Genomic DNA, 139,483 nt, shown 5'->3' with positions numbered 1-139,483 from the left:
ACACATTGAAACAACGGTAATTTTGGGTTATATCTAAAATTAGATTCACATACAGTCAGTTGCTGATTTGGTGTCTTTAGACCAACTCCACAAAACATTACTTGAAAACAATATGAGTTCAATGTTCTCATTTCCAGCTTAGGGAGCTGTATTGATATCACTAAATTGACTTGTAAATGAAGACATGAGTTTTGAGATGCTTATTGTTTCCAATCAACACAACTTGATATATCAAAGTGAATTGAATCATAATGGACTGCTAGTAGAAATCAAAAAACTCTATTTAACACAATATTTATATATAAATATAATATTCAGGCATAGACAAATCGTTCATCACTTTCTGAGAAGTGTTTATGGCACAAGTGTGAAACCCAGTGGACACATGGGGGATTGCAAGAGGACAGGTTGTCTTTTAAAAATTAAGCACATATACATTTAGTACACTGCTGCTATTTCTTCTTTCCCATTAAAAGTAAACAAGTCAACATACTAATAGGCTTACTACTAATAATTAGTATAATCAGTATACATTTTATTTAGTATGAAGGGTTTTTGTATGTTTCTGACAAAAAGAAGTTATACAACCAAAGTTACAGTTTGTAGAGTAAATCTGTGGAACCCATATATTAAAAGAAATAAAGAAAAATAAAGTCTGCAGATAAGATGAATGCATTAGATTTCTCTCTCTTCAACATCCAGTCCTCCACCGGCAACAAGTTCCTCTACCAAAAGGAGACAGCTGCACTTGGATGTAGTTGATGTCCAAAGTAGGCAATCCTACTGACACCAGCAATTTGCCTGGCTATCATTTTCCATTGTTGCTCATTGTTCATGGTTGTTTTCAGAAGTCTTAATGAACATGAAGGTGTTCTATTGTAATTGTCCCTTTACTCCACAGCTTGTTGTTGTCTGCAGTCCTTTACTCTTTTTTTCCCAGCTCTCCTACTATAACCTTTCCTTGCATCTCTGTCCTCAGGTCTGCAATTTCTTTTGCACTAGAGAGAATGGACATAATGCATATAGGGACATTTATTTATTCACACTTGATCAGAAGGATCACCAGTTGAGATGAACGCCACATTAGCAGTTTTTTGTGATTCCATAACTGGGACTGCAAACAGTATTTACCTCAGGGGAATGAGAATGATTCCACATGTCAGGTTGAGCTGCTGAAGGATTGTGGGAAGGCTTGGTGTGGAAAACTGTAGATAAAAACACATGTGAGATAAAGTTTCACACAACATGAAAGGCTTGCATGCATGTGTTCATGTACTCACAACACTGTGCAAACCTTTGGAGGATGTATACGGGCACTAGGTGTGTTACTGTAGATATGGTTGATGGCTTTCTGAAGGATCACAGCCTGCTGAGTGAGACTCTTCAGGTACTCTGAGCTTTCCTTCGTACTGTCATGGTCCTCACCAACCTTAACGGGTACAACAAAGAAGTCTTTCAGAGTATGTAGCATAAACATAACAGCAGAATAAAACAGGGTATTTCTGCATGTTAAAGCACACCTGGCTGTTATATATTGAATATGCCTCTCTCTCGTGTTGCAGAGCCAAACGAAACTCCCCTTTACTCTCGTACACAGCGGCGAGCAGATGATGACTGCGTGGAAGATAGGCATGGAGAGGAAGAAAGGTGATGAAAACTCGATGAAAAAGGCAATGTCGGGGGCGCCCTTAGCTCAGTTGGTAGGGCGTCCCCCCATGGGCCTCGGCCAGCAGGGGACCCGGGTTCGATTCCAGCCCGCGGTCGTTCTCTGCATGTCACTCCCCTCTCTGCCCCATTTCAACTCTGTCTCTACACTATCAATGAAGCATAACAATGCCCAAAACATATATATATATAAAAAAGGCAATGTCTGCTTCTAAATAAAAGAATGTAAGATAACGGAAGAACGAGACGATAAATCGTCTTACCTGAGTGCATGCTTCAGGGACGTGGCACTGTGGTATTTTGAGGTTAAAATCAAGGCATTCTGGAGGAACTTCAGGGAGAGCTCATACTCCATCAGTGCATAAAGCACTAGACCCAGCATACTCTGACATAGTGGAGAAAATGAGGGATGTCAAGATATGATTTCCAAGACGTCATTATGACCTTGGGCACAAATAAAAACGACTATGTGCAGAAAACCTTGTCTGAATGTTCACAAGCTGAAAGTCACTTTCTCAGGGCTGAATTAAGTGTTTTTCTTATTATTGACCTACCAGTAGACCTAATCTAATCTTAACTTCCTTCCTTGTTGTCTTTTTACTGTAGGGATTTGAATATCACTTTAATAATTCTGAATATTAAATCAGCAAATCTTCAAATTACCATAAAGCACCACCACAATAATGTGTATGAACTACCTCTGATGTTTTAAATAGATACCATCTAAATAGATGTCTGTTTACAGAGACATAAAGGTTTGCAGGGTGAGGTCTCCCTTACATCCAGCAGTGCGACCTGTGGATGGTCTTCTCCGATCACAAGAAGGGCGAGGTACCGAGCGCGATACAGCAGCTGCAGGGAGATCGAAAGCTGACCTCCAGCAAAGCAGTACAGGGCCAGCTGAGTCTGAATCACAGACACAAGTGAAGTATTACATTAAAGTAACTCATAAGCTGTTTGTTAAATAAAAGCTTTAAAAAAACAACATGGTCAAGGCGTTGCGGTGCAGCAACATGTGGATTGATAACAAGGTAAAGGGACTCACATAGTCTTGAATGGTCTCAGGATGGTCAATACCTTGAACTCTCTCACTAGTCATAACAACCTTCTCCTGGTGACTGAGGGCCTGCGACACATTGAGGAAAGAGGGAAGCATTTGTATCATAATTAAAGTCAAATGCATTTTTGATATCCCTTTACAAAGACTTGAGGTGTAGGTCATGTTAGGAATTAATCGTAATGCATATTTACATCTGCATATTCCCCAAGGATGTAGCTGAGCCGTCCCAGGAGACGCAGGCACATGCACACGTCCTCATGCAGGATACCGCATACGCTGCCAAACAGAGTCAGGGCCTGGCTGATCAACTCATAGCCATCTTTGAGAAGCCCTGAAAGCAAACACAAAGACACTGAATTCAGGTACTCACTAAATTATTTTAACCTATCGTTTCAAATCAGTGGCTGGATATAATCGTATGGTTCCTCATGGGTATTTACAACCTAATTTGTTAAGTGATGAGTTCACATTTTTAAGTCTATCTTAGTTAAATACTCACACGTTGCTATTGTGACAGCTCCTGGCACCTCCTGTTCTATTTCATCCTTACTGACCGCCAGAGGCGGTGCATTAAGCACTGGATTTATCCGTCTCGCGCATGCGCAGTTCGAGTACCAATATCAACAAAGTCACCTGTGACCCTCGTGACACCGGAAGGGCTATATAGCCCGGTGTCTACAGAGGATCTGTTCCTTTTTCTTCTCGCAGGAAGACGCAGACGTACCGCGTGCGATAAGTTTTCGCATTTGGAAAAGGATAAGCAACGGTGTGCAGCCTTGCGACTAAGGTCAGAGCAACGGGTAAGGAACCCGTCCTCTAGGGGCTGTTTTAGCCATGCAGCACTAAGGGCTTTTGCCCCACTATTGTGGCGCTAATTGATACCTTCCCTCATTGAATTTCATTTGATAGAGACAGCTCGGCTGTTCTAGATTGCCATTTTTTGTTTTTGTTAAACTTTTTTGAAAAAAAAAAAAAAAAAAAAAAAGGGAAAAGGGTCTTTTTTGTTCATTGAATTCTTGTCAGTCGCTTCCCAGTGAAGGCGGCGCTCTCGCGTCCTCTCCTGGGAACACTGCGGTGTATCTCTGTTCGGTCACTTACCGGTGAAGGCAGCGCTCTCGTGTCCGCTCCCGGTAACACTGCTGTACAATTCTTTTTGGTCACTTACTGGTGAAGACTGCGCTTTCTCATCCTCTCCCGGTAACACTGTTTTGTGTTTTTTGGGTAAGTAGTTTACTGGTGAAGGCAGTGTTTTCGCTCTCTCTCCCAGTGTTCTACTGATGGCTCATGTGTGTGGTGCCTGTGTGGCCCTTCTTGAGCCTGACGATGGCCATGATCGCTGCCCCTCGTGTCTCGGCTTCGAGCATTTGCGGGAGGGCCTTACTGAGAGGGCCTGCATGAACTGCGGCTCCATGCCCTTGGCGCTCAGGGTGGCTAGACTTGCAGCGGTGGAGCGTCCGACGGCCGTCAACCTTCCCTCAATTGCACCACTTCCTTCGGCTCAGCCCAGCCGTTCTTGGCGTCGGGGTAGGACGGTGCCCCCCCCCCCCCAAGAAAAGGGCTAAGGACGAATTAGCATCCAAGGTGGATCGCTTGTCATCCGACATGGAAAGAATACAGGAGCTCCTTCTGACCCTGCAACCGGGGGCGGGTGGGGCAGTGGCTGATGACCAGCCTGTCCCTTCCGTGGGGGACGTGCCTGGTAGGGATGATGTCCTGTCGCTGGCGGCTTCGGCAAACTTTTTTAGTGAGGAGGGAGCCTCAAACACTCTTGGGGAGGCCTCCTGCTCCTCTGCTCAGAGCTCCGAGCACAGTGCAGAGGGTAACCCTATGGGGGCTGTCATCCGTGCGGCCCTGGCTCGCCTGGGGCTCGATGCTCCTCAGGCGGACGTGGCTCAGCCTAGCGCCTTTTTCAGGGGCAGCCCTGTCACAGCCTCTTTCTCTGTCCCGCCTTTGGAGGAGTACTTAAAGGAGCTACACGCTTGCTGGAAGAATGACAAGGCTTTCTCCCGTCCTACTTCCAGTGCTCGCGCCATGTTGGCGCTCTGCAGGCGCAGGGGTGCGAGGTTTTTGGGGTGGCCGGTTAGTCTTTGTTAAATCAGTTAATTTGTGCACTAGTTAGTATATTTTGGAAGCTCTTTTGTGGTTTAGTATTGTAAAGCAGGAGTGCATGGTTGGGGATTGAGCTTTGTGTCTGGAGTGGGTAATTGGCTGAGGCTAGGCTAACATAGTTGATTGTCTGATGAGCACATGTCTGAATTTGAACTTTCCCTGTTAGGCTTCAGTTGCGTTTCCCCTTTGGGTTGCCTGAATTTTTTTTCTTTTGTTGTTTTTCCCTTTTGGTAGTGCTGTGGGGCGTGGTTAGTGTCAATTGTTCAATGTCAATTGTCTCGGGAACACATCCGAAAGATCTTGTGGGTTGTCTGCTTGCAGGTCGCCTTTCAAACCAGCTGGTTTGCAGTGCATAAATACCCACCGCAAGCTGCATGAACACTAGGGTCAAGATTATTCAGGTTTGGATAGGCAGTTAGTGGGGAAGTTCTAATTCTATTTGCATCCCAGTGATCAAAGCTGTTTTGTCATGGCTTCTGTCGGTAGTTTTGTTCAATCTCCCTCTGAGGCAATGTTGAATGGTTGCACAAAAGAACAACTTTTCAAACTTGTGGCTGCTTTAATTGAAAGTGGTGTTTTGCCAGTCACAGTGCAAAGTAATGCTGTGGTTTCTCCTACTGTAGGTCTCACCTTTGATCAACAAAAATAACTGATGTTAATACAGATGGAACATGAAAAGGCTCTTGAACGTACAAAAATGGATAAGGAGTTAGCGCTTGAAGCAATGAAACAAAGAACAGAGCAGGCAAAACTGGACATTGAACAATGTAAACTGGATCTAGTTAGAGAAGGTAAAATGGCAGGAACTGATATAACTAGGCCTGCTGATGAGGAGGTGGGTCCCTCATGGGAGAAATTTGACTGGGGGATCAGTGGGGAAGATTGTGCTTCCTGTGAGATATAGACAGCCGGTGATCGAAAGGTAGCTGGTCAAGGGGGAGTGAGGAGTACATATGGGCGGGTCCTTCAGCACTTTTTCTGGCCTTGTATGAAACGGGATATATCCACTTGTATAAAGACCTGGTAGCATTCATTCCTGTGGTGTGTTCCCGTTCTGTAGGGTCTTAGTTGCTTCTCGGGGATGCCGGTAAACAAAATGTTAGGACAAAGAGAGATATTTGTTCAACGGATCAGTGGTCAGGCCTGAGCATAAATTGTCTTAGGCTTGTTTTGTTTGTTTGGTAATATAACTGTTGCCCGTATATAACTGTTGTTGTTTTGCAGGTTACGTGTTGAACCTCGTTTCTATGGAGGGGGGTGTGACAGCTCCTGGCACCTCCTGATTGGCAGGCTTCCAGGAGATGATCGCTAATTACAAACACCCATGCTGGCTGATCTCCTCAGCTATATAAGCTGCAGGAATCAGCCACTTGGGTCCCCCTTCCTTGATGTATGGTTTGCTTTGCTTTGGCTTAGTTAGTTAGTTTTGCTTTGCACATACATTACACTCTTCACTCACACAGACACAGCACCCATTACTGATTACTGCCATTCACGCACCACTTAGTAACTTACGTTAAACTTTGTTTAGATAAATTATTATTTGGTTAAACTTAATCTCTTGTGTGGTTTCCTCATTGTCATTCCCTTGAGCCGGGCTGTGACACTATGAACACATCAAAGTGTTATTGATTGATGTTATTGCTCCCCACTGTTTATACGAGCCACTAAGTGATTTATTCGTAAAGTGTTTTGTAACCATGATAGGAAGTGAATGAGCTTTTGTGAACAGCATTAACTAACATAAATAAATGTGTGAAAAAAGTTGCCGAATAGGGTTCTAACTGCCTTTGCAAAAGAGAGACTGCGCTCTGTGGACGTGATTGACAAATGATCACAGAAAAGCAGGTGATTGGTGAATTTGGAGGCGGGCTGTTGCCGTGCCTACCCAATCAAAAGCTAGGAATGGTCCTGGCATAGTAAATACACATATTTTAATTGGCTGAAAAAATTAAAAATACATTTTCTTCACTTTTGATTGGGTAGGCAGTGCGCACATTTGGGTGGGCAGAGCTTATAATTAGTCTCTCTCACCCTGCTGCACTGCCACCTGTGCACCTTGAACAAGCCTCGTGGCATCTGTTGCTGTAGGTTTGAGATGTTTGACCACAGGAAACATGTTGATGACATCTTCCTCACCGAACACTGGTCCGTGTCGAGGCTGAAACACATACTCCCTGAGCTGCACCTAAATACAGAGCAAAAAGGTAGTTTGGGGGAAGAGGCTGCATTTTAAAGCTGCACTATGACTTTGCACTTATGAGCCTTTTGTACTTCAGTAAAGGTCCTCAGTCTTGTTTCATATTGTAAGCCCAGACCTCTGCCTTAGCCTTAACTATAACCTATTTGGTGTGTTTTCTTTTTACAGTGGGCTTGACAAGAAAAAGGTGTGGCCAAAAAAGATTACCTCATACCTAAAACTCATCTTGGCCTCTAGTAAGGGTGAGAATTGCGGGGGTAAAAACTGATTTGGCAGCAGGTTCAACCATTACCACCCTTGTGGTGAGCCCGGTTTTCCATCAAATATCTTGTCGTCTGGAAGAACATGTGTTTGATCCAAGAAAACTTACTGTCTGACAACCTGGTCAAATAAGCAGTATCTGAGCAATAGATATGTTTATCGCAGCTCCAAATACGTTTTTTTTAATGATACAAAATTTGTGGTTTAGGCTACTATTCTTGCCTAATGCAAATTTTAATAAGATGGACAGAATTTATTGCATTTCGTATAGGCACATGTATTATGAATAGAAGCTTGGTAGATTTCTGACCTGGATGCCCATCTTGATGGCGATCTCTCTCAGTAGTGAGACCCTCTGAAGACCGTGCTTTTCTATTACTTCATCTATACTTTCACTGAACACAGAGAAGACGACAGTTTAAAATCATGTTGCGCATATGAAACCACACACACACACACACACACACACACACACACACACACACACACACACACACACACACACACACACACACACACACACACACACCTGTCTATTGTGTAGTGGTAATAATCTGCAGCCTCCCTCCTGATCCTGCCCCACAGCTCACTGGGGGTCAGTCTAGCCCACACACTGTCCATCAACATGGCAACTCGACTCCCGTGGCTCCGTCGACGGCGACTCCTGCGACGAGAGAGGAGCTTATCTGAGCTACAGTCAGGGAAACAGGAAGAGGAGGAACTCAGGAGGCAGTTAAGGAAGTGACTGACGGCGGCGGAGAAAGCTGCAGGTTCCACATCCTGGAAGAAAATACAATGTATGCGGGTATTAGAAATTGGTGCTATAGATTGTAAAGTGTTCTATTAATATTTCACTAATCATCCTTATTTGAGCACATCACCTGCAGATAGGTCCTGAAGATGTGTTTTGCACTTCTGATGATGACTTCACTGATAGAAATTCTCTGTGAAGGGAACGTTTGATCAGAAAGACTTTGTTTGAAAAAACTGAGCCACAAATCTTGCTCCTCAGAGTTCATTTAAATCTTTTTGTGTTTGACACTTTACTTTTTAGAGGAACCAATAATCAAACTGTTAACAGTTTGATTATTGCATTTTCTAAAGAATACAGCATTTGATATTTTGCCGACCGAGTCCGACCACAGCAAAAGTTTAATTTACCAGTTAACCCTTCTGTTCGCTAAACGAACAGGGCTAAATACGTCACCTTGTTCATTGCTCTGATTGGTTGTAGTGCTATCCAATTGCGTGCAGTGGTATTTGAAATGCATGCGTAGGTGCCGCCCCTTGAGTTGGGAAGGTCCCTATATCGTTCTAGATGTGGGTCTGGATTTCTAGGCTAGAGATTAGCGATAACTTAAAAAATACATTTGAATTAATCAGAAGATTAAGGTTAACTAGCGGTCTGCATTTCCTGTTCTTGTTATTTTTTATTTAGTTTACTGAAGAAAATATAATTTATTACGTTTTTCCTTGAGTGGTTCAAGTTGGTTGAACTAGGTACATTAGCTCCATTTTCTCTTCTCCCAGACCTTTTAGCAGTGTTCCTCTGGGGTATAGGAAATGTGGTTTTTATCCTGATCTTCTATCTGGAACTGCCACTCATGTCATGCCACATTTATTAATATCTTACTCAATCCTTAACCAGAAAAAGATGCAGCTATGATGATGTTACATACATGTGGTACGGTATAGTTAATAAGAACTGCAGTGACTACTACCTGTATGTGGCTGAGTCTCACTCTCTCCTCCTCCATCCTCTCCAGCTCCCTGAGTAGGGTGCCCAAGTATCGTATGTTCACGCCCCGCTGGTGCAGTGCTGAGGTCAGGGTTGCTCCATCCATCGGCACGGCTGTGTGGTCCAGAAAGTCCCTCAGCTACCACACACACACACACACACACACACACACACACACACACACACACACACACACACACACACACACACACACACACACATACAAAGCTGCAGCATTAGGATTACAGATATAATCCTAAATTTCACACAAATGAGGTTTAACACTTGAACAATGAACATTATTGTTCCACACACAACAACTCACCACTGCTGGAATCTGAGCAGAAAGTAGGAAAGCAGCCGCATCCCATAACAACTGTCTCTGCTTCTGAACCTCCTTGATACACTCAGAGGAGAAACGAACACCTGTAACAAAGCGAACCATTTAATCTCAATCTGATTCTTCTGATAAACGTGTGTGTGTGTGTGTGCACTACCTGGAGAGCAAACATCAGGATTGAAGCGGATGTCAAAGCAAGAGTCACTCACTGATCCAGCAGCTTTACAAGCTTTCATTATCACATCTCTTCTCCGGCACTCTAGACAAGTAAAATACGAATGCATTATCAATTGAAATTTAAAAAGATCTATTGATTATATCTATTTATCAAGAGATTTAAATCATTTAATTGACTTTTCAAATTATTTTACTCACCCATTTCAACACCGGCTGTGTCTTTGTCATCTGCTTCCAGTTGGTTGAGCCCTTGGGACACCGTTTTCAAGTAAAGTTCATATCTGCCACAGTAAACGCAAGATTAGAAGAAGAACACACTTAATTTCCACTAGCTCAGTTCATCCTGCTGATTAAATGGTTAAAGGGCGGCTGCATTTCGTGTACATCTCCTATTTCTCACCTGTGCTGGACGAATGCCTCTAGCAGCTCCAGTCTCAGGCTGGCTAGGCCGTGCTGATGTCGCCGTGGGTAACCGAAGCTCTGACACTCCTTGGGCACCTCCCTCCTCTCCTCCATCTCTGAGAACTGGAAGTTAAGGTCGGCAGGGAAAGTACGTAGAAGGTCCAAGATGTAGGCTCTTCCATCATTACCCAGGATGCCTTTGGTCTCGATGCCAGAGCAAAGCTCCACTGGGCTGTTGCTGTGGTCGAGCACATGGTGACGCTGGATTCTCAGAGGCTTACTAGTTTTATCCAGAAGCTCCAGAAACCTGAAATAATGTTGAGACAATCAAAATCTAAATACCTACAAGATAATACCCTGATGGTTTTTGTGAGTGTGTGTGTGTTACCTGGGGTGTGTAAAAACTGTTTCTCCATAGTCATTGGAGCCATAGATGACACTCTGTTCCTGATTCTTCTCTAGTATCCCAGGAACGATCGTCTGAGCGATAACACGGATGCCACGATAATCCACCACAGCTGTCCCAATTGTGTGAAGCCCCTCTACGTCCACGGATGCGTATGCCTGGAGCAGAGGAACGTATGATTTTTTGTTTTGATGAGAACAGATTCCATGCAACTGCAGGGAAGATTATTTTCTTGGTTTAATAACTGCTGCAGGGATCTCTACCTGTGCTCCCCTTAGGTCACAAATGGCAGCAGTGTGAGCAGCAGTGTTGCCCCCTACTGGGCGGTAGTGATCAGAGATGTCAAATGCCAGACTGAAGAAGAGGTTGTTCCAGATGAACATCTGCATATGAGGCGCCTCCCCGGGGTTTAACGGCATGATGTTACCGTCGATCACAGCTACAGCACCAAGTGTTGCAGCGGTAACAAAGTCACTGTTGGTCTGGATGTAGGGATTAAGAGGAAGGAATCATTTAACAGTGATTTCATTAAATAGCTGATAACAGTAGGCTGCAGAGGAAACATAAGAGGACAAGGGAAGTTTTATACATCTAAGTTGTGTACTTTTTTAAACTAATGATCTCAGTAACAAGTCTGCTTCAGTAACTATTAATCGTAGAGAGAACTGAAAAAAGGGAATTTCCAGGTCTCACTTTGAATATGCTCCTCTCTCTGTGCAGACGCTCCTGAAGGGAGTTCCTCTTGAGTTCCCTGCATCCCTGCAGCTCCTCATTCCAGTCTCGACTCTGTGATCATAACACACAACCCGATATCAGCATCCCCTTCACAATGACTTTGCCTCAGATGCTCTATGAAATCGTTGTTTTTCTGTTTAATGCATGTGTCATCGGTTCTGTTCTGACAGCAATGTTATATTTCTCTACATTTCCAGATTTAGCCTGTTTTCTTATATTTCACGTCTGCAACCTGCCCAGCGGTGTGCTCGTCCTGGCCCATGCGGCTGGTGTGAGTCTCCTCCGCTCTGACACAGTCGAGGGTGTGGTCTCCATGGCGGGCGATCCAGGTGAACACCTGAAAAGGTGCTGCGATCCGTTCATAAGGGTGTTGCTGGACTCTGGTTCAAAGCAGAAAACATTGTCCTATTGGTAAGGTTAGCAGAGGTGTGAGGATTTCTGTTTAATCAGGATGAATTTATTTCATGTTAATGTCTAGTGTTACCAAGCCCCATGCACATTCCAGACGTAAAGGCATTCCTATGTACATATTGGAATGATATAAGGAGTATTATGTAACTTGTCATCATGCCGTAGCATGGAGTGCCCAACTTTGGTCTGCTCACCTCTTCTTCTGCAGAACACTGAAGTTTTTCCTGAATGCAGGGCTGACTTGACTCAACAGCTCGACTAATGAGTGGCAAAGGATTTTGGGAACGGCCGGCTTAGGGTTGAAGATGAAGGCAGTTGACCTGGAGCAGTCAGAGAATAGTACAGGTTGATTCAAATTACTGTCCGCATGGTCCTTATCATACAGTATGTAGTTGTTGTTGTTTTACTGCTCTCTCGCGTTATTGATGGTTTAATAAATACTTGCTTCGTTATGGAACTTTGAGAAGAAAAATAACAATAAATAGAGGCAATGTTTAATCAGCAAACAAGACTGTTAGCGGTTCTATGAGACTTTAATTGGGCCAGCAGTGCCTTAAGCTAAATGCAAAGACTAGCATGCTAACATGCTGCATTTAAACCAAAAGTACAGCTGAGGCAAATTTGATTGTGAATAATTGTGCAGTTATTTGGTCATAAACCAAAATATATGACACATTGCATCTTTGATTTTATGATGGCGCTGAATAAAAAGTAAAGGAATCACCAGAGTTCTTACAATTCATCTTGTGGCATAGATGAATCCATGGAACAAATGACATGGCTATTTATGCAGTAGTTGTCAATATAAAATATATATATACTGTACAAAATGTTGTATTAGATATTAGATATTTAATGGGAAATCTTTGACCTGCTGGTGGTGCTAGAGGAAAAGGTCAAGTGATCCTTAAAGTTAATGGGATTCATCTTCTGGGCACCATGAACGGCTATGGCAATTCACCCAAATGTTGATATGTCAGTCAAGTGGAGGACCACTTGACTGACATCATCCTCCCTATACCTTAACTTTCATGGCAAACAGAACAGTTGGATGGTTAAACAATTCAACACTCACTGGTTGAGGAAGAATCCGCGTGTGGAGGATGTTATGTTGAGTTCTTTGTCTTCCATAGTTAGGACATTGAGGTACATCAAGTCCCCATGCATCTTCCTGTTTCCTGGAGGGGGGTTCCAGCTGCTCACGGTCAGAACCCGAAGGCACTGTATAGGCTGTAATAGTGCTTTCATAAAATCCCACCGTTGCTTTTCTATAACGCTCATTGAGTATTCTATATCTAACCAGTCATGCGTTCATGTTCAAAGCCAATCCCTCACCTTCCATTCATCTCTGAGCGGCTGCAGTGGAGTAAGCGGTCGGTCTTTAGATCCAGGGAGGATGTATTCGGGAGGCCTGCAGTCAACAGGTTCTTTTTCAGTAGCTCGCCTGTTCCCTACACTTTCACTTTCTGAAGGGGTACAAATGGAGTGGAAAGGGGTTGAAGGATAATACAGACAAGCGTTCAGACAAAACCTGAAGTGATGATATGAGAAATAATAAAATTACCCTTGTCTCTGATGTAAAAGGAGAGGTAAGATAGTGAGCTGCAGTTCACTCCATTGTATGCATCTGCAGGGTCGAGGCTCATCAAAAGATCGCGGACATGTCTGAGATGAAGACGGGCATCTCGCACTGAGTAAGAGTCTGCAACGAGATCAGAAAAGAGGCTTATAAAGTGCTTGAAGAATAAAAAGCAGCAGATAGAAATAATAATTAGAAATAATTTGTAGTTGCTGGTGGTGTTAAATAAAACAAAATTAAACTTTAGTTAGGCGGTGTGGAGTCAAAAATGTCAGACCATTTTACGGTCAATGTGAAGGTCCAGATTGTGAGGCCTAAGGAAACTGGACTGAAGTCAGATGCTGTACAATGTTTCACTGTGCAGTAAACTAACTATCCTAGAAAAAGACAAATTGTAAGTAAGGAAGAAAAGGACGAAGCAGTTACCCTCCACCACCTTGATCAGCGCTCCATCCTGGAAGCCCTGGATGGAGCATAGCTCTGTGAGGCTGTCGAGTGCAGTGTCTCCCAGCTGGATGGAGAAGCATGTGCGGTGGCAGGTGATCTCGTGCTCCATCAGTACCTGGTGCAGCTCCACTCCCAACATCTGACCTGAAACCTGAGAGTGGCCAGGGAGAGACAGGGAGAGGTAACATGAACCTGAACATACTGTCAAGTATCTGACAGAAAATGATGACAGTAAATTATGCAGCCAAACCTGAAGCTCAAAACTTTCTGATCCAGGAGCTTGAATACTGATGGTGAAGCCCGACTCTTGAAGATCAACAATGTCACGGATGCTAAGTTGTTGGCTTTTGTCAACCTCAGACTGCTCTGAGCAATCCTCTTCAGGGGTTTCTTCAGCCTGAATTGGAGGAGCTGTTCACAACAGAAGGGACAAAATTTAATTTTCCTTTATTTATTCTCGAAAGATCAATTGAGGGTTACCCTCTTTTACAATGACGTCGAGAATTACAGATACACAATATACAATGAGAATACACAACAAGCTTACAAAGAGACAACAACAATTAAAACATTCAGATCAATTGAATAAAACAGAACAATAGCCTAATTAAAACAGTTACAATTGGAGTGGGGCTGATTCAAAATAATAACTTTAAATTGGTTAACAGTTATGAGTGTATTTATTTTAATTTGATGTTGTAGGCTGTTCCAGGAGTCAGGGGCACTGTGGCTAAAAGCAGTTTTACCAAGGTCAGACCGGGCGTATGGAACATATAACATGAGCATTTCAGTTGAGCGGGTATGATAAAGCCCATCTGAAATATGCAGCATTGTTGTCAAATAGAGTGGTAGCTTTCCGGTCAGGGCTTAATATATAAAAATATGCCAATGTGCATCACGTCTCTCTTTAAGAGAAGACCACCCAACCTTTTCATATAAAAGACAATGGTGAGTGTCATAAGCATCTCCTGTAATGAACCTTAAGGCAGAGTGAAAAACGGAGTCTAGGAGTTTAAAAAATAAACTAAGGGCGTGAGGATGAAAACTAACTGCATGAGGATAATTTGTTTGTTTGAAAGAGAAGTGGAAAAAAAATCGAACTGAGACAGCCATATCTAAATTACAATTCTAAAAAGTGAACAAAATGTGAAATGTGCAATCATGAAATGGCAAAAAGCTTAGATGTAAAAGCTCAATTTTGAAATAAAATTATTTAAGAGGAAGTTAAACATGAACACATGATAAAAAGTTACCTTGTATTTTTATCATTTTCAACCCCTCCTTTTTCCTTTTGCCATTTTTTGTATTTGGAATTAAACATTCTAAATTTGTTTTTTCAGTTTTCAATATCACAATGCTATTTCATAATATATCAATAATATACATTTTATTTCAATATCGACATTCCTTTTTATTTCCCACTTTTATTGTGGCCTGATTACCATGCATACTAAAATATAATACAAGTTTTATATAAGATATAAGACATTTTCTCAATTAATTTTCCATTTCCACTTTTAATTTTAATTAAAAGTAAAATGTTCCTCCATAAAGCGACGATCCACTGTGCACGCTGCAAGTGGAAGCCTTTTAAAACATATTTAAATACCTCTGAGCAATAAACAAACAAAAAACAAGCAAGATGACACTTGAAAAATCTCACACCTTTGACATGTTGTGCTGCAGGAAACAGCGGGTCAACCAAGTTTGTTTGTATTATCTCATCCCCTTCCTGCTCCCCCACCTGTGGAAGCTCCACATCATTCTGAGCAGCAGTTTTGTTATCATCCTCCTGCCTCTTTGGCAGGTGCAAGTTGCACTGAATATGATCCTTGTGATCCTCAGGCGGATTTATGTTTGTTTGTCTGTGGATAACGTCATTGTCATTTTCTTTTTCACTCTCATTTGAAACTTCAGACGCCTGTCCAGTCTGTTCATTAACCTGTTTACATTGTTCTGTCTGGTCCACAGAACACTCAACTTGTTTTGTGTTTTGTTCTTTGACATCAACACTCTCCTGTGTCTGCAGAGTGTGATGCTCATCTTCTGTTGTCTGTTGCGACTTAAAGACATTCTCCCCATCAGTGTTTACATCCTCTATTAGCTCTGTACTTTGCTCTGTTTGAAAGATGTGCTTTGTTAAAGTGGCAGTCAGTTCCTCGTGGATGGGTTTCCCTTCCAGCTCTTCCTGTTCAGCATCCTTGTCTACATCTCTGAAGGCCTCTTTGTTTTCCTCTCTCTGTCTATCCCCCCTCCCTGGCAGCTCTGACTCAACAGAAGCTTCTGTGTCGGACCAGGGCCCCTCTGAGTCCATCCTTTTCTTTTGTTTCTCTGGCAGCATGTGATAGACCATTTCTGAGGGGCCCTCTGGTGATGTTTGTGCTTCCAAGAGATCATCCACCTTTTTCAGCATTCCATGTTCTTTCCAGACATCTGCAGCCGTCACTTTTCCGGCGCTAGTAGTTGTTAGTGTATTTACCTCCCTTGCAACAGTCTCATCATTGCACTCAATTAAATCTGTTTGTGCCTGAATTTCTTCCTGTGACTCCGTCTGGGTTTGTACCCCCATACCGATCTGCGTATCCTCTTCGGTCTGTGTCTCAACCTCTGAGTATCTGCACTCTCTCCACCTGTTGCTCCTCTCATGTCCTTGGTGTCCCGTCTCGTCCACCCTCACTCCCTCCTCCTCCTCTTCAGACACTAGCAGACATACCATGGGCTCCACCACAGTGACGTCCCCTCCCAGGTTGCTGCTTAGGATGATGTCAGGGAACAGGAAGTGCTCTGGTTCCAGGGTCGGGTTGATCACACCAGTGGAGACAGTTAACAGGTTGTCCTCCGAGTCGTCCGGCAGGCTCGGCGAGTCACATTCACTCTCTTCGCTGGACAGAAGAGGGGATCTTTCTGCCTCATTCTGAGCCGTTGCATCCTCCTGACACTTGAAGTAGTTTGAAAGGGATTGACAGCAGTGGACTATGTTTCCCATGGTGCCCAAAACAGCAACACAACTGTGGCGATCACCTTAAGGAGGAAAGAGCACAGTGGTGGTTATACATTTTCAATTTGTTTAAGAGACACTATGGAACTTTCAGATATTCCGACCAAAGCGGTGATACAAACAAGAGACGGAGTGATTGACCGGTTGTAATGATGTATGAGGAAAGTTTCGTTGCACAGTTTTGTTTTTAAGTTACATTGCTACCCATTCACTCATATGCAATAAATACTGTACATTGTTTCATAAATGTTACACAGTGGACCTTTAAGCAAAACTTAAAGCTAAACTATGGTTGATTACAAATGGGTTTTATGTTTTAGCTTCTGACAGCGGTTCTGGTTATAACAACATTGCACATCAAAGTGAAGAGAAATTTGAAAAATTAGCAACTGCTTCATAAACTAAATAACTTCATATCCTTTAACCAATTTAAACAAACTATCTTAAATCTGCCAAACTGGCAGATTTAAGATAGTTTGTTACTACCTGTAACTGTTTTAATTAGGCTATATTGTACTTTCACCCATTTCATTTTAATTGCTGCCACTCTTCACCACTGTGTAAATGTTTCAATTGTTTTTCTCTTCACCTGTTGTTGTGTATTTGATGTATTTGCATTGAATATTGTTTATGTATTGTTGTTTTTCCTTTGAATTTGTTTGATCTCGACGTCATTGTAAATGAGGGTCACCCCTCAATTGGTCTCTCGAGGATAAATAAAAGTTAAATGAAATGAAATAAAATTTAAGGTGAGTGAGAGCAAATCATCCCTGTTAGATGTAATCCGTGGTAAATCTGACTCATATATCCATAGAGGGCATTGCAACTCAACCTTTAAGTGGTCTGTTTGTGTGTGTCGTGTGTGAATGCAAGCAGCTCAGAGCCTTAGACAACAGCTGAGGATGATTGTGAAGCATATCTGTTGTGGAGTCACCTTACAGCGTAAAAGGACCGGAAAACCTCGGAGATTAAATCTTGTCAGATCAACTCAGATGAATGATGTTGGATCCATGGGAATCCTGTAACAGTAACACAAATGAATGTGATCATTGTGGACATTTTTTTTTGTCATAAATGCCTCTAAAATTAAAACTGTTTGGTTGCCTTAAATGTGTAAAACAAAACGAAAAACATAATATTAAACATTTCCAATTACTAGTTTGCATGACAGTAACACCTAATTCAAACTCATTAGAATACAAAAGTGCCGCAAAAAAACATGATCATACATCTCAAACACGAGAAGAATAACACCATCAATGTCCCTTTAGTGTAATCAGTTCATTTGCCCTACCAGCCGATGTGGAGAAAGGGAGACTGCCAGTCTGTGTCATCTTTTCCAGTCTCCTCTGTTGTGCATCTTGCTGAAATCAGAGAGCTGAGTTTTCCCAGGCTTCCCTGTAGAGCTGGAGGCTCCTCTGTCTTCCTGCTAAACCACGTTACACCAATTGTGTGTCAGTGCATGTGTGTGGGTGAGTAAGTGTGTGTGCCCTTGATGTGTGGAAAGAGGGGCTGTGCCTGTGTAGGCCCTCTTAGCACAAACATGAAGCACCTTCACAGATTTTAGTACCCATCCAAGTCCAGAAGAGGGCAACCTCTCTGCCGTACACCACGTCACTTCCTGAATCATTCACACCGGTCCACGCGCTCTCTATCAACCTTGAATGTGAGCACATGCAGAAGGTGTATATTTAGTAGCAGCAGGAGGTCTGGCAACCCCCCCCCCCCCTCCCCCTCCCTCCCCACCACACACACACACAAACCAACAACATGACACAGCACACCCTTCCCCAAACAGAAAGTCGTGGAAACAATTTTCTTCCCACCCTGTGGAGAGAGCTGGGCTGGCTAGAAACACAGCCCCCCTCGTTGCCATGGCAGCGCTGCAGGGAGACATTAACATTCTAAGCATGGTCTCAAAGACAACTGTGGGAACATTCTAGAATGGGACGTTTGCTGGGAGACAAGTTGGTCTAATACAAGTCAGAAATGTAATACTTTGCTGTGGTAGTTTTGTGTTAGGCCTACTAAATGTCTCCCTGTGATTGTAAATAAGTGAATCACTGAGTCCGTACATTTTAACTTAACCCCAACTCTTGGCACCGCAGTGAAAGATTAATTTAGTTTTATTTGATTTAGTGTTTCACTTCATCATTTAATTTTAGAGCTTATAGGCCGTCACGTGATCAGTCGAAATGAGTGACCTGACAAAATAAAACTAATTATAGCTCTCCTTGGCTTTGCACCCATCTCTTTGCACCAATGTCTTCAGGCTTTTATGGCATGCTGCAAATCAATCTGAATACTAGAAAATATGTGGATTACATTTCAGACATTGGGACTGTGAGTCTTCACAATCTCCCTGCATAGCTCCGACAGTGCTCTGATTCTGAACCCCCCTCTCTCTAAATATTTAATTCGGACAACTAAAGCCTAGAATGCCTTGATGCTTGTATTATTCTACAGCTAACCAAAGTGAACAACATGTGATGTTAATTTTCCTTATTTGACTTCTTTGGCACCTTCAGCAATGCAGTCAGATCTGAGTCTGACCATATCTTAATGCTTTAAGGTTTGGTTGTACTGCCACCCAGAGTAGGACTTGAAATAAATGCTTATGTGCAGCTCAGACAGTTTTGCACAAGTCTTACATATTACTGAATGTTTCATATTATGTAAGATTTTGGACGGATCATTCTCTTGATTAATTAAACACTTTTTGGAGCGGTCAACGAAAAAAAAATTCTTTACTCAAGAGCAATGTTTCAATTGTTATGTAAATAAGAAGCCTTATTTTGGATAAGCTGGAACTAGAAAATGTCAAAGTGTTTTTCTGTTTAAATAATGACTAAAACAATGAATTTATTGATATTTTTCTGTCGATTGATTGCTGTTCCTACTTACAATTAGTTCTACAACTTACAATGATACAATAGAGCAACAAGTCATAAAATCTTTGTAATAGCTACTCACGAATAGCAATAGGCCGTTATCACAACCGATATTTAAAGTGTCTCACTATCGTACCGTCATGGCTCAGAAGAGCACCTAACAGAGCCAACGTGTTATTTGTGCTTTGACTAGAACAAATGAAACACTGAAAAACAGACAATGCCACACCAGAATACATTTCTCTGCCATTACTAGGCACATTGCATGAATTTAATAAAGTGCAAATCATACAAAATGTCACTAAGCCTTGTAGAGTGATGTTCCGAAACCTGGAATGCGGCTAGTGCAGTGAAAAAGCAGGTAGCCACTTTGAACGGTACGGCGGAATTGTTCATAGACCCAGAGACAGGGCTACTAATTACAGACAGAAGCCGTGATTAACGGTGTTAGAGATAAAAAGGCATCCATTTGAAACAGTACCACTATTCAGTCTTTTCTGACCCACTCCATTCATTACATTTCCAAAGTACATGTTGTACCATCAATGTTAAAACTTCCTATAATATGTCCATGTGTAGGTTTGCTCACACACTCCAGTGTAACTAACTCTAAATATGTAACTCCCTTCCTGAAATCTACAGACAGTCACAAATTTACATCTCTCTCTTCTTAAGCTTTTTTTAGGATAGCGGTGTCAGAAGCTGGAACACAACTCTGTCCTTTTCATTTTTTTCAATCACAGAGCAGTCTCTCCCTCTCCTGCTCCCATGTCCACCCTCCTGTGCACCCTGCTGTCCTCTATATCCTCCCACTCGTCTTCCAGCCCGTCTCTGTCCTGTGTTCTGATTGGTTGGTTCAAGCGAAGGAGGCGGTACCTAAGCGGGACCAGGAAGAGAGCGGGGTCGGGCATGGGGTGTGGCCTCTGCGGCGACGTCACTCTCTCCTGTGGCACGCAAGCTCTGACCCTCTCCTCCCTCAGGGTGACACGCCTTGTGTGTCTCTCTTCTGATTGGTTGAGAGCGGCTGGAGGAGGAGGCGGCGGAGACAGGAGCCAGTCCGAGTCCTCCCCTTCGTCATCTTCGTCTTCCTCTGTCTCTGTCTCTTCTTCCTCCTCCACCTCCACCTGCTTTCCTCTGGGTTCCTCTTCCTCTCCCTTGGCAGCAGCGGACTCTGTGCTGTGCCGATGTTGGAAGAGTTTTAAGCGTGCGTTGTGGAGCTCGTGGCAGAGGCTGGTGGTGATGAGGTTTTGGCGATGCAGCTCACGACTCAGCATGGTGATCTTGTGGCTGCGGCGTTTCAGTTCCTCCAGGAAGCCTCGCTCCTCGTCCCTGAGGCTCTTCCTGAGCGTGGAGGCGCATGCCCGGCCGACCTGCAGCTCCCCACGCACCACAACCATCATGCACTGCTGGTCCTCCAGCAGGCGCTGGGCAGCCTCACACCGTGCGGACAACTCTGCTTCCTCCTCTGCAAAAAAAACAAACATTAACACACACACAGAATATGAGCTCATTAACATATGAACACATTACACACATACAGGAAAACAGTGTAGAGGCTAGCACGATTCCCTGGCTCGTTAAAAACATAATACACACTGTACACATTTAAATTTTGCATTTATGTTTGCAGTTCAGAATGTTCAGGGGGGAGAATGCATAACCGTATAAAAGTATACGAATATAGTAGGAAGAAACATTAATTTGTATTTGCAACAAAATGTTACATCTTCTAACTTATATGTATATCATTACATTTTGCACACACAACAATGTAAACATAATCAATATCAGTCAATCATCCAATTGAATAACCTATCCATCTATCTATCTATCCTCAACGGCAAGGAGACGACGGTCATGCTTTACCTTCTGTGTTTCTGTCAGGAAACCTGTAGTCCAGCTCAACGCTTAGCACTGAAGACGCACAGCAGGCAGAGAGACAGAAGAACATATGACAGGGTGACAGACAGACAAGTAAGTTGAGGGTCAAGTGAATAAGAGACACACATAAAAAAATAAAATAAAAAAAATACGGGAGACTGACCGTGACAGCGCCTCTTTAGGTGTGTGATCTCCAGCTGCAGACCGGTCAGCATGGCCAGGTGCTCCTGCTTCAGGAAGGTGATGCCTCTCTCCACACTGGCCACCTGCTGCTCCAGACTCCCAGCATCCATGGCTGAACACCCCCAACACAACCTGCACACAGTCACAGATGCTGGTAGCTGGATGACTTAGGATAAGAGATGTCCTAGTTCAGCTGTTTAACTATAAGTGTCTTAATTGTATCTCACCAGAACTTTGCTTGGATATAAAGTGTCAACTACACAGCAAATAAGATATATTACTATGGCTACATTATGACGAGATATATTACACCACTCATAGCCTACTATATAGGCTAACAACCTATGCTATAAACAGGTATTTTTCTGCTAAATTTAAAAGATGCACCAAGTCATTCTCTCTAAATTTACTCTCTCATCTAACCTTTTTCAGGTGAAATTATCGCCCATTAACGCTCTCCCATTTCTGCACTGCCAGTGCGCATCTTCTACCTGTAACTGTACACTCGCCTCTCTGGCCCGTGGCCTACCCAATACACATAGATAGTATATATAAAGCCTACCGTGATTCTGACGCGGTATCCTGTTCATATGATCATGGACCTCATGGATGCCCGTATCGTTCTGGTATCTCCGTCTTCGATGCAGCAGAATAGATGGAGAAAACAAAAGAGCTGTGCAGCAAAATGTCCAGTGTGCAAAAACCTACCAAAAAAAGCAAAGGCACTATCCGTGTTCGCTTTTTCTGCTCTCAGGTGAGCCGTTTCACTGTAGCATCTGGCCAACGTGTGTGAACGGATCCTACTGCTGCCAAGGGTCGAAATAACCTCCTCTTAACCTTCTGGTTGTAGGCGCAGTACGGCGCCGCTGCTGGGCTCACAACAAAGCGGCCTCGTATGAGGTGTGATTAGTGCCACGATGCAGAGAGAGGAGGAGGAGCAGGAGCAGGAGCTCAGTCAATGCTCACAGCAGCTGGTGCCATTTCTCTCTCTCTCTCTCTCTCTCTCTCTCTCTCTCTCTCTCTCTCTCTCTCTCTCTCTCTCAGAGATGGGTGCAAGCTAGTTTCAACCTGGGTCAAAATGTTTAAGTTTAAAAAAATAAAATAATCAATCTTTATGAAAAGCTTATGCAGCATATGAAGCTGTGTTAATGTATTAATTTACTATAGCAGCATTGGTGCTGGTCGATGTGGCACCACTTTTAACAACATTATTAATATTATACTGTTTGGGAGTTTATTCAGTAACAATGCACTCTATTTTATAAAGTAATTATTATTTTTATGTTAAACCCTATATGTAACTTCAAATACATGTAGTTGAAAGGCTGAAAAGTGCAATATTTCCTCTGAAATGTAGTCGAGTATGAGTATAAAGTTGTAGAAAATGGAAATAGTCAAGTAAAGTACAAGTGCATGCATTTGAAAGGAAATCAACATTTCTGACAATCTCCCAAACCATGGTGAAGGTGTTAATATTTTGTTTAGGAGTGAAACAAATTATTTTCATTGCAGATTAAAATACCAATAATTCTCACAATTCATCATTTTGACTATAAAAAGACCTAAATTAGGTCCTGAAGAAGAAAAAACATGGCACATGTTCAGCTTGATTTTATTTGTTCTGTGGGGTGTCATACTTGTCATAACACACAATACCTATAGTTTTTCAGTGTCATCTGGCTGTCAGTGTGACTAATTCACAAATTAATATTTTCAAAGAAGAAACAGCTGTTCGAATTAAATGGGGTTTTCATTGTTGACATCAGTTTCCTGTGAATTGCTGGACGAGGCTAAGCCTCTCCTGGCTTTCTCCCTTCTTTTCAGTCATGCTGGGGAGGGGAACAGGCTGGGAGTGTGGAGCGGTCTCATAATATTGACAGACTTTTAGATGAGCAGATATTGAAGGGTCATCTGCCATGTGCCACGAATCCACTGAGGAGAATAGGGGACTGAACTGCCATACCTGGAGAGAGACGGTAGGAAAGTCAGGATGAGACAAAAGGAAAATAAGGATCACAGAATTATATTTTTATTATATACGACTACAATGATGGATGGATTGGATGATGTTGCATGCATCTCTCACAGGTTTGGCCTTCCACTTGGCTCCTCCGTGTGAGTAGGTCTTCTTCTCCCAGTGGAGGGTGACCATCCCTCTCTCCTGCAGCAGAGAGGAGCACACCTGCCTCATGAGCTGGGACACCAGAGCCAGCTGGGACAGGGCCAGGCTGTCCAGGAATGTGGCCATGTGGCAGAGCACCTCATAGGGCAGCGAGCACAGGGAGTATTCCCCTCCTCCGGTCCGACCTGCTCTCTTTCTCTGAGCACTGGAGGAGTCCACGTCGCTCCTGAATGGCTGGAAGTCGCCACCTACTGAGGATACAAGTGTCGGACGCAAGGTGAAAGTCCTCAGCTGCTGACTGTAGGTAAGAAGAACACTGGTGAGGATTGAACTCACTAAAATAAATAGTATATAAGCCCAAGGGGGGCAGCATGAGTCTAGTAACTCAACGATTGAATTTGTGGTCAGGAATTTAAAGTTTGGCCTCATTTTCCGTACTCACCATACAGTGTCTGAATGTTAGTTATATAATCACTCAATTGTAGCTCTGTTTTTGGTTTTGACCACCTGAGGGAAATAGCTGGCTCAGTCGTTCAACAACTAGTCGCTTACTATGCATGTTGTTTTGTGCTGAGCAGGTATTGTAGCTAATCTATGAGCTGAAACTCCTTTCACATTATTGTAAAAATAAAGATTATAGCCCGTTCAAAATTCAAAGTCTTAAAAATATTAAAAGCATATGGTGGATACTGGCCGTATATACAGGTGATACTCATATTATTAGAATATCATGGAAAATGAATTGGAATTGAGGCAAGAATTCATGCAAAAGGGGCCCAAACCAAGTACTGAGTACATATCGATGATTATACTTTATATAGGGCCGACATTTCTGTATTTAAAATCCATTTTTTATTGATTTTTATGTAATATTAAAATTTTCAGAGATTTTGAATGTGGGGTTTTCATAAGCTGTAAGCCATAATAAATACAATTATAACAAATGAAGACTTGAAATATCTCGCTTTGCATGTAATGAGTCTATATAATATTTTAGTTTCACCTTTTAAGATGAATTACTGAAATAAATGAACTTTTGCACGATATTCTAATTTTTCGAGTTTCACCTGTATAATCTAGACCTGTGCTCACCTGTAGGACACGGTGGCATTATGCGTGGAGGGCTGAAACCTCCGGTGCCTGTAGGTGCAGCCCAGATAAGCTAGGGGGCATCTCTGCTCGAACCATCCATTCAGAGACATCTGAATGTCACTGTGGACATTTCTGCAAATGAGATAACCATTAATACATAACGCTTAGGAAAAAGGCACTCAAATCCAAGCTTGTTGCAGGTGGTAAATTAATGAAAGACTTATTAAAAATAAAAATAAAACTCTTATTAACAGCCTTTATCATACCAGTTGATATTATCAATTTGTCACATTCCTTCCTTTTGGTAATCCACAACTGTTGCATTTTCAGTGAGAACATTAATAACTTCAATGTTGATCAGCTGAGATTAAAGACAAACAGCTGAAAATGACACACGTTTAGGGAGGTCAGCAAGGGGTCCCATTCGAACTACAAACTCGGTAAAAAAGCAAAAACCACATCAACTGTATTTACAGATACCTGAAATGTGTGGCGAACTCTCTGCGGTGGAAGGTGTGACCACAGAGGAAGGTGAAAGCACAGCTGGCTCTGTGGTTTCTGCTGTCCACAGTATCTGCCAGCAGCTGTAGATGGAGCTTTATCGGTCTGTCCGCCATCACCTCCGCCAAGGTTGTCTTCCCTTTGAACGGAGCCGAGCGGAACAAGTGTGTCTGCGTTCCCTCATCCACATAGAGCCCATCATATGACCTGAACTGGCTGATCTGCACAGAGACAAGTCAATACCCTCATTTTTATACTGTTTTTGATTTTCTTTGCTTTTTTTTCTTATTTTTTTAAACATTGATTTCAAGAAAGTAATTATTTCCCACCTATTTCCATTGTGCCACATAATGCTTTGTTATACCATATAATCAAATAAAAAGTGTGCTTTTTGAAAATGATGAATCATTTTAAATTGGTGGATTTAAGTTTAACAGAAAACATATATATATATCCAGCCATATCAACTGTCCTATTTATTATAAACCATAGAGTCCTAGAGATTCAAATGTATTCATGATTATAGGCGATATGTTTCAGGAAACTACAATTCATTTTAAAAGACAGTCAATTCTGAAAGTATCATGTAACTGAATTTCCAGTCATGTGTGCAGTTTATATATACAGCTCTGGAAAAATTTAAGAGACCACTCCAAATGTTCAGTGTCTCTCATTTTACTATTTATAGGCATATGTTTGAGTGGAATGAACATTTTGGTTTTATTCTATAAACTACTGACAACATTTCTACCAAATTCACAATGAGAATATTGTCATTAAGAGCATTTCCATTAAGTTATGTAGAGATGAAGATTTAAGAAAAATCCAGACTGGTCTCTTGATTTTTTACGGGGCTGTATTTACTTATGTTATAAAAATGGGATTTACCTTGTGACCCCTGGCCGCCTCCTCAGTGTAGCCCAGCAGGGTGGATGCTGCTTCATCACTGAACCAGTTGTCTTCGCTGCCTCCGAGGTCTGACGTGTCCACACTGCGTTCCTCGCTTTGTGTGTTTAGTACCACTGTCTCGTGCATATGAACCCGCTCCCTGTAGTGATAGCTGTCAGGGATCTTTCAGGGAGAATTAATCCAAACACAGGGGCTCAGTTGGAAACATGTGATGATAAAAACGTTATTTTTTGCACCAATCAGACATTAGCAATATATTTATCAAAGTCTGATGAAAGTTTTAGGTCCGTTTCTTCATGTTGCCAGGCCACTTCAATCACATCTGATCAATCCACAGACTTTATATAGTTAGTTGGCATTTGAGCTGGTTTAAAGCCCCGAATTGCAGATACTGTCTTCCCTATCCTTCTCTAACTTACAAATAGCTACTTAAATTGCTTACTGAAAACGGCACTCAACTTCAGATTGAAGGTAATCATTTATTTTGGACTGCTGTAACACCACTGAATAAACATAAACTCTTGTAACAACACTACACTTTTAAACCACACAAAACACTACTTATCAGTAAATTTGTACTTCCCTTAATCCTTAAAGTGAATTAATTTATAGTGTCTTCTATTAATAATATTGGTACTGTATGGACCAATACAACAATTTTTCTCCTACAATACTTTTTTTAAAAACACCAAACCTTGGTGAAGCAAATTAGTAAAGGTTTTCCTTTGGTTTTAAGTGGTTTTCAAGTTGTTGAGTGTTGTTTTATTTGGACAGAGCCCTATACCTAGCTGCTCCTAGTCTGCATCAAAAATAAATTGACATGACTGATGCCAATTTCACAGTAAATAAATGCCACTTGAAGTCACCTTAAAGGAGCGGAGGGACTGGACAGGGATAGGCTCCAGGCTGCCGTAGACAAAATCCTTCTCCCTCGGTGTACAGGCTGGGATTTGTCCGAAGGAGACCAGCATTCGCCCATTGTGCACCATGTACATGCTGAACTCCTGTGGGGTGAGGTCCTTCCCCAGTCGCTCCATCACGCCCTCCTGCCACGGGGCATGCCCTCCTTTACTTGTGTCTGGTGCGTCTGTAGCTGCACCATTTTCCAACATGTCTTGCTGCCTCTTTGTATTCGCCTTCTCACCAGGTTTTGTGTTTTGCTTGGGATTGTCTAAGTTTGCCTGAGCGACTGCACAGCCACCTCTCTCCATGCCGAACATCATGTCAGACATTCTATTGTATTTCTCTTTGCTGACGCCTAAGTTTTGCGTCGGTTCTTCAACAACATTATTCTCACACGAGCTGCTATCTGCAGTAACGGATCAGGGAAGAAAAGAACATAAATGTAATGATTTTGTATGTTGGAAACATAGATGTACTTTTGAGGGATTGGTCAATAAATACAGGCTGTAACACATATGTTTCAAGAATCTTTCCTCATCAAAATGTACTGTATGTGTTTCAAACTGAGACAATTTAAGCATTCAAAGCAGCACTATTATTTACCTTCATTGGTATCTTTGTCGGGAAAACCTTTGACCAGCCCTCCCACTGCCGTTTCTTCTTTCTTCTCATCCTTTATTTCCTCCTCTTCTTCCTCTACCAGCTGTGGATAGATGGGCTTCATTTTCAGGCGTCCATAAAGGTCTGACTGATCCACCAGGGCCATGGCAAGATCCAGATCCTCCTTGTTTTCCTTCACGACGTTCTCCTGCAGGGTGATGGTGTTGTGTGGATTTGTGTCATCAGTTGGCCATCGGAGCCACTCCATGGAGCAACACACCACGCTGGCTGGACAGACCTGAAGGTGGGCCGCCTGCGAGGAGCGGGGCAGGTGGAGCGGGCAGCCGTACCCAGTGTTGAGGCAGGGCACCCTCACGTTAGGGCAGAGCAGCAGGTGATCCTCCTCTTTGCACAGGTGGAAGAGAGCTCCACAGTGCAGAGGGCAGGGGATGATAGCGCAGCACACAGAGACCTCCACCCGAGCCCTGCAGCGCCGGCTGTAGCAGGAGTCACAGTGGACATGCTGTCGCACCCTGGGGGCTCGAGACCGATGATTCTGATTGGATGAAAAAGAAAAAGAGATATGGATAAAGCATATTAAGTGTGTCACATCAAGGATAATGCTAAATATTTGATTCAACACCAGCAACTGCATCTGACTCTCCATATCTGTTGGACTTTGAATGAGGCATTTTTATGACATCTTGTTTCAAGTTGTCCGTCCGGGCCCACTATTAAATGAACGCTTTTAGGGATTCTATTCAAACTGATTGGATTTTGGGGGTTAAAGGTCAAGGTCGATGTGAACACATGCCTCATGAATGCAATATCGCCGATATTGCCTACCACCACTGTATCACCGCATATATTTGCAGGTGGTAGTTCTATATAAAACCTATAAGAAAAAAAAAATGTAATCTGTAACATCAACCCTTTGTAGAAAATCACCTATGCCAGTGGTAGCCATCTATTTTTGACCTGTGACCCCTGACAACATAAGCACAAGAATTTTGGATCGCATGATTGTTTCCTAACCTCCAATTTACAGTGCACCTCTTCAGGCATCTCTGTCTCTGACCCCCTGTTTGAGAAACAAAGAACACTTACAATAATGCCTTTAAATACACTCACTATGTGTTCTTGCTGTGAAATGAAGCTGTTATTCAAAGTAGATTGATAAACTATGGTGTCTATCTAGTAGCATTATTTAAATCTGACAGCTGAAATATTTCACTTCCACGGTTGAATTTTTTTTGTTCAAATAGTTTCACTGTTCCGCTTGTAATTTAAATTGAAACATAGTCATGATCAAAGTATTTCAACACATTAACTAAAAGATCACCTCTGAAATATACAAAGGTCTTACCATTTGCCACCGCTGACGTGTTGCTTTTCTTTGGTTTGATAACGTTGCTTTCTGTCCCTTTGCTTTCTGAACTGGCAGGTTAAAATTAGCCAAGCAGGTTTAGCAGAGGAAATAACTCCCCTCCACCCTCTCAGTTTCTTGCTATGGTGCACGTGATCCAAGCCACAGTCACCAGACTATAGTAAAAACTTGCTATGTCTTCCTACTTGGGTGGGATTGAAAGTGTCTGAGCACCTGTTTCCAGGACAGAATGAATAGTTGATCTCGGTTGGGATAGACTGCAATAAAATATGTTCTGACAAGGCTTCGGTTAAATCTCCACTAGAGGACACTGTTTCGATGTTGAATAAAGGCTCATTTGGCTCATCCCTGCAGGTGAAAATCAATTGCACGCAGCAGCACCACGACATGAGTCAGAGGGAAGGAGGTGAGAGAGATTTCCTGAAGTAAGTATCTGGGGAGGCTGGTAACCCAAACCATGTTTCTGACCACCTGTGTGACATTTCTCAGTCAGTGCTCTGCTCTATTTATAACACACACACACACACACACACAAACACTCACTCACACACACACACACACACACACACACACACACACACACACACACACACACACACACACACACACACACACACACACACACACACACACACATAGCACAGACACACACAGACACTTGGTCTTTCAAACGCAAGACAGAGGGCAAAGAGTATAGTTCCTCTCCTTTCGACTCTTACTGTACAGCGGTAGGCTAAAATCTCACGATGTGTGTTTATATGCATCTTTTTCAAATCAGGTTCTTTGACACATTGAGATTCACGAGATTCCTTTTTGTTTCCAGGAAAGACTGAATGCTTCACATTAAGAAAAACTGGTGCCACAGGATCTGAAGCATGGTATGATTTTATTCTGTAATTTTAAGATCGGTGGTTAGGATTTAGGGTGGGTAAAATCATATTATCATATTATAACATACTGCCTTTATCCCCTGTTTTGGCTCTTCCTTGAAGCCATATGATGTAATATTCAAACCCATGGGCGAACCATTCCAACATATTCAACTATTGTATTCTTTTGCATAATTTTATATTGATATTACCCAAATTCAGCCAGACATAGTTGGTATTTTAAGACATTCTAGGATCTCCTCCAGAATTGAAAATTAAGGTATATTGCTTTGAACAATAAGTTGGTTGTAAGTGACCCACCTGTGGGTCAGTGGGGTAAATAGAGCACAAAGCCTAATGATGCACCATATCTGCCTAGAAATATTTAAATGAATTAGAATGCAAAAGTAATATGGACAATTGTAATGTTATTTTTCCTACGATTTGGATACATCTGCAGTGTAAAATCCCCCCAAATGTTTTCTCAGAGGCTTGTTTCACAGTTTTAAAATCAATCTATTCCTTAATTTTCCTTCTTTTCTTCCCAATCTTAATCAGAGTCATTGAGCCCCTAGGGTGCGACAGCATATATTGCAATATTAGCAAAAAATATAGCAATATTGGCAATATTGCGTTCATGAGGCATGTGTCCACATCGACCTTGACCTTTAACCCCCAAAATCCAATCAGTTTGAATAAAATCCCTAAAAGCGTTCATTTAATAGTGGGCCCGGATGGACAACCTGAAACAAAATGTCATATAAAATGCCTCATTTAAAGTCCAACAGATATGGAGAGTCAGATGCAGTTGCTGGTGTTGAATCAAATATTTAGCATTATCCTTGATGTGACACACTTAATATGCTTTATCCATATCTCTTTTTCTTTTTCATCCAATCAGAATCATCGGTCTCGAGCCCCCAGGGTGCGACAGCATGGCCATTGTGACTCCTGCTACAGCCGGCGCTGCAGGGCTCGGGTGGAGGTCTCTGTGTGCTGCGCTATCATCCCCTGCCCTCTGCACTGTGGAGCTCTCTTCCACCTGTGCAAAGAGGAGGATCACCTGCTGCTCTGCCCTAACGTGAGGGTGCCCTGCCTCAACACTGGGTACGGCTGCCCGCTCCACCTGCCCCGCTCCTCGCAGGCGGCCCACCTTCAGGTCTGTCCAGCCAGCGTGGTGTGTTGCTCCGTGGAGTGGAACCGCTGGCCGACCAACGACGCCCATTCCTATCCCAACACTGAGCTGCATGAAAACCTGCTCAGGGAGAGGGAGCAGGGAGGCTGTCTGGACCTGGCCCTAGCCCTCAGAGACCAGGACCGCCTGTTTCACTCCATGATGATGAAGAAACTATTCCCTGAGCTGACTGAGAGTGTGGAGGAGGATGAGAAAGAGGAAGAGAGGAGGGACGAGGAGAGACAGAAGCAGAAAAAGACGCTGGCAGCAGAAAAGGCAGCTGCAAAGGAAACCACTTGTCACACCTGGGAGTCCTTCAACACGTTGGACATCCACGGCCCTGACGTAAACAAAGATGTAGATGTTGGGGAAGATGAGCCGGAGCTAACCCAGGAGGAGAGAGAAGCTATTGCCAGGGGCTCGGTAGTGGATCCTGAAGTGTTAGAAAACTACAAGGCATGGGAGAGAATGTTCAATACGGCGATAGGTGGCTGCAGGGAGGCTGAAGCGGCAGCAATGATAGGCAGTGGCCAGGGACTGGCTAAAGGGACAGGAGCAAGCCTGTGCACTCTGGCAGAGCAAGATAAAGCAGATACCGTTATGGGCGCCACAGCGTCAAACACCTGCAATCAGGTGAGCGTTGCTTCCTCTGCATCCTCCTCCTCCGGTCTGAAGAACATGAAGAAGGAGAAATTTGTGTATGGCCGCTTGGAGCCGATGAAGATTGTCACTGTGCGCACCTTTAAAATCCCAACCAGCTTCTCTGCTAGACAGAACCGCATCCGCAACCCCAGTTACTTCAACAAGAGGGTGAAAAAAGCTGTGGATACCAGCGACCTGGGTGTGGCACTAGAGGACATGCCAGTATGGGAGGAAGTTCAGGTGAGAGAGAGAAAGAAATGTATCCATGGTAATAAGGTCCCTCCACGCCAGTGATAGCCAAAGTCTTGAGGCATCATGTTTTTGAGTTGTCTGTCCATCAGGGCCGTTCTTGTGAAGGCAATATCTTGTTAAAAAGCTTTGAGAGATTGCACAATTGTTCACTCTAATTCAAGGAAGAACTGATTAGGTATTGGAGGTCAAGGTCACAGTTTGAGGGATGGTTGTCAAATTTGGCACAAACACTTGATAAGAGGATAAACTGATTACATTTTGGAGGTCAAAGATCAAGGTCATTGTGCCCTTGCGTATTGTGAACTTTGACGACTCTGACTCAAAGTTGAACTAATAAGATTTTTTAGGTCAAAGGCCAAACCGTATATTGTGAGGTCCCAGTGACCTTGTACCATATTGTACCATCTTATGAGCCTTACCTTCTTTGAAGCATTGCCTACCACCAGGGCTGCCTTTACCTGCCACTTAGCCTTGGGGCTGAGAGGTTTCGTAGGCCCCCCCGGGCGGCGGTCTTACATGCGTTAAAGCCATGTTTGTCTACACCACAATATCTCTATTGATGAAATACAAAATCACTTAAGGTAACATGTACTTAAACCCCTTCCTGGTCTAATGACTTTTGATAACCAAACACACATGGTTGGTTACAGTGTTTTTCCAAGTAATGGAGGAGACAGTGGTGGGGTCCCAGGACCTTTTAGGGGTGTCCGGGGGCATGCCCCCCCGGAAGAAAAATTTTAATCTTTGAAAGTAAAATGCATCAATCTGGTGCACTTTGAGAAGAAAACTAAGGTGTCCTATGTGAGCTATTTTCTGGAATAATTTGGAGACACAGAAATACCAAAAAGTAGAAACAAAAATATACAGGTTTAAAAAATCCGTCAGTCAGCAATCAATTTTTTTTTAAATAATCCCTTATCCCAAAGCTACTTCTCTCTTTGAACTCTTAGTTTTGTTTTTAATGGCTCAACTCAATATAGGCCCTTGATCTGCGTTGCCCCGAACAATGTTATTTAAAGAAAAATAACAAAAATGTAGGCCCCTGATCTCCGGACGCCCCCCCACCCCCCTACGAAGATTAGGGGCCTATCATGAGCCAGTCAATAATTTATTGTTTTAAATGACAATGTTCGGGGCCTTCTTAGATCAGGGGCCTATATTGAGACAGTAAAAAAAAAAAAAAAAAAAGATTTTTATTTTTTAATTTTTTTGAGAGGCCCCTGATCTTCGTAGGCCCTGGGGCTTCAGCCCAGGTAAGCCCGTGCACAAAGGCAGCCCTGCCTACCACCACTGTACTTTAACTGTTCAGCAATTGTATATCTCACTGAGGCATATAACCTCCAGGCAGTAGTTCTATTTTTTTTGTACAATGTGTTTGGATTGCTCCTCAGGCCTCTCTGCTATGCTCCCTGGAGAAGGAGCAAAGGGGCCACCTCATTGCAGAGAGTGTGAGCAGCGACAGTCTGTTGCAGGACGAGGGCACACAGACCTACAACTTCTTGTCTGCTCCTTTCCGGAGAAACACGTCTCTGGCTGACCTGACCGTTGGGAGGCCTCTGGAGCTGCACCTTCAGCTGCAGGTGGAGAGCGTCACCAGCCGTCACCACAAGGCCAGCTCCGCCTTCACTTTCCTCTGTGGTCACACCTTCCAGCGCAGAGAATATGGCAAACATTATAAGTGGGGTTTCTTTTTGTTTTAAGATTCCAGTAACCTACTGAGTGAACTCATAATAGAAGGTGTCTTGGTCAAATTAAAACTGTCAAATGTCAAATGATTGTATTGGGCCAAAATATTTGTATTTAACAAGTTTTGTCACGTAATAATCTAATAATCAACATGCTCTGAATGCAGAAACATCCACAGTGACATCCAGATGGGCGTGAACGGATGGTTCGAGCAGAGATGCCCACTGGCGTATCTGGGCTGCACCTACAGCCAGAAGAGGCTGCAGCCCTCCTCGCATGAAGCCACCGTCTCTTACAAGTGAGATAAAACTAGCCTTAAGGCCAGGACACACCAGTCCGACTACCCGAAAATGTAGACTGCCGATTCAGGGAGCTCCAGTATTCCCGTCGCGGCCGAAAAAGTGCAAAGAACACACCAAACCGACTGCTGACTTTCCGTACGCTCTGCGCTTGCGCGGGACGTAATGTCTCCATAACAGCAGGCGGCGCTAATCTGTATTGTGGCCCGAAAAAATACGGAAGCCGGAAATGATGGGACGGCTCTCTAGACCATAAACATAGATATAAATACGTATTTATATTTATGGACCATAAAGAGCACCATTTTTAGCAGAGAGTGTCGAGCATGGTGTCGAGCAGTCAACAAGGGTTGATGCATGTGAGTACTCGCTGAACGAAACAAACACATTAAAACGATGGCTAACTGTTTGTGCTACCCGCCTCACTTCCGGGCTTCACTGATTCGCTAGCCCTCCACAAATCAAATTGCTCCAACTGAAAGACTGCCCGCCACCCATGTTCAATCGGCTCAAAAGAAGCCCGACGACATCTACGACGACCGATTTCACGGCACACACCAAACAGATTCGTGTCCCCGCCCCCTCCCGACTCTACGACGGCGATTATCGGGCCGGTGTGTCCTGGCCTTTACACACAGCCAGATCTCTGACCAGAGTGTCGGCAGTCCAGTTGCATTGTGGATTATGTAGAGACAGTAACACTCAGTGTGTTTACATGCAGACTCATAATCGGGTAACTAAACGAATAAGACTTCAACAGGACTTTTAAACTGCATGTAAACACCTTTATCCGATCTACTTCGCACACAAAATCGGCACAATAACGGACAAGAGAGGTCGGATAAGAACACCTAGATAACTTGTTAATTGTCGGCATTCTCTCTGCATGTATACAGGGATCGGATATCGCATATCGGACTTCTCGTCTGTGCTTGTGTGCCTGCATGTTATAGGCTGTATCTCGATTCAGGGGTTGCGGTCTACGAAGGCTGCATTTGAAGACCGATTGCGTCATAGCGGCGCGCAAAGGTTGTTCCATTTGCAAGGCTCCTTGCAAGGCTCCTCATATGCGGCCGAGAAATGCGGCCTTCATTTCACGGTTTTGAAGGCTGCATCAGATGTATCCTTCGCAGCCCAACATATCCCATGATTCATTGCGTTTTTTTCAGAGATGGCATACAATAAAATAAAAAATAACAAAACAGCAACGTATTGCTCCATCTTCTTAACTTTTATCTTCCTTTCTTTTTTTCTTGTACTTTTTTTTCTTTTCGTCTGGTAGGCAACTTCTTTTTCTTTTTTCCTCTGTTGACAAGGCTGTCTCCGTTGGCAGCTATCAGGGTTGCTAGGCAGCACAGGAGCGGTGAGTCGTCACGCAAGGTAACGGCTTGTTACGCAAACCGGAAATGCTCGTAAACAGAGACCTGCGGAGACCGTCCCGTTTAACAACGCTCGTTTGGCCCTGGTTCGGCCTTCGAATCGGCCTTCATAGGCTATAGCCTTCATAGACCGCGAGACCGCGTCCTACCAAGGAGGCGGTCTCTGTAATGGGATACAGCCATAGGCTACACCATGGGTTATTCCCGGAAGGGAACCGGACATGGCTCTATAACCACTTGTTAAAAGCATGGTTGAAAGGGCTACAGCGCCACCTAGCATAGTGGAGACAGCCATGCATCGGACATTTATCCGATTCCTGAAAGGCCATGTATACTCAGACAAGTGACACGGTCCGTTCGAGTGTCTAGTTCGATATATGTCATCCAATCTAGTTGTGCCATGGAAACGCACTGACTGATAAGTTAGAGCATTCAATAAGAGATGTTGAACATTTTTAGTCCTTTAGCTGTATCCTGTCATCCTTAGAACTGTCCTGCATTACAGAGCTCTTGGAAGTGAGAGTAGATGAGAGCGGATTCAGATTGAGAAGGATAGCATCATCACTGACTGCACTCACATACTAGCCCCAGTTGCCTATTACCGCTCGCCCTAACCCTAACCCTGTATAAAGAGCTTGTTAAATAATGAATGCATTAATGCATGGCAGTACAATTCTAATGCACGTGTAAAGACAACCAACATTCTCAACTCTGCTTTCAGCGACCATCTGGGCTGCTTTAGCCTGCATCCCACAGGCAAAGTATCTGTCGGCGATGTTTCCCAGCAGTCCAGAAGCACTGTGGACTCCCTGTGCTCGCTGCCCTATGAGGTGCTCTGCCACATGGCCACATTCCTGGACAGCCTGGCCCTGTCCCAGCTGGCTCTGGTGTCCCAGCTCATGAGGCAGGTGTGCTCCTCTCTGCTGCAGGAGAGAGGGATGGTCACCCTCCACTGGGAGAAGAAGACCTACTCACACGGAGGAGCCAAGTGGAGGGTGAAGCACAGGGTAAGAGCCAGTGTGTCTTTACTGCCTTATCTCATATTTCGTCATTAAAATCAAATCAAAATAAATAATACACTTTTTTAACTTGAAGTTAAGTATGTCAGGTCAAAGACAAAGTGATTATTGAGGATCCAGCATGAGGCTAGACGGATACAGATGAGGGTGTACAGGTGAACCTTGAAAAATTTGAATATCGTGCAAAAGTTCATTTATTTCAGTAATTCAACTTAAAAGGTTAAACTAAAATATTATATAGACTCATTACATGCAAAGTGAGATATTTTAAGCCTTCATTTGTAATAATTGTATTTATTATGGCTGACAGCTTATGCAAACCCCACATTCAAAATCTCTGAAAATTTTAATATCACATAAAAATCAATAAAAAAGGGATTTATATAGGGCTGACAGAAATGTCAGCCCTATATAAAGTATAATCATCGATATGTTCTCAGTACTTGGTTTGGGCCCCTTTTGCATGAATTCTTGCCTCAATTCCAATTCATTTTCCATGATATTCCAATGATATGAGTATCACCTGTATGTTGAGTTTCAGCAACAGTTAAACGCTGCTTTTGCAATGACCCGTCTACTAAAAATCTTATGTCACATATTACACATTAGATCACCCACAGGGTATATTTTATTGCAAAATGAGTATGTTCAGCTGATAATACGTTTACATAAGTAATGTTACCTCCTACCTCCGCAGAGACCTCATGCTTTATGACAAACAAAGAAACACCTATTTTGTGTACTGCCTTATCTCATATTTCGATTTAAGTTTCAGCCATCAAAATCAAATAAATAATGCACTTTTTTTGCATGAAAAACATGCAGAGAGCTGAAACTATTAAACTGAATATTTCAATTATTTCTGTTACTTGAGGTATGGCAATTCAGCACCTTGTTCTCTCCTGTGGACATTTGGTGCTTCCGAGACGTGCCGTCCATGTCTGAGCACCTTAAGGTGTGTCCCCACTACGAGAGAGAGACCAGGACCGACAGGATTCTTCTGCCGCGCATCAGAGAGAAAGTCCAAACTGACAGAAGCTGCAAAGGTCCCACTCTGGTCACATTGTTCCCTCAGAAGAGGATTATGATGTAGTTTAAAGCACTTTACTCTACTCTAACGTGTTATTATAAAACAGCTAGTTTGTTGCATGTTTTCACCTCTGTACCCTGTCATTGCTGTCCACTGTCTTTTAAAAATAAATACGAGAAAACTGGGCTTGAATGGCTTTGAAAACACATGCCTAAATCTGATTTAGCAAAAAATATGTTGATACTAAATGAAATACAGGGAATCAGGAAGCCAAAGCTTTCTGATGTTTTGAATAAGATGTTTTATTTCAATGACAAATGTATGTCTGTAGAATGAAAACTTTAGATTTTTGTTGACTTTATAGACTTTATCGAGCCGTCTTGCTTCACAGACAACTCTTCTATAGTAACTCATACATTTAAAATGCAGTTACTGACTTTTACTATGGCTGTCTTGGAATGACAATACATGTATACAAACTTGACCGGTTGTTTACAGTATAATAGCATAATGTCCCTTTGACAAATAGCTATAATTTCATTTAACTGTAAATATATGCAACTGCCTTCAAAATATATATGCTAACCTTTGCTCAACTCTTTCATTATGACAAGCAAAGTTGTGGGCAGGCACTGTAAACTCTGAGAGGCCCCTTGATCATGAGGTAGAAAACTGGATGAATGGAGTCATCGTGGACCAGGAAAACCATAGCGCTGGCTCCCTCTAGTGGCTCTTGCTGGTGCTGTGTGCATTGGTGAGGACGTCTGCTTTGAGCAGTCTGTAAAACAGCCCTATGTTCATGGTGGAGATGAGACTTGTGCCTGTGATTCCCATCATCAGGGCGTAGCGAGGCATGCGGTCACTGTGAGCCGCCAGCCAGCGGGTTATCCAACCCATCGTACAGACACGAAACACCAATAACCTGCAGGCAAGACAGGACACATCAGTGTGAAAGGACAGTCTGCAGATATGAAAGGTCACCATTGAAGAAATGTCTTCCTCAAAAGCAGAACCTTTGAATACCCTATACCTCAATGAAATAAGTCATGTTTTTTCTAGAATAATATAGGGATAATTCTATTAAAATCCCCAATGAATAACATTATAACAATAATAGCTGGCAGCTTATTAAAGGCAGTTTGTCATGTAGCCATGTACTCTTAACAGTGCATCATCTAAGGAAAGTTCACATTGTGTTAGACACCTACGTTCCCAGGTTGAGCCAGCTGGCCAGCCTGTAGGTCACAGAGGGACGGGGTGATGTGGTTTCAGCCCCCGGCCTGTTCCTCCGCCCCGACAGGAGGAGCAGCTGTCTGATGTGAAGGAAAACAGAGTTGATCTCAAGCAGCAAAGACACCACAGCCAAGCCCAGATAGAGATGGGACGTAAGAGCCAAGCTGAAGCAAGAGACAACCTGAGAAAAGAGGGATTCCAGGTTAACACCAACGATGGAGAGAAATTAAGAGAATTTACACAAGTGCTGTACATTTTAGGTACTTGGGTATTTTAACTTTCTACTACTTAAATACTACTCCATTACATTTAAAAAAACTAATCCCTGAGCTACTTTAATAAAATAAAGGTACATTTTAGTTTCCCCTAGTTCTGCAAAGGATCAATATTTATTTAATAACTAATAAATGAAGGAACCTTCACACCAAGTGGTGCTTTTCCAGAAGGTAAGTAGTAAAAGGCTTCATTTGATGTGATGTGAATTCAAGTTTAACTTAGAGAAACAAGTGTTGGAGGAGGATATACTGTTGGGTGTTTTTATAACTTGGCAACCATATGTCATTTCTGAAAGTTGAAACTCACAAACTATAAGGACTTGTACCAAGCAGACCTCGAGCTACGACTAAACAGGAGTGTGTCCTCCATGTAAAGATAATGGTTTTACCACCTCTCCTGGTACAAATTGGCAACTTCAAAGAGCTGCACATAGACTGGTCTGCTCAGCTATAAGCAAACAAACACAAATGCGCACGCACGCGCACACACACACACACACACACACACACACACACACACACACACACACACACACACACACACACACACACACACACACACACACACACACACACACACACACACACACACACACACACACACACACACACACACACACACACACACACACACACACACACACACACACACACACGCACACACGCACGCACGCAGAGTGCTGCCTCAAATTGTGTCTTCTGTTTAACAGCTTCATGACACTGAAATCACACACATTGCTGCCCTGCTGGAGGTGAATCAGGTCACGACCTTTAAGTGTCACGCAGATCAAGGCCGAACTCCATCGAAGCCGCACTGAAGGATCACTTTGCATTTTCATTCACAGGCCTCCTCATTATCACATCACACACAGGTGTAAGGGGTGGAAAAATTAAGAAGAGCACATAACAGTGTTGACAGACTGTAAATGTTACAGTAATAGCCTCTTGCTGACTGCCTCAGATCGGTGTCAAAGTATTGTAGAGGGGCTATGAATCATGATTCAAAATCTAGTTTTAAGACTTTATTTTTGTTTCTACTCTCACATCATGGGCAACATAAAACAATGTTTACTGTTGTTTAAGCACTTGAGCGGCTTAACGTCCTCTATCACTCGGCCATTCGTTTTGCAACTAACGCCCCGTACAGGACCCATCACTGTGACCTCTACACCTTGGTAAAATGGCCACCCCTGGACATCAGGCGCAACATCCACTGGCTGATGCTGTTTTTTAAAACTCTTCTAGGTCTCACTCCTCCCTATCTAACTCAGCTTCTTCACCTGCGCCCCCACCCTACACACAACACCCGTTCTGCCCCCCTCATTCTGTTAAATGCTCCTAGGGCATACTCCTCCCTGGGCCGTTCCTCCTTCCAGTTTGCGGCCGCTGACAGCTGGAACCAACTTCAAAAATCCCTAAAGTTACAATCCTTTACCTCTGTTAGACTCTTCAAACAGGCCCTAACAAAATGTATAAAGCACACCTGTAGCTGCTTCAGTCTAAGCTCACCGTGATCTAGTACATTTATCTATTGCTATGCTGTATGTTACTGCTGTTTGTCTAACTTCTGTTGCTATGTTGAATATGTTATTGTTGTCTATGTGTGATTTTACTGGCTATAGTACAGTGTTGTCTTGTTCTCTCCCTCTCCCCTTTCCCCTTTCCCCCCAGGAGGTCATTCACCTCCTACCAGGCCATTGCTTAAATAAGACATTGTTTCTTAGCAATTTTTGCCTGTTTAAATAAAGGTTGATGATGATGTTGGAAGGAGAAAATCTATTCACTGTTGCAGTAGTTTATTAATGCTCTTCTCGTGTTTGACTGTCAGAGCTGGCCCGAGGCATAGGCGAACTAAGCGGTCGCTTAGGGCCTCCTCCACTTTTGTGTGTTTGATATTAACATCATATTATGCAAATGTAAGTTATCATACAAAAAAGGAATAACATGTTTTGGTCTAGATAATTAATAGCCTAAAAATGTAATCAGTTCATCTGGGAGGTAATCCGAAATGATCTGATCATGTCACGTTCACATCCATGCACAGTGTGTATTGAGTATATTTAAAAAACATTTGGAAATGGGGCTGCCCTCAGTTGCCCATGCACTGTGTATAGTCTATAGCATATTTCAGCCTCGTCTGTGGAAAAAAAGATACAGTAGCTGGACAACAGAGTTCTTCTGCTTCGTTCCTCTCACTGCATTTAAGTGCATTCACTATATTACAGAGAAATATGTCCCGTAAAAGAAAAAGAGCTCCAAGCCCAACCCAGAGGACCCTCCATAATATTATTTTATATTAATATTTTTATGGAAAATCCATGTGTCCTTCTTCAATAGCTTCTAATTCATCAGACCCAGTGTCTCCAAATTATTTGTTCACACAACATTTCTCAGATTTAGCCTCTTAATTTTCCTCTCAAAGTGCACCAGATTCATGCATTTCACTTTAAAAAGGTTAAAAAAAATCTCCCGGGGGGGCATACCCCCGGACCCCCTTAGGAGGGTCTGAATCTCGGCTGTCTAAGATTTTCACACAGCTGCACAGTGGAGGCACTAGCGGAAAACACTGGGTGTGTGAATGATATTTAACAAAGATCTATAGTTTCAGCAGCGCTGACGAGAGGGGCCCCCTAATCATATTTCGCTTAGGGCCCCATGAAGGCTTGGGCCGGCTCTGTTGACTGTTTAAGATAATTATTCCCTGAGGATCTAGTTTTTTTCACACACAAGCATTTACATTTGTGGTGGCCCCTCGGAGCTGCACATGTCATCCTATGAAAATGTGGAAAAATTCAAAGCAAATAAAGAAAATAACAAGCATCACGTCTTAAAAAAACACACACAATTTAACAGCACATACAATAAGAATTGAACTTTGAACAAGAACACACACACACACACACACACACACACACACACACACACACACACACACACACACACACACACACACACACACACACACACACACACACACACACACACACACACACACACACACACACACACACACACACACACACACACACACACACACACACACACACACACACACACACACACACACACACACACACACACACACACACACAGGTGTAAAGTTTATTACCACAGAGTGATGGATTAGCAGCTCCCAGGACTTTTTGAATGACTGGTTCAAGACATTGTCCAAAAAGTCATAGATAAAATATCCTGGTGAAGAAAGTACATGAGTTGTGATGAAGCATGCAACATACACATTCAGAAACAAAACAACATGAAATGCTGTATATTAACATACCAAAAATCGTTATTTCAGCCCTTAAAGCTGGGGTATATGATTTCTGATTGGTCAAAGTTAACATGAGCAGTACACTTTGACCAATCAGAGCGAGGCTCCGAGTCTCTGTTCTTATTGGCTGTTGGGACTGTCCATTTAGTTTGGCATGACATTGTTGATGTGTGTGTCAGGGAGGGACCATAGGGGAGGGACCAAAGAGAACAAGTGGAGTTTGAGGTATTTGGATTCCAATCTCTATCTCAACTGCCATTTTCTCCCCAAATCATATACCCCAGCTTTAAGTGGAAGAGGCACCCAGAAGGAAAAATCTTAATTTTTATGGTTTAAGCTTGTTCAAACACTTAATTGTTTATTGCAGAGAGGGAATTGTTGGTGGGTTTCCACGTGTTACATCATGTATTCATGTCCACATTGCATTTGCAAATGTGGTAAATAAACTTGTTCTGACTGTACAGACATTATCCAGGGTTAGCTAAGCATAAAGGCCTGGATAAAGTGATCTAATGTAAGAATGTAAAAGTGCGGATTCCTGTGTGGAAGTGCGAGCGAGTCACCTGTGGACACTGCTACAAGGCTGTGGTAGGTCAAAGAGTAAGAGGAGATCAGGTCCTTCACCAAATGAGGATGACGCTGCAAACTGCATCGCGAGAGAGAGAAAGAAACAATGTAAATAGATTACAAAACCAACCCTGATGACCGTGTCTTAACAATGGACCTATAAAGAGAGGTCTAAACATACCATAAAAAAGCCAATGATCCCGTCAGCGAGCTGTGAGCTAAAGACGTGTTGATGTTCCTCCACCTCCAAGCTTTCTTTCGTTCCAGCTCCGGTTTGGGCAGAAACCTGACAATCGTGTTCAGCAGTTTGAAAGAGCACACAGATCCCCCAACAACCAGAAGTGTTGACCTTAATTCCATAGCTTGATTTTTACGAGCGAGTATGGCGCACTGAGTTCACTTCACGTCCCTCCCATGTGCTCCTTTTGTTCCGGGCACATTTAAGCTGAAACACACACTGAGGAAAGAGATAATCAAGTCTCCTCCACGTACAACCCCTGCCCCTTGACACACATTTCTCGGTACACATGAAGTGATCAACTGATCATTGATAAGAGGTTCAAATGGTTCACGGTCACTTCTAACTTATAACACAGCACAATGCACTTTATGAATCCCATTAACATAATGATGATGACATTATCTTTACATAACACCATAAAACCTGTTGCAAGGAAACCACTTGTGTCTACCGATGCTTGAGAGAGATTCATAGTGAAAACTCGTTGGCTGCATGCTATTAAAAGGGACTTGAACCTTAATTCTTCTCCTTATCAATGCGCACATTACAGTCGTGTTCGCCTCCTCTCATGCCGCATAGGCTTATCTTAACTGTCAAAGAAGTCTTATTTTCTCGCGCAAGAGCACAATCCGGCTTCCGTATGTGACATCTTTTCATTCACTTTTTAAATAAAGTTTCAACCTTAAATAACAGATTAAAATGTTAATACAAACTAAATGAATTCCCTTCATGCTTGTCTTATAGGAAAATACAAATAAAATTACAGCATATTTTTAATGATAACAGTTACATTATTTGTAGTAAGAAAAAGAGAAGGAAATTAGATATACAAACTCAAAATAATAAACCGTCTCCAATGGTAAAAAGGCCTTTACAATCCAAGACAACTATGTGTTGATATTCAGGTGACAATGGAGTGACATGTAAACATCAGCAACAAGCAGCGGCAAGTGAAGTAACAGTTTGACAGAACCCACAAATGAATGTGAAAAATAAAAACAAATACTATTTTCAGGTAGCCTACAAATGTGTAATTTGCGTGGGATCTGACATATCAGATGCTTTCCAGAAAATGAAAGTATATTATGGGACTGAAATAAAGCGTTATCTGAATGAATGACAGTACAATTGTGAAGGAAATTCTTATTATAATCATGCGTTTTTCTAGTACGATCATAGGTGTAATACAATGTTGTTGGAACAACAATTTCCAACAGTTGTTGGAAAACTTAATACTAATTGAAAAAGAGTTTAGCCTCATGGAGTGAGGTTGAAACCTCTTTCTGTGTATGTGTTCAGAGAGAAGAAAGACAATTTTTTGCATAGTGTGTATGAAGGAACTGCAGTAGGTGCTTGGTGGCTGAGGTATTATGGATTAGAGAAGGTCATAGAGTCGTTGACTGTGTGAAACAAGGTCAAATAATAACGCTCTGAGTGAAAACATGTGTACCCTGTTGTTGTCTACATAACAGTCAATGTGTGCTATATCTCCAATTCGCTGGGGAGAGACAGCCTCTCCTTTTTCATATCTGATTATGGCACCAACAAAGATCTGCTAAAAATATGAATATTGTGTCATCTGGTACTATGTTACAGTCTCCCCTGCTTTATCAATCACAACGACACAAGTTACTTTGCAGATTCAGATATAAAATATAATCAACTCATAATTTATGATGTAATTCTTTTTTTATTTGTCTATTTATATTTGTATTTTATTTTGTTTTACTTCTTGCTTGATCCATTAATTTTCATTTATTATTTTCATTTATTATTATTATTATTATTATTATTATTATTATTATTATTATTATTATTATTATTATTATTATTATTATTATTATTATTATTATGGGGTAGGTTGTTAATAGACCTATACACCAGGGGGCCAAATTCCCAATCTACCCAACATTAGGCCAATAGGGGAGAGTGGCCTAAGTTGTGCCGGTGGGGAAGTTGTGCCACCCCTTGTTTCTAGAAAACCGTGGAAGAAATTGGAAATGTGACCACATATTTAAGAAGAGCCATCCATTTGACTCATCCTGTAAAGAATGGAGACACAAGGAATAAGATAAGCACATTTAAGCTCAAAAAACTGTGTTTTGCCTTTCAAAGTAAAATTTCCATGATCAAGGTTTTTTGACTATTGTGTTTGAACAATTATAGACACGTTTGAAAACATTTGCCACATGTTTTAGTGCTTTAGTATGCTACACTTTGAGTCTATACAATTAGCACGATATCAGCCCTAAACTACTGCATCTTGCTTATTCTCCAAATTTCTGGGGTTGGGGTGATTTGTGCCAAAGGGCCTAGGTAAATAAGTATAAGTAAATAAATAAGTAAAATGTACTTATAAAAGCACATTTATGACAGTTTGCACTGTCCAAAGTGCTGTACATAGTGCATTCAGTAGGTAAACAATGAAGGTAAAATAACAATAACCAAAATAAAAGACATAACGCCCATACATCCACATATAAACAAAGATAGTAGTGCAGAGGTAAGATAGTTAATGGGGAGGAAAAGCCAGGATGTAAATATTGGTTTTGAGCCTTGATGTAAAGGCAGAAATGGAGAGGGAATCGCATTTGACAGGTGGCAGTTGGTTCCACAGTCAATCACGGAGCAACTAGTGCAAAGTACATTTCTAAAAGTGGTGCCAATGGCATGGCTGTATACACTGGTCACCAAAAAGAAAGTGATCGTCTACAGTAGCTCAGAAGAGACTGACATCTCCATTCCACTTAACGACACCACTGATGAGAGTTCAGATGGCCAGAAAGATGATGATGGTGACTGTCATTGTGAGCTTTGCAGGCAAAACCACCTAAATCTGCTAGGCCTTGTTTAAGAAAATTGACCTTCAATCTTTGTAAAATATTTACTTTAAATAAACCTTAAATAAGTAATTGTCTTATGGATTTGTCTTGCATTACAGTTTATGAGATATATATATATATCAATGGCACAATTTACCCCATGGTATTCTCTCTTGTGGCACAACTTACACCACACCAGGGGCAAGTTGTGCCACAAGACAACTTTTTTTCCGAAAGCTATATTTCTTAAACAGTTTATTCCAGATCCAAAGTTTGTATTGCCAGGGATGCACGACATCCTGAAATATATGTAGCCTACATATTTGAGTTGGAGACTTTACTGCCAAGGCCACACTTTAAAATCACTTTGAGTAAAAAGTGGCACAACTTAGGCCACTCTCCCCTATAAAGTTGGCTACTTAAAATGATCTCCAGCTGCAACAGTAAAGTGATGTTTATAAATAAATCATGCATCAATAATAATAATCCAATAATAGGCTAAAATAATTCTGATTTGCTTTATGTTGGCACTTTTAGGCTACTTATGAAGCATAACTTTTTTTTTAATGCATTGACTTTAAGTGTTTATAGGCTACACTGTGGTCTGTAGGCCTAGTAGGCTATTTCTACTTGTAGAGTAGCCTAGCCTACTCTCAGGTTGTTATCCTTTAATAAGTGTTTGGTTTTCAATGTCCTCGAGCTTTGATGTTATGAGTCTTGAAACATGACACGTGGGTTAAATTATAGTAGGTAGGCTACCTCCGGATTTGTTTGTAAGTGGTCCTTTTTTTGTGGCTGGTCCATTCATGCAGTGCGGCTGCTGCCTCGTCAGCTTTTTCTCTATGCCGTGAAGCACAAAAGACTGTGATGGGCTTTTCTCTGTCAACAATACCGGGGCTGAACGCGACCTGTGACGTCACCAAAACAGTTCATTCACCGCAGACCAAAAAGTAACATTTTGGGTAGATTTTTTTTGTTAGTTTTTTGTCGTTGCTTGTCTTATCAAACACTTTTTCAGTCTCCCGGCCGGGCTCGTGGGATGAGGGTAGCGGTTGCTGTGGAAACGGACTAACTCGTCATCGAGCTGATGAGCAGAAAACAAAGCTGTGCGGGAGGGAACTATAGAGGAGGGAACACGTCGTAGCCTACAGCGGAGCATCTGAGCACCTGAGCACCTTTAATGTTTCTCGACGGGTTTTGTGTTTCTGGGTGGTGATACAACTGAATCAAAGACATGTCCGGGACCAAACCACGTGAGTAACCTGTTGTATTGTGTGAATAGGTCTAATGATGGAGCAGTTAGATATGTTATCGATCTGATAGGCTACTAAACTCAACAGCTTAAAAAAAAGTCACAGTGGAGTCAATGGGTGCCTGGAAGGAAATAATTTAGGCATATATTTTTTTATACCACATCTCTAGCCTACCAAGTGATGTTCAACTTTTAATTTCTTGTGCAATGTGCGTGCATGCTTGTGTCCAGCCCGTCGCGAGCCTCCCGACTCAGATTCAGAGGACACATCAGAGGAAGTGACCGAGATGGTGTGTCTGGAGTCAGACCTGCAGGATGGACAGTAAGGAGGGGGAGAGAGCGACATGTTTACAATCTGGCAACCCCAACACTCCGTTTTTATATAGGCTACATCATGACTTTTATAGGCTTATGCACATCAGGACTTACTGAATGACCGATTATAGAAAGATAACATGATTATGAGTGATATAGGGTAGCCTATGCCACACAGATGTGGAATCAAACAATTTTTCTCTGACAAAAACTTAAGCTAACACCTCATGACTTGCGACTGACTTTTAAAACGGTTAGCCTACACTCACCGGCCACTTTATTAGGTACAGCGGATAATTTTCTTGTTAACACATATAACTGATCGGCCAATCACATGTCAGCAACTCAATGCATTTGGGCATGTATACCTGGACGGGACAACTTATTGAGGTTGAAACCGAGCAACAGAATGGGGAAGAAAGGGTTGAAAAGTGACTTTGAACATGGTAATGTTGATGGTGCCAGGAGGGCTGGTATGAGTATTTCAGAAACCGCTGATCTACAGGGATTTTCACTCCAAACCATCTCTAGGGTTTACAGAGAATGGTCCGAAAATGAAAAAATATCCAGTGTGCGGCATTTGTGTGGACGTAAAATGCCTTGTTGAAGTCAGAGGTCAGTGGAGGATGGGCATACTGGTTTGAGATGATAGAAAGGCAACAGTAACTCAAATAACCACTCGTTACAACCAGGGTATGCAGAATACCATCTCTGAACGCAAAACACGACCAACCTTGAAGAAGATGGGCTACAGCAACAGAAGACCCCACTGGGTGCCACTCCTGTCAGCTAAAAACAGGAAAATGAGGCTACAATTCTCACAGGATCACCAATATTGGACAAAAGAATGTTGAAAAATCATGCCTGGTCTCTATTTCAGTTGCGACATTCAGATGGCAGGTTCAGAATCCGGCATAAACAACATGAAAGTATGGATCCACCCTGCCGTGCACCATCAACCGTGCACCGTTCAAAGTCACCTAAACCCCCTTTCTTCCCCATTCTGATGCTCGGTTTGACTCCTAAATGCATTACATTGCTGCCATTTGATTGGCTAATTAGCTTTTTGTTTTTATAAGCCACTGAACAGGTGTAGCCTACCTAGTAAAGTGGCCGGTGAGTGTATATTGTTCACACAAACCAAACATCAAGACTGTAAGAGTCTAAACAGCCATGATAACAATTGATCACGTGTTCTAAGTGACTAAAGTCAATGTTTGTCATGTTTACCGACTTACTTTGGCCTGTTCGCATGGTAACAGTGGCTCCTTATACTAAACACAAAGTAAATCCAGGGATGTTAATTCTTTACTTTTGGTCATTTATGCAATTAATGGAATCAGACTTTAATCACAGGCCTAAATATACAAACTTCCAACACAAAGTTTATAGATACAAACCTAAAGATTTCAGAGTTTATAAGACAGAATCACAGGTACAAAATCTCCTTCCACTGCTGTATATCTCGTGTTTTTGCCCATTTGCCACAATAATATAATAAAGAACTACTGTACATAGAAAAAAAAAAAAAAAAAATCTAATTTGGGTGTAAAGCTTACTGCAGGGTCTGTGTGTGTGTGTGTGTGTGTGTTACCTCAGGATGATGGAGGTTGAAGTGGGACGTCACAGCGTGCTGTTGACACACAGCGAGGGCAAATACAGTGCCATCGGTAACCAGTGTACACATTACGGCGCTCCGCTCAGCAAAGGTAAAGATTCCGGGGGTCATGGACTCGCCTTCATCCCATTCAATCAAAATTAATCTGTTACATACATTTTGATGTTTTATCCATATAGTACAGTATTTTGCCAATCAAACAGCTATATACAGCCATATAAGCCGCAGTACATCACACATTATACAAAGAAATATAAGGAAATACATGATTTTCACCATTTGTTCACCAGATTAAATTACAGTTAGCCTTCCTTTGTGAATGTATGTGTGTGTGTGTGCGTGTGTGTGTGTGTGTGTGTGTGTGTGTGTGTGTGTGTGTGTGTGTGTGTGTGTGTGTGTGTGTGTGTGTGTGTGTGTGTGTGTGTGTGTGTGTGTGTTCAGGGGTTATTTCAGGCAACACAGTGCGCTGCCCGTGGCATGGCGCTTGTTTCAACGTCCATACAGGAGATCTGGAGGAGTACCCTGGCATCGACTGTTTACCCTGCCACAAGGTAAAAAAGCAGACAGACAGACATTAAGCTTGTGCGGATATTTGCTGTAATTTTATTATTATTGTTTATTTTTTAAAGGTCAAAATTCAGAACAGCAAAGTCTATGTGACTGTAAACAAAAAGGTAAGTAGGTCAGCTTCCTGTCTTATCACATCTGTAAATGTACTAAATACTATGTGGCTTTGTGAGGGCTGCTGTTTTTATATTGTCGTGAACTATTTTGTTTTTATGTTAAATGTTTATGAAAGTAACTGTGTAATCCATACGAAAGAAATTCAAATTGCCGGTTTGACGAAAATAAATAATAATAAACAATTGTTTAATTAACATCAAACTGCAATGTTAGTAAATTGAATTTCCTCTTTATTACGTTAATCTGTATTTGGGATTTATTATAGACAACTAGCAACATATCCTTTACACTTTCCTAAACCTTTTTTATTATTGCTCATTCTTCTTATATCATATGATGTTTCCAATGTGACTCAGAGTCTAAGGCTGGGAAAAAGAATAAAGGGAATGGGAACCGCAGTATCAGGAGTAACTCACACTGTTCTGCTGCTGGGAGGAGGTGAGTGTGCACAACTGTGTGTGTGTGTGTGTGTGTGTGTGTGTGTGTGTGTGTGTGTGTGTGTGTGTGTGTGTGTGTGTGTGTGGGTGGGTGGGTGGGTGGGTGGGTGTGTGTGTGTGTGTGTGTGTGTGTGTGTGTGTGTGTGTGTGTTGCTGTCTTTTAAAAATTGGAATATGTAGTATTTCCTGACATTTTATAAAGTAATTAATTAATCAGTTAAGTGTATATAGGTTTTGGTTAGTCTGGTCCTACCATACCATCGTACTTCATTGACAAACGTTAACTCACTTGAAGGCGGGTGTCTGTTGAAGTTTAAAACTATTGGATCTGCCTAGTGCCACTCAAGATCTGCCAAACAATTGCATAACGTTTGGTCGTGACGTATGTCATGCAGTCGTCGCGGGTTCAAATCCGACCCGTGGACCTTTACTGCAGGTCATCCCCCCTCTGTCTTCCCATTTCAACTCTGTACTATCTAATAAAGCTGGAAAATTCCAAAAAATAATCTTTAAAAAAGAAATCTGGCTGGAGAAAACCCACTAATATACAGCAGACCCAGACTCTAAATCAAATGTTCATTTCAATAAGAAAGGAGTTGTGTATTCTCAGTGCATGTGATGGTGTGCAAACTATCTGTAAGCGCAGGGGCTGTGTCGCTGATCTGCGCTGAGATTCTACGGCAGGAAAGGTTTGGCGGCAGGATCATCATGGCTACCAGAGACCACCTCCTACCTTACGACAAAACCCGCCTCAGCAAGGTACTGCTCATTGAATGACTTTACCATACACTCACTTTTGAATGTGTCCACTTACGTCACGTAAACATACACATCCTTCATACAGGTAATGAACGTGGAGAGTGAAACTATTCTTCTGAGGAGGATGGAGTTTTTCCACCAGTACGACATTGAGGTGTGGCTCAGGAAAGAAGTGAGTTGATTTTCATCTTCAAATCTACTTGCAATTCTTTAGTGTCATTGTACAATTCCGAAACATACTCTGTGCTCTGCACTGGCTTTGCAAAGTCCAACAAGGAATGAATGGTTTTCTGTTCCTGGGATTCACCTACTGACCAGGATGGATTCTCAATGATTTGGGGTTGTGTTTACAGGCTCTGTCAGTGGACACAGAGAGGAAGACAGTCACTTTCAATGATGGTTCAGTCCAGAGCTACGACCACCTCCTCATCTCAACAGGCTGCAGGTACAGTCAAATACACATCAATAATTAACTAGAATTTTTAATCCCAATTAAAATCGTTATATTGAACTAACAATAATGAATAAAACTTTGTTTGTTTCATAATTCTTATGGAAAGTGTCCTTTGAACACGGTTAATAGCATTTTAAGAAGAAAACAAAACTTTTTATTTTTTCATTTTTAAAGCTGAATGTCTTGGGGTGCTTGAAGTAAAGTAGGTGATAATGTTTAAATATTTCTGCCAGTATCTGTCATTTATATGTGGAATTACTTTTCTGGTAAATCTTTATTCAAGATTTGATGCGAGATTAAGAGAAACGTCAGCTTCAAACGGCAGAAAAATCAATCAAAATGTACACCTTCCAGCTGACCTCCACCCTGTAACATGACAAACTGAAAGTTGCCTACCGGTTCCTTCACATACAACGTTATTTTCTTACTGAACCTCAAAGTCACTCCAATTATAAAACATATATTTGTGTCCTTTACAAAACTTATGCTTTATATTTTGAACATATAGCACAGCTTATAGACACAAACACACGCACACACAGTTTAATAAGCAAAGTTACTGTGTATTCAGCATCATCTTCAACCCCCGGACAGCTGATGTTCATGTTGTTGGATTGATAGTTATCGGAAAAAACTGGAGCATTTTTCTTAAAATTATTCAGTCAGCTATAACAGCAGATTTGATAACTGTATCTAATCCTCCCACGAGGAAAGTGTTCATTGTTGCAGCACCCCTGCACCACACTGCCCTGCTTATAAACAGTCATGGCCTGTATGTTTAGAGCTAAGGCTCTGGACTTGCCTGGTATGAAGTTGGACAACGTCAAGATGTTGGAGACACCAGAGGACGCCCGGAAAATCCACGCAGCGTGCCTGGGCTGCAATGTCGTCCTCGTGGGAACCTCTTTTGTTGGTAATGTGTTTTAACAGTATATTTTATACTGAAATTTGTCTGCACTGGCGAGTGGATGGAAAACCATCACAGGTGTCAAGGGTATATGGTGGCCCAAAACTGACAAAAGGAAACAAAAATGTGAAAAAATAATTGACGACCTCAATAAATGATATTTATTAAGTATATTTTTTTCCTTTAACACTAATCAGTTGATAAAAATATTATAAACTTAATTTGTTTATTTACTCCTTTACCTATCTGTTAATAGCTAATTTTATTTTTTCAAGTCCTAAATAGTTTTTTCAAATACATTTTTTTTCCTACACTTTCCTTGTACTTACATATTACATGTATGTTTAGGGCAATTTCAGGCAATTCAATTTTAATGATCTTTATAACAAACTTTTACTTGATAACAATTTACTTTATATAAGTGTTGGGGCTCCATACTCCATGATAATTTCACCATTAAATTATCATTTTTGTATTCAGGTATGGAAATCGCATCTTATTTGATAGACAAAGCCTCGAGTATCACAGTGATTGGCAGCAGTGAGCTTCCATACCAGAACACACTAGGTCGTGAAATTGGCAAAGTCACCATGATGGTAAGAAAGAGAGAGAAAGGGATAGTGGGCATTGTATCCTCACGTTACTTCTCATTTCAGTTCAGTAATTTGTAGTTTAAACTCCTTGTTCCTGCAGATGCTTGCAGAGAAAAATGTGAAATTCTACATGAATAATAGCGTGACGGAGATCAAAGGCGTGGATGGCAAGGTAAAGAAGGAAGATAAATACATCATTCACACCAAATCCGAGACACAAACTTTTGCTTTGGAAAAATAAAAACACTCAGATATCTCTGTCTCTTTCTTCCTCAAGGTGAAGGAGGTAGTACTTAAAAGTGGAAAAGTTATCCCAGCAGATGTTTTGATTGTTGGTATTGGTAAGTAAAATCCAGATGTTTTTGTGGTTTCACAGATTTACACATTTCCATATAGTATTGTTTTTCTTCAAGTTAAGATAACATTTTATCGTTTTCACTATCAGACAGGAGAATTTTCCCGAAAGCAACATTATAACCGATGTACAATCAGACCGACAAATAAAGTTGGGATTGTCATGAGGATTTTTGATTCTTATCAGCGATGTATATCAGTGTGCATGTTAAAGGAAGAGTTGGACATTTTTGGAATACGCTTATTCACTTACTGGCAGATACTTAAGCTTTATCACATGATCGATATCACATGTCATATTTCTGTAGCTAGTGGCCATTTAGCTTAGCACAAATACTGGAAACAAGGGGAACCATCTAGCATGGCTGTCTAATGGAAAGCTAAGCTAACCTACCTCTGGCTTTAGCTTCATATTACACTTACACCAGCAGTGTTTCTGCAAAACATGCTCTGCCACATTCATCCTCTTTCTTTCTTCCAACAGGAATCAAACCCAACTCAGAGTTTCTGCGTGGCAGTAACATAGAGATGGACTCAAAAAACTTTGTAATAGTTGACAAGGTCAGCTAAAAGCCTGTTGTTTAGCTGATTATGTACAGTACAATCTCATCAGTTCAAAACCCTGATTAAAAGCAATTATTAATGTAACATTTCAAGCAGTTTAATAAGTTTCCAGAAGCCCAGACAAAAAATGACACAAAAATCGTATCTTTCTGTATCTCCCTCCTGCAGTTCATGCGCACCAATGCCCCCAATGTTTTCGGTGGAGGCGACGTGTCCACCTTCCCCCTGAGTATGGCCAAAAACCGGCTGGTGACCATTGGACACTGGCAGATGGCACAATCACATGGTGACAAAGTAACAATGTAGATGTAGTCACACGGTCCCAAGGCCGTGTTTCATAAAGAAAGACTGTGACTGTGGTCGGGATCAAACTAATAGTAAAAGCTCAGACAAAGGTGTAAAGTCTTGGTATAGTCTTGGAATCAAATGCAATATTACCCAGTATCAGACAAAACTGGCTTGGATTTTGTTTGAAGCGCGTTCAAGACCACAACTACTGGTCTGGTCCAGGTCTTGTTTCGGTCTCGCCCTGCCTTGGTCTTGGTCATGACTTGTTTTTGACCACAACACTACTTCTTATTACTTGCTCCTCAACATACTTAGCAAAATACCCAAATTATCAGCTTTTGCTTGTTTTTGTCACTTAGCCAGCAGGTGTCATTGATTATTGCACAGAAACATGGCTCTCAGTTCTGAGTAAGTCCGGGGGTTGGATGAAAGACTTGCAGTAAACTAAGACTGTCCCTATGGAGCAGTCTTAACAATATATTTGTGAAACTGGGCCCCGAACTCACTCTGATAAAATAAGAATACAAAATAATTCAGCTTTTTTATGATATTCGATAAAATAATTCTGCATACATTTCAGGACAAATCAAAATAATTTTTATTTGTATAGCCCAATATCACAAATAGACATTTGCGTCAGTGGGCTTTACATTCCATAACATATGACACCCTGCCCTTACACCCTTAGCTTGGCTGAGAAAAAACTCCCAGTAAAAAACCTTTACCGGGATAAAAAAAAAAGAGAGAAATCTCAGGGAGAGTCGACAGAGTAAGGGATCCCTCTCCCAGGACGGATATACTGCAATAGATGTCATAAGTAGAGAAAATTCACGAAGGAGTTTGATCGTTGACCAGATGTTTACATGGTAACAGTTGATTGGAATTGAAAAGTAAATGAAATGTTGGGAAGAATAATCCTTTCCAATGGGATTCTCTCTAATAAAACAACAGAGAAAACACAGACATGTAGCAGAAGGAAAGTTACATCATATTTTAATGTATGTGCTGTTTTTTAAAATAGATATTAAGAGATACAGGCTGGTAGTTATTACTACTCTCGACCCCCATTATCTTGTTCTTTTTAATATTTGTGTCTATGTCTGGTTTTATTTCCATTTAAATGTAATTGTTTTTTATTGTTATTCAGGGAGGATAGCAGCCCTGAACATGCTGAATAGACCGACTGAACTCAGCTCAGTTCCTTTCTACTGGACCGTCCTACTGGGTACAACCATCCGATATGCAGGTTGGCACACACACACACACAAACACACACAAACACACACACACACACACACACACACACACACACACACACACACACACACACACATTTGTATCGTTTTGATCTGACATTCAACGCCATAATGTCCACTCCGTTGCTTGTACATTTGAAGGAAGAAGATAGTAAGATACTAAAATAAATATAATATTGTGTGAATTGGTTGGTTTTCAATGGTGTGTAACCTTATTTTCTATGTTTGTATTTTAATGTCATTAACTAATTCACTAACTTGAACTTTTAATCAAAGTCACTTTGGATAAACTGTTTATCCTGCTGTGCAGTTACTCCCTGTATACACTAACTACTTCCCACCATGATAGATTTTCTAATTTCCCGACACCATTTTTAAATGTAACTGAAGTTTTTCTTGTTGTTCTGTGTAGGCTACGGGGAGGGATACACTGACATTGTATTAAAAGGAAAGTTTGAAGACAGGAAGTTCCTGGCATTGTACATCAAGTAAGTTTAAGAAAAGCAGCTGGTGTTGTGGTAAGCAAAAAACAGCCGTTTATCAAAAAAACATTCTTGAATAACCACTGTATGTTTAAATATGTATACTTTGATTTGTTTTGTTTATCTATAAGGGATGATGAGGTCATAGCAGCAGCAAGCCTCAACTACGACCCAGCGGTGTCTGCGGTCGCTGACAGGCTCGCATCAGGAAAGGTCATCACGAGGAAAGAGGCAGAGTATGTCAAATCTTTCTTTTATTATGCTTTTATTTGGGAAAATGTTACCTCCGTTAGATAGGTTTAAATGACCGTATGATTCAACCTAATTGGGCCAACCAGGTGTATCAATAAAATCCAGAGCACGTCCTCTCTTTTTCCTCGTCACCACAGATCAGATGACCTGAGCTGGATGCAGTTGTCCTGATCTACAAACTCTTTTGCTCCTTCACTCAACACCTGCACAATGTCAACCTGCAGCCAGATTGTCATTCATCTGTCTCTTCGTCAACAATACTCACACCAAGGAAAAAGACTCTGAAGTCTTGTTTTTTTTTTATTTTGATTCAGCAGAAGCAAACTTCGCTGATGGCTCACTGTAAAGAAAAAAAAATTCCAATTCACAGTGAAGTTTGTATTTGCAGCGCTAAAGTATTGTATTTAAACTGTGCGTTGTGCAGTCAAGTGTTAACGTGAGGGGGACTCCACCATGCAAACAACAGATACCTCAGATGGGAACTTCTTTTGTATTTTATTATTTTTTAATTTTATGGATTTACGTCTCCAGGGTTATTTCAGTAACAGTCCAGAGACATCACATTCAAGATGCCTCAGTATGTTCTCTGCCTTTCATATTTTTACTTGGATGGGGCTGCTGGAAAAACACAAGTGACCTCAATGCCCACCGCCGCCGTGTATGTTGTCCGGTCAGTGAGTCGGAGGGGGGATTAGGGGAACAGAGGGCGAGCATTCAGCTCTTTGAAGCAGAGATGCTGAAATAGGCAAAGGTAACAAAACACCAACAGGGAACAATAGGCCATGAACAAACGGCACACAAAGGCAGAGACAAAACCCTAAAAAAAATAAAAATAAAAGTTTTTTATCGCTCTCTTTACTTCACACCTCCCTCTCCATCTCTACATTTACTCTTGGCTTCAGCGCCCCATCCTGTCGACAGAATGCCTCACTTCACTGTATACAGCTTTCGGCTCTTGTGTGCTTTATGAGGCCAGTGTCGGTAGTGACATTTTTTAGGATTGCAGATGCCAGTGGTTTATATTTTGTATGTAAAAAGATTTGAAACTTTTTTTTCTTAGCACAGGGAAAGTTTAACAGTATTAAGATCATAATCAACATCAATACTCAAGATGCTGAAATAGATCAAATCTATTACGGTATACTGTTTATCATTTTATATGACTATCATATCAATGCATATGGTGATCTAAATTTTCTGGATAATCAATTCAGAAATCAGTTATTGGATAAATAAGATGAGTTTTTTTCTCCAATTTTTTTTCACAATCAAGGTTCTTCAGAACATTTATGCAAATAATTATATTAGATCATATTATGCAACACAGTATTTATATCAGATAACAACAATTTAAGGTTTGACAAGACGCATTTCATTCCGCATCTTGCCCTCCACTCTTGAAGCATAATTTTAAATAATTCCCGTCTTCCTGCTCATCATACGAACACTAGGCGACACAGCTTCCCTTTTATCCATGAAACCTCACATCTACCCGAGAAATGCATTTACAGTGTCACACTAATAAGCAACATCAAATGTAAATGCATATACCTTTTTACAGGAGGAAATTGAGCATAATATGAATGATTGAGTTAAGAAAAGTATCAGTTTTGTTCTCCTGAGGATTTCAAGTGAAAGATGTTCTTCATAAGGGTGAGAAGGACATCTACAATGCTGCATATCTCTCCTCTTGTAAGTGACAGCTTTGTTATCAATGCAAAGTGAACCCTGATACCCGGGGACAACTCACAGAAATGTACTTGTCATTTAAAGTGTTAAGTCTTGTGTTTCACTTTGTTCAAACACAAAATAAATCTCAGGCACAACAGCATCTTCTGTTTTGGAATCTGATCATTGGCTCATCAGTGTTCAATAGAGGACCTTATTCACTCAGCTAACATGTGGCCTTTCCCACCATCTGTTGTCCAGCAGGGGAACTGTTGCACATACTGTGTTTTCTCTATAACTTGTATTGGAATCAGAAGTCTCAGAGAAAGATGCACCAACAATCAAACGTTATACTAAAAATATAATGAACGCATGCACCGCTGCTACCTGCCATTCAGTAAGGAATTCAGACTGATCCAGGACTGGAGTATTGTTGAATATTTACTTTTAATTTGTGGGCAGTAATAAACCAGTAGAAATAAAGAGTGGTCTATACACATTAGAAAAGCCTATATGCTTCACAGTTGAGCTTTGAAACACATTCTAAGAGATGGTGTGACAGCAAAGTAGCACGTCCGCACTTGAATGATGTCAGCATCATCCTGATTGGGTTTCAGTCCTGAAAGATCAACTTTAGATCTTTTCCGGAATCGTTACATAATTTAAAAGCAGGAGACAAACTGTGCCCGTCCTCTATTAACTTTTCAGCAGGAGGACGTCATGCTCACGTCCGCTGACAGTCGTGGCAACAAGGATACATATTTTTGTACCTGACGGAGAAAGAATTTCTATCAAGGTCTCAAGATGGCAACACGCTCTCTTTCCATTCAGTCCAACGTCGCCCCAAGGTTCTTCACTCTTCGCCTCGTAGTGGTAAAATATGTTACAAACTGTGAACAAATAAAGCTTGAGATGACTCAGCAAAAGGCTCCCTTTAGCTCCTTTAATTCAGTCTGTGCACATATGCAGTAACGATGCAGCTGCCTGTTGCTCTGATCCAGCCCAAGCCTTCTTCCCTTTGCAACCATTAAGATTAGTCAGTCTCAAGGCACCTTGGGCGCCTTTTACCTGATTCTCTCTGTGTGCGATGTAACGCTGCCGTCTGTTGGCCCTGTACAGCTCCAGCCTGGTCTCCTCGGCCTGGGGGTCCTCCAGCACTCCCTCCCACCTCAGGCTCTCCCTGACCTGGGCGCTGCTCCCTGCCACGCGCCCCCGCACCGGAGCAGTGCTGCCACCGGTTGGGTTTGCTAGCGTCAGCAGGGCCAGTGAATCCTTTGGGGGTTTTCTGCTCCTCTGGCCAGTGCCACTGAGACGATCTCCATCCTTCTTACTGGCAGCTCGGAGCTTGGGCAGCTTGCCTTGAGGCTGACCCGGACTGTGGGGGGGCAGCAGGGGCACCGGCAAGGTGTCAGGAGGCAAAGATACAGGCTGAGGTTTCTCTGTAGGGAGGCAATGTAAACATGTACAGTAGGCGCATGGACACAACCAAACAAAGCTCAGGGCTTAGATTACTAATGAGTCCCTCTGGAGTTGGAGCGCTAATGGCTTGGAGTACAGTAATGAGCTGTAATAGGACAGTGATGGGTCATGACAATCGGGGCTTCTCTAATGACCTATTCAACCGTGCAGGGAATCCTCCAACAGTGCCACATGATCTCTCCACTTGTGTTTAAATTGTGAACATTTACAGTGATCTTTGTTTTCACTGCCAAAGTGATGATACATTACGGTCAGATCAAATGACGTTTTTTCCGAATGTAGGTTCAGGTGCTGCTCCTTAATGCGCTGTAGCAAGACTCATTATGCTGTGAGGCTTTTTCATTATGCAATAGTTTTTATGAGAATACTTTCTGTTTCTGTGCTTGTTGGCAACATCTAGCCTACTCCATCAGGAGTTCTGGCGGATCTGCTTTTGATAATACATGGCACCACAATTTAATTTATTTTACTGTCACACTTAACTTTTGAAACTATGACAACTGCTTTCACAACGCAGAATGTGAACTTAAAGTTTGTATCTTGATAGATAGATAGATAGATAGATAGATAGATAGATAGATAGATAGATAGATAGATAGATAGATAGATAGATAGATAGATAGATAGATAGATAGATAGATAGATAGATAGATTAGACTAAGCTACTTTGATAGTGATATACTACAGCTATAGCCTACTTAATAATCTGATTACTTTAAAGGGTATGCCTATATTTACCAGTATTTTCTGTAGTGGCTGAAGCAGTGGCTTTCTTTATTTTCTTCTTTTTCTTTTTCCTCTTGTCAGATCTCCTGGGTGGTTTCTTCTCCTCTGGCATGATGAATTATTGGCGCACAGGATCAACCCGATAAAATTCTTCTGAACCAAATCTTCTCACTGTCTGAAAAACCACAGGGAAATTGCATTGGAAAAATGACAATCGACAATAGTGAGCTGCAAAGAAAATGTTAACTACTTTACTCACTTAACTCACAAGAAGGGCGGCTGAGCATTGAGTAAGCTATTCCGTTCATAGAGGAGCTTCTGTATTTTATCGTGGTTTAAAATAAGGTTGTTGTTACTGCACAAAAATGCAGAAAATGTTGTTGCTTTTGATATTTCGTAGGCCTAGCCTACTAGTTCCGGGACAAGGATTTCCACAATCACGCTTCACCGCCGCGTTGCCCGGTGACGCATCTCCATGGCAACGGTACACAGTTTATAGCACGTGTCTTGCCGTGAAAGGAAGTTCAGTCCGCGGTAGCGCGCTGTGCGCGCCTTAAAGGTGTTTTGCCCAATTTATATTCAACAGCTGCTTTTATATTTAGTAACATCAAACCGTTATAACGTTGAAACAGACACATCTCTGTGTCCATGTGGTTGCAAAGGTAGGCTATTTCTTTGTTTGTGAAACTTCAAGTGTTCTCGTAGCCAAATAATAAAATAGAATAATGTTACTATGTGTTTTAGTTTATGGCCTGATTTGCAACGACATATTATGGATAGGAAAGAGAGTAGGCATATAAGTAGGTGTGCGCAATCTTTTCCTGAATAGTTCTGCGGTGCAAACGTTTGACCCCGACGTGATTTGAACACGCAACCTTCTGATCTGGAGTCAGACGCGCTACCGTTGCGCCACGAAGTCTTAAATAATGGCAGATGAAAAAGCTTTCCAAATTAATACAACCAACGTCATAGTGAAACATCAACTGGTGTGTACTGTTCTGATAAATTGGAAGTTTTGATCAAAAGTAATGGCGTGTCATTATGACACAGCATGTCAGCTGTTGAATCTACACAATGTTATTGATCTGCATTTCCAAATGACCACACTGCAACACAGAGTTGCAGCAAATCATTACATTCACTACTGCAAATATTTTCACAAGATACTGGCTCAGACATACACTATTGGATTTAATAGATTTATTTTTTACTTATTATTTTACTTACCATTGCCTCCCCTATTTGTACAAAATGTCACTCATTATGTCTTCAATGCCCTAATTTGGAGTCTATATGGAGGGTGGTTATGAATTTCCACCTCACATACTTCTGCCCTCTCAATTGTATCTTTGTTTTCCTTTGAGGTTGTCTTGTAGGTGAGCTTATGTGATGCTAGGCTATACAACTATATTTGGAATAAAATACAAAACAGAACGTTTGAACTTTTAATCAAAATATTGATACAAGTAGGCCTATGCATGATCATGAAACAAAATCAGATCCGAGTGAGATATGTTGATCCAAACTAGTTTAAGCCCTTCGATAAATCTGGGCAACGGTCCAGTTTTTGATAAGTTGTTTGTTTGAGTAAAGTAGACTTAAACTAGCTGATGGTCAGCTGAAGCCCCAATGATAAGGAAGATGGAAGAGATTATTGGAAGTGCATTGTGTAAAATATACGTTTAATATAATAATATAAGTATATATATAATATAATATATATTTATATATATTATATATATAATATATTATATTATTATATATTATATATATATATATATATATAAATATAAATATATACACACACACACACACTCACCGGCCACATTATTAGGTACAGCGGTTCATTTTCTTGTTAACACATATAACTAGTCAGCCAATCACGTGGCAGAAACTCAATGCATTTAGGCATGTAGACCTGGACAGGACAACTTATTGAAGTTAAAACTGAGCATCAGAATGGGGAAGAAAGGGGGTTAAAGTGACTTTGAACATTGCAATGTTGATGGTGCCAAAAAGGCTGGTCTGAGTATTTCAGAAACTGCTGATCTACTTGGATTTTCAACCATGTCTCGGGCTTATACAGAGAAGCGGCATTTGTGTGGACGAAAATGCCTAGTTGATGTCAGAGGTCAGAGGAGGATGGGCATACTGGTTCAAGATGATAGAAAGGCAACATAAACTCAAATAACCACTCGTCACAACCAGAGTATGCAAAATACCATCTCTGAACGCAAACCGCGACCAACCTTGAAGCAGATGGGCTACAGCAGCAGAAGACCCCACCGGGTGCCACTCCTGTCAGCTAAGAACCGTAAACTGAGGCTACAATTCTCACAGGATCACCAAAATTGGACAGTAAAAGATTGGAAAATATTGCCTGGTCTGATGAGTCTCGATTTCGGTTGCGAAAGTCAGATGGTAGGGTCAGAATAAAGTGGCCAGTGAGTGTATATGCACAATATATATATATACAATATATATAATTATCTTGAAATGCTTTTACACATTCTTACTTGGTCTGGTATGACCAGTAGGCTATGGTCGCTAATGTTATCTAACTTTTGATAAAAAACTGGCATTACATTTCGTTTACTAATTTGATGACTCATTTCTACTTGTGCTACAGATCTTTTAGGTACAGTGGCAGTTGGCTAGCCATAGTTCCTTCATCTCCCTCCAAAGTTTTTGGCCACTTGGGGGCACCGGAAACAAGCTTTAAAGGCAACACTGACATAACCGTAACAGTAGGCTAAACATCAGATATATGGAGCAACTTTAGCATTAGAAGTCATGTTCTGATTATGCAATGTACAACCAATATTGACTCTCCTTTTAACACTCCACCAAATCCTGAGGGAAATATCTGGCTGTGTTCAGCAGCTAGTCACTCACTGTTTCTGTCTGACTTCTGTTGCTTGCTGAGCAGGTGGTGTACGTTGTTTTTTTTGGGAGTAATTGAGCATGAGAGTGCCAAACCAAACCAATGGAGAAAACAATGAGCTGAAAGTTGCTATAAACTTTGTAGAGCCCAGGGAGATTGAGTTGAGTGATATTGCTTTTGTGGGTTTTTTCCTACCACCACCCCCGTTTTACTCAATATTTTTATGAGCTTTAAAGTCGATCTCAAGTCGAATAAAATGCGCCTATTTATTCCTTTATCTCGTACTGTTGATGGACTATTTAGTCTCTTGAAACTGAAGTTGTATGATTTGTTTAAGTCATACGGAAGCTGTGTGCAAATTTATTTTTGCTGATGTTCAAGGAAGTGAAAAGTATTTATGAATCTATGTCCTTTTAAATCGCTACAGGGTGATTTTCACGTGACGCCTCTGACAACTTCCACAGCACGCAGCATGGCATTTCCCAGGGAGTGTCCATCCTATTCTTGTTCCACAGAGTCCAGTTGGTTCCTCAGTACTGTTCACGCAGTAGTAAGTTAATACATTCACCCATTTGAAGCATATATGAAGAATAACATACACTGTCATTTTCTTATTATTGCTATATGAAGCTGAACTTGGCCTGTGGATGCTAGGTGTTCAGTCTGCTATTGAACCGTACACCCACTTGTGCTAAGTATAGGCCTGATCTCTTAGCTCAAACAAGTCTGTCCTGCTTCTGCACACACACGCACACACACACACACACACACACACACACACACACACACACACACACACACACACACACACACACACACACACACACACACACACACACACACACACACACACACACACACCTCTCTTCGAGTAACAACAAGAAAGAGGAAAAATCATGATGTCAGAGAGGACACATGCAGCATTGATCCACGCAGTGACAAAGTCCAGCGTGACAAATACATGATACAAGTGTTTTTCTTCAAAAGCCCTCCTCGTCAACAAAAATAGGCTGTGTGCTAACCACAAAAACAAATTTCTCATGTGTGTACAGGTAAACTGGATCATCTGTGACCAACACAAAACTTTGACGGCTGATCTTATTTAACTTTTCACACAACCTTTGACCTGCAGAACACTATTTACTTTGCTGGCTCATGTGAATGCTTGCATGTGTGCTGAACCATGCCTCTTGCCCTTGTTCCGGTGAGCTTTACGTGTCACGGCGGCGCTGGCAGGGCGGTAGGGAGATATGACTTGTAGGCTCTCTCCATCTGGCACGAATGTCATTAAACAAACAGATGTTGTAGTTGCAGTAAGTGCACTGGCATCTGCTTGGAAGGCCATTTACAATGACAACAGCTTTTGTATAATGCCAAATGAGAATTTGTTTGGATGTAAACTAGAAATGTAACTCCAATCATGGTAAATGTTTTACAGAAGGGGGTTTAACTTACTTGTATGCCTCCAGGCACTCTAGACATATAAAGTGGTAAGTATATTTTCAGAGAGCAATTAGATCATAACAAAACATTCTCAAATATGTACACAGCAGCCTTAAGTAAAGGGCGTATGGAGTTTTTTTAAAGGCAATGAGCTTCTCAAAACAAACAACACTTTCCTTTTTTCCCCCACACTGATCCTACATAATGTTGCCTATTAGTTTTAAAACAATTTGTAATAATGTAAAATGATTTCCACCACTGTAGACAGTGAAGGATACAGGTTACATTTCCATAGAAACAGCATCATATCTGGTTGGAAAGAGGTCACCTGCAGTTTTGTGGGAAGTGTGGTAATTAACAAAGTATTCAGGAATTCACCAAGGTTGAAATTTGGTTGGTCACAGTAAATCACAGTAATTTCCACATAACATATTCTATGGAAAAGTTGTGATTTGGTCTGGTGAGGATTTGCTTTGTGTGCTCAGGGTGGTCAGGTGACAGTGAGGAAGCAGAAAATCTTAAAGTTGCAGAGTGACAAGCCCAGGTTTGCAGGGGAGGGAGGGAGGGAGCCTTACCGTCCTCACTGTGTGCGTCAGCAGCACTGAGAGAGTAACAGGTTCATCTCAAGCTGCTGATGTCTCAGTTTGTCTCAAAACAGCACAACATCAGTGTGAACTGAAGCCTGCACTGCTGCTTTGTCAAATAACTCATCATGAGCCTGTCAAACCTTGACAGTTCATGTTTTATAGTCTGCCTGATATTTTCAATACAGCTAAGCCAGAAGGGGAGTTGCATTAAAGCTACACGTCATGTCTAACATGTATATAGCATTTCTGAACATGGCTGGATGAATCTGATGGGGAGGCAAAATAAACGTCTAAAATGAATTAAACAACTGTATTCAATATTCATGAATATAGGGTACAGCCTGTAAGCACAAAACGGAAACAATATGCCTTAAACCAGATTCTGACATAGATGACCAAAGATAATCTAATGAAACAGTGCTAATGACCCGCCATTGCTCAGTTTAATACACACACAGCTTTACCTGATCTTATATGACCAGTTGCTAAGCATTTCAATATATTAGTTTTACTTTTGTTATAGTCTAAATGACATGTTACACGTGACATGCTAATAGACTAGTAGCAGTAGCACACGTAAAAAAGACTATCGTCACTAAGCTTCGGTCATACCAGACTTTATGAGCAAAATATATTGTTTAGGAATACAACTATTAATTTGTAACGAGTAGGAATGTGTTATAATGTTATTTCTTCCCTCAGAAATGAAATCTTTTCACTTTTAATGTATAGACAGCCATACGAGAGATATCAAACATTGAAACACAGTCGGACACAAGGTGGTTACAGTTTGTAATGTTAATTTATTTGAAAACGGCTAGATTATTGTATACACCCAACTGTAGTCCTAGTTAACTGTTGATTATTTTCTGTCTGATTTTTATTTTATTTCTGGCATTATTTGACATGTATTACTTTTAAACTTAATTTGTTGTCTTCTGCATGTTGTGAAAATGTGTTTAACAATGTTTTTCCTTAATTGATAGAATCCTTTTTTAGTGTGAATTATTTTTAGCCAATTTATATTCAGTAGGCCTATTGGTTTATCGTATTTGTATCTTTGTGAGCTTAAACCTCTGTAGGCTGCCATATATCTCTCAAAACTTATTTTTCAATAATAATAGCCTAATAATAATAGCCTAATGCTTAGGCTACTATTAGGCCTATTATTCATAGGCTATATTCACACCAAGTGTGCGTTAGGCCAATGTGATTGATTAAAACATGTCAGGTCAAAATTAAAATAACAGTAGCCTAATAAAAACAACAATAGTAATAGGCCTAATGAAACTGATCAGACGTGTTAGAGATAAAACGGTACGCTGGCATTAATTCATTTGTGGACTCGCTTGTCCCACGTCAGATCCGTGCAGATTCTGACGTCCGCTTCTCGTGGCTGCTACGTCATTACGCTGCCAGCTGATCGGAGTGGGAAGCCGGGTGTGTGTCCTGGAGAGAGAGTTGTGTAAAAGGGGCTGAAGTCCTACGCTGCGTCCTCCACTGCTGCCGCTGCACTGAAAAGTATAGACCAGATAGTCTGTAGGCCTATTTTAAACGCTACCAGACCGTTCAATATCGTGGACGTGAAGCAAATAAGCAGACAACGACACATCCTGCTGAAGGTCCGGGACTCCGCCGAGCAGTGGGCGAGGCAGCCTGAACTCCGCTGGACCGTTCAGATGGGTTGGCCGAGCAGGAGCGACCCGGCCGGTGGTCAAGGTGGGGCGTCTTACTGCCTGTGAGGCTGTCTGTGTGTTTCTGCTGGCTAAACGCTTGTTCCTGTCAGTCTGATTTAGCCTGTGGCGGCTTGATGACCTAGTTTGCGTGGAGACGGCAACTGTGAAACCGTCCTCAACGCGACTTTATCCAAGTTAAATTCACCCCTGCGCGTCTGTTTTCTGTTTTTACGGCTTTCTGCGCAATTTGGCGTCGTCACTTTCTCGAGGATGTAGGTTAGATGTTATAGGAGTTCTGGCTGAAGGCCTGTCTGTGTCATCTGGATCGTACGGGCCCGCTGACACAGGGGAGCTGAAATTAATTATGGGCCCTCCACTAATTTGTTCACAAACCTCCCAGATCCTGCAACATTTAATTCCCATTAAGTTGATCGTGAGTGACAGTTTTTTTTAAAGGCCACATTCAGTAGTCTATTTGCACATGCAGTTATTTCACATAGGAGATAACTGGGTGCACAAAATGTCAAAATTATGCGTTAATTACCACAGAAGGGAACAGAAAAGCCAGCAAAGATACACAGCCAGAAGGTTGTTATTGTTATAACGTTTTAATTAAACCTAAAATGATGTGCCATGACTACATAAATACATTTAGAAATTTCAGGAAACTTCAGGCCTTTATAGAGAGTTAATTTGGTAATTGTTCTGCAAGCTGCTGTGGTCACAAGAGATCTGCATTTATATAATTTGTTAACTAGTCACAAACTGTCAGCACTTGAAGCTAAACCTAAAGAATGTGCTGAGTTCATAATAGGCCAAGAAAGAAGCCTGTGCTCAAGTAGGGGATAGGTGAAAATCCGGACGATAACTAGGGCTGAGTCACATTCTTCAGGAACGCATTGACACCCGCAGTCATCTATCAGGTCTTTAATCCAGTACATATTAGTTCATAAACGGAGTGTATCTCTCTGTAGATGTTAGTGAGGAACAGTTACACATTCTTGAAGCAGGTGACGTAATAAAGTATGTAGGCCCCTGCTCAGTGTCCTCATATACTTGCATAGTTCTTTAGCCTTGTACAATTCTGCAAAGCATTTTAAAAGCAATAATGTCTAAGTGGTCTGTCTCTAGGGATGAATGGTAAGCTAGGGGAGGCTTACTGTAGTGTGTGTGTGTGTGTGTGTCACATCGATGGAGCCTGTCTTACATAATTGTACAGCCAGAGTTCAGTGCGCCGGTAGGAATGCGCAATAGGCTGTGTCACGAGCTGCATTTGTGCCATTGCAACCTGGAGCGTGACATAAGCCGCCCCTGTCAACGAGGATCACATGGCAGCGACGAGGTGTCAGTTAAAGAACAACTCAGCGTGTCTACATGTGTGGTTGGCCCGACATCCAGACAAAAGGAGTGACCCTCTCCCAGCGTCGATGCCGTTTTATTGCCTACATTTGCAGAAGTGAAGCCATCTTGCTCAACTTGGGTAACACCCTTCATTCCTCTTGCGTGCCTTGTCAAGGGAGGATGGGGCAAGAAGGGATGTGTTATGTAGGTTAATTTAAAAAATAAATAAAAAAAAGATCCTGTTCTTTCAAACTAAATGGCGCAGACTGCCTGAGGACAGGCTTTGAGGCCTCATGCAGCACATTATGGTCATGAATTCAGAAAAAGGCATTCAGCTTCTGTATGAGAAACAACCTCTTCCGCCCCTCTTATGTGTAGTGAGCTCGGCGGTTAAAGTCAGGTATAGAACCAGAGTATAAGAAGAGGCTCGTTGCACTATGATCTGCGTGTTGCCAAAGTCGCCGCCCTTTCCCTGTCTTTGTCCTCTTTCCCAGTCTAAAAGGATCAGTCACAAGCTGGGGCAGTAAACACTCTCCAACTGGACCACACCCACAGCAGTGGAATGCACCTGAACTGATCTAGGGTATGACGTGACGGGTATCATTGAATTTTCGCACAAAGCAGCAGCAGAATCCACGTTTGCCACTTGGCCATTTCATGTGATCATGCTGCGACTCTTCACATATTGTCCCGTGTAGTTTGTATTGCTGACAGTCAGACATTGTGGATTGAGGGATCCTGACCAGCAAAGGTAAAATTACAGACATCATTCCCTTCAACTCATGTCCCTTTAAAAAAATATATCCTTTTCGCCGTCTTCAACCAAGTTTCTCCTCTACCAGTTCACATCTCATTCTTCTTTTTTGTGCAATACACAATTTGAATCTCTCCTCGATGAATACATTCAAACTCTCTTCCGGTACTTGCTGCTCAGGCTTGATAAGACGACCTTATGAGTTAAAACATCTCTCAAATCCCTCTTTGCATTGTCAGGCTCATTCACGCCCTCCTGTTTACACACTATCATTCCTATTTGTCAGTGACACGCACATCCTGCCTGTTTGACTCCGTTGTGTCTTTCCTCTTGCTTATCCTCCATGCCGTGGCAGTGAATGCTCGAATCCGCAGCCCTAGATAAGCCAAGTCTTTTGTCTACTACACTGTGCGTTATCTCCCTTTTAATACACTACTGCCCCTGTGTACAAAAGCATGTCTCAAGGCCTTGCACACTGGCTGTCATGTGGCCGTGTCTGACTCCCTCGCTTGGATAAGACGGAAAGAAAGAAGATGGAGGGGGAGGTGTGAAAAAAGGCAGAGGGCGATTCTGACGGCGGCGAGGCCACGTCCGCCGCAACTGGTGCAGACCAGATGTAGAGGAGGAGGTGGGTAAAGGATAGAGGGATGGTGAAAGGAGGAGTGGTGGAGGAGAGACTGTGCGGGCCCACAGCAGCTGGATGGAATTTCTAACATACGCAGCCGGAATGTCAGGAATGCAGGACAGTCTGATCTGGCCGAGAGGGAGGGCGGAGACGACGGACGAGTTGGAAAAGACACACACAAATAAAAGAAGAGATATGGTCAAAGAGTGGCACAGAAAAAAGGGCTCAACACTGACCGTCATTGTGAATGTAAAGATACAGAGTCGCTGTTTGTGGAGGGACTGGCACGCTATGGAACAAACAACTAATTCAGTTGCACTCTGAGGTTGAGGCAGCTATAGTCAACAGTTATGACTGTCAGCGGTCCTGTGTGTGGCCTCAAGGACTTGTACTCTACATCCTCCTCCCTGACTTCATTGGGACTGAGGCGGGCAGGAGCGCATGTGCAGGCCTCCGGGGGGAGGACGGTGGTGGTTCTCTCTATGGACCAATAGGGGCCTTCTTCAGCTAAAGTTTCATTTCTTTCAAGACCTGTTGCCTACTTCTAAATATTATATATTCATTTTTAATTTGTGGTGTTTCAGTTTTGTTCTCTTAATCTGATTTGTCGCTCCATCTCTTTGGTCCAGCTTGTAATTAGAATAATTAAAATATTCAACATATAACTAGTATATCTATGGTCCCGAGAGGATGAATCCTAATATTTGTGGTGATCTCCTGACCTGCTTAGGCAGACGCCTATCAGAGGGAGAAAGAGAGAAGAGAGGTGAAAGCCCTGCAGCCAGAGACTGAGGGACGTAGAGGCTAACTTCCATTATAATTAATGGACGCCATTTTGGAGTCCAGTAATAATTCGCTAATTCAAATGATCAACAATTCTTTTAGAAAATGTTAGTGGCTTTGATTTGTTTTGGTAACAACTGTTCTGACACAGCACTGTCATTTCTTATAGCAGGTTTTTTCTTAAAGGTAGGAGTAGTAGATTTAATCATGCATACTTTTTTCAGTGTACATCAGTCACAAGTCAGAACAGGCAGCCGGGGCTCCGGAATGCTGACTCATCCACTTCAAGAAGACTGACATTTATCCGTAGGTGGAAGTAAATCTCATTAGTGCTGTTTTTTGTGCAACGTCCGTATTTCACATATTGATCACGGTTATGGAAATGACCCTGGCCCCCTCCTTGCATTTGTGCCTATATAAAGGTTTCATAAATCCTGTTGATTTTGACCAACCACGATCTCTGACATACATGAGATTATTCTGGTTCTCCCCAATGCAGGAATGTACAGCATGTGTTACTCATGGTCAACCAGAGAATTGGAGCTTGTCCTCAATATCTCCAGATCACCACAATATTACATTCTTTAAAGGCTATAAAAATACAGTCCCACTTGAGCTTTACATGGGTTAATCCTCAAGTGCCCATTGATAGTTTTTCAGTTGGTTTATCATCATTGTGCATTGTGCATATATTTACATACAGTTATCAGGCAACTGTTAATTCCCCAACATTACCTCCAGTATCAATCTACACCTTTCTATTAGGTTCAGCAGTAGGTTTGTCAGTGACTGATGGGAATATCATTAGTTTTAGGTGACCAGACGTCCCGGTTCAAGCTGGGTGTTCCAAGTCACAACAGATATCTGTAAAAGAATAAAATGTTCGGTTTTCAACATTCACCACCAAATTGTATTGGTTTTCATCACATTTAAAATAACATTTATAATTGTATACTTATTTTCTGTGGAAGACCTAAACAGCCATGGAATCATCTTTTTTTTCAGTTTTTGCATGATTAATTAATTTGAGTTGTTTTTCCCAGATAACAGGATTATTATGTTTTTTCATGACAAAACTAAACTTTTTTCACAGAGATACAAAATAAAATAAAAGCACTGAAAGATAGTCATGATAGGATGAATACTTAGAGAATACACTCAACTTAACTTATCAGAGGAAATAAAATGTAGGATATCATGTCCCATCGGGGCTTCCATGGAGGTTTATTATGTTCTGTCTCATTTATTTGAACCTAACCCAATATGAGGCTGTGAGTCATAGACTCTTTCTGACAGAAGCTGTCATTATGCTAATAGTTAGTTGTCACGCAGAAGAGAAACAATGTATTTTCTCAAGAGCTCCAAGAGGTTTAGTCTTTTCTTTGTAATGTACCAGACAATAAAAATGCTGTGTTCATGACCTCCAATGGTGTTAAAAGTTGTGCTTACTAGACGTGCTGTGCTTAAGCGCTGAAACGATTTTCCATGATCGTGATGAAAACTCCTATGGTGTGTGCTTTTGCGCAAACATACACATGCAGGAATACTTTAAGGTTGTGCATGGGACATGAATGTATGTTTTTTTGGGCTTGAGAGGCACGGCATTTCAAATGGCATTTGTGGTAAATTTTTTTGGCATTTGTGGCACCCCTTTTGAGTTTGGCTCCAAAAGATTTATGACTATTGGACAATTAGAGGAGTTATGGGCAATTAGCTACTAACCAGTTACAGAAAGCTGCCTGCCTAATATATAACATTTGACAATTAACCACTGATTGCACCACTAACTCCAGAGTAAGCTGCTACACTATCTTAAGTAAGTAAACTGCTATTTTTCTAATTGCTACAAGTAGCTTCTCAAGTCGGACTTGTGCAAATTGTTTGATTTAAATAATTGCCACAAGAGCCAACATGTAGAAATATCAGGTGTAGTTTCCTCTTTGGAAAGCACCCGAAAGTTCACTTTATCAATCAAGACTTATATAAATAAATAGTAATAGGACTTCAGAAAGGATTTCAAGATCTAAGGCTTTCTAGTTCTCTTCATCGCATCTTACTCATGCTTCTTGACCACGGTAACGGACTAGAATAAAAAAAGAGTCTATCATTTTTTGAGCATCATTTAAGAGAGTATATCTTAGAAGTTTCTGGCACTATGTGTCATGCAGGGGCGAAGCTTGAGATGCTGATGCATGTGTCACTCCTGGTGATCTGACGCATGATCTGCTTTGCATCTCCCCAGTCGTTCCTGTACTGTATATCAGCCCATTTCACCCACTTAATCATGGCCGATCGCACACACTGTGGCTCGACTGCACCCACTTACTTGTACGTGTGTGTGACTGCCTGCAGGCCAACTCATACCCACGCTCCTGCAGGGAGCAGAGAGTTTATTAGAGGGGAAGTTAAACCATCTCTTCTTCTTTTCCCACAGGAATATGTGCACCTTAAGCAGACGTGGAAAGGAGGAGGTGCAGTTTGTTCCTTTAACCGGAGCTCACCGTCAGTCCTAGGAGGGTCTGTCTGGTTTTGAACTCTCACGCTCCCTGGCTGACTCCCAGCACTCCCCCCTGGCCCCAAATGGCTGACACACAGCAGTTCTTCACTGGCAAGCTTTATGTTCCTGTACACATGCTAAAGCTGCCAGCTGAAGAACTGCTCTGGTCAAGCCCTGCCCCGGATGACTCAAGGAGAGGAAGTGTGTGGGGGTTGGTGGGAAGAGAACTGAGGCAGGCGGTGTTTCACACACTCGGCTGTCACATTGGACTTCAATAAGTTGCCAAGCTTGAGTCCCCATAGGTTTTTTCTATTCCGGTGTTTATCACATTTAAGATATATTTCTAAGTACGGAATGTTTGTGTTGTGGTTATACATGTTGTTTTGTCTCATAAAAACCTGCTTAGATTTTTTTAGTTTAAATTTTTTATTTTTTAAAATGCTTTAATAAAGAACTAAATATTTTCTCAGACTAACTGTTTTTTGATGTTGTGGACAAAACTGCACACTGTGGACAATTTAAAAAATCATCCTACACTGAAGGCTTGATCAACACACACACACACACACACACACACACACACACACACACACACACACACACACACACACACACACACACACACACACACACACACACACACACACACACACACACACACACACACACACACACACGCTGATGAGTCAGGACTGTATGAATCCATCCAGTTAGATGGATAAATGTCACATACAAGATGTGAAACCAGAGGAGACATTAAAAAAAAAAAGTACCTCTTGAAACCACAACGTATTGACTGGTAAGGTCACACCATTTTTTATCTGGTAACTTATTGAAAATAAAAATAAATGTTTATAACATAGGCTACCCATATTCACAGAGATGCTTCTCAGCACAAAGTTAAAATATAACTTTTAGTTGATCTGGTTTTACAAATGAAACATTAAGGTTCCAAAGTCATAAATTGATAATACAACCCATTGATCATATTTGTCAAATTAAATACTTGTTTCTAAATCCTTTATGTTGAATCACATCAGAAAACTGAACACATTTTGTGCACAAGATGTGGGGACGACAAGGGAACACTTATTCATTGTATATGGAAGTGCCCGAAAATAATTGAATTCTGGAATGAAGTTGGAAAGATAATTCAGGACATTCTATCAATCCAAATAATAATAGAACCTAAACTTTTTATTCTAGGCATCTATCCAAAGAAACATAATATAAGTAGTGGAAAACAGAATTTTGTAAACATTTGCCTATTACAGGCCAAAAGATTGATCGCATTAACATGGAAAAGCAATGGGAGACCAAGTATTAGACAGTGGTTCAAAGAAATGTCATTATGTCTGCCTCTAGAAAAAATTACTTATACACTCAGGGACAAACAAGAGAAGTTTAAAGTAATATGGGGCCCATTCATTAACTACATCAGGGACAAGGATCTCTCTCAGATGCTCGATGAAGTGGAGGAGGGATAAGTACAACTTCTGCTTTTGAGGTTATGTAGTACCCGCAGAGGATAACAGGGAATGCATTGTAATGTACCTACTTTTTTTTTCTTTTTTCTTTATTTTCATTTGAATGTCCTTTTTAAAATGTAATATTTCTGTTTACTTATTATTTATCTAAGCATTTATATATGGGTGTATGTGTATGTGTACATTTACATACTTTTTCTCATAATGTAATATGTCGGTATCCATGTATGCGTATATATATATTATTTTATATATGTATTTTTATTTTTACTTTATATTGTACTATTTTATTTTATTTTATTAAGTCTGTTTTTGGTGCTTTTTCTTTTCTTTTGTCAAAAAAAATTAAAACTCAATAAATACATTTTTCAAAAAAAAAAAAAAAAAAAGAAAACTGAACACATATTATTATGCATAGCCTACTTCTTTTTTGTATTAAAAGAAAATATATCTGAAAGCTACAGGAAAGACAAGGTGAAACTGGAGTGTTCCTGCCCCTCTTAAGGGGCACTTTACACGACAACACGAAACGGTGCAAACGCGGAAATATTCCAGCGGTTGCACTATATCACGTACATGAAAACAGCAAACGCAGGCATGAAACCGCAAGTTTTTGAGATCACCTCCTAGGGAAGATTTTTTGGAAAACACGACGGTTTTGGTTTCTTGTAAACACCGAAACCATTTTCCCTTGTATAGTATATTATAGTAGATTTTATTTGGACATGGACATGACAATGTCATTGGACGAACCAGATGCATTGTTTACAGTGTGTTAGCATAAATGCTAGTTTACAACACCTGTCCACAGGTGTCCACGCTGACGTCACGGCTCCACTTCATGCTGTCAAAATACCCACACGCAAGTTATAAAGTTAGAAGACAACATAACATGCACGGTGTCTCCGCGGCACCATCACTGTGATCAGCGGAGAGTGTCATGCAGGGCTTAAATAGGCCTATAACACTCGCCAATTTAGTCTATAGTCTATTAGTAAGTTATTGATACCATGCACCCGCCACTTTGTCTGGGGAAAGATTTGTGCTCTGCCGGTTTTTCTAGCAAAATAAACGTGTAGCTTCTATATGCCAGGGACACGGCTCTCTCCACATTAAGAAATACCTATTTGTTTGCCACTTAATATGGATTAACATGTGATTAAATCTGTGATGCGTTTGAAATCAGTCATCAGCCATAAAACGTTGCTTTATATGCAAATGTGGTATCCAGTGAGATTAGAGTAGGCGAGAGAGAGAGAGAGGCGGTATTCAGTGACTCTCCATACATCTCTTACTTTATTAACAAGCCTATAGTTGAGTTCAGTGATCACTGATCATCAACTAACTTTATCTTAACATGAACCATTTTAGATGATCCTGTACATTAGCAACACTTAAAAGGCAAAAAAAACATATTGGACAAAATCAGATTGACATTTATCATAGGATATACTGTAATTACTCCTGTTGAAATGTCTCACGGGCATTAGTGGGATACAAATTCAGATTTTGTTTTACCAAATTACACAAATTACCAAAGTTAAAGTATTCATTGTACTGAATGTCCAAAATAGCTGTAGCTCAGTGTAACTAAAGCTTGAAGACAGGCAGCGAGCTCCCTGCTGTTAAAATGGCAGAATACGATTTTACAAAAGGACCTGTGCCAGAAGGGCGTGCATACGTTGAGATGCCTGTGCTTCTTAGTGTGCACCCTACTCCCTCTCCTTCCCTCACACACCCTGTCCAGTGTCCTACACAATGGTCCAGTTGATGCCATCCGTGCGTAAACGGAGAGCTTTTACGCACCGCGCGTGTTCACTCCAGAAGAGGTTTAATTGTTGTTTTCGCATTATCACACGCCTCGCCTGGTGTATAAGTAGGCCTTGGACATTTGGGATGTGCTTTGGAGATGGAAGGGATGCGGTAATACCTCACCCCATAATAGAGGGAGGGGGGGTAAAAGGCAAGGCGTGCGTCCGGACGCTCACCGCCAACTAAACAGGAGAGGGACTCAGACATCAATAACATCTTGCTCATCAATAAGACATTGATGGAGTTGGGCTGCTAAATGAAATAGGTTGCCTTGGAGGTATTGGGATATCTGATTTTATAATATTTATTCTAATGACCACCTATGGAGAACATCTGAAGGAAGACTCTTCAGCATCTCCATCCTCAGAGAAGTGGCGCGGTCAGACAGATAAGACTCGAAGGTTCTTTATATTTCAGTGATGGCTGTCAACACTGATGCTGCCTTTGGGAAAAGCGCTCTCGGCGACAGGGAAGTTTCCAATCCCACCGACTTCCACGACACGGAGAAGCTGCTGAGCACCGCGACCGCCGAGCCCAGCGGGCAGAGCAACGTCAAACAGTCCGACTCCTTCTCCCTCAACATCAGAGGGAGCGTCCGGTCCCTTGACGCGGAGCAGAACGGACACAGATCCCCGCTCAAGTCGGGCTCCATCGGTCAGCTTGCGGCACCACCCAAGTCCTTGTCCCGGCTCAGCCTCGGCCAGCTGGCTTCCCCGTTGCCGCCCGGACCCGTACCCCAGTCTTACTTCTGGCTGGCAGTGCTGTCCTGTTTCTGCCCCGCCTTGCCGCTCAACATATGCGCCTTGTGGTATGCAAATGTGGTGAGTGTTATATTAATTACCAGCTTTTTTCCTTTTCTTCTTTCTTCTAGATTATTAACAATTAGTATGTGCTTCAGTTGCTTCTAAAACACTGTTGAGCTACCTCTTTTCAAACACAACAGGTGTTTTTCTATTTTGCATTTAAATAATTCATGGCTTCCTTTCCCATTAGTCAAGGTCGGTGCTCCAAACAGGAGATATTGAAGGAGCAAGGAAGTATGGGCGCCTGTCTATGCTGCTCAGCTGTCTGGCAATGCTGCTGGGTGTGGCTGTCATCTGCTTCGTAGTGTTTACAATAGGTATGGAGGAAAGGCACAGAAAGCATAATCACACAAACACAAGGCTTAGTGTAAAGGTGTGTATCTTAATTTCTCTTTTCTCTGTCTCTCAGAGCACCGGAATTGATCGAAGGGATGGAAAGGACTCTCCTTCAACTTCAACTGATCTCAAATTTGCACAGAAGAGAGAGGAGGGGGGAAATATCATTCTGAAAACGAAAAAAGCCCCAAATCTGAGTTTAAAACAAGCTGAGGAGAGTCTGTTTGTACGAATTTCAACTGCTATTTCTGCTGTGGATGAAAGAAAGAAACAGGAAAGCAGGCTGTTTCTCTCTTTTCTGGCAATACTCATGCCCAAAGACCCCACAAACTCAGGAACAAAACACGTTTAAACTAATCATAGGCCAATATATTGGTGCACTGGAGTACAGACCTGCCTAATGGCAGACAATTTGATGGCACGAAATACTGCTTTAAAAAATAAAATAATAATAATATGCCATCATTAGATACCAGAAAGACAAAAAAAAAAAAAAAAAAACGCAAGATGGGATTTGTTGTTAAATACAGCCTCTTGTGGCAAGACAAAAAATAAAAAAGTCTTCAGTGCATCACTAGAGTCTGTAATGATTCTGCCTTGTTTCTCTTAACGTTTGAAACAAAGTAAGGACTGACTCTACTCTCTGTTATTTGGGCACGGGACTTGGGAAGATGTATAAACTGATTTCATACACTGTCACAATGAAGCCCTAACCACAGTCTTAGTGTGATATATTGCTTTGCGTTGCTAATTAAACTGAGCAGATTCCTGATTTGACCCCACTGAACCCCCCAGATCTCTACACCTCACTACGTTTACAATATACTGCAGAGTATGAATGGGGTTTTTGCTCTCCCTGTATGCACCATTTCTTGGCACTCTGATGTTGATGTTTATACATTTATACTGTATGACTGGTTTACTGTGCAATAGTTCTGCATGTCCGAAATAAACTTGAATGAGCATGAAAAACTTGATAGTGAGCTCATCACCTTTATTTAATTTTTTATTACAGGAACTGCCATTACTATATAAAAAAGCATGACATAACATTAACAGCACATAATCCCAGTAAAATACAATTTCATACACTTTTAAAGTGGATATAAGCAGCATATATACATTACCAAATGGAAAAAATCATAATTGAGAAAATAAATAATGTCTTCAATCTGAGAGTTGAAACCCTTTCTAAAGATAGATTTTTATTTTTTAAACAAATGCCTTTCCTAATTCTTCAAACCGTTGTTTTAAGGGATAATATATTACAATAGAAGAAAGACCACATGAAAACATTAAGAAAAGCCTGGCAACACTTAAACTGAACATGAGAATGTTTTGTTCTTAAAGAAAGTAATGACCAGCCGGTCAGTTGACCAGCGAGTCAGTGGAAAGTGTAGAGCAGCAGAAGTATGGTGCAGATGCCGATCACCCCGCCTAGAATTAAAGAGTCCCGCCTCTTGCGCAAATTGATTTTCTGGATGAGGCCATTGATGGCGGGGAAACGATCTGAGGGACGGGGAGGTGTGGTGAAAGAAAATAATTAAGATCCTGCACGGATGCAGCTGGGACAAATTTGTGCAAATGTACTGTACGTGCAAAACTGAGAGAAAGTGAAGAGAAAAAAATAATGAAACCTGATTAAAAGATTTTTTTTTAAAGGATACTGGCCAAAGTTGTGACCCTGGTTTGAATGGACTTCAACATCCCACGCTGAAATGTGATGTTCTCTTTGGTAGCCATGGCGATGCTGGAGGGGGAGAAACCATGAGGGATTTTAGAAGCAGAAAAAGATGCATATAGCTGTCTTCACAGCCAAAAAGTAGTTTGATGCTCTGTTGAGTGTGCCCTGTTTGCTATTGATGAGTGTGTGTGTGTGTGTGTGTGTGTGTGTGTGTGTGTGTGTGTGTGTGTGTGTGTGTGTGTGTGATAAAGGAGAGGGCAGAAGAATTAAAGGAGCACTAAAGCCTATTACCTTACCTTATTGCGTTGTCAATAAGACTATCTGAGCTGTAAACATAAAATAGAGAGAAGAAGAGAAAGATCAGATCGAGTCAGTTTAAATACTTTCATTTGCAAAGTCTTCTCAGCACCTAAAATCCTTTGAAAAGTAAATCATTAATGAGGATCTGCTTTTCATCATTGAACAACATGAATCTGAAATATTACTAGAGACAGGGAAAGCCAGCGCCATGAAACCGCACAGCTCTTTGGGTCTATTAAAATAAAAGGAGCACTTTCTCTGATCCCTTCCAGACGGGAGAAACAGCTGATTAAAGGAGGATTAATCCGATTGGTCAAATCCAAACCCCATCACAGCAGAAGCTAATTAATCTCTTTTAAATCAACCTTCTCTGAACACTTAGATATTCACATTTCAGGATGTTAACGTGATCCCTGCATCAGTGACTTGTTTCAGCTGCAAATAAGCAAAACTAACACACACAGTTGGACAACATGGAGCCTGAACATGCACGGACGAGGTTTACATCAGCTGCTAATAGCTGCTGAGATAAGTGACGGACCGAGAAATGAAGCGTTCAAGTCCAGAGCTGAGCAGCATTGTGCATCCTGGCTGACTCCACTGGAGACCAAAAATCAATACCGTGCTTTATACATCCTCCATCTATTCGTGCACCTCTCCCACCATCCATCTAATGCAGTCCTCGGCTTTTTCTCTCTGTTCTTCATTAGCTAAGTCCACAGACGAGGTAGCTTCCTGCTTTTATTTATGTTCTTTTTTCCTAAGCATCATCTTCTCCTCAATCTTTATCTTTCAATGTGTTATTTCTTGAACAGATCGATCAATCATTCAAACAAACTGTGCTTGTATGTTTTGTTTTAAATACGACAATATGTAACAAGAAGTGCTTCAATAAAAACAAAGCATATAGACTAACTTTTTTAAACATCACCATTATCTGCTGCCCTCAGGGCTTCAGGAAGGCTGTTCCAGACACGTGGACCATAGTAATAAAAAGAGGCCTCTCACAGTGGGTTAGTGTTCTGACTTTAGGAATAATTAATAGGCCACTACTAGAGGACCTGAGGGTTCCAGAGGGTTCATAGGCTAAAAGCCAATCTGATAAATAGGTAGGACCAAGACCATTAAGAGCTTCATAAACTAATAAAAGGATTTAAAAATCAATCCTGATGTAGACAGGTAGCCACTGCAGATAATTTCAAACGGTGTAATCTGTGCTCTATTTCTGGTCCTAGTCAACACAAATGCAGCTGATTTTTGAGAAATTGTAACTGAGATGTATTCTTTTTAGGGAAAGCAAAAAAGTAGTAGCATTGCAAAAGGCAATCCTGTAGGTAATTAGTCTCTCTGTGTTGCCTCGAGAGAAACGTTCGCACTCAGGAAATGTTATTGAGATAATAAAATGTTGCACATTTTTATTATTTTACTTGTGTTTTTTTCTATTCATATATATATGTGCATTTATGCAGAAATTCATGGACTTTCAGCTGCCGTGCAGTGAAATAAAACATCATGAAAGCCACATTACGCCTCACCTACATTCAAGTAATTGGATAATAGTGGGAAAATGCACGTCCTACATCTCAGAGCCAAGCTGAAGTCTCTAAAGGTTTGTTTGACCAGTCCAAAATCCAAATCTGTTTAGTTCATTATCACAACAGAAGACAAATAGGACCACTAAAAATACCTGCATTTAAAGAACCACTACATTTGTTTGCCCCTATGCTTGGCTTATTCAAATGATTTTTTTTAATATGAAGGTGATGCTGTGACAACCGTTCCATTAATGCCTGTGATCATTTATTTATTAACAGTTCTTCTGAAAATGTGTCGATGTAACTATGTTAAACAAACGCTCGCCCTCTCCTTTTAGATGATGTGGAAACTAGGGCATGAGCTGAATCAATAAAAACCTCTTTGAAACACAGACCAGAATTTCGTCCTCATCCATCCTAGACCTGATCACATACCTGACATCACACAGTAACCTTTCTGCTAATCAAGCTCACAGCACAGGTCACAGGTTTCTTACTGTGTTTTAGGGATAGGAGGATATCATATTTTCTCATGGAAAGCTTTCTTTCACACTAACATACAGTCCTTTATTGATTTCAGGAGATATTTTGAATCACCTCAAGGGGGAGCTGCATCTTTTGTAACCCCCCAAATAAACGAGTAGAATGAAATTAAATAAAAAATAAGATAATTTGATTGTTCCTGTGCACGCGCACACACACACACACACACACACACACACACACACACACACACACACAAAGGATCCTATCAGTTATGCGTACAAAAATGTTGTCTCTTTACTATATGTAAGGTAAAGTGATTCCACTGAGTTTTAAGCCACTTTTAGAAAAATGTTGATGATAATCTGGATAATATCATGTCAATTAATTTGGCCAGGATAATCATTTAATTCAATAATGTATATAAAATATTAATCCAAGTGTCTAAACTGTTAACTTTCTGTGGGGGTCATCCGGAGAGTTTTAGAAAGAAAATCTCTGACCCCTACTCCTTTACAGAGAATATAGAGGAAATGTCTCCCTTGGAAATATCAGCAACATTCATGTTTCTGGAACAAATCGAGGATGCATTGGAGGAAGGAACAACTACACGGTAACAGTTAGGTTACCTTTCTCACATGGCTTGTAAAGTCATTGGTTTATTTTTCGATTCATTACTCAGGTTCATAGATAATTGCATTGCACATATCCGAGAACAATTAACTGCTTTCAATCTCTCATATTGCTGGTATTTCAACAGGACAAACTGCAGCCAAGTCCAACATTGGCAACGTCAGTAATGTTACTGTTGGTAACAACTCAGGGTCAAATGGTTCAGGGAACCGCATCAACATTAGCTGAGGTGAGAAGGAAGCACGCGGAATTGAATGTGTGCTTATGCATATAAAAGGTTTGTGTGTTAATGCATCAGATGTTATTATCTTCATTCTCTCACAGTCTATCTTGTTATCCTTTCTTTCCCCACCTCTTTTTCTCTCTTAGGAAATTGCTCTATAATGGATCATGAACCATTCAGCCTGAAACACTGTCTTACGATGGAAAACATTAACACCAGTTGTTGAATTCATATTCTGAAATGAGCAAAGTCCATTGTGGGTCTGCATATTATATAAGAAATAAAAATGCAAATACAATGAATATGCAGCATAAACAGATGTTCACTTTTTTTTGTCAATTGCAAAGGAAAGACATCAACTTTTTCATTTTAAACCCGGAACCAGAAACATGGAAAGGATAAATTAGAAGTTTGATCAATCAAAATGTCAGATATCAAATCAGAAACAGAAAAATGTCTGTTTAATGAAAGAGCTATAAAGCATTAACTACAGTACAGACAAGACCACAGAGTCTAAGTGCGTCAATGAGGAACCTGCATTCGATTGTATCACAGGCTGAAATACAAACCAGCAATATCCAAAATTAGATTTCCACAGGGTCAGGTTGAACACGGAAGTCATTTAATGCTTGGTCTGTGAGAAATGCCAGACTGAAATGTCTCAAAAACACCTTGACCTTGGCCTGAGCCTTTTACCAACGTGATTTGAGGGATGACAATGTCAGCGCTTCACCAAAGTTGGACCCTAGCACTAAAATTCACAATTGATAGGAAGAGTCTTTTAAAATAATAGGAAGTTAAATTCGAGATAGCCAATTTAAAGAGCTCAATGTTGTCCATCTGTTTCAAAAAACAACCGCAACTTAATCAACTCTCAGGGAAGTTTTGATAATAGTAACATAAATAGGAACTGTAGAGAAGATCACAGAGCTTCTGTCAACTGTGACCTTAAAAACAAGCTTGAATCCTAAATCGGCCAGCTTTGCCTGTTGGTTGGTTTATGTAGTTTCTCTAAAAGACCACAGAGAAAAGATTCAAAACAAAGACAAAAACGTATTTCTAATGCTATTTGTTCCATCTGATTTTTATGAAATGTCTACGCTGCAAGTTTTAGTTAATCGCTAAAAACTCAAACTGAAAGTGAAGCCTCAGGAAAAGTTGAGAACTGAAACTGGTGACTCGAGCTGGTTTTGTGGTTTTAGGTAAGTAGTGATTCTGAAATTGAAAGGAATTGATAATGAACATTTTGCTGATATAACTTTATAGCTTTTGAAATGTTACTGCTAAAATATCACTTAAATAAATTGGCAGATGATAATAAGTCAAATTACACAGACAAAGGCTAAAGAGAGCGCAGGTAACAGGCTAATAGGGTTGTAGAGAAATGCCACCATTTGTGTTCAAATCTGTGATCAAGTCATTTGAATTTAAAGGTGAAGTAAGCGATTTATTTATGTTAATATAAGTGTTAAATCGCTCTTTATTCGTACAGTGATCACTTATATAGTGTGCACGTTTTATAAAGCCGATCTCTCAGTCACTCCCTCTGCATGTATTTGGCAAATAAACTTTTCGGGGATCCCACTACTAATAACTAATCAGAAGAGAGAATGCTACAAACCGGCACCCGTCTCACTGCCGGTGCACGTGCAGAGCGCCAGAGCAACAGATGGGTGAATGTGTATGCGCCTACAATCACGGAGCAGGTAAAAATCCTTCCCAATGTCTGTTTTGATGGTTTTTATCATGTTTTATCGCACTTATGGATCTGAGATGATGCTAGATAACTCGCTGCTTGAAGACCGCAGTGCAATAATGTGGTGACGTAGGGACGAGGGAGGGGACTGCTAACTGCAGTCACTGACAGGAAGTTAGCTAAGCTGACCATTCCGCTTACTGAACCTTTAATAAAAATCTAATAAAATGAAGCTGAAATTGCTTGATGATGAAACCATTTAAAGCACGCCTTGATTATCATCTGAATACATTTAATTGACATTTATTTCAAAATTATAATTGAATTGCTTGCTTAAAGGAATACTTCACCCATACGGAACCAAAGTTCTATCATTATAAAATAACTATTATAATATAAGGAATGAGGTTTTTCTTCCCTCAGTCTTCCCTTAGTCTTACCTTGGCCCAGCTGTCCTGTTAATCCTAACCCTTACTGTGATGTCACAAGAAGGAAACTGCAGGGTTAGACAGTGAGACCATAACACACTCTTTCTGCCTTTTCTCAGGCTAAGATGATCAGATTCTATTTTTTTTTGCACATTTATACTAAATAGGATCTCCGAGTTCAATACACCTTCATATTCCAACCGGTGAAGTAGGCCTTTAAGGTTTATTAAATGGACAACATTTGGTTATTTTCTTTTGTTGCTACACCCATGTCCAAATTGCAATTTAACATATTTTGGTAAAGGTAAACTGAAAGGACACTCATGAAGCCTACTGATTTTTTAGTTTCTGTGAAATAAAATAAAAAAGATGGCAGCAAGCAAATGGATAATGTCTTTACAGTAGTTCAATATAGATTTGGTTTTACAAAGTGAAATCTGTCTAACAACAAGTGAATAAATAATGTGAATAATGTGACTTTGAGTGAGTACAAGTTGGATCCATCAATTGCTCTTCATGAGTCCCTGTAAAATCCACACGCCCCCTTCATAGCCACATGTGAACTTTTCTGTGTACGATTTCAAAAAAGTTAAACCTCCGCTGATGCAGCATTACGTGACAAAATCTTCATATCCTCTTTAGACTATTTGCTGAACTAAGAAAACACCTGTTATCCATATTTAAAAAGTTCCCCTTCCTAAACCCCAAAAGACATGAATACGTACGTGCAGGACACTAATAAAAGCAGAGTTGTATCTCCTCAATTCAACAAGCTAATTTCCCAGCACAGGACGAACAACTGAGACCACTGGTAAGATAAAGAGCACTTGTGTGTCCGTCTCTCTGTGTCATGTCTGGGTCAACTGCTGTCATTTAAATACAATACATTTGACGCCTTGTTTCATTATTTTAAAATGTTTAAGTAAGAAAGCCCAGACACGAGAACCCAAATAGGCTCCAAAATAAGTGTGCAACATTTTAACTGAAACCACTTTTATGACAATCGATGTTTTACTTTTCCCCAGATTTCAGCCTGAACTATGGCGCAAGTTGCAAACACCAAGGACGTCACCATTGGCGACAACAAAGGGAATGTGGGTGCTGAGAATACCGTTGAAGTTAAAGGTAAATATGACCGAAGTATAATTTTCTTTCAGGATGCCATGGCAGTTTTATTAAATCTATTTCTTTCTTGATTACTTTTATAGGAGGTATTGGAAAAGGTGCTTCTTTGAGCAACACCATTGGCATCGATGTCGCGGGCCAAAATACAGGAGACATTGGATCAAAGAACGAATATAAAATACATGGTTAGTTATGAAAAGTAATTTTCAGGTGAATGACACATGTTTAGAAAGCAGCATCTTTATGGCAAAAATCTGAGTTTTATTGTGTATGTTTTTTAATCCTTCTTTCAATCCTCATATTTCAACAGGAGGAATGGCAAAAAATGCAAGTGTCGGCAACACTGCTAATGTAACAGCTGGTGAGAATACAGGAAGCATTGGTTCTAAGAATACAGTTCACATCGGCTGAGGTACGAACAAAGACAGATTGGAAACATAGGGCAGAGTATTAGATGTGTGCATATGACATTCTTACATATGTGTTAATATTTGCTGTGAATAATCATTCTTAAACTATCTAGAGCTGTATAATCAGATTTTTTTAGACTAATCTTTGTATTTTTTCTTCTTTGTCACTCTCTTTTTTTGTCTCTTTTGTTTTAGGAAAACATTCATTAAAACATTTGCTTTACTATGTCAATTGAAATGTTGAAATGGAAATTTCATTCAACAAATAATTCACAAATGTTAATTTCTTGACTTCATATTGGCAAAAAGGATGCAAAATGTAAAAGAAATAAAAGTATAAATGAAGTAAATCTGCAGTATGATTCCTTCTTTGACTCAATATTTATAGCTTTAATTTATTTATTCTTTCGAAGATTAAACCTTCCTGGCCTCTGAGGTATTTTTGGTGTTTTAGAAATGTTCTTCTTACTTCATCAAAACATTGTCCTGAAGTTGTTTCCAATGTTTGTTTTTTTAACACTCTGTGCAAATTGTGCAAATACTACTATTACTACTATAATTTTATTAAAAACTAAACTTCGAACTACTTATTATGCAACCAAAAAAGAGGCTGTACCAGGTATGATTTAGGATTGTCATTATAAAAAGTAAAGATGCTGTTACTGCAGGGCTATGCTGAGCTGATCGAGAATATAGGGTTTCATATTTAAATCAATAAGCAACTTTAAGTGTTTTAATGGTTTTGTTTAGCCAAAGTCAGGCTGCCAAACAGCTGATATTATGGAGGCAGTCACTCTGGGGGAGCTCAGACTATAAGTGTGGGTACATTTCCAATTATCTATGATGCTCCTTTAAAGTACAGCAACAGACGATAAATGTGTAAAGAAAAGATCTACCTTGTTTTTCTAATAAATTAAGATTTCCTCAGGAGAATGTGAGTGTGAGTGTTGTTGCTTATAGACAAGTCAACTCGTAGAAATGAAAACTTCTGTTTAAACATTGGGGAAATGAGTCGCTACGTGCATATGAGCAATTAACCTCAGCTGATGCAGAAGTGCTTAACCTCATGAATAGGAACATTTTTAGTTTTGTCGGACACGAATAGAGAAAAGAAAAGAAGCGAGGAAGTACTCATCATCCCAAAGTCATCAGCACAGGTGCATAAAAGCAGAGTGTTCTCTCCTCAGATCAACAAGCACAGGACAAACTTTTGAAACAAGAGGTAAGATAACAACTGTAGGTTTGTCTGTTTTTTTTGTATTGTTTGGATTGCATTTACATCTCAAACTTTCAAGTGACCCATAACTCATTTTGTAGTCTTAAGGGGAGTTACTTTGTCTGAGAACTTTACTGTTTTACATTCTGTTAAATTTGTGTCTGACTGTGTAGATTTCAGAGTGAACGATGGCACACGAAATTAGTAACACCAAAAACATTGCTGTTGGGACCAACACAGGGGAGATTGGCTCTGATAATGTCATCAGTGTTAGCGGTGAGTTCAACCTCAGCACTCTTGTTTTTTTGGTTGATGATGTCTATTTATTTTTACAGTTGGTTTATACCAGTAATATGCTCTGTTTCAGTTATTTATCTATCACTTACACCAACACATCATCATATGTACCACTCAGCTCCTGAATATTTGGAGTGAGATTAACATCTATATATATATATATATATATATATATATCCTGAATATATATATATATATATATATATATATATATATATATATATATATATATATATATATATATACACATATTGTATCTATATGTATATATATTGTATCTATTTTTGGAGTGAGATTAACATCTATATATATACAGTATATATATATATATTGTATCTATTTATGGGTTTTGTCTTTAACAGGAGGAAACACTTTCAAAATTGGCAATATAACTAACTTGACAAGTGCTAACAACGAAGGAGACATTGGTGCAAAGAACAGCTGCAATGTGAGCGGTGAGTGAGAGCGTCTTGTATTGTTGGGAAGTAAATAGAAAGCGGTCCTTTCATGATTCCAGATTTGTAACCTGTGTAATAAGACTAAAATCTGGACGCTTAAAATGAGAGTGAGAATAACAGTTAATGCGAATGTATTCTATTGATCATTCTTTGTACTTCAACAGGAGGAGAAGGAGTCAAAATGGGTATCGGCAACATAAGCAACATGGCTGCTGGAAACAACTCAGGAGACATTGGCGCAGGGAACAACTGCAATGTGAATGGTGAGTTCTCTGTCTCACAGTGAGGACAATGGCAGAAAAAACATTGTTTTAAGCAAATACAAGGGGCTGAATCGAAGGCAGTGTGAAAACTTTATCGTGGTAATATATATTGTAAACTGGATTTGAAACTGGTACCTTCAATTTGTTTTCAACATTTCTGTACTACACATTCTTTTTATCTTTTCGGCCAACATAATGCAACAAAACCAATATTTTCTGCAGTATGTTACTTTTTTACCTAAACAATTTTACAGCTTGACTGCAGCAAATGTTGATCCAGGTTTGATTTGTTTTTTGGCCAAACAATCCAGTTATTCTATTAACCCCACCTGAACCAACACAATCTCAATTAAATCAATGAGGTGGGCTGTATTTTCTCCCATGCAGTACTAGATAATAGAAGATACCCTATATATTATATACAGTACATGATTAATACTATGAGTAAATCTGTTCTCTGTTTATTATTCTTTGTATTTCAATAGGAGGAGAAGGAGTCAAAATAGCTATTGGAAACATCGGTAACATGAAAGTTGGACACAATTTAGGAGACATTGGCGCAGGGAACAACTGCAATGTGAACGGTGGGTCCCGTGCCTTGGCTGGCAATGTTCTTTTTGCACTCGGATGATTCCTGTACGAGACAATAATATGTACTTGGCAGATCTATGACCGATAAATCCGCTTTTTTGATTTACTTCCATTTATTATTCTCTGTAAATCAACAGGAGGAAAAGGAGTTGAAATAAATATCGGCAACGCAAAAAATGCAGGGATTGGATACAACACAGGAGGCTTCGGTGTAGGAAACAATGTAAACATGAACTAATATGAGGGTGAGCTTCAGTGTTGACACAGTTTACATCTGTTCAAGTGCAACTTTTGTGTTAAAAATCCTTGTGTAACAGAATGTCTCTGTGTTTCTCCAGGAAATCCCTGTCCAATTTATCATGGAGCAGAGCGCTATACGACATAAACTGTATCACGGAAAAGTCTGAAACAACAGAGTTATAAATGCTAATGTTTGACGAAAAATCAGTAGACACTATCAAGATAATAGAAAAAGACTTAATGTTTCTGTTGATAAAATATATTGATTAATGTCTGTCTCCCACAATAAACCTTATTAGAGATAACTGTTTTATTGTCTTTATTGAACTAAAGCTACTCTTTATTGGACAGTTTAACCTATGGCAACCATTAATAATTAGGTAACATGGAATGAAATAAGTAAATCATTTGAACTTATTTCCGTAAATGCAGCACAGGTACTGACATGAACTAAACATAGTTTTATCTATAAAGTCTATATCTGGTATTGCTTAAAATGCCACATCATTAATTATCAAAAGATTTGGGTTTAGGAGAATGTTAACCTGAATAGGAAACTATTTTTCATGAAAGCGAGTATACATGATGTGTGAAAGTTGCTTTCAACGATTGCATTTAATTACACAGTCCAAATCTAAACTCACTGAGCTGCTCAAATTGTGCTTCATTCAATTTGTTTATAAAAGGTGTATAATATAAATGTGTTCAGTATCTCAGCGGATAAGGAGGATAAATCCACACCGAGAACCCAAGTTCTTTCGGTTCTTAGTTCTAACCCCATTATGCCACAGACAATGAGCTTTGCAAGATGCAGAGATTCACTAAACTCTGATGCCATTGTTACCAAAGACTACTGAACAAAACATTCAGTTGGCCTCTTGACGTTGACCCTCGCCAGATAAGGAACAAATGACCAAACAAGAATCATTCCTTCAGTAACTCCATTATTCCATACTCTGTAACACACCACACAACATATTCTTTCAAGAAGATTGCGTCAAGTTAATTTCTGGTGTTGCATTCTACTAGTTTAACTTTCTTTTATATCATATCAATAATCTAGGCTTATAAACGTACTATCTTTATTGTAGCTAGCAAAAAGGCAGTTACTTAGAAGGGGCTTAACAAGGAATCACTGACAAAATGAGAGTGGATAGCAGTTTTAAAATAAATATTTGATATGGAAAAGCTGACCTTCTCCCAAAAACTTTGTATTAATACAGTTGGGAAGTATTGGTTCAAATGGATATTATCACATGTGAGAGGTATTATGACATAGAATAAGAGGATATACCTGTGTGTTCCCTCTTAGTTTTAATTTTATTTCAAGGTAATTGCTAAAATTGGTAACTAGCGTTATCAAATTGAATGGCTACTGTATATGTTGTATTGGGAGCACTTCTTCCCCTATTTCATCTGTGACTGATCTGAATGAGCTAACACTGGACTTCCAGCCATGTTCCCCGGATACTTGTCATAAAGAATTAACCACCCACCTTAATTTACTGAGATTAATACTAACTCTAAATGAACTTTATCTAATTCATGCTGACCAGCTGGGGATATATTGGTTGGTCTCCTTCCCCTCATGGGAATAATGTAATAGTAACCCTTAACATGTGACTAAACAATTGATAAGAGTTGTATGTTGTTACCCCTCTGTGATCTGACTGTTCTATTCTGTTTCTAAAAAGTGTATGTGCTTTTACCCTCCAATAAGCAATGAGTGTCAGAGTATGCATGCTGTTCAGCTTTCTACTCTCTAGAAATTTCTACTCAAATATGTTTTACTCTGCAGACCAAATTTGCAAAAACACAATGGAAACTTGGATGTCTTCTGCTTCAAAACTTTTTTTGACATCACTTCTGCTCTTTTACTTGCATAGTTTGCTAATTGCCCTGTGTTTGAATGCACTCATGAGAAAGTGCATTGTCAGCCACAAGAAAACGTGATTACCAAAATGTCCTTTAAACCTCTTACATGCATACAAGCATGTACACATAACCTAAAACCACTAAAACTTGAGAATTCAGTCATGCTTCACACCAAACTGCCCGCTCAGTCAAATCAAGCATCCTCTTTCACAACTTCCATATTGTAGTTTTGAAACAAAAACTATGTTATTTAGGTTATTTGTATTATAGGCAATACATTAAAAGCTTTTTAAGACATCGTAGGTACTCTGCTTTATGTAAATTCATTGTCTGCTCAGCCTTGTAAGCAGAAAGTATTCCATCCATTGCATGAACACTACTTTCTTGCAGTACTTTGAGTGTTTCTGAGTGATAACTTGTTTTTTTAAGAAATCTCTTACTTTCTCAGATGTTCATGTTCCTTCAGGAAGACTTCCGTCCTTCTATTATTCACTCCTGAGCCGCTCTTGTAGGACCTGATCAAGAAAACAGGAGAAAGGAAACATCACCTGATTGATGAATGATGAACTGGAATTTAAATGACAAATAGTAATAGGATACAGCAAATGAAACAACCATCATTACCACCAGGCAGCCAGACACCTGCATGAAGAAAACTTAATATAAGCCTAAAGGCTGCAGCCATGTTAGGTGTGCTGTGAGGCTGTACTTGATATAAAGCAGGTATATTGCATACCATGTTCACTATCTTAGTTTAGCATGTTAACATGCGCTTATTAGCATTAAACACAAAGAACCAATCTATCCAGTAAGTCTGAATGGTCAAAGAATCACTACGGTCATCAGGCCCGGTTCTAGACAGTTAGATTAGGTTGGGCCTGTAGAAATTTTAGGTGGGCACACTGGGCAGAGAGACCGAAGATGCGAGCGCGCACACAGCGCACAAGCAGAATTATTTTGCCCTTGTAAGATCTCTGCGTCTGCTTTTTGGCACATTTACTGTGAATTATGTGGAACACAATATGCAAATAAACTTTGAGTGTTGCTGTGTGGGAGATTTGATTCTTGCATGTTTTTTTTCCCCAAATGTTTATGAATAACATATAATATACATTATATACAACATAATGTATCTTTTTTTTTTTTAATCGCAGTATTAACTGTAGGCAGCCTGAGCTGATTGAAGAGAAAGCTTTGGGGCTGGGCAACCTGGATGGTGGTAGTCCAGAGCTATATACTATACACACACTATATAGATATATAGTCTTTCCACTATTGCCTCCAATGTCCAGCTGGGTGAAAATAGTAGCCAGCCGAGGTCACGACCCTGCCTTTTTAAAGTGAAATGCATGAATCTGGTGCACTTTGAGAGGAAAACTAAGAGGCTAAATCTGCGGAATTTTGTGTGAACAAATAATTTGGAGACACTGGGTCGGATGAATTAGAAGCTATTGAAGAAAGACACATGGATTTTCCATAGAAATATACATTTGAAATAAAAAATTATGCAGGGTCCTCTGGGATGGGCTTGGTGCTCTTTTTCTTTTAAAGAGGACCTATTATACTACTTTTCTGGTCTTAATTTCTTGTTTTACACTGCTATAGAGCAACCTGACACGAATCACATCACAAAAAACTATGTAGATTTTCGGGAAGCTCTTTCTCTTATTTTGGCGATCCAGCACGTCCTGTCAACACTTGAGTGTGTGTGCTTCGGCAATCTCCGCTCCCTCCGCCTGTGCATCGGCCATCTCCGCTACCCTCCCCCCCCCCTCCTGCAAACCCCACTCCGTTGTGATTGGTTACCTTCCTTCCGGAACACTTTCAGTGGCGGGAAGCGCGAGCATGGACCTATAAGGGCGCGAGGCAGACGCGAACAGGGAAGTGACAGCATTACCATACATGGAAACATCCGCGTGGTGACTTCACGAAGTTACATGCGACGTCACGAAGTTACAAAGGGTAGACCGCTTTGAACACGTGACTTCTCGACTGCCTAGAATAGTGTTTAGTGCTCGGCACAGACACCCCAGACGGTCAGCAGGGAATACGTTGAAATGCATGTAAGTCATTATTTGATAATTTAGTATGGTTAAGCATGACTATGAATCATCTTAACAACGTTTATAGGTCATAAAAGTCAAAAAGCATCATAGGTCCTCTTTAAGGGACATATTTTTCTGTAATATAATTAATTAATTTAAACACAGTGAGAGGAACGAAGCAGAATAACTCTGTTGTCCAGTTATCTTTTTTTCCACAGACGAGGCTGAAATAGGCTATAGACTACAGTATACACAGTGCATGGACAACTGAGGGCAGCCCCATTTTCAAATATTTTTAAATAAACTCAATACACACTGTGCATGCCATGGACTTGAACGTGACGTGATCAGTTAACCTCGGATTACCTCCCAGATGAACTGATTAGATTATTAAACTATTAACTATCTACCAAAACATTGTATTCCTTTTATTGTATGATAATTTACATTTACATAATATGATGTTGATATCAAACACACAAACTAAAAAAAAAAAACTAAATAAAAGATAAAAAAAATTGGGGGGGCCCCCCTGGCAGTCGGGACCCTAAGCAACCGCTCATTTCGCTTATGCCTCGGGCCGGCTCTGCTGACCAGTGACCACTATAAGCGGGTGGGTAACTTGGAGGCAGGCTGTCCTGCCCACCCAATAATACAATTAGAAACAATGCATGGTAATGGTATATTATTTAGTATTAATTAATTGTCTGAATTTTATTTGACATTTTCTTGGGCAGCTAATGAACATCCGATAGTGGGTCTGGACTTCCACCTAAAAATAAATAAATATTTTTTTTTGGATTGGGTGGGCACAGCCCACATTTGGGTGGGCATGGCCCACCCTGGCCCCTGGCTACCGCCGGCCCTGACGGTCATTAGGATTCATCTTTTGGGAATAATTAATGGCTTTGTCAAATTTCATGGCCATGCACTTATTTTAGTCCGCTGCTAGTATGGTTAAAAAATAAAGCAAATTCTTCTGACATGTACACCACTTTAAATTGTTCTGTTAGGCATGTGATTAGACACATGTTTGAGTTTCATTTAAAGACAGCATCTACTGATCTCCATGTTATCATGGAGATCAGTAGATAATCAGTCGGTCCTTGTTGTCTAGGTTGTCTATCAAGGTGCAACACATTCCTTCCCCTGAGGTTCAGTCGTTTCAGTCTGAAAAGGGGTATTTCACTGCCTCCTATTAACTGTTGCCTAGATGCCTGATGATGTACTTCCTGTGTTAAGGCTTTTAAGTGATTAGCTCTGCTTAACCCATAACTCTGTCTGTCCTCCATCTCTTATTTACACCATCCCCTCTATTTGAACTGATCATCAATTCATCATCCATTAGCTCTCTTGCTGCCCCTCTGTCTTTAGCGTTTCCTCCATACCTTTCATCTCCATGGGAAGAATTATTATTTCAAGACAATGTCTTTTTCTCTCTTTCTGTTTGACTGTGTTGTTGTCTATCCATTTATCCGTTTCAGGCGGACCATATGTAACCACTCTCCCTCAGCTACGGCTGAACGAAAAGCCTTGCGGTTTGATTTACTGTAGAAGGCACTTAGGAAGGAATATCCCCAGAGAAAGACAGAGATATAAAGACAGAGAGAGAGAGAGAGAGAGAGAGAGAAAGAGAGAGAGATAGAGAGATGTTGGCTAACAAGAGGAGGTGCCTCTTATTAGGATGAAACATGATAGAAGGAATGGAGACTATTAGAGGGTGATGGGACCCAGCAACACACTGGACATTTCTGCCTCCTCCTGGTTAAAGATAACATAGCATTAGTCCACAGAGGAGGAAAGGGGGGGAGTAGAAGAAGGGGAGGGAAACATGAACATTTTGGAAATGGAAGAAATTAAGGAGGAAGGATTGAATGTGTCAAAATTAAGTAGATTTAATAAACACATTTTTGCAAACCCTTCTTACACCAAAAACACATTATTTGTATAGAAGCCTTTGTACACTAAAGGCATGAAAGACCATTTGCAAAAGATACAGAATAGTCCTTTCAGCCATCTGACTGTCCTATAATAGACAACACCTCATGATGAATATAGACAACTCAGAGTAAAATGTTGCATTTGCTAACAAACTTAAATGTACACTCAACGGCCACTTTATTAGGTACACCTTTTTAATGGCTTATAAAAACAAATAGCTTATCAGCCAATCACATGGCAGAAAAAATGCATTTAGGCATGTAGACGTGGTCAAGACAACATGCTGAAGTCAAACCGAGCATCAGAATGGGGAAGAAAGGGGGTTTAAGTGACTTTGAATGTGGCATGGTTGATGGTGCACGGCAGGATGAATCCATACTTTCATGTTGTTTATGCCAAATTCTGAACCGGTCATCTGCATGTCACAACTGAAGTGAAGTCGAGACTCATCAGACCAGGCAAGATTTTTCCAATCTTCTATTGTCTAATTTGGTGATCCTATGTGAATTGTAACCTCAGTTTTGTGTTCTTCACTGACAGGAGGGGCACCCGGTGGGGTCTTCTGTTGCTGTAGCCCATCTGCTTCAAAGTTGGACGTATTGTGCGTTCAGAGATGTTATTCTGCATACCTTGATTGTAACGCGTGGTTATTTGAGTTACTGTTGCCTTTCTATCACCTCGAACCAGTCTCCCCATCCTCCACTGACCACTGACTTCAACAAGGCATTTTAGTCCACATAAAACTGCTGCTCACTGGATATTTTTCCCTTTTTCGCACCATTCTCTGTAAACCCTAGAGATGGTTGAGCGTGAAAATCCCAGTAGATCAGCAGTTTTTGAAATACTTAGACCAGCCCTTCTGGCACCCTCAACATTGCCATGTTCAAAGTCACTTAAAAACCCTTTCTTCCCCATTCTGTTGCTCAGTTTTAACTTCAATAAGTTGTCCTGTCCAGGTCTACATGCCTAAATGCATTGAGTTTCTGCCATGTGATTGGCTGATTAGTTATCTAATAAAGTGGCCGGTGAGTGTATATTTAAGGTCAAGAGAATGTACTGTATGAAGGTGCTTACTCAATGTCTCTGTGAACAGAGCCTAGTAGGTCCTCTCGCTCTCGCAGGCTGAAGAAGTTGCTTTTGGTTTTGTGGAACTCATGAGTGTAGTCCTACAGGATAAAACATCATAAACCACGGTTAACAAGACATGATGATTCCAGCAGAATGGCATTATAGAAATCCATAAACTCTATCACAATTTCACAAATGTTTCTTCAAACTACGGATAAAATACTCAAAACTACGTTTGTGAAGTGAACACTTTTCACAAGAGAAGAAACACAAGAACAGGATGTAAATGTTTTTACCTGTAAAATGTCTCTGTGTCTCTGTAAGGTGTGCATCAATGCTGCGTTATGAGACGAAGCTCCTGGAGTGTTGATGTATTCTGCCATTTTGTCATTGACTGCTGAAAGCTGCGAAAAAATGATTCAATTTATATCATTAAAAAAACAATAAAAATTATTTGAATATCTTGGCAACAGTAACATTTAAACATGAATATATAAAAATGTGGATAAACCGCAATATTCCACTTTGGTTTGCTGCTCACTTTAACAATGATTACAAATCAATCTCCTTTTGATATTTTTGGCTTCACACCAATTCCACCACCTAGGTTAGAAGCCTCAATAGTTGCAAGAAGGGAAACCTAGTAAATGGCTGTGAACGAACCATTTACTGTATGTGTGATATTTGACTTACATTGGCCAATAGCTGCTCCAGCTCAGTAGTCATGGCCACGAGCATATTGTCATGAGATGAGCCAACAGAATCCGACCTGATTCAGGAATGAGGGAAAAGGGGAAAGGATGCTGAAGTTAAAGTTCAAATGTTGTAATTCCAACCACTTGTTCATTGTTTGAACTACACACTACACTGCGGCCGTGGCTTAGCAGGTAGAGTGTGTGTGTGTGTGTGTGTGTGTGTGTGTGTGTGTGTGTGTGTGTGTGTGTGTGTGTGTGTGTGTGTGTGTGTGTGTGTGTGTGTGTGTGTGTGTGTGTGTGTGTGTGTGCGTGTGTGTGTGTGTGTGTGTGTGTGAATGGGTAAATGAAAAACTATTTTAAGCGTTTTGAAAATAAACACTATATAAGTGCAGGCAATTTAACATTTCATTAGGAATGTAAAGAAAAATGCTTTGGTAAATACAGAGACATGTATCAACAAGGGTAGAGATACAATTTAAATAAAACTGCAATTGAATTTAGAAATTCTGAAATGATTTAATTTGAGCCACACAAATTCATACAGGGATTTGAAATATGAATATAAGATCATTCACATAGCCACTGACCTGCTGCTGCTGCTGCTGCTGCTGTAGCTGGTGCAGAGCTTACTGAAGGAGACCAGCTTGAGGTCCAGCTCATTCTCCAACTGTCTGGCCTGTTTACGCAAATCTGAGTGAAGAAACAGAGAAAGTGTCTCAGTGCAAAGATGTCTAAATGGGAGCAGATCCTCCTTATTTAACCAAAAAGTAACAATCAACTACAATCAGGAATAAATAAATAAAAAACAGGCAGTATAGTAGTAAGCACCAAACAGACACTAAATCATAAAATAAAACACAGACCACAAACTGATTTGGTCCACATCTAAACGACTTCAAGTTTAGCAAAAGGCATAAAATATACAAAGAAAATAAAAGTTGTTTTTAAATGGCCAAAGCATTTAAAGCAAAGCAACCATTTGGTCCACAAAGTTGTACTCTTTGAAGTTAAAGTGGTAATTTTATTTTTATTTGTAGGCTATTTTAGAAGTTCAACACGTATCAATAAAAATGACAATACGTGCAAAAATAGGTATCATGCAAATATATATTTATAAACGCACAAACACACACACACACGCACACGCACACACACACACACACGCACACGCACATGCACACACACACACACACACACACACACACACACACACACACACACACACACACACACACACACACACACACACACAAGGAAAGCAGCTTTAAAATAAATGTCAACTGTAAATTGTCACCCCTGTGCATGGAAGGGTTAAGGTCTCATTGTTATAATAACTAATTCAATGCCTTTTAAGACTTTTTAAGGACCCGTGTGTGTTCAACTTCTCGGCGGTAACGGCTGGCTAGCTAACAGGTAACGACGTTGTAAACAATTAAATATATCTCATATAAAAATATTATCGTAACGTAACATGGAACATATTCAGCGTGTTTGACCCGAATAGGTCTGTGGAATAATAATGATAAAAGATGTATAAGCAAGCAGACATTTGTTTCTAAATTCAGGCGATGTAACATAACTTGCCTTCCCAGTAGTTACCGTTGGTCGCCATGTTTGTTGTTGACATGTCATCATCATCCGTCAAGTAGAAACTACTGTCGTGATTCTAGGTTGTGATTCTTCTTCTTGTTTTACGTCGGTTATAATCCATTTCATTGGTGAACTACCGTCACCTTCTGCTCCGGAGTGGAAATGCGCTCACATATCAAAATATATAAAACAAAGATATACACTAATAGAAAAGTTTAAGAAGTGATTTAAAATAAGTAGCCTAAAAAGGTGGGCCTGTGTCCACCTAACGCCTTTTTCCAGCGTCATTTTAAACCTGCAGTGTGTAGAATTTTGGGTTTTATTTCCTAGCAGATTTTGTAGAAAGTAATTATAATATCCAGAAGTACATTTAATTTAGTGCATAATAGCTGAAAAAAATATTTTGAATTATTTATTTTTCCCTTAGAAAGGGTCTCATATATGTCCATATTTCTGCATATTTTGGACCAAGGCCTAGTGCCGCCATCTTGAAAGTGTCATAGTTGGAATGTCATCAGGTGCATTGTTTAACATTTAGAATTGTTCTTGTCCTTGAAGGCCACTGTAGCTTCTATTATTATTCTAAAGGGTTGGGGTTACCCAGGGAGCGTTGCATTCTAGAACTTTCTTGATGATGTCATACACTGCACCTTTAAGTCACTATTTTCATACAGTTTCGGGTAAACAGAGACGGAAAAAGCAGTTTCTCTTCCGTCTTCTTTGTTGCCAAGGCGACGAGTCCCGACTATCTACTATCTGATTGGCCCTTTGAAAAAAGCGGCGGTGACGTCCCCACCGCCTTTCTGAAAAGTTAAACTTTTTCCAACTGGAAAAGCATAGATATAGAACACATCTATGTGGAAAAGCTCGAAGCGGCCGCACAAAAAGGAATCAATTGAAAAAAGGCGCTTGCGGTGGGAAAAAGGCGTTAGGTGGACACGGGCCCTAATGGATTGTGTGTAGGCCTATGACATGATTTTGCAGATATCCCCCTTTTCCCGAGCCCTGACCTTGGTTTAACAGGCAGGGCTCAATCTGCAGATCTTAATTGCCAACAGTTAACCTCGTCCTAATGTAAAATCCTGATCAATTTAATTCCAGTCAATCGCCCTTATTCTGAGGCTGTGCCAGCTCAAATGTTAAGGAAAAAGTAAACCTTTAACCATAGGGACCTTTTATGGATGTTGTTTATCAAAAGCTTGGATTACGAGGCAGACTGAGACTCATATAGCTACATTTCCTCCCTAATGTAGTTTATCCACCTCAACATGTATCTTTATATTTATATGCTGTACACACATACTGTATATGTGTAACTGCACAAAGAAAATAAAAACCAAATAGGCCTACAAGTTTTTCTGTAGAGTATTTGACACTGTGATTCTTAAGTATCACCTTTACCAGCATTAAGCTTGTTAAAAAGCATCTAATTAAACTTTCTATTAGGTTAATATTTATATCTGTTATAAGATGTAAAGCAGAATGAATTTGACTGAAAATGTTAAATGCTATGACGCCACATTTTATTTCATGGCTGCACCAGTCAATCAATATTGCAGATGTCTTTTGCACTATTTTATACGCAATTCCCCAATATTCCCACTGACATATTTTTGGAAACATTGAGACTCAAAAGTTTAGTGGATTAGACAACCCTGTGACAGGGGAGTGGGGTTAAACAAGGTTAATTATCTTCCAAACCTTGACACTTTTCCAATGGCATTAACCCAATAAGTTTATGTGTTTCAGATTGTTAGAATTTTAGCTGTTTTACGCTCACCAGTGGTGTCAAAGTGTCAGTAGAAAAAAAACAGACACAGATATGATTGATGTCACTCGTACTGTGCGTATCTTTGTTTCTTTGCTCATTCTCTTTATTCATCGTCTTGTACATAGGCAGTCATGGATATCACAGTAACAGCAAGACTGTAGTGTTGATGTAGAAGACACCGACGATGATGCTGATGATATTGATGATGGTGGTGTTGGCATCAATGGTGGAGATGAAAAAGAGCAAAGATTTTGAGGACCATTCTCCAGTCTACCTCGGGGCAGATGAGGCCTCTCTTTCACACTGATTCAGCTTTTTCTCTCAATTCTGTCTTTCTTACAACTTCTCCTTTCTTTTGTGATGTTTCCTTAAAAAAAGTGCTGTGAGCAACTGACACCAGTAAGCACCTGAACTCCAGCCCAGGATTCTTGCTTAGACTAGCTGGACCGACGGAGCCAGGGAGATGGGGGAGAGGAGGGAGAGAAGGAGGGATGGAAGTGCAGGAGGGGGGAGAAGAGGGAGGAGGAGGAGGAATAGATAAGGAAGTGTGAAGGGAGCGCTTCCTTCTTAGTGCTGGATCCTCCTGATGGACTGAATCTGGGGAGTCTGGGAGTGGGAGCCGAACTCACGGTAGCACTTGTACTCTCCTCCGCGGCAGTCGCACTCCATGATGTACTGGTGGCCACGGTAGCCGGGGTACTGGTAGCACACAAAGCTGCAGAAATAAACAAGTACAGGGGTAATTAATGGCATGCTCTTGGATAATAAAGTTAAGCGTAGCCGGCAGTGCCTGAAGTGGATTATTGTGCAGTACATTGCAGCCAGTGTGTGTTTTTAGCTGTAGCTCAAGAATGGCTAAAGGTGTGTAAAATCATCAGGACAATAGACTTACGCTCCCATCTGGACTTGCATGGATCCAACCTCCTTGTTCATCCAGCCCATGGCCTGCAGAGAGGGGTAGTCGTCACACAGCTCGAACTGACGGCCCACCATGTTCTCCTTCTCGTAGATGGTCATGCGGGACTCCTTGTGGTTCTGCAGACAAAGGAGGAGAAAGGAGGTTTAGCATACAACTCGAGATGAAGCTCAGCATAAAGAGACCTAAAGGCAGTTGTTCTATATAATAAACCTACAGCACAGCAGATGGGCCTGAAGGAGATCATCCTCTCAATGCGGTAGGAGTTGCTGCCACTGTAGGCCTCAAAGCGAGGGTAGTCTCCCTTCTCCAGGACGAACTGCTGTCCGCAGAAGCTGGAGTGCTCGTAGCCCACCCAGCTGCAAAGAGAAAGTGAAAACAGTCAGAAACCAGGGAAATTTAAAATCAGCACACCCCCTCCAAATATGTAAAGTAAAGCTTTCTGTATACGTACGCGCCACACTCGACCTTCAGGGAGCGGATGTTCTCCATACCACTCTCCATGATGTTCTGGCAGCAGGCGGTGAACTCCATGCGTCTGCCCTGGAAGTACTCCTGGTCGTACACGGTGATCTGTGAAACACAAGAGGATGATTAAAGATAAAGACGAAATAATCCCAAAGAGGTACGCAACTATTGAAGCACTACTGTTCCCAATCTTGCATTCAAACGTCTTGCTGCTCCTTGTGCAGATGGGTAATGTAGTGTCACTCATGTACGTCATATGCTTACCTTCCAAGGGCCCATGGGCATAGGGTTAGTCTGAGCCATTTTATCCTGTTGGTGATTAGTACCTGTCGGGAAATAGACAGTCAGACTTGGGATAGCAAAAAAAGACTCACCTTTCTAAATAACTACCTGTACTTCATGCAGTCTGCTACTTTGAGAGGCTTTTCAGCTTTCCCTGCGGCTTGTGCCTCAGTGTTTACCGTGTTGCACAGTTAACTCCCCTGTTTCTCAAAGCTTTAAACCCATAACCTCACGCCACCTATTCCCATTTCTCCCTTTGTCTTAACCTCCTGTTTTTTAAATTACTTCTTTATTCACAGTAAAGGTAATCGGTAATAAACAACCTGCTTTTTCTTCTCTGAGACTCCCTGTTGTTAGTTGATATATTGCAGTACAGACCCCATAGATTGGGAAACTGTTCTGTACTTTAAACTAGTTGGACCTACCCAAACTGGTGAGCTGTGTATCGTAGTGTTCCACTGAACGGTCTGCAGAAACAGTGTGTGTGGGGGCATATATACACCCATGGGTGTCGGGGGCCGGGTTGGGGGAAGGCATGCCTGGGCTCATGTCAGCACTTTGCTTTGGAGTCCATTGTTTTGTTGTATGAGCCACAGAGGGGTTAACACACAGACGCACAGTGATTCATGAAAACACAAAGAGGGCACACGACTATACAGCGTTACATATACCTGTGTGGAAAATCTATAAGTTGGGGGGAGAAAAAAAGATAACTTTCCCCACCCGCATGTAAATCTGTTATCAAATAAGCCTATGTGATAGGACAGTTCTGGGACACTGTGAGTTGCTGTTTTGATTTATTATGAAAGTAAAGCTGCAATAACTGAATCCAAGATTTAACTACATGAAAGAGATTATTGTTAAACACTTTTCAGCTGTCACATACACTCACAGCATGTTTTAAATCTATGTGATATATAAAAAGGAAAACATTTCACCTATTAACTTACAATCAGCATTTTGTCGTCACATGTATGTTGGTATAAAGAGGTACATTCTCCATAAGCCACATTTTTAGGCACCCTTGGACCCCTTTTGTCCATCTGTAAAGACTCAAATCAGTTGTTGGTCTCCGTCAACAGTGATCTAATTTCCTTGAACACCAAGTTTCATGACGGCCGTGATTGAAACCTAATCATGTTGTTTTATTGAAACATAAAAAGATTTAGCAGTGCATGCAGAGGGTAGTTGAGCAACTTTGTTGGCTATAGTGCATTGTGAGAGTCTGGTGGGCGTACAGAGATTCCCACTCTCTGCGAAACAACACCAGTGTTTGTCCTGTTTTCACGTTGTGTTTTAAATGTTAGTAGTGAATGAAAGTACCTGTTGTTATTTTTGGAAATACTGAACTTGTGAATAAATCAACAATGAAGGTTAAGTGGGGGCAATGGCACCGATTGAAAGGCTACGTTTCGTTGGCAGGACTGGCAGCACTTTGGCATAGATTGATGAGCTGTAATTGGCAGCTTCCCTTTCACGTAGCAGTGTGAGTGCATCATTATAATATGGTGAAAACAATATGTAATTTGAATGAAAGAACGGGGAGCCATTACCTTTCATACTTCTGATTTATCTTATTTCTCCCATCAAACTAAGCACACAAAGATTTTTTAACACAAACTGCCGGTTTTGTTAAAACCACCTTAAAGCATTTTTCACTAACTATTTCATTCATCTCAAACACCTGAAATTGAAGGCGGTACAGTGTTTTCCTGGGGTTCCTCATTGTGTCATTGGAGAAAGCACCAGGGAGTGAACAAAACAGAGGGAGCAGATGGTATAGGTACATAACTGACCATGCGCCCTCTTTTCACATTTAGGAATGGCTTACTGAGGTCAGCACATCACCCAGACTCTCTGGCTGTGTGTGTGTGTGTGTGTGTGTGTGTGTGTGTGTGTGTGTGTGTGTGTGTGTGTGTGCCTGTGTGTGTGTGCCTGTGTGTGTGTGCCTGTGTGTGTCTGTGTTTGTGTGTGCTTGTAATTCCCTGATTATGTCTACAAAAGAGAGAGAATTAACATCACGATAAAGTTATTTCCTCAACATGGATTTGCTCAGATCAAAATGTGTGACAGGACAGGCATATACATCTGTGTATGTGTGTGTGTGTGTGTGTGTGTGTGTGTGTGTGTGTGTGTGAGAGTGAGTGCGTGCATGTTTCTGCTGATGATAGCAGCAGCAGCTCAGATGTGACAAAGGGACGAGCAGACTCAGCAGGCCCATGTAGCCCAGTCTCAGTGTGTCACATACAGATGTCACACAAATACCACGTAACAAAACCTCAGTTTCCTCTATACATGTGTAACAGAGCGCCTGCAGTACATACAGTGTGCCTCACAGCTAGCCAGAAGAACACAAATGACAAAGAAATAAGCAAAATCAATATGTAAATTTAATGACTCTTGTGGAGTCATTTGAATCCTCCCTGTTGAACTTCAGTGCCCCTTCTGAGCCAAAAGAACTACTGTACCAACTCTGGCACTTGAATTAAAATAACTGACACTCGTCCTGTTTGAATGAAACAGTATATTCAGGTTAAGGGGCGCCCATCGAAATAGCTACAGAGTTATAATAATATCCTTCTCATTTACCCAGTAAAGGACAAAGTCAATATCAAGAAACTGGATTTGCAGTAAATGCAGACTGCCTCTAGGGTGCAACGTTTCCACAAAGACCCTTGTGTTTTCAGGTCTGTTATGAGGATTCATTTTTGGAATCTTTACACTCTCAAGAACCTCTCGAGCTACCAGAGGGGGTCAGGGCTGGATTGTGAGACATTTATATAAGTCTTTCACCCTCCTAGGATCTGAATTCTCTATTTACTCCAAATATTTAGGCCAGCCTTTCTCATCACTGGTACTTTATTGTTGTGCCTGCTGTTCACTGCAAATACAGTTGGTTTTGTGCCGTTATCATGGCACAGACACACACAGCGCCATTGCAGAGCTCATGTGTGACAGAGATTCCCAGTGAGTCATGTCTCAGAGACTAACACGCCCCAGTAGAGTAAACGAGAGACAGAAAGTAGGTCGAAAACCTTCCAGTTCGCCAAATAGGTTCATAATGATCTAATGATGCATGTGTGTAGGGCTGGCTAGGTCATTGCAGTTGGATTTATCAAACTTCCTTCAGAATATTATGCTGCAGGTTGAATTTGAATGGGCTAACTGCAAAAGGAAGACATATTCAGATACTTTACTTGAGTTAAAACACTCTAAAATACTGCATAACAAGTCAAAGTCCAGCATTTACCATTTTACTTCGTGCAGAAGTATTTCCAAGAGAAACACATACTATTTGTTGCATAGGGGTCCGGCCTCTCCAAAGGGACATCTAAGGGGATGGGACATCATTTATTCGAGGGGGAAAAAATGAAAAAGTTCTGCATTTTTTAAAACTTTTTTGCTGATCTTTATTGTTCTATATGTCAAGTCTTAAAACAACAACAAAACTCCACTCTCTTAGAGGTGGTAACTGTATCAACTCACTGCTTTGCAGAGACACGTATTGAATACAGAACACATATTTTGAAACGAAGAACAAAATCTGTTGTGTCATCTCATTTTCATAGCTACACTAAGTAGATGCTACCTGAATTGTATACTCCCGGGATATAGCTGTGGTGTGTATGTGTGTGTGTGTGTGTGTGGGGGGGGGGGGGGGGGGGGGGGTGCAAGGGGTAGCATCAATGATGGCAAGTCCCGCCCCCAGGTCCATTATCCAATAGATTTGAAACCCAATTATCCAATGACAACTCTGCACCTGACCTACTACTTGCTGTAGTTTGGTCTGGCTTTGCGAGACTAGCTCGGTGTTAACCTCGGAATATCCTTGTCCGTTTTGACATAAAGAACGGTTAATAGCGTTTATTTCCCGTCATCTACCAGTAGGCCTCAGTCCAGTCCCCTCCAAGTGTCTGTCTGTAAATTACTTTACTAGTATTTCCAACGGACTATAAGTGGCGTAAACTAAAGTGTCATGGGAATATCTCAGTTTTAGGAAATAACTCACACGTTTAAAATGTTAGGGTTGTATGAATGAAGCGTGATTGGTGTGCGCTTTCGTTGGTTGTAGCGTAGATTGTGCGCGCGGACCCGAGACCCTTTCTGTCAGCCACAGGACGCAGACAGTTGAGGGCTGCCCCCCAACCCCCTCCCCCCTCCTTGACAGCAGCGGCCATCTGACGCCTCTTTTTCAATTTCAAACCCAGACGATTATTTCCCTCCTGGCTTCAGCAGCTGTACAGAAAGAAACGAGTCCGCTCTCTCTGCACATTGCACTCTACTCTTCCACCGAGAGAGAGAGCCATTTGCATCCAACCATAGAGACTGACAGACTGCGGGCTCATACAGACGAAGCGGATTTGAATTAAGCCAGAGACAGTAACTGCATCCTTCTTCTTCTGTGGGTGAGGGAGGAGGGGAGGGAGGCAACTGTTTTGTATCTTGGAAACCCTGGTTAGGAGAGGAGAGGGTGGAGGAGGAGGAGGAGGAGGAGGAGCAGCAGCCGAGAATGAGCTATTCCTGTACCAGCAGAGGCACCAGCCAGGACCCGTCCAGCAGCGCTAAGAAGCCTGCCGCTAATAATACAGACAGCAGCACCGGTCACGGCAGCCCGAAGCAAGCGGCGGCGATGAGAGTGAAGAAAGGATGCAACTCGAGCGACGTGGGAGTCCCGGTAACCACGGAGGAGGACCTGCTCTCCAACGCGGTCGTCACTCCCGAGGACGTGCTGGGCTTGCAGAAGATCACAGAGCGTAAGTTCACTGATGCTTGTTCAGTGTGCCAATTACCAAAAGGACAACAAAAAGGTGCTGAAATGTTACAGCGCCTCTCTGTGAGTCATTTACCGCGTCATGCCGTGTGTGTCCCCTTATTGATGCAATATAGGCCCCCTTCAAACACATGCGTCTATAGATCCTATCTGGTGGATGGTGCCCACCTGTCTGCAGATGCGCATAAACCTTCTGCTAGCACCTTGGTCTCCATGTGACCTGTGGAGGTGGGATGAGGTGTCAGCCTATGATACCGGTGTTATGTGGAGGTTAAGTTTAGCGCATGTGGGTGGAGGTGGGTGAGAAAGTATCAGTTAGAATAAGCGCAAACAGGCTGGAGAACGAGACTTGATGGAGAGCAGTGAAGAAGTTCCCAATATTCAGGCAACATCACTGCACAGCATGATTTACATAGGCTCTCCATTGACACTTAAGGATATTTTTATTTGACTAGAAAGATGCAAAGTGCAGGTGCTGGAGTGGGTTCATCCTGAAAAGCAGCATGATTTCACATTTAGTTCATAGTTATATAAGTTAAAGTTTTACATTCATAATCCAAGTATACAGCAGGGTAATCAGTAAAAAACAATTTAAAGTAGTAATGGTATTTGTGATTTGAGACAAACAGCCAATGTGATTTTCATTAAATAAATTCAGTGGAGTAAACAAAAAAATTACAATATTTGTCTCTGAAATGCAGCAAAATAGAACAGCAAGCAACGAGTATACGGGGATATCAACAACACACCTCAAAAAGTTTTTTAATACAGCTTGAGTAAATGTAGACCTATACCTTCGAAAAAGACACAGATTTATTGTTTTACATTCTATTCCAGAGAAAACATTTTCTGTTCCTTTTTAACCCTTAGGGCCCGTTATAATATTAGGCACACTCGTACCGCTAAGGTCCGTAAAATGGACATTTCCTTGAGGTAGCTATAAAAAATATTATACATTATTTTTTTTCTACTTTTTTTTTGCCAATTCTTTTCCCCCACATCTGCCCTAACTATTAATATAAAATATTCATGAATTTTAAAAGATGTTAACCCTTTAAATGCCAGGTTTTGGTCATGATGCCATCGTATTTTAGATGAAAAAAACTGAAATATTTTCAATATACTACATGCAAACTAATTTTTTTTGTGTTGAATTATTAGGCCTGTGATGTGTCAATGATGAGCAGCAAAACTGATTTTCAGGCATTATTATTTTTTGTGCAGTGTCAAATACTCACACTCGTACCGCTAAGGTCCGTAAAATGGACATTTCCTTGAGGTAGCTATAAAAAATATTATACATTAATTTTTTTCTACTTTTTTTTTGCCAATTCTTTTCCCCTACATCTGCCCTAACTATTAATATAAAATATTCATGAATTTTAAAAGATGTTAACCCTTTAAATGCCAGGTTTTGGTCATGATGCCATCGTATTTTAGATGAAAAAAACTGAAAAACTGAAATATTTTCAATATACTACATGCAAACTAATTTTTTTTGTGTTGAATTATTAGGCCTGTGATGTGTCAATGATGAGCAGCAAAACTGATTTTCAGGCATTATTATTTTTTGTGCAGTGTCAAATACTCACACTCGTACCGCTAAGGTCCGTAAAATGGACATTTCCTTGAGGTAGCTATAAAAAATATTATACATTAATTTTTTTCTACTTTTTTTTTGCCAATTATTTTCCCCTACATCTGCCCTAACTATTAATATAAAATATTCATGAATTTTAAAAGATGTTAACCCTTTAAATGCCAGGTTTTGGTCATGATGCCATCGTATTTTAGATGAAAAAAACTGAAAAACTGAAATATTTTCAATATACTACATGCAAACTAATTTTTTTTGTGTTGAATTATTAGGCCTGTGATGTGTCAATGATGAGCAGCAAAACTGATTTTCAGGCATTATTATTTTTTGTGCAGTGTCAAATACTCACACTCGTACCGCTAAGGTCCGTAAAATGGACATTTCCTTGAGGTAGCTATAAAAAATATTATACATTAATTTTTTTCTACTTTTTTTTTGCCAATTCTTTTCCCCTACATCTGCCCTAACTATTAATATAAAATATTCATGAATTTTAAAAGATGTTAACCCTTTAAATGCCAGGTTTTGGTCATGATGCCATCGTATTTTAGATGAAAAAAACTGAAAAACTGAAATATTTTCAATATACTACATGCAAACTAATTTTTTTTGTGTTGAATTATTAGGCCTATGATGTGTCAATGATGAGCAGCAAAACTGATTTTCAGGCATTATTATTTTTTGTGCAGTGTCAAATACTCACACTCGTACCGCTAAGGTCCGTAAAATGGACATTTCATTGAGGTAGCTATAAAAAATGTTATACAATCTTTTTTTTTACTTTTTTTTGCCAATTATTTTCCCCTACATCTGCCCTAACTATTAATATAAAATAGTCATGAATTTTAAAAGATGTTAACCCTTTAATTGCCAGGTTTTGGTCATGATGACATCGTATTTTGGAGGAAAAAACTGAAAATGTTTATTATTTTCAATATACTACATGCAAACTAATTTTTTTTGTATTGAATTATTGGGCCTGGGATATGTCAATGCTGAGCAGCAACACAGATATTTAGGCATTATTATTTTTTGTACAGTGTAATAAACTGACACTCATACCGCTAAGGTACGTAAAATGGACTTTTGAAAAAGGTAGCTATAAAACATATTATACATCGATATTTTTCCAACTTTTTTAGGCTTGAATTTTAAACCAACATCAGTACTAATCATAAATTGAATTTTTGTGTTAGGAAAAGAACCTCACCTGCAGTCCATGCACATTTTCCACTCTTTTTGTTATTATCCAGAAGTGAACAGTGAACAGTGAACGGGCCAAGAACAGTGTAACAGGGACATCATTGGCTAAATAAAGTTGTGTGTATGAGAGAGACTGTGTGTGTGTGTGTGTGTGTGTGTGTGTGTATGTATCCCCATGACCTAGACATTATGAGCAAAAGGCTAGTGGTTTTCAAGTGGCACTGTTTTCATTCACTCTGTTCCATGTGTAGTTTTTCATGCAGAGGTTCAAAATCCCTCTAAAGATGACTTTGTATAAATGCACAGCACACACACCTACCTGAGGTCCATACACACAAGCATGTGCAGTGCACTGCTTCAAATAAGTTAAAACATGGGCCATCTTCAATCACATCAAAGGTGCAGCCGTCAGAGACACATAACAAGTCGTTGAGCTGTTTACACAGCTGCCATTGAAACCAGAGTTTCAAAGCAAACTGTGGAACTAGTTATTTCTTACCTGGCAATATGGAGGGAGCCTTTACACAAGAAGTACATAAAGCTTTGGAAACAGTGATGGAGTCTGATTCTGATAGCGAGTAATAGGAATCTGACACAGACAATGGTTGCGTTCCGAATCGCATACTTTCTACTATATAGTATGTAGAAAAAAGATTTAGGATGTCCCGATTCTTATGGCCAGATTTAGGATGGTTAGAAGTACCCGGATGTCCTACTTCATGCGGCCAAGATTGTTAGTGTTGAAAAGTGCATCCTATTTGGGCGATTCTGACCCACAATCCAGTGCGCACGTGAAGTGACGTCACATCGACGAAGCCTCCATATGAAAACAAACGGGGATGCGACGGATATAAAAGCAAGAGGCAAGATCAAGGCGCAATGTTATGATGAAATAAGAGAGTAAAGTATGTCCCAATAGTATGCCTACTGCATCCTAACTAGATTCTTTTTATCGTCGGATGTAGTATGTAGAATAGAAAAAAGAAAGAGTATGAGATTCGGAACGCAACCACTGTGTCTGAAACCTCCATTAACGCGTAACAGGTGGGTCCCTGTACCATTCCAGTGGCTGCAGGAGTATATCTCTGTGTATGGGTGTTGGTGGGGCCAACTGAATTCTCCACTACTGAAAGTCAGAGGAAACATCCCAGCTCTGGAGGAGGATTCAGAGTAAATGAAAACAGTGCCACTTGAAAACCACTAGCCTTTTGCTCATAATGTCATAGGTCATGGATATACACACACACACACACACACACACACACACACACACACACACACACACACACACACATACACACGTGCACACACACCCACATACACACACACACACACACACACACACACTCCTCAGGGTTAAAGCTAAAGGGAGAGGAAGGGGGGATTGTGACAGTGCTATCTAGTGGAAATAGCCTGTTTTTTCTCCATATGCCAAATATGGTCATAATGACGTAACATGGTGGAGAGTAGTAAAAATGATCAATTCCAAGGTAGAAGCCCAGATTGACACCCAGATATAAAAAAATGCATCAATTATGCTTTAATGGCAGTGTGTTGAAAAAATGGTGTTTGAATGGGTGTTAATGGACGTTTTATGGACCTTAGCAGTCTGAATGTAACTCTTGTTTGTATACAGTGTATTTTAGCCTTACTGTAGGAGCTGAGCTGGAAATAACATTATCATATAAAAATACACTTCCTTACCAGTTTTCATGCCATATGCATGAACACAGCCAAAATTATCCAAAAAAAGAAAAATGAAATGTCCGTAAAATGGACCAATGGGCCCTAAGGGTTAAGCAGTGCTTTCTTATAGTTATCTCCAAACAACAAGTCTAGTCTGCCCTCTGTGATAGTTTGATCACCGCAACTCGATGCAGTCGCTTTTTAATTATGTCAACTCTAAACCTTAATCAACCTTCTTACAGGGACATATGAAGGAATGGACAGCAGCCAGTAGACTCTTATGTGGACAAGAACACCTACAACTATCCACTCCTCAGGTCTTAAAGCAGCTGTTAGCTAACATGTGGCAGCAGGCCATCTGACTATTTAAAGGCCACCTGTAATACCGCACAAGACGGTTACCTTCGGCCAAAGAAGTGTGATAACATGCAAACACTGCCGGATTTTCTCCCAGCTATTTTTAGGGGAGTTAGGGCTTCGGACAAAAATTCACATACTTTTATTACCGCTTGCACTGATGGTCAGTCACTTACCTTTGGTAAGCAGCCTAACTGAGCATGTTTCCGCATGTGAGCATAAGATATAGATGCTCTTGTTCAAATGTTTCTATCTTCTTATAATTGTCTTCTTCCTTCCTTTTTAATCTTTAATATTTCATCAACATTTTATTCAGCTCAAGATAATACAAAAAGTGTATGTTGTGATGAAAAAGTGAGATTTGCTTGTCCAGTCCAACATAAAGAAGAGGAAGAGCTTTTTGGGAACATCCGTTGGCTCTGCTTGTCCTTCCTCTTTTACTGACAGCCAGCAGTGAAGCCTGGCCATAACTTTGGTTGTCCATTTAACCGACTCCATTACACAGATGTTTTGATACTTGACAGGGGGACAAATGTATGAGTGTTTTAATTTGCAAGTCTGTTGGTGACACCCCTATCCCCAGAACGTCCATGGCATTGTCCAGCTGCCCAGTGACCGGACCATAATGATCGCATATCCCATGCTGCTGGACCCTATTATGGACTTGGAAACTCTCACTTTCCTTTTCCTCGCAGCGTCATAGCTGGAGGCAAGAGGAGGCACGTGTGAATCACCACAGCAACGTGGATGCACGCTCGAGTCACTACGGCAACGTGAAGCATCTCCCCGTGGTTACAGCCCACACACTTTCTCCTTTGACTTTCCTTTGCGTTTTCTTTCCTCTCTTCAGCTCCCTAAGTTAGCTGTGCTGTCACCCGATGAGTTAAAACTTGACACATGTACTACGCTCACACTTTCTTGGCACAGTCTCTGGCGGGTCAAACAAAGCAAGAAATTACATGAGCTCTCTCTCCTGAGGAAGACAGAGGCACCGAAGCCCTTCTGTTGCTTTGTGATTCACCCGTCTCTGTTCTTTCCTGCTGCACATTTTCAAGTGGCTGCAATTGATTAATTTCCTAAGTGGCATAATACACAACTGACAATACAGCCATACCAGACCTGTTTTGTTTTTTTGTGAGTCTGAGCACAGATGTGTTACAGGAGAGGAAACTTTGATTTGTGTCAAATCCTCAGAAAAGTCGCCAGAGCTTCCAGAAAGCATTAAAGTTCCCCTATTATTCTGTGCTCCATCAAGCGACTGAGTTTGATTAAAGATTTGCATTGACGGAGCAGGCTAACTGATCTGATCCAAACTTATGTTCTTAACCCTTGTGTGGTGTTCATATTGTTGTTACACAGCCAGTGTTCGTGGGTCTGGTGGACCCATTGCATTTTAGGAGGTTTTAATTCAACATCAAACATTTTATTTTAAAATACTCAACAAATGTTTACTTCATCCTATTTGCAAGAAATATAAACAGCATATTGTTACGGCTGGACACAGACGCGGAGACAGTACCAGTTTAAGAAGGTTTATTTAACAAGAATCAGCTGGGGGTTGGGCCGGGATCCAGGGAAACTCCAACTGTCCAGGGGGGGGGTCCAGGGAGAGAGCAAAGGAGAATGTCCAGGGGCTTGGGCGAGAGCAAACCAGAGCAGGTGGGCAGAGGAGTCCGGAGGGAAGTGCTCGCTGGTGCAGGTTTGAGCCGATGGGGGAGTCAGACCAGGAGAGCTGTGGCAGAAAAAACAACAAGAATGAGAACGAGGCAAAAATGCAAACGGAGCTGCAAACAGGTAGGTAACGAGAGAGAGAGCTACTGACTGCGTGAACTGAGACTACAATCTGGCAGTATCTGGAAGGTCAGGCCGGGTATATGAAGGGCGGTTGATTGGTGATTGCTGGCAGCTGTGAGTGCTTGAACTGACTCCCACACACCTGCTCCAACCCTGCAATAAACCAGACAAGCAGAAAAGGCAAAAAACAAAACAGAGGCAAAGAGGCCCAGGCAGGATCATGACAGTACCTCCCCCTCAATGAGAACCTCCAGGCGAGCCACCGGGTTTCTCTGGGTTGTCCTGGTGGAAATCCCTAATGAGGGAGGGATCGAGGATGAGCTGGCAGGATATCCAGCTCCTCTCCTCAGGACCATACCCCTCCCAGTCCACCAGGTACTGGAAACCACGGCCCCGGCAGCGAATGTCCAGAATCCGCCTGACCGTATAGGCCGGGTGGTCGTCAATAATGCGGGGGGGTGGGGGGGAGGGATTTCCTGGGGGGCACAGAGGGCTGGTGGGGGGGGGGGGGATTTAACTGGGAAATGTGGAATGTGTGGTGTATCTTCATGGACAGTGGTAGCTTGAGTTTTACAGCTGATGGGTTAATGACAGTTTCTACCTCAAAAGGCCCAATGAAGCATGGGGACAGCTTCCTAGACTCAGTGTTGAGTGAGATGTTCTTTGACGAGCGCCAAACCTTCTGACCCGGTGTGAATTGTGGTGCCGGGACCCGGTGTCTGTCTGCCATACGCCGATTGCGCTCGGTGGAACGGAGCAGGGCAGCGTGCGCGTCCCTCCAGACCTTCCGACAGCGTCGAAGGTGGGCCCGGACGGATGGCACCGCGATGTCGCCCTCCTGCGCTGGGAACAGAGGGGGTTCATATCCAAGAGAGCATTCGAATGGGGACATACCAGTAGCTGCACTTGTCAGTGAATTGTGGGCATATTCCACCCATGGAAGGTGAGTGCTGCAGGATGACTGGTTCCTAGCCGTGACACAGCGCAGCACCGCTTCCAGATCCTGGTTGGCCCGCTCCGTTTGCCCGTTAGTCTGGGGATGGTAGCCTGAGGAGAGACTGACAGACGCCCCTAATTCATGACTAAAAACCTCCCCCAAACTGTGATAAGCAGCAGGGACTTCAGAAAGGTCAGAGGGCTCAAGCTTTAAAGGGACATTGGCGCCCTCTGCTGGGGAAAGGGCGGACCGCAGGCAAGACGAGAGAAAATAATCACTCTAGCTCTGAACACGACTAGTAGCCCAGTTGGTGTGGGGATTGTGTAAACTTAACCAAGGCTGACCCAAAACTAAGGGAGTGTGAGGGGAAGAGACAATGTGGAACTGGATTACCTCATGGTGATTACCTGACAGGACAAGGCGAAGGGGCTCTGTGCGATGGGTGACCCGTGCCAGCAGCTTCCCATTTAGTCCCTGGGCATTGAGGGGAGTAGGAAGCGGTCGAGTGGCTATGCCTGCTTTAGCAACGAATTCAGCATCCAGAAAGCTCTCGTCAGCGCTAGAGTCCACCAGAGCGAACGGGTTTGTTGGTTACAGGAGAGCGTAGCTTGCAGTTGCATGAGAGTTTGGGGGAAAGGAACCGGAGTGAGCTTGCGCACCAGGATTCCCACCGTTACTGGGGAGCACTCCCTTTTGACCGCTGGGGACATGAGCTCAAGAAGTGGCCGGGTGAAGCGCAGTAGATGCAGAGCCCTTCATTTATCCTCCGAGAGCGCTCAGCATTGGAAAGTTTGGCTCGGCCCAGCTGCATGGGCTCCACCGCCAAGGAGGAGGGGAAGACAAGGGAATTAGGGGATCGACTGGAGGAATGGCCTGGGGAGTGTCTTATAGGAGCTGGGGGAGAACGGGTCATGAGGCCGCCCGGCTCTTTCCCTGCGGCGCTCTCTAAGGCGATTATCAAGTCTGATAGCTAGGGCCACTAACTCGTCCAAACTAGCTGACTCATCCCGAACTGCTAACTCGTCCTTAACTGGATCGGCTAGTCTGCTGAGAAATGCCCCCTGAAGAGCCTCATCATTCCACCCCGTCTCTTTAGGGCCAGATTGTACGGTTACGGCTTGACAGGGAGGACACAGGCACGGAGACAGTACCAGTTTAAGAAGGTTTATTTAACAAGAATCAGCTGGGGGTTGGGCCGGGATCCAGGGAAACTCCAACTGTCCGGGTGGGGGGGTTCAAACCTTTCTTGACATTAACTTTATAATTAGTTCTAACTGCTTTAAGTTTCATCCATATTTGGAGTCCTACATGGAACCTTTTTTCAATCAAAATCTCAGATTATCTTTTTTTAAAAGCACTAGTGCCATGTCACAGCAGTTAACAGCATGTTTGGGTCGGTGAAGCAGTGTTTTTGCCCCTACAGGCTATCAAACGTCACCACAGTTAAGAGTGCTGCTTAGGAAAAGAAAAAATTACATGAAGTATTTTTTAGACAGAGCTAATTGAGCAATAAATTTAAAACGCATACCTTAAAGAGGACCTATTATACTACTTTTCTGGTCTTAATTTCTTGTTTTACACTGCTACCTGAGCAACCTGACACGAATCACATCACAAAAAACTATGTAGATTTTCGGGAAGCTCTTTCTCTTATTTTGGCGATCCAGCACGTCCTGTCAACACTTGAGTGTGTGTGCTTCGGCAATCTCCGCTCCCTCCGCCTGTGATCGGCCATCTCCGCTCCCCTCCCCCCCCTCCTGCAAACCCCACTCCGTTGTGATTGGTTACCTTCCTTCCGGAACACTTTCAGTAGCGGGAAGCGCGAGCATGGACCCATAAGGGCGCGAGGCAGACGCGAACAGGGAAGTGACAGCATTACCATACATGGAAACATCCGCGTGGTGACTTCACAAAGTTACATGCGACGTCACAAAGTTACGGAAGGGTAGACCGCTTTGAACACGTGACTTCTCGACTGGCTAGAATAGTGTTTAGTGCTCGGCACAGACACCCCAGACGGTCAGCAGGGAATACGTCGAAATGCATGCAAGTCATCATTTGATAATTTAAGCATGGCTATGAATCATCATAACAACGTTTATAGGTCATAAAAGTCAAAAAGCATCATAGGTCCGCTTTAAGAACCAAAAATCTTATTATAATTTTTATTTATTTTTTACACCACCCATCCATCATCTACTTATACTATTAAAGTGTGTGTTATATATGTAACACTCAGGATACACAATTTTACTTTAAATGAAATATATTTATAAATAAGAAGTAGGGATGTCCATGGTTAACTGGTTAACCGTTAATGTTACTAGAATTATTTCATCAAACTACCCAAGTGTTTGAATAATTGAAACTGAGTCAGGCCTTCTTGGAAGCAGGTGAATTTACTTGCAAACAGCATACAAGGGTCAAACAACATGCATCACAAATGGGCTTACATGATTGAATACATCGAATGAACAGTGTACAGAGATTATATGCAAGAGAAGTTGGTGTGTGCGCAAACACATACTAAGTTTGGTGTGTCCAGCCCTTGTTTTTGCTGGCGAAAGCAGAAATGTTTTAATTTGGCAGATAACAGGATATGGGAAATTTAGGGAGTCTTTTCTTACTGTGCACATGAATGCGTCATACCTCTGTATGGGCCAAAATCTTATTAGGCAGTCTTCAAGGCTAAACAACAAACTTGTAGCAAAACACTTTGGAGTTCTCAGGTTCTGGGACAAAGTTCAATAGGCAGAAAGCATGTATTGTGCATTAAAATATTATACAATAAAGCAAATTAAATTCTGTTAACATTCCACCCTTTTTATAATATTTAATGCAACTTTTTGCAACACTTCAAAGCAAAAGGGCAAAGCATATGAGTAAATATATTTCAGTCAAGCAGAATAATATCAAGTACATCAACATCTCAACATCACAGTTGTGAAAATGCAAGTTTGTGTACTGGTGCAACTTTGTCTATGTACAGTTTCATAGAGGACAGTCTTTGTAGAAGCCAGGGAACAGGAACCTAGGTCGTCTTGATGGTCAACAAGTCCTTTTGTGGCATTCTGACGCAAAGTGTCCTTCATATCACAGTCACTGGGGGAATGGTTATGTAGGATATTACCATAACCGATTCAGATTGTTCCTCAGTGTCCAATTGTCCTTATTGAAGAATGGTCAGCTTCGTCTTCTCCTTGCATCTGAAACAGAATGAATTTGAGCAGTAACATGTTCTCAAAAGAAATGCTCATCATTCTGCCAGGGTTGTTTCTAAAATATCATCCTATCCATTTTGCTTGCTCTAGATGTCACAATTAACGCACAACAACATTTTAGGATAGGTTTGATTTCATTCTTCAGTTCACAATTTTTGTCTGTGTTTGGGCAGCATTCAAGCACACACAGGCAGTCAGTGAGACAGGCCCTCCCTTTTCTGCATGGGACTGAATCACACACACACATTTTTGTGCTCTCTCCTTTTCTCCTTTTCACAGAGACTGAGTCTCAGTTAGACACACATGTAATTCATTCATCACATACAGTTTGTGGCAAATAGGTTGCTCTTTCGTCCTTTCTCTCATAACAGCATAACAATTGTATGCACACTTACTAAACCTTTTATATCTCCCTTCCCCTACATACTTTTTCTTTCTTTATAACATCCATAAACAATCAGTTCCAAACAATCTTTTTCCTCTTACACTTTCAACAACATTCTCTTATTCATCTCTTTGGCCACCACCTTTCTCTTTACTGTTCTCGATGGGGGCTTGGATCAAATGTAAAGTCAGATATTTGATCATATGTAAGAGGGGCAGTTGCTTACAAGTAATTTAATTTTTTTTTTTTAATGTAAAATCTAATCAATTTAACAGGGTGAACACCCCTATTCCCTCCAATTGATTAACAAAATTCACCAATTTAAAACTAGAACACCCTATGTGATGTATTCTAAACAAAACTAATAAGTCTACTCTGCAGTTGTAGACTATTGACAAACATAACAAAACAAAACAAATAAACAACCTGTCATAGACTAACTCCCTGGAGCAGTACTATATCCCCAGGCTAAGTAACAACAAGCAGCCAGATATCAATTTGTTTCCACAAAACCTTCCCGAATTACAAAGAACTCTCAGTTTAATGGAACAAACTATATCTGTCAGAATAAAGGGACCACCCTCGATCCCACACTAATGATCATCTAATTACGTACGTGAGACTTTTGTTTTTGACAGTGTAAATTCTCAAACACCAAAGGCTGAGATAGGTTTGTCTCTAGTGCATCTCCCCAAACACTACAGGCTGAGATAGGTTTGTCTCTAGTGCATCTCCCCAAACACTACAGGTTGAAATATTTTTCTCTTTAGTGCATTTTCCCAAACACTACGATCAGTTATTCTCCCTTACGGTAAAACCATGAGAAATACTGCTTCATAAACTAGTTTATCTACCTAATACATAAAACAAAGGAATTCCTAATTCCTGGACAAAACAAAATCAGCTGTTTATATTCACCTGATTTCAAGAAAGCCTCGACTCGCTCAGGCTCTGGATTCCGTCACCCCTCCTCCGTCCAAGTAGAGTCTGCAGACAGCCTCTTTTGTAGCAATGTTCACTGGAGGTCTTTTGTCGAGAGTCGTGGACTCCCCCGTGCCCGGTGCAGGCTCTTCTCGTCCAGAGAATGAGGATGTTGGATCCGGCCTTCTCGAAGGACCATTTGTTACTAGAATTATTTCATCAAACTACCCAAGTGTTTGAATAATTGAAACTGAGTCAGGCCTTCTTGGAAGCAGGTGAATTTACTTGCAAACAGCATACAAGGGTCAAACAACATGCATCACAAATGGGCTTACATGATTGAATACATCGAATGAACAGTGTACAGAGATTATATGCAAGAGAAGTTGGTGTGTGCGCAAACACATACTAAGTTTGGTGTGTCCAGCCCTTGTTTTTGCTGGCGAAAGCAGAAATGTTTTAATTTGGCAGATAACAGGATATGGGAAATTTAGGGAGTCTTTTCTTACTGTGCACATGAATGCGTCATACCTCTGTATGGGCCAAAATCTTATTAGGCAGTCTTCAAGGCTAAACAACAAACTTGTAGCAAAACACTTTGGAGTTCTCAGGTTCTGGGACAAAGTTCAATAGGCAGAAAGCATGTATTGTGCATTAAAATATTATACAATAAAGCAAATTAAATTCTGTTAACAGTTAAGAAGATCTTTAACCGGTTAATACTAAAGGTTAAACGGTTAAAAAAAATTAAATAATCTTAATTTCTCTGAAATCCGGACTCTTATTTTGATATCGCTAAACCGGATGTAATAATGCCAACTGTCGGTAAAGAATGAAACGAGTAGTATAGGCTACGCTCAACTTTATAATAGGTCCATGGTACGCTCCCAGTCACAACGCTCCCGTGTCATATGTTTGTATAATTTAATTAACAGCGTGGGCTCCCGCTAGCTTAACATAGCGCTAGCATTAGCCTTCTTGAGGTGGATGCTGTCCTGCATCTATCACCGTCTCAGTGAGTGTGTGAGGGAGTGACAGACAGACAGGCAGTGAGTGAGTGCCCCTGCACAGACACAGGTCTGCCATGATAGTGTGCCAGGATCAATAGCGAAAATCAGTCAACAAAAGCGTTAAGTATCATTATGCAGTACTGATAACATCGGAGCTTATCAATATTACGGTCTTTCAAAATGTTGCCCCGTGCTCAGCACTACTTAGCACCGGGTTTCGGTGGGCTACCCATCCACTAAGCCTGTGTGTGTGTAAATGTCCCTTATTGCACTTTCTGCTCCTACATTCGCATACTAGGCCTCTTCTCACAACAGACAAGGTGCCGTGTGAATGTCAAAATGTAGGCATTTAAATTGGCTACTGGTCCCATAGTTTTTAAATTAATATGCCGGTCCTTGGAACTAAAAAAAGGTCGGGAGCCCTGCTGTAATGCTTCAGGTAGGCCTATTTCACTATAAATAGGCTACATTAAATCTTAACGGTTAATAACCGTTAATTCTGGTGGTTAACCGGTTAAAGAAAAAAATCTAAATGGCCATCCCTTATAAGAAGTTATCAAAAAACCAAGATGTAACAGAGTACTGGGCTAAGTAGGTTTGACTCTTGGAGCTGGTGGTGAATTAATAACACTGAATGTTGGTAACCGGTTTTGTATTTCACTTAACAAAGTCACTTGAAATCAAGGAAATGTTCAACATAAAATAGACCTTCAAGTCAATTTAGTTATCTTCGATATTCACACTCAGTTTGGGCACCTTTTACTCCATACATTTAAATCAACAGTTCCCAGTTCTATTCATACATTCATCCAAATAAACATAAAACGATGCATCCCACACAAATCATGTACTGCAGTTTAGATGTGTTGTGGGTGCAGAATGTTCAATGAGGTCAGAGTTTGTTTGGGTAGGGGGAATCCTACCACACTCCAGGCAGCCAGGCTTGAGGCCTGCCTTTTGAGGGAATTTGATTTTAGTTTTTTTTTTAGCTCACCATCATCTTGCTCCGGCAATAGGGCCTGACCTGTTTAGGCAAACAGGTAAGATTTACACGTCTGCTCAATTTGGGAGCAGCATTTTAATTAAGTTTTCCATTTTGGAGCTCTCACCAGTGTTGAAAGAGTCCTCCTCAGCAGCAGATCAGCTCCTCCATGTTTGCAGTCACTGTCCAGGTAAGTACATTTTGTTTCCAGGGTTGGTAAGTTTGGTTTTGTGTCTCTCCTGTGTTGTGTTTCTCTTTCCAAAGTTCTTCTTCTTCTTCTTTTTGGGTTTTTTTTGGCGGACGGCAACCAGCTTCAGGTCGCATTACCGCCACCTACTATGTTGGAGTGTGAACCGGAGTTAACTACCCCTCTAACTAAATTCTCCCCATCAATCCTGTCACCCTCAAATATTTAAATAATTTCCCTACCCCCTCTTCAAATAAACTTTTTAAACTAAACTCCCCAATTCCCATTTTCTTTCCAAAGTTCTAATTGACTGGGGTTTTAACTGTGTCCTGCTGCCTGAATGCTTGATTAACTGATTCGGTTCACCTGGGGAATGGGGGTAGGTTCCATTGGCTCAGGGGATTTGATTGGCTCAGGGGATGTGATGTTTGCCAATTTCAGCAGTATTACATATACCTTTTTGTATATTAACCCATTGATGACTATGGCAATTTGGATGCATGTCCTTAATGCCTGAGGGTTTTCTGAAAAAATAGTATGAATTGTAAAGTCTACCAAAACCTTAATATCTAAGCCTGTGTAGCACATAGAAACATGAAATAAAATACATTTAAAAGTTAAGGTTCACAGGTTTTATTTAAACATGCTCCCTTAGCGCTTACAAACCAATACATTTTTCTAAAATCGTCAAAATTAGATGGGGGAGAAAAAATAATTATAAATAATATAAAATGTTTAAAAATAATGTGCTAAATGAGGTCATAATTCTGCTTCCTTTTAGCATGGATAGTAGTGACTGAGTGTGCAGTGGAGGGATAAAGATAGACAGATATAGGAAGGAGAAGATAGCTTTATTTTATAATTTAGCTCAGTTATCACTGGCACCATAAATCTGACTTCCCAGTAGAACTGGAATGCAAACTGACTCCGGCTGTCGGGAGCCGATCAGCTGGTCCAAACGGCTGTATACCACGGAGATGAAAACGAAACTGAAACTTAACTATCGCATGGCTGGGCTGAATTTGAGTTGGAGCAGCAAAATATAGCCTAAATTCTTAAATATTGTTAATAAATAGATGCAATGTGTTGTGTGATTTTCGTCAGTAGTCTATAGTAGGCCTAGCCTACGCCTAGATCCTGCGCTCTGAACGCCAATAACTGTTCTGTAATACACTATCGCCACACTGCTGGCATATTTTTTCATTATTTTCATTTTTTTTTTTATTGACGTGATTTTCGGCAAACCACACAACTTTTGGGTGGTCACGTGGTCTTAAAAAATCAACAAAACCCACCTCATGTGTATTTGAACCAATGACATTCTATGCTTCACGCGCCATGAAAATTAGATAAAGTAACAATGCTGCGCTACGCAGCATCAGGCAGGAGATACAATGTGGCATCGCGCAGCAGCCGTCATCAATGGGTTAATAACCTATTATAGTAGTTCACTGTTTAATATTAATACACAGAAATGTAGTTGATCTCACACAAGAGGATTAACTTGTTTATAGTTATCGCCACACCGCTAGAGAGGCTGAAATGCTGTCTCAACATGTTGATTTAAAAGAAAGAGTTTAAGTTCATGAACAATCATCCAATCTGCAGGGTGTACTTGTGGCACCTACCTCCCTCTTTCTCACAATGCAAATTACTTAAAAAGCTGTGTAAAGTAATAATGACAAGGTATTTTGAAGTCTCTCCCTCCTGAAATATGCCGTATTTTATGTTGAATAAAATAGTGGATGCCACGCAGTCACAATGTGAGGTGGGGGTCATTTAAGAATTGGATCTACTGACTCAGTTTGGTCACCATGTCTTTCCTACTTGCTGCTTTAACCCTGCCCCCTCCCTCCACTGATTAGTTGGATCTGCCTTCATACCAGAAACTAAACCGGATTAGTCCATGTGGGCATGTTGGACCTAATTACCTCACTCCTTTATGTTAGATTGCCCGTTAACAAAAGAGGAGTCCTGGTGTCTGTCATATCTTCATCATTGTGTTTTACTGTACACACCTGTGAGTAAATGCAGCTTTGAGTCACAGATTCTGTATATCGACCTAAAAAAAACAATGTTTGAATATAAAATAATTAAAAGTAGTTAATAGTCACATATAAATAGGCTATGTGTGAGAGGATCTCAGCTGTAGTTTTGTCCACATGTGAAAAACTCTTGAATCCAACCTGTTAATTACAGTCGCTGAGCAGCAGGACATGACACAAAATGTGTGGTTTCCATGCCAACAGGACAGAGGGCTCCATGCCAGAGAAGTGTCAGAGAGTCCAGCCGTATCTGAACTGGCTTTATTGTGTTTGTGACAGAGAGAAACTCGTGTTCAAAATATAACCTTAACCATCTGTGAGTGTTAATCTCTTACTATACTTAGACCTATAAGGGGTTTAATGTGGAAACGTATACACGTTGCTTGGCAACGCCCTGGTCCCGCCCGTAGCCTATATCACTCTCCCTTTTAGCTTTTCTTCATTGCATTTTTTCTTTGATGGTTCAGCCCCGTTATCAGTCATTATGACGACAAATAACTGTCTCAAACAAAGCTCCCGCTCCCCTTCCCTCACCTGGAGGGATAGGCTTCTCAATTCACGTTGCTGCGCCACACTGAAATCTGCGACCAATACGGATATGTGACCATAGAGCCTGCACGAGCGAACCGAAAATCGGACTGGGTGTGCGACCAGACCAAAAGCAGTAATAAAAACTATTTAAAAACGTCTTTCTTTGCACTGATGGTCTCGTTTGCTGTTAAAGGTAATTTATGATTATCAGAGGAAACATGAGGCTGTTTAAAAGATATTTAAATGTTACTCGTAGCCGCTTTAATGATGATTTACAGGCAAGATTTACATGTGATGAATCATTTATACAGCCCTTCCATACCCACATACGTAATGAGAGCTGCTCTGTCAAATGTACTTCCTTTTGGACATTCTTCAATCCTCATAAATCTGACAAAAAACTCATTCTTATTCATATTTCTTCCAGTTTAAGTACTAAATATACACAGCTGTATGCATCCCTTGTAGTACCTTCCAGGAGTGCAGGGAAGCTGCTGCCGTCCATGTCAATGTGTAAGTAACAGCTTGCCCCGGGCTTATTGACCGGTCAGAGCTGCCGTCATTAGCGCTTATTAAAGGTGAAGTAAGAGGTTTATTTATGTTAATATAACTGTTAAATCACTCTTTATTCATACAGTGATCACTTTCATAATGTGCGCGTTTCATAAAGCCGATTTCTCAGTCAGCTGCTCTGCATGTAATCGGCTAATAAACTTTTCGGGGGATCACAAAATTAATATCCAATCACAAGAGAGAACGCTACAAACCGACACCCGTCTCACTCATGGTCTCACTGCCGGTGCACGCCAGAGCGATAGTTTTTATCATGTTTTTATCACACTAAAGGATCTGAGATGATGCTAGATAACTCGCTGCTTGAAGACCGCAGTGCATTAATGTGGTGACGCAGGGACAAGCGAGGGGACTGCTAACTGCAGTAACTGACAGGAAGTTAGCTAAAAGAACCATTCCGCTTACAGCACCTTTAAATCATCCTTTCTCTGTACTGCTTGACTTTCACGACTCCATTGTTTAACCGATGTCTCTGAACAGACCGATGTGGCTGGCTTCCTGTTAGCAGATTCACTGCAAACAATGTCCATCAAGAGAAATGGCAGAACATGCTGAGACGAATGCAGATCAGGCACTAAGCTAATAAACGGACATGGCATGTGATCATTTACTGCCTCTCCGTTTCTGTTTTGGCTGCTCACATCTGCTCTGATCCGCTCTCTTTATAATAATTTTTCATCACGTGAAGCTTCTTGGCTGCCAGCAAGCGATGAAAGGGAGCCTTAAAGGGAGATGATGGATAGAGATGTTGCAGTTACACCTTCCGGCCAGTGACATCATCGGATTATGCAGGAAGCAGGAAGTGTCTGCTCTGCTGGGGGAACATTAATGAGCAGTGACACTGCCTGGTGAGGGCAGTAAGGATTAGAGGAATAAAAATAACTTCTCTCTGTGCGTTGTTGTATTTGTGAGGGAATGGCTGCTCTTAAACAGTTTTCCACACAGCTTTGTGTCAAGAAAATCACTTGTATTGCTTTTTGAGTCTCTCTGCCATGAACACATTTCAGTCTGAAAAAGTATTGAGTTATGCCTCGTTTTCGAATTTCCGAGTAATGTAATTAATCCCATACTGATCGATTTGAGTGCTTTGTGTTTAATCTGAAATTCCTCACCCTCTCTCAGATTATCTGTGCGGTCCGGACGACAACATCTTCAACATTGACTTCACCAGGTTCAAGATCCGAGACATGGAGACCGGCACAGTGCTGTTTGAAATCACCAAACCTCCAACCACAGGCAAGTCACTCCACTACTTTGATTGGATTGGTGTCATGTAACACACGCAGTAAACACATTATAAAGCAGCTTTGTACATGTAGGCTGCACACATCCACCTAGCAAATCAATTACCCTGCAGAAATATCCTAGGAAAACACAAGCTGTTGATCATTCTTCTCAAAGGTTATTGTCAGAATTTGCATGAAATTTCATACACCTCCTCTGAGTCACATCTCAGTCACATTCCAAAACACTGACATTATATCATCTTTAGATTCAGAGGATCTCTGATATCTATCTCAAATGTTTGTCGATTGTTCACAGGAAAGATGCTGCATATAATAACAAGACTTTTCTTCAATATCAAAGGAATCTTTGGCTAGTTTTCTGTGCACCCATGGGAACATAGAAAACAGGATCAATTGGGCATACTTTTGGTGCTTCCAATTCTCCAAAATCTTTGTGATAATGAGACGTTGTAGAAAGAGGCCTATATATACAAAATATGTTATCCCATATGTTTCAACAATAAGTTAAGTTAAGAAAACAATCCTATGATAATTCCCCCACCAAACAAATGCATAACTATTCCTAATTGGTGGTGGAGTGTATATAAACAAGTTACCCCTTTTTTTTGGGGGGGGGGGGGGTGAATATTTTACAATTGTATTAGTTGTAATGTGTTTGTTTAAACTATTTTATTTCATTTAAATTCTCTTCCATTTCACCCAAACTGGTCATCATATTAGACAAAGCAGGGGAGAAGAGGGATATTGACCCAAACGCAGGACGATTTGTACGTTACCAGTTCACCCCCGCTTTTCTCCGACTGCGGCAAGTTGGAGCCACGTAAGTGAGAACGTGTGTGAATCTATATTTAAAAAGGATGCAGTTACCAGCAGATTGATTGCTTTGTCCTGTGACCTCTCGATCTCTCTCTCACTTCAGGTTTTTGTTTTGTTGTCTGTGAGTTCTCTGTGTCATCTTGTTTTCTTTCTGTCTGTCTTAATCCCTGCAGTGTCGAGTTTGCGGTTGGAGACATGGCAATAGAAAACTTCAGAATGATCGAGAGACATTACTTCAGAGAGAAGTTGCTCAAAAGTTTTGACTTTGAGTTTGGCTTCTGCATGCCCAGCAGCAAAAACACTTGTGAACACATCTACGAATTCCCACCTTTGTCTGAGGACAGCAGTAAGTCCATCCACATTCAGGGGGCATAAACACACAATTTTCTTCTCTCTAGACTATCGATACTGGACCTAACTATTGGATACAGATATCACGAAAATAATTATCACAATACATTGCTGTATCGATATTTTAGCACAGCCCTACTTTGCACTCTATAACTTAATCAATCGCACATTAATCAACAAATCGCTGTGGTTGGGGCTTGGTCCCGAACCAGTGCTCTAACAACAGTGTTGTTCTTGTGTCTGCTCACAGTCAGAGAGATGGTCCTGCACCCATACGAAACGCAGTCCGACAGCTTCTACTTTGTGGACAATAAGCTGGTGATGCACAACAAGGCGGACTACTCGTACAATGGCGGCACGTAGAGACGATACTTTGATGGAGAGAGACAAGTGGATGTGCGGCCTGACCTGAGAGGCCATCAGAATAGACTGGTGGGGGTTAACATCCTGTCAATCCAATAGTAGTTCTACCTATCTTTCTCCCGCTGAGAAACCGGCCGTACAGGTGTGTGTGTGTGTGTGTGTGTGTGTGTGTGTGTGTGTGTAAGCATGTTTGAGCCTGAAAAAAGCCACACACAGGGACACAAAAGTCGCAGCCTTGCTGTGACAAAGTTTGTATTTAACAACCAGCAAGTGAGAACCTTCTTAGGAAATATCTGATGATTTTCTAGTCTTTAGACACATCATGAAGTAAGAAAAGAATAAACTCTATCTCCAAATATTGATAGGAAATTATTTTTCTCATTCCTGAACATGATGGATTTAGTAACAAATCGTGCATCTAATAAAACCCTGGATTTTATGAATTAAGTAACAGTTTTGAGAAGAGTATTTCCCCAATTCAGTGTGTGCGTACGTCGGTATGATATCCTTCTGTGTCTACGTGTCTGTGAATGTCAGTTTGAAGCATGATAACTGCTCTAGTAAAAAAATATATATATATAATATATTAGGGCTGTCTATTATATATACTATATTATATATATATTATATATATATATTATATATTATATATATTATATCGAAATTAACGCGTTAATTTCGATTAATTAATCACAGAAAAATTAACGCGATTAAAAAAATTAACGCAGATTAATCGCACTTCTATATTGCCCTTTGACCCGGTGCAAAAGAGGTGACACGATAGCGGAGCTACACCTGTAACTTGCGGAGACGGCCCGCACGGAATTAAAGAGTAAAGAAAGAAAGGGGCCAGGGGAAAGGGGCCAGGGCTCTATGGATGTGTTATGGGCTGCTCCGGTCAAATAAGCATGAAGGTAGGAATACGACTTGTGTTATTCTCCGCAGTGGCTGTGCATTATTGATTTTGTGGGTGCCTAATTAACAATGTAGGTTCATAACAGTAGGCCTATCTCTCAATCTTCCTCCGTGTCTCACTTTTGTTTGCTAGCTGTGATCGTCTCACGCAAACTGACACCCGCCCCCTCTCACTCTTCCTAGATATGCCTGTCTTTTTTCCTCCTTTGTGTGTGTGTGTGTGTCATTTAGCCTGCTTGTTTTTTTGTGATTTTTTTCGGCGCTACAGAAGTTACGAGAGACAGAGAGAGAGAGAGAGAGACAAACGGTCGCCTATAGGCCTACAGTTGTTTATAAACAGGCATAAAAGTGTCATATAAGTATGCGATTAATTTAGATTAATTAATCACAGAGCCTGTAATTAATTAGATTAATTTTTTTAATCGCTTGATAGCCCTAATATATATATAATTAATATTAATATAATGTTAAATACATTAAATAGAACGTTAATACATATATTAATATTAATATATACTGTATATGAAATGTCACTTTGGGTCTGCTAAAGGTCAAAAAGATTTCCAGTTATTCTAAACAGATCTATTTCTAGCTTCATTATCCCTTTGTTTCATATTTATCTCTGGAGTCTTGTGACATAATGTAATAACTGTAGCTCTCAAGTGTTTATTGTCTCCGCTCAAAGCACATCATCAATTCGGAGCCGACAATTACAAAAATCTGTAAAGGTGAGCTGCTCTGATATGACCATAAACCTTGTCACCTGTGCACCGATGTACTTTTTCAGCTTTGTGTTGCTTTGTTAACTTGCACCATGGGTGTCCAAGTTAAGGTTCTGCTGTTTGGAAAATCTTTATAAGAGAAGAAAAAATAAAATTATAAATGTTGATATTTTTCAGGCCGAACTATGTTTCTAAAAAAGTAAAAGAAGATTGTTGCTGAATGTAGCAGAAGAACAAATCCCCCTTAAACCTTTCCTTTTTTTTTTCTTCGTTTGTGGCATTCCTTGTAGTGTCGTTAATATCCATTTTCTCAGCCTTTGTGTTATCTATCTTTTTTTCTCTGTCTGTTTTACATTTCTTTCTTATTGTTTTCACTCTTACACATTCCAGTGAGTTAGGACCTGAGAGTGTTGATCTCTTGTTATTCAAGGGTATTTCTAACATCACACGGATTAAAGTAACTGAACTCCCTCGAGATGCCTCTATAGTCTAAACTGTAATATGCACACTTGGCATACAGTAATCATTATGTGCAAATACTAGTTGAGCCAGTTCTGCTAAGAACTGGGACTAATCCATGAGGGGACTTGGATTTACTTGAATGTTAAGTCAAAAATGTAACACTGAAGTGTGGAACAGATTTATTTACGACCGCTTGTGACTTTTTGAACTGATGTAAAGTTTTTGAAAGTTCAAATGCTGGTGTGACAAAAGTAAAATAAATACAAATGTACAACTTTTCTGAAATGTCACAGTGTCTGTGTCTGTTAATGTCATGGGAAAGAGCGAGTACACACTTTGTTCACATGATGATGCTTTATTTTCAGTATACAAAACGCTCTGGTTCATGAACGAGTAAACTGTGGAAAATGAAGGGGAAAAAACGAAACATTCTGTCTCTCCTATTTTATAACATTCACACATTATAAATCAACTGCAATCGTATCCTGTTGGCAGCCTCTTATCTCAGAGTTACCCTTCAACCAACCTGTACACAATATAAGTAACACCTTTCCTGCTATTGATATCTGAGTTTTCTCTGTTTTGACTTCCTCGCTGCTGAAGACTGTTTGTTTGTCACTCACTACACTTACATTTTGTCTAAATTTGGATGGATCAGTGGATCAGTTTAAGGAATAGTTTGATATTTTAGGAAATAATCTTACTTAATTTAGCTTGGCTTAGCATAAATACTATAGGGGAGCATAGCTAGCATGGCTCCATCTGTCTTAAAGGAATACTTAACCCATACGGAGCCGGCGTTATATCATTATAAAATTGCTATTATATTATAATGAATGAGGTTTTTCTTCCCTCAGTCTTTCCTCAATATTCCCGTGGCCCAGCTGTCCTGTTGATCCTAACCCTACATTTTACTGGGAAAATGTAGGGTTAGCCAGTGACACCATAAATCACTCTTTCTGACAGCTTTAAAGGTGCTGTAGGTGTTTATTTTTCTACCTCAGGATAGAGGTAAGCTAGCCGTTTCCTCAGGTTTCCAGTTTTTATGCTAAGCTCAGCTTATCAACTGCCTGCCATAGATTCATATTTAGCACACAGTCACCAGAAAGGTATCAATCTTCACTGGTCGAAAAGAAGACACATATTTTCTCAAAACATCAAGCTTTCCCTTTAACACTTTAACTTGCGTTCATTTAAGAGAGGTAAGCTGTACATAGGCAATCACTTAAAGCCACTACGAGTAACTTTGTCCGTTGGTGGCCCCTTTGGACAAAATCGGGAGTATTTTTACGACGCCAGCTGTCGCAAAGCTGTTGTCTAGCACATGCCGGTCATGCCAGTCTCAATTGATTAGGAAGCAATATAGTGCATGTCCGTGTGTTGAAAGTGTGAGGGCACGGACTCTTTTGGGCTCTGTGAGAGTGGTTAGTGACACTGCATCAACTAATGCCAGTCAGTGCCACACACACCTGATTGCAATGAGTTGATGCAGTGTCACCTAACTGGCTACTCACACGGGGCTGAAAGATTACGTGTCCTCACAGAAAGCGAGAGATGGTAGTTAGTATGGATCACGATGAGGTAATGTGTTTATGTTGTTGTAAATAATGACTATTTCAGATGAATAATGGTCATCTGATGATGGTGAAGCAAAGTAAACTTTGTTTTAGTACCGCTCATTCATTTAGGAGTAAACACTGCAGTCTAGGTTCACTCCCGTGAAATTGTGTACACGTTGCTTGGCAACGCCCTCGCCTCCTCCCACCCGTCTATCACTCTCAATAAAGATATTTAAATGTTACTCGTAGCTGCTTTAAAGTCTGCCACTTTGACGTTTAGAATGATAAGAAATTAAATATAAAGTTGATGGTTAAGGTTAAGGTTGTTCATGTTAAAAGCGCTGTGACAAAAACACTGATAAAAAATAAAATGTGCAAAAAAACTAAAAAAAATTCAGATCCAACAAAAGGACCAATTATAAATTAGATTAACGGATACAAATAATTCAATGTTTGCTCATTTACATAACATAACACACTACATCTCTGAATGATCACATTATCTTATACTCAAACACACAGTGTAGAGAAATAAACCGGAAGGCAAAGCTCTTGATTGATCGGTCGATCTTGGTACTACTCTCACCTACGTGAAAGTTGGGTCATGGCCGAAAAAAAATTATCGCGGCTGAACATGTTCCTTGTCTAAAGGCTTCCGAAAGGGTCTTCTCCCGAGGGCACCAGGTCAGGTTGCCCTCTGGGCGCCTCCCTAGGGAGGTGTTGCAGACACGACCAGCTAGGAAGAGGCCTGGGGGAAGACCCAGGACAAAGTAGAGACTGGAGAGATAATATCTCTGCACTGGCCCGGGAACACATTGCGAACCCCCAGTCAGAGGTGGTTTTTGTAACCCAGGAAATGGAGGTTTGGGGGCCCCTACTGGGGCTTTTGCTCCTGCGACCTGACCCTGGTTAAGCGATGACGATGAGTGAATAAAATGACCTCAGCTTTTTCCAAAAATACATTTTGTTTGTTATGAGACTATGAAGAATTGAAGTTGACCTAGGTTTTATAGTACGACAGGTTTGTTTATAATTAAAATGCTGGTGAGGGGTAAGGAACTTCTTTTTTTTGGTAGAGAAAAATAAATCACTATTCTCTTCTTTTTGTGACTACTGTGACTGTAATACTTTTAGACTTTTCTTTTACTTTGATGGTTGTCATGAATATTTGAGGCTATCTTAAAGGGAAATACTTAAGATTTTAGGGGCTTTAAAAAGCATTTCTCTTTCATTCCCTTTGTTAATCTCTGTCTCTCAGTCTGTCCTTCCATACTCATGGCTGGTGTGTCACGTTGGCCCACTCAGGGAAGGTGCCCAAATCAAACATGGCGTATCCCCAGGTGTTGATGCCTAAATTGATGGTCAAAATCCCAACGATGTTCAGCATGAAGCCGGTTTTCACCTGGAGAAACCGGCCAGATCAAAATACAGTTTGAGCAAAGAAAAACAGTGTGTCTGCAGGTTGTTTACACACTTATGTGTGGTAAAAAAAAAAAAAAAAAAAGGTGTCACCTCTCTCAGGACTGGAGACTGGAATTAACTCAAATTTAAAAAAGGTTAATTGGTTAACAACCCAATCATTTCATTCTGGTGGTTACCTGGGTCCAGTACAAATTAGTTAATAGCATTAGATCTCATATACTAATATCTAATAACCTGCAGGTGTAGTCAGTTGTCCAAAATCAACAGTTTTTCACACTCTAAAGGACACCATTTTTGGACTATCATCTTCTAATTAGACCCAAGATTCATTAGCTCATCCTAAACCTGCTAAACAGTGCTCACATTTTGAAACTTGAAACTCACTTTGTATATATTGGACTGCATATCAGACTGAAACTCACCATGTCAAGAACTTTGAGGTTTCCAAACGAGAAGGCAATGGCATTGGGAGGCGTGGCCACAGGCAGCATGAAGGCCAGAGCGGAAGCCATGGTGACGGGCAGCATCACATACAGTGGGTTTATCTTAATAGTTATGGCCTAAGAAAAAACAAGCCAACACAACACAGTGACGCACAAGGAGAAGCTGTGTGTGTGTGTGTTTGTGTGTGTGTTAGTTTTTGTGTTTACCATTGAGGCAACTATGGGCAGGAACAGGGTGGTGGTGGCTGTGTTGCTGGAGCACTCAGTGAACGTCGCCACAAGCAGGGAGAGCAGCAACGCGATGGCATAAGGGGGAATACTCTGCAGAGGCGCCAAGCTCTCTCCCAACCACATAGACAGACCTGACACCTGTAAAACAAATATTTTAAATAGAATTTTAAATTTTTCGAGAAAGGAGTCTTAATATGTTTGTTAGCGATGCTAGCAGCAAATGGCAATGTCTGTCCATCTGTCATCCACTCTAAGAACACTAAAAGATCATTTACTCTAAAACAAGAGCCTACAATATATTATATCTAAAAAAAAATTACTTTGAGGCTTGCTTAAGTGCAGGAATTCTATTTAAAAAGCTGTACCCTCAAAATGTCATAATTAATTGATTATCCAAATTAGCCTTAACTTACTGATTAGTCCACAATTCCTCCCAGCAAAATATAAAAGGGCACATACATTTTTTTGAAAAGGATAAAACACAGCATCCATGGAATATTACCTCACTGCCGGCAGCCAGAGCGAAGCCTCCTCCAAGCAGCAGAATGATGTGCCAGGGCATTCGCTCACTGACCAACTGCCAGTTCAGCAGAGCTGGGGGAGCCTTCACCATTTTCCCTGTGAGACCCAGATGAAGTTAGCCTGGTCCTACCAGACCATCATACTTAATTTAATTTGTACAGAAGGTATGGAACCACTTAATTGACAACCGTTACGTCACTCGAAGGCGGGTGTCTGTTGAAGTTTAAAACTATTGGATCTGCGCAGTGCCACTCTGGATCTGCCAACCAGTCGCATAACGTTTGGTCGTGACGTATGTCATGCGCCGGCTTCTGACTACAATTGAAACTGTTCGCTGATTGGACAGCCAAAAATCTGGCTGAGAAAACCGGCAAATATACCGCGGACCCAGACTGACTACCTGGCCCCCAGGAGCAGTGCCTTCTTTCTTAATCCAGCAGTGCTCAGCGGCCAACAGGGGCGCAACTACCCACTTTCTGGGGGTATGTAGACACTTAGCAGCCCCCCCCCCCCCCCCCCCGGAATTAATTACAGACTTCCATTTTAAGTTACATATTAGAGAAGGTGATCGGCTCAACCATGTCATGTCTGCCTGCACTGATTAAAAGTAAAGGACACAGTGAAGAATTGGTCAGCAGAAATTAAAACCATACTGGGCATTTAGGTTTTTGTGGCCTCACTAGTGTCAGGCATGCAAACTCATAAGACATGAAAAAGGTGACATGTCCGAAAAAAAAAAAAACCCGGAGGGGAGTCTGCGGGTTTCCCCCCCATATTTTTTTGTGATTTGAACATGTAAGATAAGGAATTTGGTGTATTCTGGTGAAGAGAATTAAAGACAAAGAAAACTTTTATTTCAGTTAAAATTAATAGTAAAATGAGCCAAACAAGTTAGTCAGCCAACCTTCTTGACTTTACCCATACAACGTGTGTAGGTATTTAGAAAAACGTTAAAAAACAGCTCAGAAAAACGGGAAATGGGAAAAACCAGCTTGTTGATAACACTTTTTTTTCAAGTGAATGAGAGAAAAGGCATTATATAAGACAGAAAATAACGTAGAGCATCAAACCTATCGCACCAAATTCCCTTACAATAAACTATTAAGATTGTGGCAAACAGGATTTTCATTATCATTGCTACACAACCATCAATCAAACACATATAGGCTATCTCTCTCTCTCTCTCTCTCTTTCTCTCACACACACACACACACACACACAACTCAGTCGTGCGCTGGAACGGTGCAAAATATGATAATAGTGGGAAACAGGTGAGTGTGTTGTTTGGGCGCTGACCTGCTGTAATCACTACACTACCATTCAAAAACTGTGAAAACAGCAATAGTCAAAAACTTGAGGTGACACGTTAATCTGCAGTGACAATCCGCGAGTCGCGGCCAATAATCAGTGTCCATTGATCAATACAATCGGCCATATAAAACAAAGGTTGGAAAACTCTGTGTAGGCTACGGTGTATTTATTAATTCAACCACTTTGAAAAGCTTTTTTTCATCAACGCAATCTTTCTCCTTCTCAGTCTTCCCGTTTTCTGTTTTGTGCCCCCGAGAGCTTTCTTTACTGCCTATCCATCTGTAGATCCCTGTCATCAGATGACAACACGATTCAAATGAAAGATCTCACGCTCAAGGGGGCGCGCACTTGAGCGCCTATGTGGGGAGGAGGAGGGGAAGGGGGGGTGGGGCGCCTAATCAGTGACGTGCCTCGGTTACTGATCATGTAATTTACACAAACGCTGTTAAATACAGATAAATGCCGACTCCAAATAATTTTCCCCCGATCGCTTTGGCGCCCCTCTAGTGCGACGCCCCTATGCGCCGCATATAGAGCATACCCACTTTTTGCGCCACTGGCGGCCAAGCCTGGTATTGAAATTCTTTCGCAGGCTGTAGATGGGCTGTGGGCGGGTGCTCGTTTTCATGCAGCCCGGAAGCAGATATCCCTGTGCACTCCAATACAAGCGGCGAACAGGAATGTGTCTCCGCAAACATTTTCTGGATATCAATCATAGGCTGATACTTATCTTTAGACCATGTACTAATATAATGGAAGTTTTCTCTTTTCAAACCGCCACCTAAAGCATTTAATAGCCGTTTTATTTTCTGTTTTAGCCGTTAGCCCGAGGAGGGGTGGGGCCTACGACATACACTGGGGCAGGGCTGGCTCCCATGATGGGAAAGAAATGTAATTCCTTGATGTTGCGCTGCGCCAAGGAGCAGCTTTCATAGGAATGAATAGAATGAATGGGTGCATGTTAGCAATCCGCTGTCATTTTCTTTATAGGTCCATGCTGACTACTGAAGGGAAATAAAAATTGAGCGGAAGTAGGTAGGCGGGTGGTGCCAGGCTAAGACGAAGTATGGACATAAACAGTAATTAGCTAGGAATAGCAGTTTCAAATCCACTGGCAACGTATCACTCGGTGTTACATTGAGCTGAAATTTAGCTCACATGAACTTCACACAGACATTGTCTTATAAAGGGATATCTTGAAAAAGGTTCACCTTTTTCATCAAATCCGTATCCTTTGAAGCTGGGCAGCTGGGACGGGACGACGAAGAATAGCATGGACATTAAGATAGCAATGGTTCCATCCGACACATACCTGAGGGGCACAGATCAGCATCACTCACTCTACAAAATGTGGTTTAAATATGTCACTGCCATGTTTCCAGTTCTCCTTCATGGTGTTGCCGCAGTGAACACTTTTGTGTGGCATTCCGAGCAAAGGACAAATATGAATGTATTGGTGTGAAACAAACTGCTGCTGAAGATAATTTAACAACAGGGTTTAAGAGTTTATACAGACTTTAAGGGAAAAGAGAAAGCAAAAGACTCACGGCCCCTCCATATTGAAGAGCACTGTTGCCCAGCCGTCTATGAAGCCTGGCTCCCTGGTGAACCACAGCAGCACCAGCAGGGCAAAGATGGTGAGCACTGCCCCCTCAGCAAACTTCATGGGCCCCAGCTTACTGTACTCCTCCCTTATAACCTGGGTTGCATCCTTATCTCTGTCGTTTTTCTCGCAACAGCCAAATGACTCTTTCAGGCTGTGGAGAAAAGTAAAAATTGCAAAAACGCTGCAGATTGAAAGAGATATCAAAAACATTTTTGAACATTAATAAGCTTGGACTGAGTTCACTGAACTGAACGTTAAGGAAGAGTGACATTATATGTTGATGTTTGTTTTTTTATCCGTGGGAAGTATAAGAACTATTTGCTGTTTTACGCTTGGCCATAAGTTTCAGTGTACTTCTTTTTCGAGGACCAGCTGCCTGGCAACAAGTAGGCAGGGTACCAGTCCCAGTCAAGAAATAGTCCAGCACAGATTAGATATACAGTAAACATTACATGTTGTTCAGTGAGTTTAAGGGGTGCTGGGCGATGAATTTGTTACCTTGGGACAGAACTTGGATAGTTTTTTGTGTGTAATATGTGTCAAGAAGTAATGTGTTGATTCCTCCACAGACCTCACTGTGTAAATTAAAAATTAAAAATACTACATAGCTAAAAATCAACAAATTATTTTTAGATTACAGCTTAAATGTCACGACGATGATAAACATGATGCAAATTGCAAAACATCAACGTATTCATTGCTCACAAAAGCATCTGTGGCCGACTGTAGGCTAGGCAGAAGATGACTTACTTGAAGCCCAGGAACACAAACTGAAGCCAAAAATAGGTGAACACCAGCAAGATCAACGCGTTGGGGAGAGAGTAACCAAACCAGCTGGCAAAGTTGATCACATCACCATTTGTAGGGAAAAGTCTTCACAAAAGATAAGAGTGGGAGAAGGGAAAGTGGTTACAAACACATTACCGTAATCATCTGTTCCATCTCTGAATAATATTCCGTTGTGTTTAGTAGCGCCTTACTTGTCGAGTTGACCCTTAAGGATGAGGTTAGGGGTCGTGCCGGTGAGCGTCAATGTGCCTCCAATGCTAGCGGAGTAACACACGCTCAAACTCAACCCTTTGGTCAGGAGCACGTACTTCGCGTCCATCGCTCTCATCCTGGATTCATGCAGTATCTCTGGACTGCATTCATGTTCAACTGGATGCAAAGACAATTAATTTAGTGCAACGGTTTTATTGGCTTTTTGCGAGACCCTGAACCATCTAACCTACTGAACATTGTTTACGTACGCTCACTGTAGTCTGACTGTTTCTCATCCATCGTTTCGTCCCTAGTTTGTTTGGCCTCAAGCTCAAAAGCATGGTTGTCTGCCGCAGTCTGAAAATCTCGTGTTTCGGCCCGGGTCTCTGTGGCTTTCAGCTGCTGCAGCACGGCCTTGGCGATGGGCAGCATCATGGCCACGGTGGCCGTGTTGCTCATCCACATGGACAGGAGGGACGAAACGATCATGAAGCCCATCATTAAGCTGTGTGAGAGGGCAGGGAAAATGAGTGCATGAGAACGGCTGTACCTCGAATCAGTTCTTCATCAAACAATAGTTGTGTAGCACAAAGTGGTTGTGATTAATCCTTAGAAGACAAATTTAGGTTTAGGTTGTGACTGATACCCTATTGCATTACTTTATATATTTTTTCACATCATCTGCTTTATAACAACACAGAATTAAGAAATTGAAATTGGAAATTTGGAATTTATTCTTCATCATGTCATCGTTATTGTTTTTAGTTGTATTTGTTATTATATTTGACCCTGCAGGTTTTATGCACTGTAGCATGAATTATCAGTGTAAAAATTATGTGATGATGTGGAAAATGATCTTGAAACTTGGAAGTCAAGACTACAAAGATTTGTGTGTGGGCACTGTTGAGCCTCTAGTCTGCTGTGGTGAGGGAACTGTGTCATGAGGCTTTCTTACAGGGACGGACGAACACCAACCAGCAGCAAAACTCGGAGGGCGATTCGCTTATGAAGTTCCCACTTCTCTACCGCGATGGCCACCAACAGGCCACCAATGAACAGCATGTTGGAGTCCTTCAGATACTCAATGCTGACCTAAAACAGATCCCACAGGCACTTGAAACAAAAATCCAAATGTGTGCAAAAACAAACACAGCACGTTTCTGAACTGCTGTAGTAACCTGTGTATCTGCTGTCCCATGCAGAGATAATGTATCATCCAATTTTTTATGAGCAAAAAAGCAAAAAAACATTGGGATCAGTAGATTTGTCAGTGACTGTTGACACCTTCAGTATGCAATGTTTCATTAATTCGGCTTTGTTCATATCCTGTTGTATTGTTATTTACTCCTGTTCGTGTCCATTAGCTGAGCCTGACCTCAGAGGAAAGATTAATATGAGGTTGTAATGAGAAGCACTATATATGGGTCTTTCTAAAATACAGGTACATACCACCTGGAACGTAATTGAGATAACAAGAATAAATGAGGTCTCTACCTCTCCGGCCTGCATGATGCCCATCATAGGGAAGAGGACAACTGGCAGTAGGGCAGTCACAGCCAGAGGCATACACTCTGTACACCAGTACAGTGCCATGAGGATGATAGCATAACCACATTTCGCTTCCTGTAAACATACACACACACACACACACACACACACACACACACACACACACACACACACACACACACACACACACACACACACACACACACACACACACACAAACAAGATTTTAGGCCAAATTATCTATTGAGAAGTGACATACATGAGATAAGAAGTGTAGCATTTAATAATTTTTATTTTCTTATAAAATATGCTTGGATGTGCAAAGATCCTTATATCATACAGATAGGCCTAGAAAAACGCACATGGGAGCAGAAACAAGCAGACACGCGCACATGCTGAAGGACAAAAGGCATTTCAACCTTCCTGTGCTTTGTATTATCTCCAGCGCCTCTTTAAAAGGCCATAAGACTTTACATATGCAGATAGCAGTAACCCTTATCAACTGAAATTGTCAAAGGTTGGATTGTTTATTTATATGTACCAATATAAAATAGTTCTTTGAGAGTGGTCTATTTTAATGAATAGGTTGTAAACAAAGGTTATCAAATCAAATCCTCAAGAAAAGAAAAATAATATGAGTGCATGTGACAACACTTGTGGTGAAATCCTCACAGGACACAATTACACGATAGAAAACAAATGTCTTTAGCCACAGGCACAATCACTGCAACTGGTACATGCTTTGAACTTAAGCCAAGACAACCAGAGATTCAGTTTATGAAAAGGTTACCTCCATGAACACAGACACACACTCACCGATGTAGGGCTGATGAGCGGCAAGGGAAGGAGTGCAAGTGGAGTGACAATGATGATGATGTAGTTTCTGTGGTACCACAGCCACCTCAACAACCAACTACTGCGCATGATTCACCGGGAAGAATTGAGTGAAAAACAACTCCCAACTGGTCCACTTGGGCAAGAGACAGCAAGGTGATCTAATAATAACAGCAAAAGTGAAGCTGGATGTAAGCAGAGATGTGCTCCTAGGGGGAACCACTGAGGAAATGGCACTAACGTGACTGGAGCAGTCCACTCGTTCTATCTCATGTGGCATATCAAACATTAACTTAACACTAAAGAGATCGTCATCCCTGACGGATAGGAATTTGAAGATATTGGAAAAGAGGAGTGCCTGGCACATGAGGATAAATACAGTTTTATTATGGAAGAAACTGCTGCCAGGTTTACCAAAGGTCAGAAGCTGTGCATGTGCCAAGGGAATGAAAGGGAAAGGTGCAATTGGAGTCTGCTTTAAGTTTTGCTACAAAGATGAACATTAGTCATTATTTGGATTCCAGTAATGCTTCTTTCAAGAAACAACACTACTAGATTAAACAGATGTCCAGTTTAACTCTAGGTTGTACAGATAGGTATGTGATGTGGTAGTATAGATGGCACCTTGAATGAAAAATGAAAAGCTCTGCCTCAAATAAAAAGTTGAATACATAATCAACAAGCAACTAGTTAGCTGTACTTGCATATTGAGTCTGAGGTGACCACTAGCTCAGTTGTTCTCAATTATTTTCTGTCATGCCCCCCCTAGGGAACAGAATTTTTTTCGCGCCCCCCCTAAATTTAAATACTATTGAGAACCTGCTAATATTTATTTATTTATCTGTACAAATCCACTGAATGAGTTTCTGGCACGAGCATTCTGC

The 139,483-nt window shown here is 41.1% G+C and overlaps 12 protein-coding genes across 12 annotated transcripts; 5 read left to right on the top strand and 7 right to left on the bottom strand.

Annotated features, from left to right (window-relative positions):
• Positions 1-922: 922 nt before the first annotated feature.
• LOC307260646 (clustered mitochondria protein homolog) lies at positions 923-16,516 on the bottom strand (the record flags this gene model as incomplete). The annotated part of the gene is made up of 28 exons (XM_080040923.1): positions 923-998; positions 1,132-1,205; positions 1,295-1,429; positions 1,521-1,614; positions 1,929-2,050; positions 2,446-2,571; positions 2,711-2,791; positions 2,917-3,056; positions 6,869-7,022; positions 7,606-7,690; positions 7,825-8,075; positions 8,177-8,239; positions 9,017-9,172; positions 9,359-9,459; positions 9,531-9,632; positions 9,749-9,831; positions 9,951-10,259; positions 10,341-10,516; positions 10,622-10,840; positions 11,052-11,144; positions 11,326-11,473; positions 11,699-11,824; positions 12,580-12,734; positions 12,840-12,970; positions 13,069-13,206; positions 13,510-13,681; positions 13,781-13,941; positions 15,196-16,516. 28 exons carry the CDS (start codon positions 16,514-16,516, stop codon positions 923-925), a joined length of 4,992 nt encoding a protein of 1,663 aa, XP_079897049.1.
• Positions 16,517-20,156: 3,640 nt separating this feature from the next.
• Positions 20,157-22,107, bottom strand: LOC307260462 (uncharacterized protein; the record flags this gene model as incomplete). The annotated part of the gene is made up of 4 exons (XM_080040716.1): positions 22,046-22,107; positions 21,464-21,615; positions 21,286-21,333; positions 20,157-20,884 (listed from the first exon to the last, which is right to left on the bottom strand). The coding sequence occupies exons 2-4, from the start codon at positions 21,591-21,593 to the stop codon at positions 20,157-20,159; spliced, it is 906 nt and encodes a 301-aa protein (XP_079896842.1). The 5' UTR covers positions 21,594-21,615; positions 22,046-22,107.
• Positions 22,108-23,245: 1,138 nt separating this feature from the next.
• Positions 23,246-29,033, bottom strand: LOC307260247 (F-box only protein 40-like; the record flags this gene model as incomplete). The annotated part of the gene is made up of 9 exons (XM_080040436.1): positions 28,977-29,033; positions 28,646-28,691; positions 27,614-28,166; positions 26,974-27,416; positions 26,087-26,269; positions 25,178-25,419; positions 24,698-24,829; positions 23,570-23,903; positions 23,246-23,446 (listed from the first exon to the last, which is right to left on the bottom strand). Exons 2-9 carry the CDS (start codon positions 28,673-28,675, stop codon positions 23,246-23,248), a joined length of 2,118 nt encoding a protein of 705 aa, XP_079896562.1. The 5' UTR covers positions 28,676-28,691; positions 28,977-29,033.
• A 1,623-nt stretch (positions 29,034-30,656) lies between these two features.
• fbxo40.1 (F-box protein 40, tandem duplicate 1) lies at positions 30,657-37,410 on the top strand (the record flags this gene model as incomplete). Its single annotated transcript, XM_080040922.1, has 6 exons — positions 30,657-30,680; positions 30,768-31,922; positions 33,326-33,612; positions 33,787-33,918; positions 36,020-36,305; positions 37,192-37,410. 6 exons carry the CDS (start codon positions 30,657-30,659, stop codon positions 37,408-37,410), a joined length of 2,103 nt encoding a protein of 700 aa, XP_079897048.1.
• A 308-nt stretch (positions 37,411-37,718) lies between these two features.
• On the bottom strand, positions 37,719-43,053 carry LOC307260420 (TLC domain-containing protein 2-like; the record flags this gene model as incomplete). The annotated part of the gene is made up of 5 exons (XM_080040656.1): positions 37,719-38,269; positions 38,556-38,761; positions 41,965-42,047; positions 42,690-42,772; positions 42,875-43,053. The coding sequence occupies 5 exons, from the start codon at positions 43,051-43,053 to the stop codon at positions 38,071-38,073; spliced, it is 750 nt and encodes a 249-aa protein (XP_079896782.1). The 3' UTR covers positions 37,719-38,070.
• Positions 43,054-46,990: 3,937 nt separating this feature from the next.
• Positions 46,991-56,142, top strand: LOC307260644 (apoptosis-inducing factor 3-like; the record flags this gene model as incomplete). The annotated part of the gene is made up of 19 exons (XM_080040921.1): positions 46,991-47,009; positions 47,240-47,330; positions 48,923-49,032; positions 49,383-49,492; positions 49,571-49,615; positions 49,982-50,063; positions 50,709-50,821; positions 50,907-50,993; positions 51,175-51,266; positions 52,058-52,188; positions 52,663-52,778; positions 52,876-52,947; positions 53,053-53,116; positions 53,614-53,690; positions 53,862-53,979; positions 55,129-55,227; positions 55,650-55,725; positions 55,851-55,955; positions 56,109-56,142. 19 exons carry the CDS (start codon positions 46,991-46,993, stop codon positions 56,140-56,142), a joined length of 1,641 nt encoding a protein of 546 aa, XP_079897047.1.
• A 20,010-nt stretch (positions 56,143-76,152) lies between these two features.
• LOC307260643 (trafficking regulator of GLUT4 1-like) lies at positions 76,153-76,959 on the top strand (the record flags this gene model as incomplete). Its single annotated transcript, XM_080040920.1, has 3 exons — positions 76,153-76,554; positions 76,727-76,853; positions 76,946-76,959. 3 exons carry the CDS (start codon positions 76,153-76,155, stop codon positions 76,957-76,959), a joined length of 543 nt encoding a protein of 180 aa, XP_079897046.1.
• Positions 76,960-77,870: 911 nt separating this feature from the next.
• LOC307261189 (Golgi SNAP receptor complex member 1-like) lies at positions 77,871-97,726 on the bottom strand. Its single transcript, XM_080041669.1, has 9 exons — positions 97,663-97,726; positions 96,666-96,768; positions 96,077-96,152; positions 95,680-95,787; positions 95,390-95,481; positions 90,770-90,844; positions 78,853-78,882; positions 78,540-78,622; positions 77,871-78,381 (listed from the first exon to the last, which is right to left on the bottom strand). The coding sequence occupies exons 1-9, from the start codon at positions 97,703-97,705 to the stop codon at positions 78,257-78,259; spliced, it is 735 nt and encodes a 244-aa protein (XP_079897795.1). The 5' UTR covers positions 97,706-97,726; the 3' UTR covers positions 77,871-78,256.
• Positions 86,794-88,624, top strand: LOC307260535 (uncharacterized protein; the record flags this gene model as incomplete). The annotated part of the gene is made up of 6 exons (XM_080040807.1): positions 86,794-86,881; positions 87,265-87,357; positions 87,525-87,623; positions 88,109-88,207; positions 88,352-88,459; positions 88,553-88,624. 5 exons carry the CDS (start codon positions 86,794-86,796, stop codon positions 88,450-88,452), a joined length of 480 nt encoding a protein of 159 aa, XP_079896933.1. The 3' UTR covers positions 88,453-88,459; positions 88,553-88,624.
• A 2,280-nt stretch (positions 97,727-100,006) lies between the features above and the next one.
• On the bottom strand, positions 100,007-101,126 carry LOC307260435 (beta-crystallin A3-like; the record flags this gene model as incomplete). The annotated part of the gene is made up of 5 exons (XM_080040679.1): positions 100,007-100,154; positions 100,332-100,474; positions 100,573-100,714; positions 100,810-100,928; positions 101,088-101,126. 5 exons carry the CDS (start codon positions 101,124-101,126, stop codon positions 100,007-100,009), a joined length of 591 nt encoding a protein of 196 aa, XP_079896805.1.
• Positions 101,127-105,615: 4,489 nt separating this feature from the next.
• On the top strand, positions 105,616-126,082 carry unc119a2 (unc-119 lipid binding chaperone a2; the record flags this gene model as incomplete). The annotated part of the gene is made up of 5 exons (XM_080040731.1): positions 105,616-105,859; positions 124,428-124,541; positions 125,273-125,372; positions 125,542-125,714; positions 125,970-126,082. The coding sequence occupies 5 exons, from the start codon at positions 105,616-105,618 to the stop codon at positions 126,080-126,082; spliced, it is 744 nt and encodes a 247-aa protein (XP_079896857.1).
• Positions 126,083-131,013: 4,931 nt separating this feature from the next.
• Positions 131,014-138,665, bottom strand: LOC307260326 (solute carrier family 13 member 2-like; the record flags this gene model as incomplete). Its single annotated transcript, XM_080040538.1, has 12 exons — positions 138,582-138,665; positions 137,751-137,879; positions 137,212-137,348; positions 136,526-136,761; positions 136,256-136,433; positions 136,026-136,148; positions 135,217-135,426; positions 134,881-134,981; positions 132,339-132,454; positions 131,813-131,974; positions 131,585-131,722; positions 131,014-131,142 (listed from the first exon to the last, which is right to left on the bottom strand). The coding sequence occupies exons 2-12, from the start codon at positions 137,847-137,849 to the stop codon at positions 131,014-131,016; spliced, it is 1,629 nt and encodes a 542-aa protein (XP_079896664.1). The 5' UTR covers positions 137,850-137,879; positions 138,582-138,665.
• Positions 138,666-139,483: the final 818 nt, after the last annotated feature.

This window comes from Ammodytes marinus, assembly GCF_949987685.1.
Source record: "Ammodytes marinus genome assembly, chromosome: 14".
Lineage (NCBI taxonomy): Eukaryota > Metazoa > Chordata > Actinopteri > Uranoscopiformes > Ammodytidae > Ammodytes > Ammodytes marinus.
Note: the sequence above shows the minus strand (reverse complement) of the source record. Positions and strands in the feature narration are given on the sequence as shown.

Bases quoted from the DNA above. Each gene is read 5' to 3' on its own strand.
- LOC307261189 (XM_080041669.1), bottom strand. From the start codon at position 97,705: ATGTCAACAACAAACATGGCGACCAACGGTAACTACTGGGAAG. The intron at 96,769-97,662 runs GCAAGTTATGTT...TTCTTCACTCAG, and splicing joins CAACGGTAACTACTGGGAAG to ATTTGCGTAAACAGGCCAGA. The intron at 78,623-78,852 runs GTAAGGTAATAG...CTCCCCCTCCAG, and splicing joins CTTATTGACAACGCAATAAG to CATCGCCATGGCTACCAAAG.